General features: G+C 38.6%; 1 protein-coding gene and 1 long non-coding RNA gene across 2 annotated transcripts; one reads left to right on the forward strand and one right to left on the reverse strand.

The window, feature by feature from the left end:
- Positions 1-22999: 22999 nt before the first annotated feature.
- Positions 23000-65564, forward strand: LOC139827356 (uncharacterized). The gene is made up of 4 exons (XR_011737880.1): positions 23000-23194; positions 44472-44613; positions 46902-47033; positions 65476-65564. It is a non-coding gene; the product is annotated as an uncharacterized lncRNA (long non-coding RNA).
- Positions 65565-119437: 53873 nt separating this feature from the next.
- Positions 119438-130537, reverse strand: GDAP1 (ganglioside induced differentiation associated protein 1). Its single transcript, XM_065830386.2, has 6 exons — positions 130235-130537; positions 129830-130022; positions 128451-128624; positions 125891-125985; positions 125334-125448; positions 119438-123386 (listed from the first exon to the last, which is right to left on the reverse strand). Exons 1-6 carry the CDS (start codon positions 130283-130285, stop codon positions 123004-123006), a joined length of 1011 nt encoding a protein of 336 aa, XP_065686458.1. The 5' UTR covers positions 130286-130537; the 3' UTR covers positions 119438-123003.
- Positions 130538-144179: the final 13642 nt, after the last annotated feature.

Genomic DNA, 144179 nt, shown 5'->3' on the forward strand with positions numbered 1-144179 from the left:
AAGTCACAGAAGGGGTTTTGTTTGTTTGTTTGTTGTTTTATTTTGGGTTGTTGTGTTGGGTTTTTTTAAGTTAGTCTTGTGATGACACTACCTTTTCTTTTAGTGATGCCAAGACTCTGAACAATGCGTGTATTGATGCAAGCTGTGCTACTCACAACAGCGTTAAAGTTTTTTGTTGCTTCAAACAGTTGACATATTTTATGCTGAGGCAAAGTGAGTACAAAATGCTGTCAAACCAGAGTGATTCACACTTTTCTACAGATGTAGATGATTTAACTGATCCTTATCATCAAAAACTATAAGAATGGTTATTAATGTACAACACGTGTAAAAGCAAATAGATCTGAAATTACTAAGTTTTGTAACATGGACCAGTATGAAAGTACTCCAGGTAATTCAGAGCCATATATACAATATCTGCCTTTTTGAAGAAAACAAGGTCAAAATCTGTAGCTGGCTTGTAGTCCAGTATGTCTTTTGAGAAAGTACCAATTCATATCTGAAATCAGTAGATTCTGCGGGACTTCAGACAAGAAGAAAGAGAAGTTGACAAGAGAAGCAACTGCCAATGAGTGATTCAAGATCTAAGGTGTGCTCTCCACCCTTAAGGAAGAGACAATGGAACCAAGCAACACCATGCCATATACTCTCTTTATTTGTAATTTAGAAGTAGGCATGCTGTGCATAAATTATTATACATTTTGAATTACACATTCTTGAGAAATCCCTGTTGTAATAAAAAATATAAACTTACAAAAGGATGAAACTAGCTGTTTTTTGCCATTTAACTTTCCATCAGTTGCTCTTTTTCAACATGATATTAAGCCTTGTAACTCCTCTATTTTTCTTCACCTTTGGGACAGCTGTGACATGAGTGACATTCTCTGCTGACCAGCTAAGAGAGTCTTCCTTTTCACTGCTGTTTTGTCTGATCCATACTGGCAATGGAAGCAGATGTTGTAAGAACTAAATAGGGTATCTGGGAGATGGTGGTGTTATCTTGAGGTAGCCTCTCTCCCTTTAGAGTTGGTACTTGTATATGCTTGCCCAGGAAATTGGTTTTACAGGTCATGCATAACACGTATCGGAGCAGATATAAGTCCTCTGCATAAACGCTTTATAGAGGGTTGAAACTATGCCTACATAAATTGAAAGCATAGCTCTAAATTTTTATGTACATGCATACATTTTGTATATATTATATGTGTATGTGCATGCATTAAAAAAGCAAAACATTCCTGTGTACTCTGAGGTATTTAGGTAACCATTTTTGAAGCCTGCACAAGTGAAGAGGTTTTAACACACTGGAAAGCTATAAATGGAAAATGAAAGGTTGTTTCTGAGAAGTCTCAAGATGCATGAAGTTAGTGCTATGTAAAACTGGGAAGGTGTGCCTTAGTTTTTTTCCCTGTTGCAGAGATGATGTTAATTTTGGGACTATAGGTGTCATGATGGTCTCTTCTAGGTGGCGTATACTATCTCCAAATAATTGCTCACCGTGCTAAAGTAAATCAAGCAATTCTGCAAATACAGCAGATGTTTATTACACTGGTGTGCACATGTCTTCAATACCTGGCTTTCAGGTGTTTGATATCATTGAAGTTATCAACATGTAATGAGTTTTCAAATACAATTAAAACAGAAATTCATTATGAGAATCACACCTTTACAGTTACAAGAGTGGCTGAATCATTCTCTGAAAGGCAGAGGTCTGTGAATTACAATGTCTAGAACTGTTCTTGGTGTTTCATCTAATGCTTCCACTAATGTGAATTGCTTAAAATAATAATAGACCGTATTCAATTGCGCTGATATTTTTTAAAGGTACTCTTTGGTAAAAAATGGTTTTAATTAGGGTTAAAAATGTTTGTATCTTTAACATTTTCTCATATTCATATATAAAAAATACAAAAAATTTTTCACAGTTAAACTTATTTAACATTTGATTTCATACAACTTCTTGGACTGTACTTTCATTATTTCCAACCCAACCTACTGGCTTTCTTTGAAATCAGAAATAAGGTTTTGATTATACTGTTTGGATAGCAAATTGTAACATAAATCCAAGCCCAAAAGGCCATATGTATTTAGAAAACAGGTTTTATTTTCTCACCTTATGGTTTCTGCTTCAACACATCACCACTTTTATTGTTTCATATCTCATAGATCCAAAATAAATGAAATATATTATAGTGAGAGTGGATTGAAAATATATTTGACCGTTTGAATCAAAAAAACCCTCAACTATTTATACATTGCTCTTAATTTTTGTATAGTGATAGTTTTGGAATGGCTTTGGCTTATTTGAATTGCTTTTCCTTGTATCTTTTTAATCTGTACATAAAATATTTGCCAAAAGTTTGTTTCAAATATTGTATCACATCTTTACATGGTACATACCTAGTGACATCACTAGAAATTTAGAAATAGTAAGAAATTTTTAATTTTTAAAAAATCAGAATTGCATTGACTGTTTTCCCAGTGCACATACTAGTGATAGATATAGAATGCAACTGGATAGAACATTTTGGATTTATTACTTGTAGTTCTTTGGATCTATTTATACAAGTTCAAACATATAATGGGTTATAACTATATTGCAAATCACCCAAACTGACAATATGAACAAGATGCAAATTACAGTCAGCTTAATATTTATGAAAAATAACAGGAAGAAGGTAAGGTATTTGTAAAGGGGACACATCCTAATTACACTTAGTAAGCAGGATATGCTCAAACATTATTCTTGTTTTCTGAATGTTTCTGAATGTGTTTGAGTGTCTTTCTCTCGATGTCTCTCACCTTCTTCTTCCTCTGAAGATCTCTTAGCATATAGTACTTTGTCTCTTTGTCCTAGTGTTGTGTTGATATTGTCTTTCTTCATGATTTCATTTATTCTCCACCTCCTACATACTTTATTTTTATGCAACAGATCACCTGTATGTTTATGATTCAGGAATTTTAGTATTGAAACAGTTTGTGTATTAAAACCAATACACCAGTTTCATCCTGATAGAAGCTAGAGTCCAGAACATAGGTGCAAAGAGGATCTCCTTCCTAAATGGGTCATTCAGCACAATATATTTTTTTTCAGATATTATAGATTATATGCACCACCATGTGCATTGCAACATCCGGTCTGTAAGTGAGGCAGGTATAAAGCTCTAAAGGTAGGTCTGCATATAAAAGAGAACAGACAGCCAAAAGTGTTCACAAACATCCTCTTCTATCTGGAGCTCCAGAGGCCTTGGGGAAATTCACAGAACCATTGCCAACCTTCAGTGCAACCAGTGTATCTGACAGCCACATAACGTGCCTTTTATTCTCAGTTTCCTTTCAATCTTCAAGAAGAATTTTAATTAAATTGATGGTCGTCTGAAAAGTCATACAAAGTAAATTTGTCATGGTAAATATTCAACTATCCTTGTATTTTCTAGAACTTTATGAAAAATAAGTTTTCATAGTCATCTTCTCAGTGAAAGGTGAAGTGAAAGGCTGGAACACACTGGGCTAGATGGAAAGACAAGGTAAGTTTAAATGCAATGAAAGTGCCTGCCTAAATCTGATGCCCCAATCATGCTCACTTCACAGGTAAATATGATCATTTCAGAAGGAGTATAAGAAATAATTAAAAGTAATTTCCCTTAGACATTGAGGTTCCCTGGCAAGCACAGATGATCAAATTGTAAGCTACACTACCCTTCCCTTCTCCATTTCTTGTAGTAATTACTTATCCTGTGCCACTTTTCACTTAAAAGCAAGGACACACACATATACACACTCACTCGCACTTCACACTTACTTTTGGTGTTTTTCAAATACAAACACACAGCACTTAGTATTAATTATATCAGCTGATGATGTGGATCTCAAACCCTGTGGTACATGTATTTCATATACAATTAAATATTAAGAAGATATATACCAAGGTTCATCACTATTACTGTGACATTATTAATTTCAGCAAAGTTAGACTGTATGTGGGTGAAGTTCAAATGACCATCACTGAAATCTGAGATGATAACATCAGTTATTCAAAAGGTTTCAATTATGAAATCTAAGTGAAAACTAATTATGGATGTGATTCAGATAATAATTTAGGGAAGCTGCCAAGTCATAGGAGAGTTAAGATTCTTTCTAGTCAAAGACCATAGTTCTGTTTCATCTCTTTTCCTGATATCACCAATACAGCAAACTCATTATCCAAGCAGAAAGTATATTGGGCAAAGCTTTCCAAAGGAATATACATTTCAAGTTGATTTTTTATTAATCAAATATCTCCAAGTATTACCCTTTATTTCTTGCCTTCAGGCTCTTTATTGTTTCCCAACATGTATTTATTTAAAAAAAAAAAAAAAGCATTCAACATCAATATTTTCCAGTATGTATAGACAACATTTGACCACATCTACAGGACACTAAAATGTTGATGTCCTATGAAAGTTTGTACAGAGAATTCAAAAATCTTTAATCTGCTCAAAAGCACTCCAGCTATACTAGCTCCAAAGAAAATGTAACTCTATAACCTCATATGGATTCCAAAGCACAAGTGCAAGGTAGGGCAGTTATCGTAGTTCGGAAGTAGTGAACTGAGTGCAGCCAGAGTTTAAGAGGCATGCACACAAAAACTCTAGAAAAGAGCAGTTAGTAACTCATTTCACAGCTTGGATGGAAGCAGTGTGAAAAGATGATCTGAACAGAACTAAGACCAAAAAAGAGATGTCACTGTGACAGGAAAAACAACTAAGCAACTAAAACGAATGTCCTGAGACAGCTATGAATCTGTATCATATAAACATGCAGACTTTTTTTTTTTTTTTTTATCAAAAGGTAGACTCCTCTAGAAATGGACAATTCCTGAAAAAGGCAGAACTTACACAAAGGTGTGGAAACACAATGCGCTGAACATCAGACAAGATGTGAATTTGATTTCTTAGACAGAAAAAGGGTGTTAATTAAATATGTCATTCTACCTAAGCTCTTCTAACCTGATATTCAAATACAGTTAAAATTTTAGCCAGCCTCAATTCCCCTTAGAATTCAATTACCTACTTTGCTCTGTGTTCAAGAAGTGTTTTAGCCATATTTTCTTTGATTAAAACATTACCAGCATTAATGTAATTGCCCCAAAAGGAAAATAAATCAAAACAAACAAACAAACAAAAGGTGTTCTAAAAGTGTGCAGAAACGTTTGACACATCTGAATCAGTGGGAGTACAAAGTATGAAATGTATGCTTTAGAATTTTGTCCTGGGAGAATATCTGAGGGATCAAAGTATGGATTCTTATAAATTATGGGGAAAAAGGAAAACAGAAAGTTATAGAGTAGAAACACAATTTCTTAAAATAGTCAAGTAAACTCTTTTTTTAAAAATCACACTTCAAAGACCCTCTTCCACATGATTTCAAAATCAAAGACAAAAAACTAAAATATAGTCTCCAGAGAGATGTGCCAAAACTTGACCAAAAAAACCCAACCAACCAAATAAACAAACAAAACCACCACCATGAAAAACAAACAAACAAACAGAAAAACCAACTTGAAAATCCCTTGCACTGGCAAAATCTCTAGGTGTTCTGTGATTACCACATCTCAAGATTTCCTTTTGCATTTCTGATGCTTTCCAAAAAGAGATGTGGGCCAGTGCTTGCTGCCAGATACTTCCTTCATAAATATATGCTACTACTTCAGTGCGGATTCTTGAATTTTATTGGAAGTATGATCTTCAGACTTCTGAGGATCCCTAACTTGCAGGGAATGTCCGGGAGCACTCAGAACAAGAGGAGTGACCATATGGCTAGAATTTCATAAAGAGTGGAGTGATGCTCAAGTTGCTCAAAGCCAAATTAACTATTAGAAAATGTAAAGACAAAAAATATTATTATATATTTCTATAAGTAAAGCTTAAAGCACTTGGTAAATGACAAGAAGTACTGAAGAAATAACAACAATAAAGCAGTGAAAATCAATACTATATTGGGTAACTAAGGTTTTTCTTAGCCGCATCACAAACATCTAAGGCCTTTCGCAGCTGCTGCAGTGTATTTCACCCTCCATCATAGCTGCCATGCCCTGGAACCTTCTTAGAAATGCTTGTCTGCTCCTTCTATTAGCTCTTTCCTTTTCATCCCCTCCTCATCCCAAGAGAAATAATAAAAAAAAAAAAAAAGGTTTGTACTGCTGTATATGCACCTACTTAAGTCACTTCTGTGTTTATCTACCCCCTGCAGAATCACTCCCAATGACAGGTTGGTAGGATATCTCACAGCAGCATGGACAATATTTTCTTCCATTTTTCTTCTTAGGGTTTCTTCATTAGCATTCCATTTTTGGTTTAAGTAGCACATCTTCTTATCTGTGCATTACAACCTCCTAAATCCATAGCAGTAAAACTTCATAAATCTTGCATTTTTGAGCCTTGGTGGGCTCACAACATTGACTCCAGTTTGAGCTTCATACAAAAAAAAACCAAAAACCTAACACGGTACCACCCACTGTGATCATGGGCATGGGTGCTTGGTTGGATGAGTTACATCAAACCTCACACTGTTAGGCTTAAGAGAATCTATTCTGAAAAGTATGTGACAACAAATCCTTCCTTAGATCTTTTTGCCTCCATTCAAATTCATTTAAAAATTAGAAATGTGTTCTAATTCTAAAAGATTTATAATTTTGGTTCATCATTTTACTCAGCACTACTCATCGTGCCACAAAGGTGACCTAGCCATAAAGGCTGAGCCATCTGAAACTTCATGTCAATTTCAGACCAGTATAATTTTTCACTTCATTGCTGAAATTTTATGTAAAGTTTCAGTGTTATGAGCCTCTAATCTTAAGAGTTAGCCCTCCTTCAGTTAGCCAACTTCTGTTAGACTTTAGCAACTCAGTTCTCTAAAGATCTCAGTGTAGTCTGCATGCTCCAAACCTCGGAGTTTTCCTGATCTTTCCTTTTCTTAGAAAGGGAGACCCTCTGCTGATGGATAGAGGAACTGAAAATAGTGAGATTTGGTCATGAATTTAAATGTTCTCCCTATGGCCAGGTGGTTAACATAGGAGGAGGAATCAGGCTGATCATCATGCTGAGGTTGCGAGAAGCCAGTTGCCAACAGGCAGAGAAAAAGTGCAGTAATTAGAGAAAAAATAACATGTAAACTAATGATTCAGCTACTTTTTTATACACATTTTAGTGATATAGGCAAAGCCTTATTTCTTTTATTTCCTAGCATTTTTTTGCTTTTGCAACTGCAGTATTCTCAGCATCTTTTCTTTGTACGTTTTAAAAATACAGCACAAATTGTTCTGAACTTATATTTGTTAGCTAAAATTGGCTGGGTATTAGTGGACTCTGATTTTGCGGAAGCTCAGTGCCACAGTATTTACACATGGACATAGACTAACAAAAACATATGCTGCATGAGACAGGAAACGGCTGAAAATGAGAAGGGGAGAACACTTAACTAAGCTGTGAATATTTTGCATCTTTTGAACTACTTCCCAACACATACAAACCAAAAGAATCAGTGTACTGCATGGATCAGCAGTGGCTCATCTGCAGCTGTATGGATCTGGCATGTGTCTGGAGTTGCTGTTCCTGGCGCGAGTGCTGCTACTATAGTTGTTGCCATTGTTGTAACTATGAGTGTTTTGTGCATCTCTTTGGCAACTTGAGATGTTCCAGAAGTGCACGCTGTCACATCAAATGTATTAGAGACGGGTGTCAATGGAGGACGACAAAGAATGAGGTGAAACAAAAGCATGGAATTAATGGTTTGTAAATTTGACAACTTATATTGTAATATCTCAAATCTATCCTCCCAACATTGTCTGGTGAGTCTTGGGGTTGGTAGGATTTCAGTTCTGCTCCCAAAGTATACAGTAGGTCACACTGACATCATGGCACAGTGGTCCCTGTTAATCATTCTCTGACTCTGGTATCTGAAAAGGTCTGTAATGTTCTCCCTCTATTAATTTCAAACTCTGTCTCCACAATTTTTATAGATAGTTTATATTCATTCAAATAAGTGTACTCACTAGCACTTGGGTTACAATCTTCACACAAACCAGAGCTGTAGCAATCTCTCCCCTCTTTGTGGGGCTGACTGATGCCTCTATTCACATAATATACCAGGATCATTGCTGCGTAGTTCCTACTATCATATAGCAGCTGCAGCTCCAAAATTACAATTTTCTTTCATTCACCTGACTCATTCACATAGGGTTAACAGATAATGAGCTAAAAGCACATCACTTAGTCTTGCCACAGATTTCTTGTGCAACCTAATTAATCTAAGTATCAACATTTTCGTATTTTCAAACAGACTTGCTTAATTCCATCTGCCTACTGTTAATCAAAGAAGATTCATGTTTTAACTGCTCTTAGGGGTCTCTCAAGAGGAAACCTTGTGAAAATGCAGAATATGAGTTCACATGGTGAGGATGATTCAAATTTTTCCTGGCAGAAATAAAGTAAGGTGCATCTTATGCAGTTACTTAAAATAAGAACAGCATGAACAAGCAGTAGTCTTCCACAGAGAGAAAGCTTGGTCATTTTTTCATGTAGGTTCATGGCTTTCTGATTTTTGACAGATCAGATTCTGGTAATATATTTCAGCACTGTTAGTTGAAGTGTTGTAAAATGCTTACTGTGAAATATTGCATATGCATATACTCCATCCTTTATGGCAGAGGCTTATTTGCGATCCATATTGATACACAGGGCTCTTCACAGCTGAAAGACTGAAGTGACAGTAGCATCCAAGAATTAGAAAAAGTGAGATCTTTTCATAACCCCTGATGAGGATGACTACATGTGTCCTGATGAGTTCTGTAATGCAATCCTCTGTTCAGTAATGAAATGGAATTTCAAAAGGGCTAAGTTGCTTATCCTCGAATCATGCTATTCTTTCCCACTACTGAGAATCATAATTTTTCTTTGCATTGTTTCAACAAAATATTTTAAGAGTAACTAAAAAGGAATATGTTTATACAAACAGATCAGTAACTGTTATGAATGTTAAAGTATAAAACATTTATGTAAACCACAAAATAGTAATACAATCATGGATATCATTTCCTCTACACAAATCTTAGTCCAAACAGTTGAGCTATTCAGAGTATATTGAGTTTATATTATTACTGTTTCAGGCAGTAATGGAGATAGTTGAAACTTCAGAGGTATCTATAGCCAAATATAAGTCATTTAATGAAAAGAGAAAGGGAGTCAAACAGTTTTTAGGCTACCAGTGAATAACAGCAAGAAACTGCAAAGGGAAATCAGCAATGACAACCAATTCTGAATGAAATATTCATGTACGTCAGCAACTGAAAACTGGCTTTTCACTTCTGTAAAGTCGTCTGGCATTTTGAAAAATTAAGGAGCAAAAATGAACTAGAATTCAACATACACAAGAAAGGATGTATAGCACACTGCAGCAAATTAGCATTCAGTATTGGTGGGATCCAAGTCTAAGTACGCTCCCTCTGTAGCTAATTAAGAGAAAAACGTTCCTGTAAAGGGTGACTTAGAGTGAGAATAACATAGCTCCTTTCTCGTCATACACTACAGAGGAAGGGTAAAAAGTCTCACTTGACAAAAATAAACAATTGTGAATACCCTCCAAGACTACCATTTTACATGAGCAGATTTTACTGTCACCCTTAATGCTGTGCCTATACTTTTGTATAACACTGAAATCCATTTGTGGTAATTTCTATTAATCCTCTGAGTATCCTTATAATCCTTTAAGCAGGGTCTGTCTACCTTCTTGGGTAGTCTCTGCCTCAACAGCTCCCTGTGTTAGCTCTTATTAAAACCTCTAAGGAGTACTGAAGTATTAATAAGTAAAACAACAAAAGTATCATCAACGTGCTTTCAATTACAACTATTACTTTAATCTTTGACTGGTTCCTGACAGTCATATTCAGAATGAACAGGATCACACAACAGTTATTCCTCTTTATAACTAAACAAGCCATTCCTTGGCTTCAGCTGATATTTTTAGTGACTAGATAGGATAATGCCTCCCGAAGGATCTTAATCTTGATACCCTTCTTCAGAAAATTAATATCTCTCAAATTTCTCCAACATTGTGACTTACATATTTCTGTTTCCTTCGCAATACCCTGTTTCCCAAAAAATAAGACCTACCGCAGAAATAAGCACTAGCATGATATTTCAGTATTTTTGAGGATGCTTGAAATATAAGCCCTATTCCAAAAACAAGCCCTAGTTACAGCTCATTAAAAAAAAAAAAAATAGTGTCCAGGCAGCTATACATGTGAGAAAGTAGTAAGTTTTGGAGCAAAAATTAATATAAGACCCTTTCTTATTTTTGGGGAAACAGGGTAGCAATGTAGCCCCCATAAATGCATTCCAAAGAGTAGGACAGAGTAGAGGAGAAGACATTAGAGTAGACCCTGTATTATATAGTTTCTTAATGCAGGTTCTGACTCTGTTTTTATTATTACTTTTTTTTCATTCATTCTGTGAATGGTTGGAAAGATAATATTGCAATTTACAATGCAAACAAGTGTGTGACATGTTGGAATGACACAGTTTATTCAATTAGTTTATAGTTCCAGTATGGCCTCTGGTTAAACCACATCATGCTATGGATCAGTACTCACTCTAATCTACAGTGAATAACTGTTAGAAAAAGTTACCCCACCTATTTTCTGGACTGAAGGCAATGTCGCAGTTTTAGTAAATTGCAGATGTCAACATCAGGAAAAGATATACCACAGCTGGGTATCATTGAAGCTTCTGAATTCCATTGTGAAAATAAATCATGTTCATTGTCTACACAATATATAAATAGGACTGCCAAGGTACTATTGTGATGCACATCCTAGAATTATGATGCACATTTTGATATCACTGTATGCTATGGGCAGTCAGCCTGCTTGTTAAAAACCAGAAAGGGAGCCAGAATATTGTACCACACCCTAAAGTCAAGACAACACAACCACAAACATGCCCCAGAAGACCTTTAGTGAATTTGTTCCCTTTCCTCCCATTTCAAAATTAAACCCATCCTTCCTATCAGGCAGACCTCCAGAATTTGTATACAGAAATCATATCTATGTGTATTTCTTTGACTTTGAGGCTTAAATAATTGTCATTGATCAATTCAGTCCTGTGTCGCAATGCCCCAGCTGTAAAACAGACATACGATCACCTCTCTGAATCACACAGCAGTTATTAAGATGACTGGTTATAACACACATCAATTTTCAGTGACAGATGTAAAGGCAACAAAGAATATTGCAAACCAACTACATGTATCAGAATGACATAACAGATCCAAATCGCCCTATCTCAAATCCCTACTCTTCAGACACGCAGCATGTATAACACTTTTGTTTAATGAGAAAAATAAAATGTGAAATGAAATCACTAACATTTGAACTCAGTAGACATTATATCTCTCATCCTTTGGCTGTGCTGTTTAATATGTCCATATGCACTGGCCATTTTCCAAGGGTTTGGAAAACATCTGATATAATGCTCAACTAAATCCTGGTTTTTAAGCAAACCAAAAGCCAATTTCTTCCAAAAGTAAAGCAACTAATAAAAATATAAGTCAAACACTCAAAAATATGCTGAACAGCTGGACAACTGTGTTGATTAATGGCTTGCAGATATCAAGGTAGTATGTTAATTTACAGGTTATTCAAGTTTACCTTCTCCTGTATATATGGTATGCGAATAGGTCTCAGAAGCAGTGTGTACCAGCATATTTTCAGCTTTCCAAAACAAGCTTCTTCAGTGTAGTTTGTTTGAAATCCAGAGTCTGAGGCCCTTTTCCTCTCTTTTTCCACTGTACAAGACAACAGAAACTGGGTTCCAGACCAAAAAAATTTCAAGCAGCAGAAAAGATGGCAATGGCAGAACCCAGACAATACCCATGTCCAACAAATTATATTTCTAGTCCAACAGAAAAAAACTAACAGGAAGGTTCTTGGCCAGAAGTATGAAGTTTGACCTACATTGGATTTTCCCCCTTGTTTTTCCATCCTCATCTGAAGCATGGTGGGATATTCCATCATTTCCAAATCAAGACTGAGTTCTTAGATTGTTACCTAAGTTATTTAAGAGGTTTTGAGTAGACATTAGGGTTTTGCTCTTGTTTTGCAGAACCTCTAATAAAATGAGTTTCAATCACTGTTCATGTGTGCTACTAGGAACTCATATAGGTACAGAGAAATGAAACAAATAATAATACCACATGGGTAAATGATACTTGGAATTGGTGACCCATTAAAGATACAGACTCAAACCAAAGATCCTTTTAAGACAGTGAGAGCATTGCTATCAAATACAATGGCATGGGGATACTATCCATAATATCAACCAACAATAAAACAGTTACTGCAGTCACAGAAAGAAATCTAGACTATTCACGTAAGTCAAGTTCCAGAAGTATATTCCTTACTTACCAAAGATTACATGATACAGTGCTGTTTAGAGATACTATTTTCTTGAAAATGAACATTCATTGTACCTTAAGTAAATATAAAATAATACACATAAATCACTAGGATGAAATCACAACTCTGAAAATACAGATGTAACTTCCAGATTTAAAAGCTGAATAAAGATATGTCACAAGCAGATTAGCCAGGTCTGTCAAATCAATTTACAACTCAACAATACTCACAGATACAGATGTTTTATATTTTTGAAGTATTAATCTTGTAGCATATAAATTGCTCTTAAGAAAATATTTTCTTGTGCCCTTTAGCTTTTAACAGGCTTGTGTTATCTCCTGTGCAAAAACTGTGAAGTCCATTGGGAAGGCCAACTTCAATATTAAACAAAATCTAGAAATTGCTCTTCTCCAAAACTGTTGAAGTTGTACAGAGTCTGACTGTGTTTCCATCTGATCCACAATTAAAAAAAAAAAAAAAAGAAAAAGAAAAAAAAACAGAGCACACAAACTATTAGCATTTTGGATTGCTATCTTTTTCATTGTATTAACTATCCTGCGGGACCTTTACAATATCTTTCTATTACATGGTCTTACATTGCATGCCATCAATCACTGATTATGTTCCTGTTTTCTCTATCTTCTTCCAAATTCATTCAAATCTTTTGTTATCAAAAATACACCAACAGCAGCCAGGACTTCATTATCATTTCAGACAACAGAATCTTTTTTCCAGCTGTTAAATGCTACAGAGTCTGGAGTCAGAAACTTTTAAATACCAGATCTCATAAGCACATGTGCAAATGCTGTGCATAACTGACCCATGGGAAGAACAGTTGTGAGTTGTTCCCTCCAACAACATGAGATAAGCTCTGGGAATACCTTTGAGGAAAAGGTATCTGACATCTTTTGTGACAAAACATCTCATATCCTTTCCCAAAGTCCAGGCTTACTGCAGACCTCATGTCCTCACATTGCTGAGATGTAGGGCCAATGGTAAGTAATCTAGCTTAGAAATAAGCCTACAGTCTGTTATGTGTTAAGATGTCATAGGTGACACTGACTTACTGGAGGCTCTCTGTCTAGCCTGTGCTAGCTACAGATTCCCAAACAAATCTGGAAAAGCACAGTGAGTCTGCAACACACACCAGAGCTGTAACTCCTGCCTTCTAGAATGGAGGAAAGGAAGAGCGGAGAAACATGAATCAGTCCAGCACCAAACGTTTTATCACTGTGTCTGCCATCTGCTTCTTGTGTGATAAGGGATGGTCCCCACTGCCTGTGAAACTATGGAAAATAGCCTTCTGATTTTTTTCAGGACCTAGAATCAAACACGTAGATGCTCTCCATTTTGTCCTGTAACTAGATGCGAACAGAGAGTATAATATAGTAGTGACTGTGTTTACATGACCCATGGACTATCAGATGCTGCAAAGTAGAGTGAGGCAGTGGTGGTGGGATTCACATTCTCTTTTTCTCTTGGGCAGCAAAGCACAAAACTTGCCCCAGCTTTCTTACTTCCTTGCTGAGAAGCAAAGAGTTTAAAACAAGAATCCTCATAGTTTTAACTTGTGAGCAGTTGAAACACAGCCAGCACAGTTCTTCAAAAGTCATTATTTAAAAATAGTCTGTGGGAAAGCCCCAAACAAAATAAATATTTTTTATTTGTAATATCTGTTGTTTGGAACAGAGTGGATAGCAGCTGGTACAGACAGTGCCTCAGAGGATCTGACTTACAGATTACGTCCTAATAACACAGCCTTGCAAACTGTGTTCCTTTGGGTTGGAAAACAAATAGGTAAGGCAACAATATTTACTTAGGACCAGATTCCGTCTTTCTAACTCCCATTTATTAATACCTACACATTTCCACTGGAACAAAGCTTTACAGGCTGCATCAGTCACTTCAGTGCTCTTGCCACAAATGAGGCATGAGTTTCCCACTGCACCCTTGCTAGGCAGGTTGACTCATCCAGCTGGGATCACACTAATAGTCTTTTTCTTTGCAGGCTTTGAGAAGATTAGTGCTTCTGCCTCAGAACCAGTGCTGCCCAGTCTGCCTAGTGGCAGGGGCACAAAAAAGAGGGAAAGTTTTTGGCACTCTTATTCCCAGCCCTTCCCTGCAGCACATTTTTTTTTGGCCACTCATTCTCACAGTTCCATTAAAACTATATATTCCATGCTCATTCGGCACAGCTAAACACATATTTTACAAACAAAAGTTTTCTGTTGGTATTTAGCACCAGGAGGGTAGGACCATTATATTTTCATCTAGCCTTCCTCTCTGAAATAGACCATAAAAGCTTCCAAATTAATTTAGTGAGCTCTGGTGAGAAGCAGCAAAGCACTTACACAGTTCTTTCTGCATGGACATCAGCAATGCTAATAAGGCAAACATTCTATACTTTTAGGCAAACGGAAGCAAATATAACAGTTGTCTTACTCCTAAGGGCAATATTCAGAACAATAATGAACTCAGAACAAAACTGCAATGAAGAGAGTGAGCTGGCAGAAAGAATGAGACAAAAAACAAGGAAAGAGGTGTTAAGCTCTGATGACCTTCATCAGCCAAATAGTTCCCTGAAGAGCCAGGTTGCTCAAGTACTGAGACAGAGATATTTCACTCTAAAAGGCTGGAAGCCTCCTGAGAAAAAAAGGCAGATAATTAACTTTACCACTCTTCTTTGATGTACCTGGCATTGGTCTGCTGCACATGAGAAGCTGGACTTGGATATGCAGACTACTGTGGCTCAGTAGTGTTGTTTCTTTTTCCTGGAAAAGACACACAAAAACTGATCTTGAAACCAGCAATCTCTCTTCTAACAAACTGAACTCTAAAGCAGGACTTGCACATATGCAGTGGATTGTGAGATTATTAAAATGGAAAACAGCAGCCTGGCTTTGGAGAATCACTTATTTTTATGGTTCTATCTATGTATCCTGACTTTGGTGGATATCCTGTGTTTAAATGTTAATTTTATCTGCTAAGTTCATGCTAGAATTTCTTTCAAACACCTGAAATAATTTTAGCTTCAGTGGAGTTGTCAGAGGAAATTATTTGATAAACTGTGTCATGTTTCTTTGTTACGCATTGGATTATTTGTCTGATACTCAGTTTTACTTGTGGTACATGGGTTTAGTTTTTACTGAAAATTCATTCTTTTCCTGTTCAACTTATTTTTCATATATTACACGAAGCTTTTGCCATCAATAGAAAGATGTCATTCAGGGGAGAGGGGCAGGGTGGGGGAACAAAGTGGTTTTTTATTGTCCACAACTTCAAATGAAAGGTTCATCTGCATCATTCAAACTGTTTTTCTTTGGATCAAGTATGATAGTTTGGTAAGTTTATATTTGTCTGGCATCATAGTCCATGATTAGAAGCCCTTAGCATTATGCATTATTTTTCTTGGGATTGACAGTAGGAGGTATTTGCTTACAACAACCCAAGCTAGACACTTCATATGCCTATTTATGCCTTCAGACACTGACTCTACAAGAAAACTAATGTCGAAGCCCACTTAATCTGTTTGACTGTGAACCGGCACCTAGTTTTCAAATTAAGGGAATGGTTATTCTTATTGTTTCAACAGTGTCAGCACTCTGTGTATGTTAGTCTGGCACCAGATGTCACAGGACTGTGCTTTCACATCACCATGTAGAAATGTTGAGAAAAAAGTTAAAAGACGAGATTTGTATCTTTGATATAAGTGAAAAACCTTCTGTGATCTCATTTCTTGGAAGCAGCACTGACAGAGAAGGTAACTTGCCCAGAAAACACAGGAAACTATGGCCCTAATTTGTAGTACTTGAAACATCCAAACTTAAACTATTCGGGAATGTTTACAACAATTATATGAAGTTACCTTAGGAATCTTCTTTCTGCCCGATTCAGAGAATCTGGATTTGGGTCCCTGTATGATCACCTGGAGCACTGTGAGCAGTTCTGGGCACCTCAGTGTAAAAAGGGTATAAAGCTACTGGAGAGTGTCCAGAAGAGGGCCACAAATTTGGTGAAGGTTTTCGAGGGAAAGCTGTATGAGGAGTAGATGAAGTTACTGAGTTTGTTCAACCTGGAGGAGACTGAGAGGAGATCTTATCACAGTCTACAGCTTCCTCACAAGGGGGGGAGGAGGGGCAGGTGCCAAACTCTTCTCTGTAGTGACCAATGACAGAACCCAAGGGAACAGCAGGAAAATGTGCCAGGGGAGGTTTAGGTTGGACATTAGGAAAAGGTTCTTCACCCAGAGGGTGGTGGAGCACTGGAACAGGTTCCCCAGGGAGGTGTCACGGCCCCAAGCCTGACAGTGTTCAAGAAGAGACCCGACAACGCACTCAGACATGTGGTGTGAATTTGGGGGTTTCCTTGTGGAGGGACAGGAGTTGGACTCAATGATCCTTGTGGGTCCCTTCCAACTCAGGACATTCTATGATTGTATAATACAGAAGTACAGGGACAATGCAGAGCATCTTGGAAATCTACTTTTGATGGCATTTCCTTCTTCATCCCCCTATTTCCTCACAAACACACTCAGGCAGCTTTCAACAGAGCTGAGAAAATTACTCCACCATGAAGAAAGAATCTATGACAAAAAATGCACTACAGCAATTATCTATGCACATGTGTTTTATGTGACCACTGACTTCCTCAGCATTTTGTCTATTCTGTGAGACATTAAAAGCGTGTGAATTCAGAAACAGCCATATTGGATCACACCACTAGTTCATCTTCATAGAATAACAGAATGATAGAATGGCTTAGGTTGGAAGGGTGCTTAAAGATCATCTAGTTCCAAACAGACACCATCCACTAGATGACGTTGCTCAAAGCCCCATCCAACCTGGCCTTGAACACTTCCAGGGATGCTTTTTAAAATATGAGGATTAATAAAAACAATAAAATATTAAAAAAACCTTTGTGTGTGGTTCAGCTCAGTTAAACTCTGTCTTGATTCCCAGTTCTTTCGCAGTTCCCTAAATCAGATCCTTGTTTTGCGTAACTCCAAAATTAGGACAGTTTCTAGATCATTACCATGACAGTTTCTCCACAGAAAAACATGCTTATCTGGCTGATCTTTCCACCATTTTCCAATATTCATTGAAAATGGCTATAGAAACCAGGATGAAATCATTTCAGACAAAATTTAATTCAGAGGTAATGTTAATACCTCTGAAAAGCATGATCAGTCTACACATCATTGATAGAAAAGGTTCTGATCTTATTAGCAGAGGTTTTACCTGCAGTATAACAAGGTTGTTCTTGATGTCCCTCTTCGTCTTTGTTTCCAGAAATAGATATGATATAGGGTGCTTTTTAATAATGATTTTGAGAGTGATTTAAAATCCAGCTTAAGGCCTGGTTGTAGAAGCTCTTCATTTGCAGGTCATGATTCCCTATATAGTTAGATTTTTTTTTTTTTCAGAGAGCTTTTCTTCATTCATGTACAGGCATCAGGACCACACTGTGCTTTGATCAACAGCTCCTTTTCATGAATTTCTGCGGGAAGGCATTAATCTCTGGGGTTCATTACCTACTCTGCAACCACAAATAACTCATAGCACATGGTAAAAAAAGTTGTTCTCTTAATACTTTTGCATCCAGTGGTGGAATTAGAGGGCCTTGAAAAAAAGATGTTTGCTAAATTCTCGTGAGATCTCTCTGTTTTATATTAATGATACTGTTTTACAGAAAACTCAAACACAATCATAATAAGGGCATTTTCACAAGGTTATTCACCATATGTCTTGTGTTATGAAGGAACTTCTGCCATTGACATGTCATTATCAAGCTGTTCCTTCTGGTGGGTGCATATCTTCCTCCAAGCCACCAAATCTTGCACACTCTTGGAGACAAAACCCTAGACTTGCAGTGTGCTGTTCCAATTCTCATGACATGTTGGGGTTTTTTTAAAGAGTAGTTCTGATTTCAGAAAGATGTTGTATTCCTCTAGAGGGTGAAACACTTTCTTGTGTAATAATACCATTTACTATGGTACTATTAAAAATAAAAAAGCAATCACCAAACTTTATTCATCCTTACAGCTCCCTAGCATTTCCTGACATTTTGTAAATGGGTAAACCCAAGCATTCAGATACTGTTATCCTTATTGGAACTACAAAATAAAGCAGAAGGACATTCAGTTGGCAGGTGAGCCAAAGGTCACAATTCCTTTCCAGATGCAATTTGCAAACCTTCTGAATGCCACAAAGAGAGCAGGAAAAAACCCAGATCTTTTGCTGGAAGACTGGCTGGAGGCTTCCTGTTATTCAGAACTACTTTTCTCTGAAGCTGTTGTCCAGAGGACCACAAAAAAAAATCCCTTCAAGAGGCTTTGCTTCTCTTATCTTAACTGCATCATATATTTTGAACAATCATTAAAGAAATTCTGCAATTGCCAAGTATGTTAGACCTAAGATCATGGTAACATGCAGTAGCTGTTCACTGAGCCTAGACTGCTCAGACAAAAGCCATTCAGCGGTAGAATATATAAAGGGGAAAACAGATTCATAAGAAGAAATAGATGAGTCCCTTTTCACACATAATATTTTAAACATGATGTTCTAGAGCAAACACAGCATGAGCCTAATTTGGGTGTCCAGCCAATTTTATAGGTAGAACTTGTGTTTATGTGTCATTATCATACGTGAGCACATAGTCCTTGAACTTAGTAAAGCAAGAAAGCACGCAGTTATATCTTTCACCTTTGTTTTTACTTGAGAAACCACAGTGATTACAAAGTGCACAGTAGCTTACGACTGCTTTTCACTCACGCTTTTCACTCACACTTTTCAAAGATTTCTGTAAAGAATCCATCAGTGTGGTTTCAAGCAGTAATTCAGTGTTAAAATGTTGCTCCCAGCTCATTGCTTCATTTCATCCAACTCTATTCTCTAGAGAATGTCTGGTGTTTGAAGACATGAGTCTCATATGTGTTCTTCCGATATTTAAGACCAAGCATGTGCTCGTTTCTGCTTCTAAAAACAGTCCAAAATGAAGCTGAGTAGGCACACACGTACACTAATCTCTCATGTTCAACCATCTAAACAATTAGTAGAGGTTTGATTAGGTTACTAGTGAAAAATTTAGTGCTTTTTATTACCAACTTGGGTATTTCTGAAAATTCCTAGAGTTTTCAGGACAATAGTTTTGATATCATGGACCAGAAAAGAAGGATATACATCTGTGAAAGGTTTTTGTGTTTTCTTCTTCTCGGAACAAGCAAACAGCAGCTTATTAACAATGAGAGAATGCTGTAATCTGTGCCTTCCTTAGGTCACCAAATTGTTGGGTAGGTTATTCCTGAAAAATAGACTAATGGGGTTTTTCTTCAGTTGGAAACTACCAGCAAACCTTCCTTTCTACTCATTTAATGTGTTTTGGAGTGCACATTCTTCTGAATGTTCTTCAAAAGATGCTGTTCATACAACACAGAGTTTATTGAGAATAATAATAGTGCCTTGAATACACATAGAGAATCTGAAAGCCTAACTCCCTCACCATAAACCCTAGTTTTTGTGTTACACAGAAGATAGGATCTGTTACCTCTAAACCTGTTGCTGATACTTTTGCTTTGCTGTGATTGGGTAAAATTAAATACTATTATGCCCTTAAAACTTTGGGCCTTTTTATGCTACTATTTAACGTTCTAGACAAATATACAGAAAAAAAGAGATGACAAACACCTTTGACGGGAACTTCCCCTGACAGTAAGCAATGCTCCCATGAACTTCTCAATACAAGATGGATTCAAAAGACCTAAAGTCTTGATGCTTGTCAAGTCTCCTGGAAAGGAAAGGCACCAAATGTGGTGGAGAAAAGTCTATGTAGGGGTCCAAGGGGCCCCTGAGTGGTGGAGGATTGCTGTAAGAGATGCTTCCAGAGGGACAAGTTAGCAGCACACCAGAGGTCATGACAGAGGTCCTGATTGTACTTGGTCAATAAGCTTTGTCTCACACTGTGCCAGGAGTTCTTAGCAGTCAGAGTGGTTTGCAGGAGGAAAGGGAAACAGGGCCTCTCAAGCTTCTGCAGAATTTAGATTTGTTTAATATTTTAGATCACCTGTTTTTGCTTTAAAATTACAAAAGCAGAATCTGTCTTAGAGCTAAGAGACAACACTTACTCCTTTCCTGGCACTGATCTCTAGTATGAAAATTGTGAGTGTAATGCTGAAAGGGCACTGCTTGAAATAATAACGGTGGATGGATTTCTGGTAGGAACTCTAAATTTGATGCTTCAAGTGGTTTCATAATGTTGCTTAATGGAGGTATTAAATGCAGTTATAAAACTATCAGAGACTAACAGAGAGGTTAGGAATCTCTCTTTGAGAGATTGGAGCATTGAAGTGAACACAGCTATGCTGTGTCAGCCACGGATACTGTGTCAAAATTACAGTAAAACAACAACAAAAAGGGCAGACTACAGGAGTATTGCTGAGGTTCCTGTTGACTATCGGAAGACAGAAGGCCCCTGAAGAAAGTATGTGTTCGTTACTCACTTTGAAACAGTGATGTTTAGAATCCAATTCATTCAAATGTGTTGGTTCTGAAAATTTATTGACTTTGCATGTGGGGAAATGGGTATTCTATAAGGCATGGCCTGCCCTTGCCTCTTCATTAAGTGGATTGATGCCCTGACTGGTCTACATCTATTTCTGGAAAGTGCAAAAAACATTAGACAAAAGTAAAAGAAACGTGATGGGGCAGGGGAGAGAAACTGTGTGGAAGACCAGCTGAAAATCAGGAAGTATTACAAACTTAAAACTAGATCCTTTGGCTGGGCACCAAGGGTTCCTCTGGAGTGCTGTTTGAAGACTGAACACAGTACTGAGTTATTTTCCACTGATCTACTGCACTTGGTATTCTGTGAAATGTATATTTTTTTTTCACTTCAGCTTGCAATGGACATTTACAGATGAAAATAACTGGTCTCTACTTTAGTTAAGCCTAGAAACATTTCCACATGGTTTCAGTTGAAATCTTCTCCCTAGTTCCTATGCCTGTGCTTACAGTGAATTTTTCTTATTTACTGTAAACTTAATATCAGGTTATGTTAATTACATTAGGGTGCTGGGACTGTAAGTGATGACCTCTGAACCTCTGGCCCCCAAACTCTGATTTTATTAAGTGATCTAAATACTTTGCATAGCACACTATAACAGTGTTGGATTTACAGGAGTCTGGTACAACATAATGATGCATAGTAGTGTTCCATTTTTCACTCTTCTATTTCCTTCATGAGAAAAAGTACTACTCATTCTGAACATCAGAGTTACTTGAATGTACACAAAGTCCTCTACCAGTGAAAAGACACAGCTATTAGGTTTCCTCATACTGGCTTCCTCATATTTCAGCTTTTTTTTTTTTTTGCATCTCAACCTTTAAGTGCAAATAAAAGTACGTATCAGGTTCCCATTTTGTTGGTGCCTTACTGTAAGCATATTTGCAAGCATAATGTGTTTTGCAATTTGAGAATGCATATTTTTGCTGTAGGAACAAACCTGATCAAGTCATTCAACTTGGCTACTGAACACCTAGTTTATAATTACATTTTCACTGTAGAATAGCAATTACTGTCATCATCAGGTCAATATCAAATTTCCAGACATTGTAGTTGTCCTGATCTGAAAATCAATCAATCAAATAAAATTAACTATTTCCATTTCTTCCACAGATACAGACCAAAAAATCCATGGCCAGATATGTACATCATGATTTTACTGGCTGTATTACTGTATTTCAAATACATTTGGATTTTAGATTAACTGCTTGTGATTGCCTAGAGCAATGGTTATTTTATAGTAGGCCGATCTGTCATTTGAGTCCAACATGTTACTGAACGGTGCCTTAAATATTACAGCTGACATTTATGTTTCAACAAATCATCATAGTCACTGAAATAAGATTACAACAGCTACGGAAATGTATGGTTCAACTGTAAAATATTTTCTTTTTTTTCCCTCTGGATTCAAAAATGCATCTTCCAAGCATATCATTTTCCTTCTCCTGAACTGACCTGCCAGTAAGTAGTTTGGTAATCTATTGAGGCCAAAAAAGTCTGTGTGCATCTTGGTAGTTTCTGAGTATTGTACCAATTATAACACTTGTCCCTCTGATCAGCAAATGTCGACAGCTCATATTGAAATAGGTGTCAAATGTCTGTATGTTTCCATGCTGAATTTCCCTTGTTGTTTTGGTGTGTTTTTTGTTTTGGTTTTTGGTTGGTTGGTTGGTTTGGTTTTGTTTTTCTGGTAGTTGATTTTTTGTTAATTGTATAATTAATATTGTAAGAACCTTCAATTTGAGAAGGATTTTACAGGTTTGACTAACACTCAATTTTATCTTGTCTTGACACAGATTAGAACATCTTGTTAAAGTCTGGAATTTACTATTTACTGAGTGGATTTCTAGGCAGGCATGATGAGGTGAAACAAGTCAACTGATTTATTTAATTGCATTTTTCTTGGCTAAACAGTTACCACTAGTCTGACCAGTCAAATATTCAGAGGGTAAGCTTTCATCATCAAGATATTAAGTACATACAGTCACTGATCAGCAATGTGGGGTTTGACACTAAAGGAGTACAGAAGCATTTTAAGCTGAACAGTCACTATGTAAAAAATGTCTTTTATTTCCTTTTTTATTATTATTATTGGGTGAAATTACCCGCCTTCTCCTCTCCCATCCTCCTTTCTTTCAGAACTATTCCAGTGAGATTTTGACTGTATGTGACCTTGAATTAAAGGATGCATGGACGGTACTGCTTTAGGTAAGTGAACATTAAATCATATATAAATTGTGCAAGTGTCATGTTTACTTTTGGATAAACATTCTATTCTGTAAGGGAAATGAGAGCAGTTTAGTGAATTACAAAGGCTGTAATTAAGGAGCCAGCACTGAGGGATATAACCAACAACAATAAGTAATATTTACCCACAACAGCAGATAAATATTGTTCCAAAGGAAACCAATTTTCTTCTAAAACACTTGACTGATTTTATTCTATTCTTTGAGCAAGATCTCGTAAACGATGTTATGATGTCTCAAGCTTAGTGTTTTTAAGAATGAATAGCCTAAAACCTTTTGATTTTATTATTGGTGTATTCATTTGTTGTCTTGACCGAAATTGAGTTAATAAACCAACAGATTTTTAAATATATCTGCCTTACTTTGCTAAATATGCTGTGGGTTTTTTTTTTTTCCATATTTACAGTAGGTTACAACCTTAAAAGGAAATAACTTGGCACTATCTCGAAATTACAGTCTTTTTCCCTTTCAACAGTTAACTTTATAGGGAACTGAGGTTTTATTTTCATGGATAGATATGTATATACCAAAATGAGTATTTTCATGTATGCAATTACTAGAGTATGCTGTGGTCAAAGGCCATTTCATTTGATCTCTGCAGTAACTGTGAGTTTTATGTAATAATCCGCAAATATTGAAAAGGTTCTACTAAAAGCCAAAGTCTAAAGCAGTCCAGCCCCAGAGAATGTTGTGCATTTTTGTGGAATCAGGATAGCTTATACAAGATGGGAGTTATTAGAATCTTTTCTTTATTTCTCAGTTGTTTTGGTTTTTTGTTTTGTTTTGGTTTGTTTTGTTTGGGTTTGTTTGTTTGTTTGTTTGTTTGTTTCAGTAAAACTAGTAGTTAAAAAATATTCTGAAATACTTTTAGCTGCAGAAAAGATTGGGAAATGTATCTGCTGCTGGAATTAATTCACAGAATGCTCGTAACTTGCTCAGAATTGTTGGTTAATAAGTATGCTGAATTTGCTGGTGACACTATTCCTTTCTCATGTTTCTTCTTTCCCCCTGCATCTCATTCCATTTTCATTGATTTCTTTGATTTTGTTCGGAGTTTGCTTTGGTTCTGCTGCCTAACCAAGTGTTTTATTCAGCACTCTTCAGTACAACTTCTCACTGTGTAGAGCACTGACAGAAACAAGCTGAAAGGCCATCCGATTTCCACTCCACAGCCTCATGTCAGCTCCAGTATTCTGTCTTTAAATTCCTTCTCTCCATCTTCTCTCTACCCCTGTGTTGCTCCTGTGGAGCAGAATTACACATTTTTGTGTGCAATCTGGAAGCAGTGAGTTTTCCAGATGACTCTTGTGTCAGAAGTAGGTTCTCCAGGACAGAACTGGATGAAAAGTTGTCTTCTTTGCTTTTATCCTTCTCAGTGACAGCCCTTCAAAAGAGACAGCAATTCAGAGAGAGTACGATTCTCACCTCACTATCTGGGACTAGTTCACTAGCTGATCCTGAAGATTTTGAATTTAAGTTGCTGTGTGACCAACTGCAAAGCAACATTCATACCCTGATATAAAAAGATTTAATGAGGCAAGGATAAGTTCTCCTCTAAAAATGTAGTTTTCTTGGTGGTTTGAGATTTTGCTGTGATTTTTAGATGGTGAATCTGAAACACAGAACCAGCCACAGAACAAAGCAAGTGATTTTAGTCATGCTGTTTCTCTTATTTATTTACAAGAATGATGGACCCATGATGGCAAATGACTTAAGACTTCCGGATTTGTCTCCTTCCCCAGCGAACTTCTCAAGGTGTGAATTTCCATTCATGTCCTAACAAACCCAAGCATCTCCAGGTCCACAAAAAGGACAAGCAATGCCATACTATTTCAGCTAGAATAAAAGTTTCTCCAATGAAAAAGGCTTTAAAACATTACATCTCTCCAGTCCTTTTCTGACTGTGACCCAGCAGCTGAACCAATCTAGCTGTCACTCTCTTTACTCCAGACCAACTGCCCATTCTTTCCTCCTGCAGGAGGAGTGCATATGTGTGTACATTTTTGTGTGTGTGTGTCAACGCAGACATGTGCGTCTTAGCACAGACATGTTCATATATCTCAATTATATAATGCTTTTGATCGTTTAATGTTCTAGAACTTTGCTCTGATAAGCTGTGTGCTAACTTCCATGCTTATCAAAATGTTTCATGATAAACTACTGTTATGCATTTCTGCTCCCCTTAACTGTCACCAGTCACTGCTATTTCAACAAGTATCTGCTACAAAACATTTCCATCAAACATAGTTGGAGCCTGTTGGTCAAGTTATGTGGGAGGTATAATGAGCCAAAACAAATGAAGAAAATGTTCTAAATGTCAGCAATAGAATCACTAGTTTAGACTTCAGATTTCTAGTTTTGTATGAGTGATGGACAATGACATTTCAGGTTCCTCTTTTTTTGACCAAAATTGTCAGAAAAAAAAAAAAAAAGACTTAGCAATAGCAAAACTATTTCAATTTTCTTGTGCTGTAGTTCCAGTAGTATACTCAGAAATTTCCATAACAATAAGACAAAATCCCTGACTAAAGGAATTTTAAAATTGCATAACACAAGCTATAAATTGCACTGCTTACAAATATTTCCAGGGTGTGACAAAACAAAGCAGGTGAAACTACTTTCTCTGGCTCTAGATCCTGAGCTTTGATGTAGATGTTTATATAATCATTTAGGCTAGTGCATTAAGGGTGGTCGAATATGAATATTCCCCATGTCGCTCACCTGTCTGTCTTTGGCTGGAGAAGGCTTGGATTGCAGTAGCTCTGCACATCACCTCAGCTCAAGTAGCATTTTGTGATTTCAGAGGTATTATCTGGGCAAGTGTTATGTGTTTGCACAGGAATAAATATCCCCCATTATAGGGTGAATTTAAGGTATAGAGAAGATGTGGGTTACAGTGTCAGTGTGGGCTCCAATTTTTTTCCTTCTTATTAAAAGGTGTTTTCCATTGTGTTGCAAACTTCACCTCAGAGGAACAGGATTTATTTGTAGAATATGTTAGGCAGTGTGTTATTCTCAGTGCAATATATCTGCACCACAGCCTGGGCTGATTAATAACAGTGGACCAGGTCTAAGACTTAATTTGGAATATGTGTTCACAGAAGGTACTGCTGAGTACATGGGATGCTTCACCCTTCATGCAGAGGATCTCTTTCCATAACAGTACAGAAATCTACTAGCAAGTGTCCTCTTAAACTGCCCTTGCCCCAGTCCATACCAGTTTGCTTTCATTGAAAATCTTACCCAAAAAATGTCTTACTTTCTCCAGGATACTTTTCTGGACACATGTCCAAAAAGAAAATAGCTGTTAAGTCTGCTTCTTTAGAAATGTTTTCTTGTCTTCAGCACTTTTCAGACCTTATTCAAAGGTCCTTGAATTAAGCCTTCAACTACTAAGCTTTTAATTGTAATAATTTTGTCCCTGTTAATGTTCTACTAGTCCCTCTTGACCACTGAGTGTAAGGTGAACCCTTCTGAATATGCTGCTTTTTGTATGTTATCTCTTACTGAACACTCTTCCTGAAATTATTTAAGAAAAAAAAAAAAAAAAAAAACAAGAAAAACAAACAGACAACAACAAAAACATCACCAAAAAAACCCACAAAAGACTTTACTTTCACAAGGTGCTGATGGTACCCTTTAGAGTTTGTTCAGTTATGATAGGTCATGTCTTGTGCCCATTTCACAGGTCTGCAGCAGAAAATCACCTTCCCAGGTACCAATCAGAATGTCAAAAGAGCAAAATATATTGAGCTACAGAGAAAATTGATTTAAAATAAGCATAATGCTAAGAGAAATATTCCGTTTCCTTGGCTGATGTAACACATACTTCTGCCCCAGTGTTAAGGTTTGATAGAACAAAATTTCATCCTAAAAGGTGCAAAGCGAAATCATGAAAGCACCTATTATTATGTATCCTAATTTGAAACACAGGCGTACATATCGTCACCTCTATTTCCAGATACATGAGATAACTACACATTTGTCTCATCCTCCCAGTATCTGAGCTGATCCATCCAAGACAGAAAAGTCAAGGCTTAAGAAATCCACCAGCAGTGTAAGCATAAAGCCCATTTCTGATTAAACTATAACATGGCCTCTCAAAAGGCATTCAATCCCAAATTTAAGACTAAAAGCTGTTAAAAGTTGTAAAGTATTTCTTTCACTTTCAAGCAGCACTTGGTATATCTGATACCTTTGATGTCTCATCAGGGATATTGGTAAATTGTAGTCCAAATTTTTGGACCTCGGTTGGGGCTGTGGTTTATCTTCTCTCGTTTGTGTTATGTAGAAATGATGCCAGGTAGAAATGTAGAAGGTATATCCTGTTTGATGGTTTACTGTTTCATCTCCTTGATACATACATGACAGATATTTTATCTTATACTGAAACTGTAGCTATTCTTTAACAAAGTTTTAGTGTAACAGTTTCCATTACTTGGTGTTCAAGCACTGAATCTTACTCCCACGTGTAAATTGAGAAACTTCTCGAGTAGCCCTGGAAACTGGTGGTTACTGGCATTCCTGAACCTCTGAGTTGCTCAAAGTTTACAAAAGAGAGCTTCCTCCTGTGGAAGCTACAGGGAATATCTCAGGGAGGGGAAAGATCAGGAACAGATTGATTAGTTCTGCCTGGCAGTGAGATCATTGGACACCTTCCTTTTTCCCATGCAGCTCTGAAAGACAGGGAAGTGGAGATTGTGGTTAGTGAGAAATTATAAAACAGAAACAGTACTGTCTAATACACCATTGAAAAATACATGAAATCAATCCACTTCACAAGATTAATGATTTAAAGTTTATGAGAGTCTACATACTAAATCATATTCTTGCTTTTTCTCCTTGGTGTCGATTAGAGAACAGCTGACTTTGAATTTCTTCTCAGTAGAAAAGTGAAGGAAAAAAAAAACAGGTAGGAAGAAGGGTAAGAAGGCTTTCCCACTGATTTACCAGACGGGGTTCTGCTCTGCACCAGGGATGCTGCTATTTATCTCTCTTACATCTCCTTCCTTGATTATAGATCTCCCAATCTTGCTTCCTACTTCTCTTTCCCACTTATTCTCTGGTGTTCATATTTCAGAAAAAATTCATGTTTTCAAAAATGAAGAATGTAAAGATTACAGGTGCCTATGCTACTGTGTCAGCTTTCATATGCATCATTAGAAGACGCAAGCTTATGGTAAGATGTATGAAGGAATGCAAACAGAAAGGATCGATTTTATCAGATATTTCAGTTAGTCTAGTAGAAGGCCACAGGCCTCCTACATGTTACACCTGAATCAGGCAGTTGATTCTGCTCAGTTTTTTGAATACTTCTGTCTTCCCTCGTTCGCAACAATGTCAGGTCTTGTAAAAGCCCATAAAGATTTTTCCCCCACCTTTGGAGACTGTAAGAGATCTAACAACTAGCTCACCCACAGATATAGTGTTTAACTGATCACTGACCTAATCCTAATGCCACAGGCCCATCAGCAATTGATTCTTACATGCAGCAAGAGTCCTGCTCCTTGAGAAACTCATTCCATTTTTATCAGCTCCAACTGTGGATGCTCATGGCACAGCCAGATTCCAAAACCACCCTGGTGAGACTGGAGGTCTCTTTCCTCAACAGTCTTTCTGGTGGAATAAATGACTCCTTGCCATGCTCATAATTTCACAGGTATAACAATCTTAACTTTGATCAGGGCTACATGTTAAATATACATTCTTCCCTTCTTCAGCAGTCAGTATAGACTAACGAAGTATTTCTACCCAGATCAAAAAGCAGGATAACAGGGCTACATTTCACCCATCAGTAACTGCAGAGACAGCATGCTACATCATTTTATACAGCTTAGTACTGACCTATTTAAAGGGCTCACTACATTGTTACAGACCCAGTCTACTCCACGGTGCCCACAATGCTTGGGAAATCTGCAGCACCCACCTTTGGCTTGGGTTAATAAAGCATTTTCATAAGGGTAAAGTAAGACACGAAATCTCCCTTTCCCTGCATCATTCAAAAAGGTCAGAGCCCTCCTAGTCAGTTTGTGCTCCTTCCCTAGCCAAAGCCAGTGCCTGTTGTCCCAAGAAACCACTTCCTGACCATGATGTTGCCAGTATCCTGCACCTCATCACACAAGCTGATGGTCTGTATGAGACACTGTCATCCAGGACAGCCATATTCATCCACTGCTCCTCTTAATACCATTCCATCTTTCTTCACTCTTTGTTCAAAGTGAAATGGTCCATGCACCAACTTGTTTATCTGTAACTTGCTGATTGACCCAAGGTGCTCTCAAAATTGGGTACCTGAAATCCCACTTTCAAGATAATTGCTTTCTTTTTTCAGCCATATATTTTGAGCAGAATATCTGGGGAACTGAACATTATCCCAGTGGTTACCAACTATATTCCCCTCACTTTTTACAGAAACTAGCTCACCCAGTGCCATGTAGCTCAGTAATAAAAGAATAAGCCAACTATGTGCCCCAAACTAGCTAATTGATTAATGGAATATTTCACCAGTATGTATTTGATGACAGTACAAAAAATAATGGTAGAATATCTAGGCTTTAATCTTTGCTAACCAGTTTATCCCTTTAAAAGATGGATGGTTGTAGAGTAAGGGTAGTTTCTTATAGTCCTGAAGTGTTTTTTCCTGTTTTCCACAAATGTGGTAGGCCACAGAAGGCAAATGGTACAGCATCCCTGAGTCTGTAAATCTGAAATTTAAATATAACACCAAAAATTCTTGTTTAAGATGACAAATAGGCTATAGAGAAAAGGAAGACAGACTAAATATAACTATTATTTTTTTACTTTTTACTGACATTTTAATTAAGTCTTCCTTCATGATATGAATACATTTTAAAAAAAATATCTATACAGTTACTACCTTGAATACAGAAAAAAATATACCACACAGTATCCTAAGTCATCCATTCTGACATCGCATCAGGTCCTGGCATCCCATGTATGAAATGAGATATCATAGAATAGACCTTTGTTACAAACTGTTAGAAACCATATTTCCATGGAGCACCAAAGAAAAAAAGAGAGGGAGAGGAGAGGAGAGGAGAGGAGAGGAGAGGAGAGGAGAGGAGAGGAGAGGAGAGGAGAGGAGAGGAGAGGAGAGGAGAGGAGAGGAGAGGAGAGGAGAGGAGAGGAGAGGAGAGGAGAGGAGAGGAGAGGAGAGGAGAGGAGAGGAGAGGAGAGGAGAGGAGAGGAGAGGAGAGGAGAGGAGAGGAGAGGAGAGGAGAGGAGAGGAGAGGAGAGGAGAGGAGGGGAGAGGAGAGGAGAGGAGGGGAGAGGAGGGGAGGGGAGGGGAGGGGAGGGGAGGGGAGGGGAGGGGAGGGGAGGGGAGGGGAGGGGAGGGGAGGGGAGGGGAGGGGAGGGGAGGGGAGGAGAGGAGAGGAGGGGAGAGGAGAGGAGAGGAGAGGAGAGGAGAGGAGAGGAGAGGAGAGGAGGGGAGAGGAGGGGAGAGGAGGGGAGAGGAGGGGAGGGGAGGGGAGGGGAGGGGAGGGGAGGGGAGGGGAGGGGAGGGGAGGGGAGGGGAGGGGAGGGGAGGGGAGGGGAGGAGAGGAGAGGAGAGGAGAGGAGGGGAGAGGAGAGGAGAGGAGAGGAGGGGAGAGGAGGGGAGAGGAGGGGAGAGGAGGGGAGGGGAGGGGAGAGGAGGGGAGGGGAGGGGAGGGGAGGGGAGGGGAGGGGAGGGGAGGGGAGGGGAGGGGAGGGGAGGGGAGGGGAGGGGGAAAAGGAAAAGGAAAAGGAAAAGGAAAAGGAAAAGGAAAAGGAAAAGGAAAAGGAAAAGTTTTGGTTTTATAACTAGAGATTGGCCAGACAAAGAGATTGCAGCAAGGGAAAAGTGTATGAGTGACTTGGATTTCTTGAGGACAGTGCAGTAGTGTTATATTGTGGAAAATACCAGGATGATTTCAGACTCTTCTGAAACAGACCCAAAATTCCCAGTGTGTCATTTTTTCTCTTGTCAAACACATATGCAGCCCAATGCTTCCCCGTAAGAATTGATTACTTGCAACTTAGTCAGCAGGTGTGAACAGAACAGACCTGCACTCTGAGGGAAAAATGTCTAGCAAATTTTATCTTCTGAGGTCTAACAGCTATCTCCTGAAAATGTGTATATTGTGCCTCTACAATGGTAAATAGAAAAATGATGGGTGGATTTTCATTAGTAAATTTAAAAACACATTCTTGACACGAGTGCCATCATTCTTCCAAATCTCAAATCACTCCCCCAGAGCAAACCATGCTAGAGTTTTTCTAAGAGAAGATGATCAAAATAATTTTAAAAGCCGAAAACATATTTCCTTAACGTAATTCTTGGAAATTGCTGGTCATTTTGGCCAGAATTTTTCCAAAAAAGTTTCCAGCTGAAGCAGAAACCCAGTATGGAAAATTTCAGCCCAAATGGTCAAACTTTGGTAAAGTCATTATGAAACAGCCTCCAGCTACTTATGAAAAAGTGTCAGATAACCTTAATAATAGGTACTGCTATCAGGTGGACTATAACATACAGAACTGTGTGCACATATGCTGCAATAGCTAAGTATTCAAGACATTTATGTTTATAAAAGGAATTACCCATCCCACATAGATCTTAAGTAAATGCACGATGGTCTATAGTGTTAGGAAAGTTTTCATTGGCAAGTGTACTATATGACTGCATTACCTACATGTGGCAAAGCCATGACTGATTTTAAAACATTATGCCAAGACAGATTATAAACCAAAAAATACCACTTTGTGTTTTGTCTCTATCACATACTTCAGAAATTGTTCAGACAGTTCAATTTATTTTGGTTTTTTATAGGTACTCTATTTTGTCTTTTCTTCTCATAACTTTTTTAAAAGTATGAAAGGTAACTTTGATCCTTAGACATATGAATATCAAACAAAATGTTCTTTTTCAGTTGAATAAAAATATGCCAATTTTAAGGTCTGACTTCTGTGACTTACTAAAGTGCAGAGTAAACACTGTATGTGAATTCTTGATGGGATGCTGAAGTCTGTAGGTGATCCTACATCCTCCTATCTATTAATACGTAAAAACAAAGAGTTGTTTCTGTCTGACGCACTGGCAAAGGAAAGTGAAAAGTTATATGTTTGAAACAAGGAAAAAACAAAATTCCGTAGCTACACATTAGGTGATCATAAGGGCAAAATATCCTTGATATCCTCATCTAGATGGTAGAAGGAAACAAATGAGTACGTTGGTGAAGGAGCTGTGCAGGACACAGCAGCAACACAATCTTACTGCTCTTTACTCTTATTGCCTATGAGAAATTGCAGTCAAGACCTTTTAGACTTTTAACTCAGAAAAAAATTAATCTCTGAGCATAAGACGTCAGCTCACATCTCACTCAAACTGCCTAAGCAACACTGGAGAGTCCACTGGTACTGAACACAGGTGATCACACAGGTGTACTGGTCTCTTCTACAAGTAGATTAATGAATACAGCTAGAAGCAGAAATCTTTTTTGTTTTTAAAGTATCTTCATTAATTAAAAAGAGGGGGAGGGGTCAAGTGAAGATAAATAGATTATTGTTCTAATGTTGTCAGCTAGCTGCAGTGAGATTTTCCATCTTAGGTACTGTATTTAGGTTTTGAATGCAATGACCCTGCTAAATCTAAACATCTTAATTAGAGTAAAAGCGTTCGAATAATCACAACGTCCTGTCCATGAAATTACTTCTTGTCTCCCCTCTTGCATATTCTAATCTCCAAGGTAATTCTTAGTCCAACGTCCTGCTTAGCTTTTATATTTTCTTCTCCACACACCCATTGTAGGCTTTTAAGCACAGCTGTATACTGAAAAACTTGGTGTTCATTGTCTAGTTCAATTTAATTTAAGCTGTTCTTGGAAAAAATCTTTTTCTTCCAAGGTATTTTCTGTGTCCTGTGATGCTTCAATTTATTTTTTATCTTTTTTATTTATTCTTGTGATTTGCTTTCTTCAGCATTGCCTTGAGCACCTTGGAGGGGTTGGAAGTTGGTGGCTATGTAAATAAACTTATTATTGTTCAAGATGTTTGTTTCATTTGAGGGCCAGATTCTGCTCACAATTAGACTAGGGCAATCCTGCTGTCTTCAGTGTTATTGACACAGAAAAAAGGAAAGCAGGCACTGGGCCTAAGTCTCTTTTTTAGTAATCTTTTGTTTATCTCACAGTTTTACCACTTGTTATATAAGACAGCCCTTTAATTTGAAGACAATCTCCCAAATTGTTTTTTAGTGGAAGGAATTATCTATCTCCTCTCAAGATCCTATTCTACCTCTGCACAGATGTCTTGTTAATCCTTCCCATTATAGACATTTAGTAATATTCAAGTTCTTACATCAGACACCTAAACTCTACATAGTGTATCAACAGAGAGGAGAAAGACTATTTCAAATCTAAAGAGCAGGTAACAAATATATAGAAAGAATACCAGAGAGGATGAAGTAATGCTAAAAGGCTTACTATAACCCATTGTGGAAAATTCTTCACAAGTTAAATATTTACCACTTATTCACTTCTTTCACACAGTATCTGTCTTAAATTATTTCCATTCATTTGTTTATTCTGTGTCTTCATTTAAATTGTTTTAAATGCAGCTCTTTAAAATACATTCTCCCCCAAAAACAGAGACTTAAACTTTGAGTTCCCAGCTCAGGTGTTGGGCCAATGCCATCCATGCACTTCTCACAGACACTCACCAAGTAGACAAACGTACAACTCAGCACAATTTTTAAAAACTACAGATCCCATGGAATGAGTTATATCCATTTTGATCTCCCTAGTGCAACAAACTTGACTTTATACCTCTATAGTAACTGGAAAGATGTTATTTCTATCTAAACAATAGTACTGGATATTCCCATCCAAAAATACATGCTCTAAAGTGGAAAGTGCCTGTCATACAAGACTCCTGCCAAGAGGCAAATACTCAGAAAAGATGAGAAGCAAAATTCCTGCTTTCTTAAATACTGTATAAAATGATTTTGTATTAAATGAAAAACATCAATAATTGTCACCATTCATATTATAGTTTATGAAAAGGTAGTTTGCTGTCATCAACAGTTAAATAAAAAACTATAAAAATAATTCTATTATCAGCTTTAAAATAAGTTTATCAAACTATTTTAATCCTTTTCAGAAGGACTTCACTTTATCTACAAACAGCTTTTGCTCTGTTTTTGTCGAAGTGTTGTATTAAGTGGGAAAGGAGCAGTCCTCCCAACAGACTTATGGTAAAAACAGACTTTGGGTTTGCCACAGATTTTGTGGATGAAAAATGTTTCCTGGGCCCAGAAAGTGATAAAACAAAATGATTAATAAAATACCCACAACGATGGTTGAAAACAATGACACCATATTGTTTTGGTTTAACCCTCGCCAGCAACTAATCACCATGCAGCCACTCCCTTACTTCTCACTCCTATTTGGTATGGGGGAGAGACTCCGAAGGGCAAAAGTGAGAAAATTCATGGATTGAGATAAAGACAGTTTAATAGATAAAGTAAAAGCCACACACACAAACAAAGTAAAACAAGGGATTCCTTCACTGCTTCCCTTGGGCAGGCAGGTGTTCAGCCATTTCCAGGAAAGCCTGGCTCCATCACATGTAATGGATGATTGGAAAAACAAATGCCATCATTCCAAATATCACCCTTTTCCTTTCTCTTCCACCAGCTTTTATTGGTATGCATGATGCCATATGGTGGGGAATATCCCTTTAGTTAGTTGGGGTCAGCTGTCCTGGCTGTGTTACCTTCCAACTTCTGTGCACCTCCAGCTCACTCACTGGTGGGTGGTGTGAGAAGCAGAATAGGCCTTGGCTCTCTGTGAGCTGTACTCAGCAGTAACTAAAACATCCCTGTGCTATCAGCACTGTTTTCAGCACAAATCCAAAGCATAGCCCCATAGTAGCTACCATGAAGAACACTCTATCCCAGCCAAAAGTATAATAGCACACGCATCTATCTCAGTGCCTATGACCAAGATTCTCAGAAGCTTGGAGGTTATACTAAGTGAGTGTGTTTCTATAAGTTGATCTTATGGTCTTCTATCTGCAACTATCAGAGGTGAGACATGGGTCTGGGCAGAACTTTTGTTTTATTCAGTAGGTCATTCTGACAAGCACTACATCGGAGAAAAAAAAAAAAAAGCTAAAGTTCCAGTATGCAAAACTTCTTGATCAAGTACTTAGCTAGTACCTTATGCTCCTTCCCAATATCCACTTGCCCCAAACCTCAACTTCACTTTATCTCATAGTTTTATCTGTAATAATAAAAAAAATATTAAAGAGATTACCTTTCTTTTGAATGACTGATGTGTTTTGCCTACTTGGTTTATAAACCACACCTCTGAAACATTTAAAATGAAGTGTTTGAAACTCAGGCAACTGTATTTAAGACAACAACTGGAGCTGTCAGGGAATCAGCGACAGTGCATATTATATTAACATGTCAGTCCGTAAATGTTCTTTGCTAATGAAATGGATAAATAAACAAAAGGAAAATCCTAGGAACAAGTTTCCAAGCAGAAAACATTGGCACCTTGACTAAATCACTGCTTTGGGGTTACTTAATAACAAAAAAAAAATTTGCAAAAGAAAAAAACCCAATCTGTGCCCTGAGCAGAGCCCTGCCAAGTCACACCATGTAGCTAAGGGGAGCAGGGGCTGCCACAGTCATCATATGTGATTGAAACAACTATCTTTATCCATGTACCACTTACCTAAGATCACAGACACTCCTGTAATAGTTGCATCAAATATTGATATTCAGAAATTAGTTTTCGAGTAACATGAATGTAGGGGCCAGGTAATCTCCTAGGCATGACGGATGACAGCCACAGAGGGAAGAAGAAAATTCAAAGAAACACATGGTTAGGAAGGTGGCTCTGTGGTGCACTGTGCCTCACACAGAAAACCTGTAATAGTGCTCTTGGAAGGAGGGAGGATAATCAGCAACCTATACTTATGAAAATACTATTTTTGTAGTTATACCTAACAGAACTTCACTTTCCTGTCCTCTAGCCCAAAAAGTGAGACAAATAGCAAACAGAGATAGGGTAAAAGTGGGTTCACAAAAGGGACAATTAGGAGAAACCTATGCAAGAATGAAAGTTTATTTACTATGTCTCTTTCTTCAGGTCAGTTTGCTCATGACCATTAGCACCTTTAAAAACATTTTCTAAATAATCAAGAGAAAAAAGGTAAACAGGCCTTAGAAAGCTACTTAGAGGCTCCAGCATAACCTACCTCTTGCAAAGCTGTTACCCCTTAAACAGCCCATCATTCTGTAAAAACTTAAAAAAGGAAAAAGCATGTTTCCCATTTGAGGTTAATTACATAAAATTAAAGCCATTCCATAACCATCAGAACTAATGTTTGGTTTCCACTGGCTTTGTGTCCTGTGGCTGGCTGAATGCTTTACTGAACTATAACAAGGTTGTCTAGTAGAGACCAACTTTGAGTAACAAGTGGGTTTGTCTGGTGTCTGATAAAGTTCAAACTTCAGTTCACACTTTTCCCATGTGTAAGTCATTCAAAGATGTCTCTCCAACTCTTCCTGGCTCATCTTGCTATTAGTCTAAACATAACTATTGCTGTTAATGATTCTGCCTTTTTAATTCTGCACATTAGCTGGATTGCTAACAATTGCTAATTACCTCAAACAAAAAAATTAATGATTGCCAACCACATTCATTTCAGATCCAGCCATTTACTGAAAATTAATTTATCTGCCTGATTCATAACAATGGAAATGGCATCCACATCAAAGCAAGACATCTGAAGTGTTGTGGCTAGCAAACATAGCAAATACTAAAAGTCCTCTTCCTTTTTGTGTGTATATTGCATATTATAGGTAGAAAAGCAAAATGACACAAAATGACTTTGCATGGGAAAGAGACCTGGCCTAATACCAGTTACAAAATCTGCCAAAATATTGCTTTGTTTAAATTGGCCTAATGCTTTTCAGACTCTTACATCTTTGACTGATGTCCCTGCCAAGAAGATTATGAAGTGCTGAGTTGTTTAAGAACACTTTATCTTGGTTTGCTTTAGTAGGTTTACCTTTTGAAATGTGGTAAACCTGCCTAATATTAGAACAAACAAAATCAAGAATTCACAATTGTTCCTTGGGTCAATCATTAGAAAAGTTTTGACAGCCTTGGGACAGGTTCTAATGAGAAAGATAAGTCAGCCCAGGTTTATTCTTTTCCTCTCTTCTATATGTATTCGGTCAAAAGTAAACACAATAATTTCCACTTGTAAACATTGCAATGCAGTGTCCATAGCTTAATGCAAAAAGTTCTACTCCCATAAACTTGAAAATTGTTCAAGTCAGAAAGCCTTCCATTAATATTAATGTTCATTTTTAAATCATGTCTAATTACATTTTTAGTGGAGCTTAAAGACCAACCTGTAGTACTAATTTCTAGAGTTTAAACAAATGTCAGATTATTTTTTCAGTTAATTCATTCTAACTAAGGAGGAAATATTAATCTGTATTATATTTTTTTCAGTAATTTCTACTGCGATTATATTAGAACTAATTAATTTACCTCACTTATAAACTCACAATTTATGTGTGTTTACCAAAACTAAAAATTCTATCCTATTTTTAATGGGAAAATTTAATTTGTAAGTTGGTTTCATGCATCAGCCAGTCCAGGACTATCGAAATTACACATGACTTGTGTAACTGTTGAAAGACAGTGAATGGGAATTTTTGATTGAAATAGCATGTATATTCTGCTTCCAGTAATAAAGAGTTACTTTGCAAAGGGGTTTATGCAGAAAATGAGCACCAAGTCAGGTCACATTAATATGTTTTGAGTTATACTGTAATTTTTGTGTTTTCCCAATTGAAATCGGGATTTATTTTTCTCTGATCAATTACATGTAAAGATTTAATTAAGTTACGTCAAATACATTTTTAGTGTATCTAATATTCGTGTTATTTATCCAGAAAGGAACTTCTGTGATAAATCTTACTAAGATCTGTTATCCTTTGCAGTCAAATGAAATAGTATCTGTGACACCTAATAGGATTTGTGAAGGATCTATATTGAAAAGAGAGATGTGGTTAGCCTGCTAAACACATAAATTTGCCATACTTGTTTAGCTTTCCTCTTCTGATAGTAAAAGTAATCAATCACCACCTCCATGAGATCAATAATGAATTGTAAGTATTTTTAAGTGACAAATATTGAGCTGTTCTAATATCCACTGAAGAGAAGCCTGCAGGCAGAGTAAGGACTGAATAGAAGAAGCTGGCTGGGAACGCATTTCCTCAGAAACAATTCCACAATAGAAGTAATTATAATTCTATTAACTATACCATAGTTAATATAGTCAACCACATTAAATACATTTATGTATAATAATTATTCAGTAACATTTCAGATTTTGGAGTCCACCTCCATGGAAAAGTTGTCTAGCAACATTAAATCTCATTTATTACATTTTGCTGGTTAATATCAGGTTTTATAATGTTTAATAATTCTGTGGCATGAATTTATTAAGGAGTATCTCTGCTAAAGGGGTGAAAAGGCACTTGAATTCCAGTCTGAAGAATTGCATCTATAATGTGCAATGCTCAGTGAAAGAGTTACTATGAGGCTGCCAAGCAAGATGAGTGGTTGCAGAGTGAGCACAGTTCAACACAAAACAGTACAGATAACCCCAGTCTAGACAGCAGAGTACAACTCTGGGAACCATCAGAATCAGAGAAGATACACTAGAAAAGAAAGCCTGCTATAAAACATAACAGATAGACTCTTTTAATATGAGATCAATGCTAAGGTTTTCAAAGGTGTGTATTTCTCTAACACACACTGATAATGAATAGGATGTGTCATTCAGCTTTTGAATATGTCTTCAAAACTTTTGGAGCTTAATTCAGCTTGATTTTTCTGAAATCTTCCTAATTATGTGAGAAGCATTTTAGAATGAACATGAGATGTTCAAAAATATTTGTCTCTTCCAAATCATGTGCCTCCAACAGTGTGCTTGGACCATAAGAAACAGGTAGAATACCCACTAGTAAATGTGTGTATGTTTTATTTAATCTAAGAATATACCGAGAAGTGATATTTTCCAAGTTATCCTGAGAATTCAGGTTTTCACTACAATTACCACGAGGCCCTATCTAAAGAGTGAGAAAGGGATTATTATTTTGGCTTGTCTGATTCTAAATTAGTATGGTTAAAATACGACTTGAATAGAAATTCGACATTTTTCTTACTTCTGATATCATAAGCCTCTAATTCAGCAAATTCCATAAGCATGTGCTTACTTTGAAGTATATCAGCAGTCCAGCTACTCATGGGCTTAAAATTAAAGACATGTTCAAATTTTATTTTGTCTGAGACTCTAAATTAAAACTAATTCCAGTTAAGTGATTGAAGTTACACTGAGCTAATAAGAACAGAGACAGACTCTTGTTTAAGCTTCCTGAGCCCTGTTGAACTGAGACTCTGATGTGTCTTGGTATAATACTCAAAGCTGGCATAAAAAATCTAAATTAATTTTGTTCCTAGCTTCTAGTTCAAAGGCATCATTCTTTTGTCTCTTTTTTTTTTTAATACTTCAAAAACATACAGAATTCTTTTAATCAAATTAAAATATGGCAGTGCTATTTAAAAGGCACTTTCTGAGAATTACTTCTGTCATCAAACACTAACATTACGACACTAGTATTGCACTCAATGTTATACAGCAACATGTGAGTCCTGACAGGCCAAATTCTACTTGTAATCACATTTTACATGGGACTTGAAGGAAAGGTAAAGTTCTGGGAGCCCATGAAACAGCTGGGTAAAAGAACAATTGGGTCTTATTTTGTCAGTTTGATACTATGTACAACTGGAAATTTGGTTCCTGCTGCTGCATTCAGACTGTTCAGGTATTTCTCACATTGAAATTCGAAGTAACGTAAAGTTTATCTATAAAGAAATATAATATAGGAAGCCATAAATGTATACACTGGGGGTGGAAAAAGGTCTGCCAAGGGGAGCATGGCACTGCACCAGCATTGCTCCCTCCACATTTTCATCTAGGTCACCCAGCACGTGGGGACTGGAGCCCAAGGACCAGGCTGCCATCAGGGTTACAGTTACAGTTCTGGTTAGAGTTAGGGTTCCAAAAGCCACAAAGCCTAGAGTTCCGGGGACACTGGGGCTGCAAAAGGCATGCCGAGGAGAGTAAGGCCCTGCAACAACTTTAGTCCCTCCACACCTTTCTATTCACATGGGGACCTGAGCCCAAGGACCAGGCTGCCATTAGGATTATCATTAGGATTAGGATTAGGATTAGGGTTAGGGTTAGGGTTCCAAGAGCCACAAAGCCTACAGCTCCAGGGACACTGGGGATGAAAACAATGTGCCAAGAGGAGCACAGCCCTGCATCAACACTGCTCCCTCCAAACCTTTCTCATCTGGGCCAACCATGCAACTAGGTTTTGATGCATGTGAACAACTGTGGCAGCCTAAACTACACACACACATATCTACACACACAAATCCTCAGTTTCAATATGAAAAAATAGTAAACAGTACATGTAAATTAACAAAATGTTGTGCAGAGACCACCCATCCAAATTTCTCAAACTATGGCCTCAGAAGACAAATGAAGGAAAAGGCTTTCAATCTGTCTTTCCCAAGTTAAGGGTTCTGTTTCCCCAGCTGAGGACACAGCAGCCAAAAAAAGCATTTCACAGTGTCTTGTTTTAGCAGTTTGTCAGGGAATTCCATGTTTGCCTTACAACAGTTGATAATATTCACAATATTCAATTATCCTGTTTCAACTCTGGAAAAAAAGCAGTAATGAAAAATGACTTGGTCTGAAGGATTAATTCAAGATGTTGACTGGTTTAAACAATACCTCAGAGGTCCCACAAAACTGTTATATTTATCCTCAAGTATTTGCCAGTCTGCTCAAGTCCAACCATCCAAAGATCAGAACTCAAAATCTCAGATCAGGATGAAAGGCAAAATACCGAATTTCTAGCAATCAAAACTTTTCAAAAAATTAGATTTAGACATTTCTTTATTATTTTTCTTGGTATTTGAGGGATGTAAGAACTTCATAATTAAGATTTTGAGGTGACTTGCCATATTTATTTAGTTCAACACTGTACAAATGTCTGTTTTATGAGAAATCTCTTAAAAAGCAATCCAGGATCAAGATTCCATCATGTTAAGCATTGAATCAATAAGTGTAGGTAATAACACCTTCCCAACAGGACTTAGAGTCAGTATTAAACAGCTAGGTAAAATCACACAAAAGCAAACCTCAGGGGCTAGGGGGAGGCAAGAGGAAAAAAACAGAATGAGATTATTAAAATTTAGCAAAAGTTAACTTGTTTTGCCTTCTCACTTTAGAGTCCTCTCTTATATTACAACCTTTACAGTGCAAATCTTGTAGTTAATGAGCCTTCACTATCATAAAGTACTGTTTTAACAAGCAAAAGCAAACATCAACAAAACCCCAACATTTTTACATTGCAGCACCAACTTATTTTAAGTTACATCAGATTTTCAGGCTTGAAGGCCAGAAAAAGCTAAGTTGTCCCCCTCAAACACAATGCAAACCTAGCATACACTTCCTCTTTAAGAACAAATTTATGTAAGTAACCCTTAAGATAACATATAAATCACAGTTATCTCAAGAATAGTGTAAGAACAACAATGACAAAACGAAACATAAAAAATGTCATGAAAATGAGCCACACCACGTTCATTGATCTCTTTGGTCTGCTATTAACAGGATTTTTCTCCCCTCCACATCTGTCCCCACCTTTAAGTTGTTCATCTCATCCATACAAGCAGCATCTGGTCCATCAGCATGATTTAATATTTTCTGCTTCTCCATGTCTTTCCTCTGGCTGCTGAAGGTACTACTGCATTATTCCTTAAACACCAACAGTACAAGCTGTGTGATCAGATACAACCAGTGTAGATGTTCTAATAACAACAACAGGCTTCTGGTTTTTGTAATATATTTCTACATAGTATTTTATTTTTAATATTATTGTGTATTACAGATATTAGATTTAAAAAAAAAAAAAAAAAGAGAAGAGAAGAGAATCAAGTAGACTTTTTCCCTCTGTTTGCAGAAGGTTTTATTACCAAAAAAAAAAAAAAAAAAAAGATGAGAAGAACATGACTGAATAAGAACATATTCTTGATCACATCGACTCCAACTATAAGAACTCCACAAGTAGTTCGACAGTAACAGGCATTGTATTCATAAGGGGCACTGAACTCATCTGTATTTTTTGGGGCCATCAATGAATCATTTAAAACTTAAAGTGATATCTGCCAAGCTCATTCGGCTGACCTTCCAAGGCTTCTTTATACATAAGAATCATTTAAAGTGTGCTTCCAGATTTTTAAAGCCACCACGTCAATTGTTCAGTCTCAAAAATATAATTTTAATTGTTGGCTTTTTTCCAAACAAATATTAACATTAAAAGAACAAGTATCGAAAGATGTTCCCTGTCTTTTTTCCTCTCTTCTTTCCTCCTCTCCCTCTTTGCTTCCCTCTCTCTCTCTACCTTTTCTTCTTTGAACCATGCTGTTAAGAAAGAATAGAGGAAAGAATTCGTACCTTTCCCAAATAAGAGAAAAATTATATAACGATAAAGTAAAACTGGCTGTTGAAGGAATGAGTAATCAGTCCAAGTTAATTCTGGAATCTGACTAAAAGATAAAAGCTGAACAGTATAAGTCATAAAAAGCAATTATCAAAATGCATGCCAATGTTAGTAATCAAAAGTATCAAATAATATTTTAATGGAGCCCATGATATTCTACCACAGTTACAGACTACTGGACTTACCACAGAAAACAGGCTAAGAAGCTCCATATGTTGCACAAACAGTGCAACTATATAAAGAGATTACATCAGCACTTTCTCACCCAAAAAAAAAAAAGGAAAAAAAATTCCGCAAATAGACACATATATAACAATTGAATGTCCACGGTTATACACTGTGACTGCATTACATAACCTTTTCTCCTGCTTATCAGCTTGAGTTGGAAGATAGTCATAGCAAGGACTGTCTCACAGGCAGCTACAACACCACGTTTGATGCAGTGGAGCCCCAATCTTAGTTATTCAGATTAGATCTAGTGAAAGCATCCAAAATGAGAGAAACCTGGAAAGCTGTACATAGCAGTCCCAATATGGCAGTTAAGCTATGTCTATGACATCAGGTCTATGCCAAGAGAAATGGAGCACATGAGACATCAATCTGACAATATATCAGAATCATATATAATCATATGAGCCTATGGAACAGAAAACATTCTGAACAATCTGTGACTGCACCAAATAACCAAATCAAGGAAAGGCAATGTAGAGGTAGGATTGACAGGAAAAAAAAAAAAAAAAAAAACAAAAAAACAGTGAAATATTTCAGCAACAAAGCTTTAAATGCTGCCATGGGTCTGGAGACTTCTCTGATTAATGCCAGGATGTCTGAATGTGTTCCCATTCGGAGTCTGCTCAGAGCTGCAAATCTTTCAAGCACAACTCCCTGAGGAATAAGACGTGTAAGATAACTGTGAGAAAAAGAACAATATATTCTCAAGTACTGGGAATGGAATTGCCATTAACATTTGCCATCCTTTTATAATGTCAAGTTTATACTTTGTTCCCTAATCTTACTAAGAATTTCATGAACAAGCTCAAGACTTGAGTGAAGAATGGTTTTATTTGATCTGTTGACTGTTGTGTAAGACAAAGATAAACAACAAACTATTAAATTTGTCCTATTCCTCTTTTAACTTTGGCGTGTCTGCCCTATATGGTGCCTATATACTTTGCACTACAAAGCAATAAATTCAAGAAAGGTTACTGAAAAACAACAAACAATAGAGCTGAGATGATGCTTAGTTCCAATAATGGAATCTCAAGGCTTGTAGTGAAGCCACAGATTACCACAAGCTGAATGACTTTAGACATAGAGGAAATGTTTACAGCTGAAATCAATGAAGTGTCCTCTCCCGTACCATGTGGGGTGAAGGGCCTAGCTGTGAAACCCCCAGATCAGGACAGGCTGAAGGAGTCAACCTGGTTGTATGAACTCCACCTCCATCAGAAAGCCAATGGTCCTCCTCTCAATCATCTGGGGTTTGGGAGGGCAAAAAAAGGCAGAGGGAAGAAGGTTTTCATATTTGATTCTTCCTTGCATGTTCTTTTTCCCTCTCCTTGTCTCATGCACATTATTTCTTTTGTAACAGTGACGTAAAACCCACAAAAGGCAGCTGACAGCAAGTACCCCAATCAATGCTGGTGTGACTCTTTAAGATTTCTAGTTGGCTGATCAGAACACCTGCTGTGCTTGAGGTCCTCTGCTCATGAACATCTGAGTCAGCACCTCAGGTAGAAGTTGCATTTTTTGGCTTGTTTCTCTTTCCTGACGCTTCTTTGAACATTTGTCTTCTTTTGGCCTCCAGGAAACAAGACCAGAGTGACTAGTAACAGAAAATCTAGGAACTGCAAACCAGCTCAACTAGCTTCTCTTTTTATCCCAAAAGAACTATTACTGTTTCTAATGTAATCTAAAAACCAGCCAAAGAAGGGAATTTCCCTATAAAAACTCCCTGCAGGTAAAAAGGAGAAGGATAATGTTTAACTGCAAGTTTTACTCAATATTTCAAGCAATTTAACCATTTTCCCTTTTTCTGGGTCTGTAATCAAAGGATAGATTTGGAACACCGGATATTACAATGGGAGTTCGCCAGCAATAGCTTGAAATGAAACTGCAGACCATGATTCAGTGTTCGTCTTGTAACCCTGAACACGGGTTATATTAACATCTTATCTTTTGTTTGGCCCCAGACACCCTACCTTCAACACAGCACCTCATATTGCTAAGCAAAAGTGGAACTAGTTGATGCTTTCTGTAGTTTAATATCACCATATAAGAACACATTCACAACTGCTTATAGCTTTGCTAAGTTTTAACAATTTGGACATTTGAAGAATTCCCTACTGTGAATACCTCAAAGACTCTTGCTGGAGAGTGTCAGCTAAGGCGCTTCAGACACTTCCAAGAATGAGATTTCCAAGAATTTTGATTAAAAAGTGCTGAGATGAGGAGTGAGGCAAGATGTGATACCGAGACTGACAGCAAGAGCCCATGGCGCACAGATCCTGCACAAAGAAGAGTAAGCAATTACATAATTAATCATAATGCACACTCACAAGGAGACTAAAATAAGGTGGCGCAGGGAACTTGCAATTCTTGGACTTCATAATTTATAAATGCCTGACTTACAATGTTAATACTGATATTTTAATGCGGTGTTTTGATATATATTATTTTCTAACACATTGCTGTTAGAGAAAGAAACAAAACACATCTGTTAATTGTGAAAATTAACCTTTTAGGCGGTTGAGAATCTTAAAGCAAAGTTCATATTTTTCTGAGAAGGCCATGACCCCCATTCTAGTTTGCTGCCCTGTTAACAAATTATTGAACAGTGTAGCAGCACTTGAAAGCAACAACAGTAAGCAAATATTTTTGTCTGATCTACTTTTCCAGAATAAAGGGTCATTTACATTCAGATATTTAGATAAAAATAAGATGAGGTTCTAGTTTTTGCATGTCTAGCAAAAATCTTGTGAAAATTATTTATAAATTATGTTCTTAGTTAAGTAAACTATTATCAGATATAGGCAATTTAGCATGTCTTTTGTTTATAAAATAAGACCTTGAAAAGCTTCCTCTGTTTTCGTAGTCACATGAGGAAATAAAAAGATTTCTCTTTCCAGTGTTGCCTCTCTCATTTGTTTCATAATCTACTATATTATAGAGAACAAAGAAAAAAAAACCACAATATTTTTGCATCCAAAACAAAATGAGAAGCCAGTGCCCATGAGACTTTGAGCTTCTTCGATTTCCAGTCATAGCAGGGGGCTTAGCACCTCGAAAGAATCAAGAATAAGAAGAAGGTCATGGCATTTGAATGCAATGTCTTTATTCTTATTCTCCTAAGAGGTTTATTTTCACTTTGAACATAGTGCTTTGTTTCTTTCTGTACCAATATGCACTGATATTAAAGACAGATAGATGGAGGCTATTCTCTAATAAAGCAAAGCAAATCTCTAAGGAAATTATATTCAAAATGTAAATTGTCAGTGTAAGGCAGAGGGAAAAAACTAAGGAGGTGTTTTATGACAGCAACAGTAATGCAAATGCATTTTCCATTCAGCCACATATCAGATCCACTGACTTATGTGTGCAATAATTTTCACAGCTGTGAGGTTTTTTAAAAAAAAAATCATTCTCACTGAGTGGGCATGTTTTACACTCTCGCCCATAGGATCGCAACATTAAATAACTGTCCAATAACAGGATAGCTGAACTGTTAGGGTTTTGACAAAGACCAGAATTAAAAACAGCAAGCCCACCACTGATATATGCCTGGCTACTTTGACCAGTTGATTTTTACTGTACCACATATTTTGAGGGGGGTGAAGAGCAATGAATTTATTTCTGTATATATAACTTGGACTATTCATGTGAAAAAAAAATGACATTTGCAAAAATACAGGGCCACTGTAGCTATGCTAATTTTGTTCTCTGTTCAGGAATGAAATGATGAAGAATTTCTCATGCAGGTTTTATCTGTTTTCCTTAACTTTGTGTATGTGTTTATTGTCAGGATACAGAAGCCCCTGTCCTGTTGAGCAAAAAGCAACAGCAGCAAGTATTCCTTGAGACATGCCTCAGTGAGGTGAAAAAGAGCCTGAAGTACTGGGCATGCTGTGGCACAAACCCTATTTGTCTTGACTGTGTAAGCATGTATTACTCTTTGTGCTGTTCTTTCTTCTCCTCCCTTCTTTCAGCTAGGATTGAAGAAATCAGAGAATCACCCTTGTCAGTCACCGACAAAATTAGTCTATCAAACAAGCTACATGGATGGCTCTACCTCACAAGCCAAGAAAAAGCTTAAGATTCTCAAGAGGGTTGAGTTCAGGACCTCCTCCAGACTTCCCATAAAAGCTATGACTTGAAGCAGTAATAGCCAAATGAACATAGGGTGATCAAAGACCAGTGAGCCAAATGAAATAAACAGCTTCCGGTAACACAAGGAATTGTGAAATGAGTAGAAAGAAAATGAGAAAGAAGTAAAGGTTCTGTGGTTTCCAGGGGTCATAGTTCAGAGCGCTACTGATAGAAGGAAGTGCTTGTTGTTTTCTTACCTTCTTAAAGACTCTGAGGCCTCACAATTATAACATCTTTCCACAAAAGCTACCTAAGCTGATATAGTTTGCTGCTGAAGTGGCTAAATTAGAAATATTATAAACCTCACTCTTTTTCCAAAGCACCTTGTTTTTCACACCACTAGGATCCTTGCTAGACAGTGTAATGCCAGCTGCTCATGGAGATCATACTACTGCCACAAATAATACAATGTATTATTTCACAGTACACATGCATAGCACATCTAAATGTCACCATGCCTTTTGCTACACCGAGTGCTTTTTGCTATTCCATAATTACAATGGTACACCTCTAATGGAAGAACTCCTTTGACAATAGAGTCTAGGAAATGAGGATGGTGTTGCATACAGACCTCTTACAGCCTTTAGTGTCAAAGTCATCTCAAAAACAGATAGTCTTTTTTTCCTGCATCCATTTCAGGCTAAAAGAGAAATTATATAGGTCACTCTCAAGTATCTACAGTCATTTGAGATGCCCAGTTTATCCCACCTGGACTCCAGTTTCAACTAGAAAAGAGCATGTCTCTCCTATGGGTCCCATGCCACAACAGCCAGTGGCATTTGGATGTCTGAGATACTGCAGGGAATCTCAGACGTTACAACGGTAACTGAATCAATCCTGAGTTGACTCTTTAAAACACTAACATTGAAATATTCGTTATTTACAAGATTTTTTTCTTTCAGCCACTTTTTTTCCTTTGTTTTGGCCTCAGTCCTGTATTACATTGACCTTCTCATTAGTCCTGTCTCTTCTTCAGATGGCTTTTTCCTTATCCCTTGGTCCTCTTTCCCAGTAACTGGCTACTAGATTAAATTAATGTGAACTGCTAACCCAAATCATACAAAGTGTGTGGCTCTCTTCAGGTACCACTGAAATGTTGAACGAGGAAGTGAAGGCATGTAGGAGCGTTACATGTTTATACTTCCTCACAGGCCACAGTGCATGTAAAGACATGAACCCAAAGGCTGTCTGGTGGAGTATGTCTCAAGAGCAGAGTACACTGGGTATGGCTGACAGATACTGACCCAGGACCAGATTATCAGTCCTTTCTGCATTTTATAATGCTCTGGAAAGGGCCAAAACCCCAAATTTCCTACCTAACACTATTAGAATAATTTGTTCATAAGGTTGCTTTTGGTTTTGTGCTTTTTCTTTCAAATCCAAAAAAGTCTTCATTCTTTACTTATAAAAAATGTAAAGCATTCTTACTAAACCTATGAAGATCTTTTTAATGATATATATACTTTTAGGAATTGGTTGATTGACTTCCAGAAGTACAAGGCATTGATTTGGCTAGTTGCCTAACAGTATTTTATACTGTTAACACCAGTAAGTCATTCAGCAGAGTGACAGAAAGTGATAGTCTTAAATATGCAGCAAGAGTAAATGGGAACAGTATCTTCAGCTGACGAAGAAAAGTAAGTTCTTTCACTACATATTTTCAGTGCAACATCTTAGAGCTTTCTGAATTAGCATGTATTTGATTACTGAGGATTGTATTTAAGAGGTGGTTTTAAGGCACTTGGCTACAAAGCTATTCCACATGTTGTCAGTTACACAGATTATGTATTTGTTAAGCCTATTCTTATTCTCGATTTCAGTGTGTGCTAAACTGTTGTTTTGTTTTATTCTCCTGCTTTGATATCAAAAGGTCCTAATGGCAACAGAGACAAAGGAAATAAAAACAAATGATAAAGAAACCACACATTCAAAAGAGTCTTTAAATTTATTACTGCAATTTCATCCATTCAGACAACAAGTCAAACCTACTAGATCAGATCTTTAAAAATGCACATAGGTATAACACTCTTTTAGCTATATCAATTTACAATAGCGATTATCAACACTCTGTCCATGTTTGCGAAGAATGTTCACTTAGATAAATCTCCATCCTCGTAGTCCAAGATACCTGTAGATCTCTCAGTGAACTTGTTGGGTTCCACATGCAGGCAATGAATGAGCAGTTGTGGAGGCAGTGCAAATCACAGTAGCTCCTCTGAAGTCACAAATATTAGGCAGAAGATTGGATTCAACGTATCTGATTTAAATATGTCACACATCCTCTATTATTCCTGCAAAGTCGTGCTCAATGGTTATATTTTGAAATGTGCCCCAATAAAGGCTGAACTAACAAGGTTATATTAATTCTAATCACTGCTAGACACAGAGAGAAGGAAACATGATATATCCCTCCGGTACAAAAAAAAAAAGCTCAAAATTTCCATGACTCAGGGAATCATTAATTCTTTTTTAAAAGCTAACAGCATTCAGTCAATACTTTTCTCTTAAAAAAATTGCATAGTTATTAAAAAAATAATAATACTAAAATTTGCAATTGAAAGATTTCATAAATGTTCATGGCACAGACTGCAAAAAGCCAGGAAGCATTACATTAATACTGCATCCTCAAACACAGGGATTGTGTGAGACTGTAGTGGTAGCAAATTCGACGAATCCAGATGCCGGCATAAGCTCTTTGATCGAACGGGCGGGCCGGGCGAGAGTAAGGAGTCTAATTCAATGTGAATTTACCATCCGTACTCTTTAATGAACTCTTAAACAACACTGAATATCAATGTCCCCGAGACCACGTTTTTCCAAGCCTTATATACTCTATACCAAAAGGCCATGCGGCAAGTGCAGGCTACAATTGGTTACACTCACAGTCACTCATCCCCCCCCACTATGGTGATTGGCTGCAGGGCACTGTTCACAGACTCTTCATGCGCAGCGGCAACGCCCCTCCTGCAGCGTGGGTCGAGGGCAGAGCAGCTTCTGTTTACTTTCCTTTTGTCTCTGGTGTCTCAGGGAAATCCTTCCGTGTAGCACAGCCGCATCAAGCCCTGGCTTGTTCACAGCACACAGCCAGAGACTCTCCACATGAGACTATGACCTTTATTCTGAGACACAGGCCCTCCTGTGACTAAACTAAGTCTCCTTCTCCTTATGTGCAAATTTGAGGCAAGACATGCACCACATTGCATCATTTGCACATTTTTGTATCATTTCTTCTCTGGTGGATTAGGGTTCAAACAGTAAAATCCAGTTATAGACTTTTTGTTTATGGGAGAGTTGACTCTCTGGGTTTCATCCTTTCTGAAGAGGTGGGATAAAGTAACTGTAAATTAAATCTGGTTATAGTTTCAAAATGATTGAGTTTGAACAGTTTGAACCCAAAGTTTTGGCTCAAACCAATACTTCATTTTCATATATTCTGCCCAGTTTTAACCATGTACTTTACAAATGGAAACAAATTACATGGGTATTTTAGGCACTTGACTCCCATTGAAAATCTTTGTTGCTCTTCACCTCTAAATAACCATTTTTACAACTTACTTCTAAAGATCGAAAAGTAGGTCAATAGTCCATAACAAGTTTGGTGCAAGAATGCTGTTCTTGAACTTGTTCATTGTTTTAGAAAAATCAAGCGTTTCCAGAATCTAAAAATAGCATAGTCAATAAAATGTCCACTGATTGTAACATAATTTTATCTGTTCTGTCCAAGAGATTTTTGTAGTCTATTTACAGTTGACACATGAAGCAATAGGCCTCATATTCATTTTTTTCCCATATTCCCAGAGGAAATATCAGTTTTAGTGTTTTGTCATGAATAGTAGAAGATCACAAGCAGATCGAGAGAAAAGACCAGCAAAGACAAGCTACTGCCCACAAATATGGTCTTGCCTAAAGGGATTAATGAGCCATAGCAGCTTGGGAGAGTGAGAAATAAATGCAAATGCAGAGAAAACTAGGAGAATGTGATCACACAACAGCCACAAGTAAATGTACCGTGTAAAGAAGCCTAGAGCAAAATAACATTGAGTTGGAATAAACTGCAGGAGTAAGATACAGTTTCAAACCAAAGCAATTCTTTTTTAGAGGTCATTTAGAGGTTCCTCTATGTGGTTTCATTCTCCTCCTCATTATTCTGCACTACTCTGGGCATGAACCCGCTAATTTTTATGTCAGCTTATTTCTGGGAGTTAGTGGTGTCCAGTACTTGGTTTCCAACTGCTCTCCACCTGACAGAGCCACATCTGTAGTGGGCAAACATGTTTAGCACTTTTGATTCTGCCCTGTTTAACCCTCAGACTATGCTCTTGCATATTTGTGTCACTTTGCAGAACCTGAATTTGTGATGATTATTCAGTTCTCCTGCCAGAACTCCCAGCAGCTCTCAGTTTCCTGCAACAAAGAATCCTTGCAGCATTGCCAATACAAAGCATTCACTAATGTGTACCTAAATATTTTGCAAAGCCCACATAAATTCTCGATGAAGACCAGAACTCATTGCATCCCTGCTGCCTTTAATGCTTCCCACACATGTTTTTGTGACATTAGAATCAGAGAAAAATAGGTCTGAAAGAGAACTCAAGAAGTCATCCAGTCTATATTATCAATCTCCTTTCTTCCATGTGCAACTCAGGAATTTATAGTAAAATCATTCCCTCAGTACACACGAGACGAATCTGTTACATAAAGACCACGAGCCCTGCAATGGGTAGCCTTTGGAAAAGGGTAGTCAGAGGATGTGCCCATACACTTTAGGATTTGAGACAATCTCAGGGAAGAGTTAGATATTTGCATTTGGCCCTGGACAAGAGCCAACTGTCAAAGGTCCTAAATGCCTAAATGTCCTTCTCCCTTAGAGAAGTGAGATGAACACTCTGCCCAGATACTGGGAAGTCATATAGCTGAAGGGAAAGGTAGCCTTAACATCAGCAAATATGTAGTTCTTAAAAATATCCCATAGAGAAAATTATTTACAGGAATCTAGAAAAGGAGCCTCATGACATTTTCCTATTTCATCAATTGCCACCCTTGAGTTTTTCTCCAAGAGGGAGTAAATTGGCTTGATAACCTACAGCCAAAGGTTTTGACTGCCAACAAAATTGCTTACTGCTCTTAGCCATAAAAAGTCTTTAAAATCCCTCTTCAAATACATACTTCTCCCCCTCAAAACAGAATTCCTGTAAAATCTTGTAACTGTCTCATTACTACTTCCCAGTACTTCACAGTCAAACCCTTTAATCTTATTAGACATTCACGAAAAAAAACTTCTTAAAGCACACTTTTAATCATTATAAACCATGACGTTGCTAAACTTTTCCTTCACCACTCTTCCATCAGCCTTGCTGGACTGTTACTCTCAGTTCCCTCTGTGCTTGGCCTGCATTTGCACTGAAGCCAAATGCTCAGGGTTATCCCCACAGCTGTGACGCCTCACACAGGAATAACAATTGAGGCACAAAAACTAACTATTAACTACTCCTAATACAAACTTATAAAAGATAGATGCTGCATTCTGAACTTTTTTTTTTTTTTTTAAGAAAATAATGGCACTTTTCCCTTATAATTCCTCTGGGTACACGTTACTGTAGACACAGCATCAGGGCCCATCAAAGAAGCTTTTAATGTTAATTAATGGCACCTTTGCAAACTATGTTTTGCTTATTGGTAACACTTGTACCAAGTCTTACTTTTCAAAAACTGTGAAAATGGCAAGCAAGTCTGGATGACAATATACTCTCTTCCATTCTCCTAATGCATCTGGTTGTTTGAAAAGGGAATCCCATCTAAGGAATACTGAGCTGTGTTTATTACCAGTAAGAACTGGAAAAAAATCTCCATTGTTAACTAATTTAATGAGATAAATGGAACTTCATTACCTAAGTCAAGCTAACAACTTGGTTATAAATAGTGAGCATTACAGTGTAGCTGGCATACTTACACTCCATGACTTCACTACAAATTATTAGAAGGTCATACTAAGTTAAAGCCCAACTCTGGTGTCTCCTTTATAATTATACCATTGCAAAATTTAACCTTACTTTGAAGCCTATCAAAATCTTTCTGTTTACTCCTCATTCAGAAAGAAACATCCCCACTGTGACGATTTTAGTATACTGGATGTCATAACTGAGGAGAAGTATATTTGCTGCAAGCAAAGGGTAATTTTTACCCTGCAGAAGTCATAGCAGATCTGCTGAAGATCGGGTCACAATGTAAGCACCATTTCCTCAGTTCACATAGATAAAAACTTGCTTAAAAACTTGCTGACACTCCAAAAATCCTTGATCTGGGAGACAAGCCCATGTTTCTTCTGGAAGATGCACACTCAGCTGTCAGGTCAACTCCTGATGTGTGAGTCTTGGGGGTTTTCAAGCTATCATCTCTGTCAGTTCTGGAGGAAAAACTATTGGGTGTTTCAAAAAGATGGATCCAATTTGAAATCACTACATCTCTGCAACCATGAATTGTCCATGAATGAAACTCTTACCACTGGAAAAGGCAGGGCATAGGATTTCAAATGATTACAGCTAGATAACTCATTAAACCATTTGTAATTTTTAGTGTAATTCTAACTTGTTGCTGTCGTGAAATACATTGCTTTGAAACTGGGTCCGTCTTTTTGAAACACCCTATATACAGAGGCAAGTCTGTTTTCTCCAATTTAACAAACCAAAACAGTATGTCTGTTGTTAGGATGTATTTAGATTATTAGTATTTTTAAGGAGAGAAAAGGTAACAGCTTGTCACCAAAATATGAGGTTTAATTCAGAATGCACTGTATTCTACACCTTTTCTGGGACTTTTACCACCTCAAAACATGTTCCCTTAATTACCAAAATACTTTCTTGGCAAGAATACATTACAACATTTATATCCTTGCTTCTGAAGGGAGACAGGAAAAAAACCCTCCCTAAATATGAAAAAGAAAGCCCAAAGAACAATATAGTGTAAGAGGGAAATAAGCAGTCTTTGGGAATTTCAAATTTGCACCATATCCTCTCCCCTGATTCAATCCTGGACTTGTATCAGGATTATTTCAAATATATTCACCAAATACAGGCATAAATATAGACCATAACAGTGACTAAACTCAGGGCTCAGACAAAATTTCACTTGGTTGTTTCCCAAGTTAGTCAGACAAAGATATTTCAAAAGACATTAGTACATAGAGCATTGTGGCCATATACAGCAGCAAATAATTACAATACCACATGGATTTCCCTTTGATTGTTCCATTTTTGTGGGTGCATTTGCAACTAGTACTCAAATGCCCTTTCAAACACACTCAGTAGCCTGTGAAGAAAACAGAGCAAAGCTGCAGAAAAAATATACAAATTTTCACTTCCTGGATTTTGAGACAGAAAAGGTTCTGGAGTTTGCTTCCACATCAACAACATTTACAAGGTGGTTTGGTTTTATGGTGCCTGAGTGATGATTAGTGAAAAGCATATTTTGGAATTACAGCTATGATCAGTCCTTAATAACAGGAAGGTTTACATATATTAGAATAAGGAGGTTGTGAGGGGAGACAAAGTAGTACATCTCATCCCCAGCCAGACTGCTGACCCCAAATTACTCTAATAATCATTGCATTGAACCAGATTGTTTCAGAGGGTTTACATCCTTATAGTCTCTGATTCTTCATCTACAATAAATCACAAGGCTGTGTCATATTAGCTAAAAGAGAAATGCAGTTAATTGTTTCCAAACAGATGGAAAATTTATTGGCATTCATGGATCACAAAATCCAAGCATAGAAAGTAAAATAATTACCATTTTCAACAGTACTATCAGATCACTGATAAATATTGAGACTCCATACAGGTTCATTTGGAAGTATCAACAGAAACAGCTTCTTCAGTAAAAGCAGACTATATAAACATTCACTTTGATATATATTTGGAGAATCAACTCGGTTTTCCTTATTTCAAATTATGTGTTCGAAAACTATACTTCTGGAAGTTCAGAATTCAGGTAGTTTGTACTATGGACTGGAATAAGCCCCCATACAAACTGTGTTCTGCCAACATAAACTCAATCATAGGACTAGCACCAGCAAGAAAGCTCTGTGTGTACATCAGGATTCTTGGTGGCTCTTCGCTGTGCACTAATGCACAAGCTTCATCTACAAATTCTTAGTTTTGGCTGAACAACATCGGTACGCAACTATGTTAAACACATCTCAAATAGACAGGTGTCCTATTTTTTAAGTCCACTACACAGATTTTGCATTATTAATTCTACAACTCTAAAAATGAGTGTTTTCATGGACATTTTTCTTCTTTAACCACACATATGATATATGCCTTTGCATTTCATAATGTTGATTTCACTTTTCCCTAATTGAGTACAGTTCTATCCCTACCACTATGCCAGAAAGGCAACAACAGCAACAAAAACATACAAAAATCACTCTGTAAAAGAATGTGATTGCAAGCTGTTTCCCTTGGAAACAGATATAACTTTGGGATTTTTCCAGTTTTCTGCAGAATTTTAAAAGTTCATCTACCGGGGATCTTAAATAAAATCTCTATAAAATCAGTGTCTTCGATACCTGAGACAGAATAACTGTCATGATAAATACTGTACACAAAGTTGTCCATTATAAGAATATCACATTTCCAGGAGAGAAGTTTTGCTGAAAGTTTTCCACTATTTTAAATGTGAGCTCCAGGTGCTTTGCTAATTTTAAACTTATTCCTGGAATTTGTAGCCTTTTGTATACTTTTTATTGAGAGACAATTGATTCCAGTTCTCTTTTTCTGAAAGAAATGTATTTTCTTTCCTGTTCTTTTATCTTAAATTCATTCATGGAACTCTGGTATAAAATCCTGTTTCCACTAATCCCAGTGGTGTATCCCTAAAATTGTAAGATAAATGACCTCAAGGCATGAGTCTGAACACAAGTACACAATCATACATACTGCATAGCTGTGAGCATTAAGTCCAGCACATTAACACAGTTTTGGATCATGCCAAAAGGAACAGTAGTTTTCCAGCCAAGGGTCAAGCGTAGTTTGTGGAATAGTATGAGCTGAAGACTGGTTCCAGTGAGCGGCAGGGATGAGGCCATCGTGCTCTGTGGAGGAAGAGTGCATGGTTTTCTGATGACAACCTTGTCCTATCTCCTGTTCTCAGGGGCAGAGAATGGGTCCTTCCCCATCTTATTTACCAGGATAAAGGCAGTCAACGATCCAAGTTTCTAGATGTAAGGAAACGTAGTCATATCTGCTGCAGAAAAACCCTAAATGCCACCAGCAAGAAGGCAGATTAGTAGGCCTCAGGCAACACTAACCACGTCAAAGCCATAAAACACTTATATGCTGATATGAGCCATCTCCCGTGAAACATGATTTTTGTCTCTGCAGCTAGCTATTGTTTTGGTCCAACATAGTTGGTCCATATGCTGAATAGTACCAGATCCCAGCAGTGATGCACCACCAAGGTTACACCGCTCCAGACTGCCGTGCTTACCCAGTTCAGACCCTGCCAGGGACAGCTTGGCCCATAGGATGGAGGTCTTGCTTTGGAAAGGTTCTAGAGTTTCACATGACGCCAACTCCCATGTAAATACTCCTGCTTGTAACAAGATGCATGAAAAGGGTCAGCTCAGGAGCAAGCTAGAGCCTGTGTTCAAAACGTGTTTTTCACATAGCCTGTAAAGCTATGTGTGCTTTCCCTAATATTAGTCCTTAATCTTCTTCCAGGCCCTCTGAAGCAGAAAAAAAAAAAAAATGCTGTCTTCTAGAACAGAAACCATGAGCCTTTACACCAAGCTCCATGCATTACACAATAATTTCCAAAAGGCAGAGCAATGCCTCTAGGCTGTAGGAGAGTTGTGAGCACTCATCTGGGACAAAATTAAAGTCTTTGTTTTACAAAGGAGTGGGTAGAGAGCAGGATGAGAATGGAGCTCCCACCAAAAGTCAACGGGAGTTGAGACTTGAAGTAATTCTGAACCCTTTGAAATTGCCAGTTCAGTTCAGTACCCAAAAACACTTAATAAATCATAAGACCAGCAAGCAAAAGGGAAGAAAGGGAAAACCTATCCCACATTAAACTGTAATTTCTACTAATTTATGTGTAGGAAAATTTACCAGTACTCATTTCTCCTGTGAGAATAAAAATCCTTTTATTAAAATAAAAAGAAATCACACCTTTTTTGGCGTTTACATGTTAAAAACTTGGTGTTTCAGTCTCCACATTGTAGTTACAAACAGCATCTCTGCTCCTGAAAACAAAGGAAGGAATCAGATTCTCACCAAATTCATTAGGATTAAAAGTATTCACACTAGAACAAAGGCAACATGGGAGAGAACAGTTAATTCATCTGAGGATTAATATTTAACATTTGTTTCCCAGTAGGGAGATAAAAATAAAAGCTAAACCACTCTTGCAAGCTGACTTGACCCATTTTATACCGTTTTCAAATGCCAGGTCCTGAGAAGTTACAACCAGTCCTTACACTAGTTTTTGCAGCTAACATGTGGAGTCTACTCAAGAAAAAGAATATTTTCAATCTCAAAAGACTGATAACACAACCTCTACTGCAACATGCTTCATCTAGACTTACAGCTGAACTACTTGTATTGCTAGCCTTGAAAGAAACAAGATAGTCCCCCTAAAACTAGCTACTCACTGAAGAGCTGGCCCAGGCAACTAAAAAGACAGCTAGTAGTGGGTCAAGTTTTAATATTTCTTCTGTTTGTTGGACTGTACACAGGACAGAGTCATAATATGACAGGGTATTTGGGGGCAATCTTGATGATGAAGTAGATAGAAAACAGTGTCTTCCTTCTCTACTCTATGTTTACCAACCAGATGATTGCTGCTGATTTTTCTGTCCTACAGAGATGTTACAACACTGCACTCAGATTCTGATTATCTGATACAAAGCTCTTTCTCTGGCCTTTTACCGAGCCATGATCAAACTACTTCTCCTCCCCCCTCACCCTGTTTTTTTTCAGAGGCTTTCCTGTCTGACTCTAACAGCTGTTTGTCCTTTGCAGGCTCTGTCTTCCCACATCTCACAGCTGCACTAACAGACTTTTCCAGCGCTCTGCCCAGTCTCTGAGTCTTTCTTTTGGCTCTCCAGCAAATCCAGAATCTCCACCTGCATCTCCGGGTTATCCCCAAAACTCTGAGTGGGATCTTGCTTTAATTTTACTGGCATCATTTTTTAATAGCAACACTTAATTTTATTTTATTTTTTTTCCTTAACTTCACTGGAACAAAGGACAAAGAGGAAACAAGGATGTTTTACTATCAAGCACATGATGAATAGAAGTCATAGAATCACAGAAATTAAAACTGGACAAGACTCACCAAATATTTGGTCATCTTGTTTGTCCCTGCCAGGGCAGGACTGTTCCCCACGGTAATTCTAAGGGCAATACAGAATGTAGAATTAATAGTTATTTGACCTTTTACTATGGTTCACAATGATGTTACTGTATTGCTTTCCAGCCTATTTTTTTTCTGTGTTCAGCAGTGTGTTCATACACATCAAACTAGGTCCACCACTTCCCTTTTCACTGCCACCCAGAAATGCTGCCTCCCTCTGTAACAACACTGATTTGTAACACCTGAGCCAAGATCTTCTAGAGTGTGAAATTCTTTTCTCTGATTGGGACTTGATCTGTCTACTAAGAGAGAAACACAGACTTTAAATTCTATAATCTGAGCCATTTATAAAGAACAGGACCAAAGGTGCTAAATTAAAGGAGACCTCCTCTGTAGCCAAGTTCTTCCTCCCTTTAGAACCACTGAGTCAGAGAACAAACATGACTGGAAGAGATTTCTGGACATCAACTAATCCAAACTCCCACCGAAGGCAGGGCCAGGCCTAAACAGCATCAGGTTCTTCAGGGCTTTGTCTAGTTGAACTCCAAGAATGTAGAGTTAACAAACTGCTTTGGCAACCTGTTCCATCATCCCACCACCCTCACTGGGGAGAAATTTTTTTCCATCTACTTAGTTTCCTTTCTAGGAGCAGCAAGAGCAGGGCTGCTCCCCAAACAAAGGTAAATCAACAGGGTGGGCATAACTGGACTGGTCAGTTTACAGTTTCACACAAGGCAAGACAGTGAGTCTCTTCCAGGGTCCATCTGGGATCAACAGAAGACAAGACAGGGAACAAATCTTCCTACAGTGTAGGTCTGGAGTTCATCCTGGAGAGCCAGCCAATAAGCTGGGAGAGCAGAATACAGTACTGTACCTCCAACATAGCTCAGACCTGACCTTAAATGAAGTGGAGGCCTCAGTAAAGGTGGCCAGGGCCATTAAGGCATTAGCGCATTCACAGTGCTGTCATTTCCCTTGCTGCTACTTATATACACTGGTTCTCTTCCTTTCACTCTGTACCTCTGAGCAGAGTCTACCTTCATCTTCTCTATAAGCAATCACTCATTAGGTAAGCAAGTCTTCTTTTCCCAGGCAAAACACAGCTCCCACACCATTGCATACAGCATGTGTTCCAGAACTTAGTCATTCTGATGGCCTTCCACTGCACTTCCTTCTGTCCTTGTCTTTGACCACTCCCAAACTGGACACAGTACTCTAGATGTGGTCTCACAAGCGACAAATAGAAGAATCCCTCAGCCTGCTGGTTATCCTATTGCTAATACAGTCCAATATGTACCCGTCCTTCATTGCTGCAAGGGCACATTTTGACTCATATTTAAATTGTCCACCTAGACTCTCTCAATTTCTGCAAAGCTGCTTTCTATCCAGCCAGCACCCAGCCCCTTTTGCAAGAGTTCATTATGTTTCAGGTGCATGACCCTGTGCTTTTCTGTGTTGAATTTCATCAGGTTTCCATTAGTACATTTATTGAGCCTCTCAAGATCCTTCTAAATGTCAGCCACGCCCTGCAAGTGTATTGTTTACAACACATTGATGCTGTCAATTTCATTCCACCTCCCAGGCATGAATGAAGACATTGAACAGTAGTGACCCCAGTACTGAACCCTGAAGAATGGCACTCATAACCAGTCATCAGCTGAATTTCAGACTGCTGACCACTACGCTTGAACCCAGTGATCCTCCTGCCCTGTAGTTCAACCATGTGTGCGTATCTCTTAATTCTGGATACAGATGCTATGGAAGACCACATTGAAGGTTTCATTAAAGTCAAGAAGGAAAATATGTTCTACTTTTCTTTCATTCTCCAAGCCAGTCATCCATCTCCTTCTGTAAGGCAATCGTGTTGGTCAGGCATGATTTGTTCCTGGGAAATCCATCCTGGTAGTTCCCAAACACCTTCTTGTCCTTCAAGAGGTTGGAACTGGCATTCAGGGGGATACAGACCATAACCTTCCCAGGGACTGACAAGATCCTTCTTGCCTTTCTAAAAGTTGTCAGGAAACTCCCACAATACTATGACCTTTCAAAGATGATAGGCAGACTTCTTTATTACCACAACTCCCTCAGGAACCCTCAGATGGACACCATCTGGGACCAGATGCTTGTGTATGAGCATTGTGCCTAAGTGGTCCCTCAGTTTTCATCTACCATGAATGGTACTTCAGTACCAGAAGGGACTTGGTAGATCCTTCTGGACTTTCATCCAGACATCTTTTTTTCAATTCAGTTTCTAGCTTATTTTCTCACAAGATGTGTTCTGCCATACAGACTAGTTAACCATACAAGTAATAACCTTTTCCAGAGACGCATAATCCTTGTTCCTGTGAAGGACAGGGTATCATGGGCAAGACTAGGGCTTTTATATAAACTGTAAGGTTGGTTCTCCCAGGCAAACCGTATCTTTACCTATTTGATTACTTTAGCTTCAGCTCTTAATCTAACCTGTTGGTAGCTTCACAGCTAAATTATTGTCATAATGAGCCTTCATGTGAAAAGAATTCTTAGGGAGCAAAAAGAAAAGTGTTCCTTCCCTAGAGGCTATAATTAAGAGTACAATCCCCCTCAATATTTTTAGTTAAAGTTACTCAAACATTACTCATTATAATTTTCCTGCGGTTTCTTAACTAAGAACTGACAAAGCACTGTTTCACTCAGGTAAGCATAAGCACGAAAAATTGCCTGTTCAATATCGTATTTTGTGCTATGCTCTCCATAACTACTACAGAAACCTCACCCAGGAGGAGAGGCATGCAGGATTTTTTTATTCCTTGCATTCAGAAAGTCTTAGTCAGTGTAGCATTCCCTACCTGACTCAGTCCTGATGCAGGCACAGCCATACCTCATATGTCATGTCTCTATCAGCATCACGTATACTGAAACTTTTTATTTGCTCTTTCTTCCTCAGCTAATGACACTGCCATTGTTGTTGGCACATAGCAGAAGAACAGTGGGGATGCCAGGACACCAAAATATGTTGGGTTTGTGTTGGGATATCATAAATAAAGACCCAAAGCCAATTCTCCTTTCTGTAAAGAACAGAAAAACTCCATATTCCTGAGTGCTAAGTAACCTTACACTGTATTTTCCCAGATTAACTGAAATATTAATTACTTTGGATAATACAGTAACTGAATGGTATTTATTATTCTCATTTTGTCATTCATAAATTGTATAATTTTCAGTACAACAAACATAAAGGTAGAAAACAAAGAAATAAAACCAGTCATCATTTTTGTGTGTATACAGTAAACAAATGCATTTTTGATACAGAGAAAAAATATTACTGCAGACAATTGTTATGTCACATTGCGGTCATATTCATCTATTTCCTTGCAGGAATGTACAAGAGCAACCTCACCGTCACACTCAATGTCTTAATTTGTCTCCAGGAATCTCAGAGGACTACTTGGATACCAAAAAAATCACAATGCAAAAGAAAAAAAAAAAGAAAAACAAACACAGAATTAAAAGCGTAGAAATATATGAGAAATTAATTTAAACACAAATTTCAAAGTCTTAAAAGTACATACATAGAAGTACAGTTTTAAGCAAGTATATTGGAAGGGAGAAGAACATATATTGGAAGGGAAGTTTCAGTCTGGAGACTACTAGTATAGTGAAAGTATAAAGTCTGAAATATAGCTTTTATAAACTTTGAGGCTTTCGCCAAGAAACAGTGAGAATCTACACTAATATCAGTGCAAGAGCTGTCCCCTCAGTAAGCTACATGAACATCATAAAACTTAAGAAGCTTTGTATTGCATGGTAGATCTGGTAAATATCGAATTTATGAGATTATTTTGAAAAACTACTTCTGCCAGCAGAAATAGATGTATTTGCTAACAAACACACATACACACGCACACACACAATCTTTTAGAATTCTAGAGGATTTAATAGGGAAATACATCTTGAGACATTCAGCTGCTTGGCATTTTTACTTAGGACTTGCTGAGACGTCATATTTAGTGACAGCTTTGTCTGTGTACAAACTGAATAGAAATTCAACCTAGACCTCAAAATTAGGCCCCGCTTGTTTACTTCCTACTGATCCATGGGAAACATGACATTTTTCCACTGGTTTTGCCAGCAGTGGGATATCTGTTTCATGCTCAAGCAGTGGAAAACTCTTCCTATCCCTGTTAGGTATGGTGGGTCTCAAAACTTTAACACTTCAAACATTCTTATTTTAATAGGGAAGGAGCTCAAAATTTTTCATCCGTTTGCCCAGGAGCATTTTATTATAGCTACTTGCAATGTTCCTATAAAAGGTTCTTAATACATATTTTTGACATGTCAAGACAATTCTTTTTTACACGTGGTTCATTTAAAAAGAGCCATCTAGCAGAGATTTTTATGCTCTACATTTATCTAGTAAAAAAAAGGCTGAACAAATGGTTCATTAATAATGTTGAACACCTACTTTAAAAAAAAAATGCTGTTGATGCCAGACCAAAATTCATGTTTCCAAACCATCGACTCAAAGTTTTTAAATATGTCATTTTTTTTAGTATTTTTTTAATATGTGTGCTACCTTCCATGTCAAAAAAATGTCATCCCATACACATTCTTTCTGTCCTGCTTCTAGTTGCTAAAATGTACCCTGTAGTATAGCTTCTTCTCATAGCTACTGAGAGTTGAATAGATCCATTTTATAGAGTTTTGTAAAAATAGCAAGATATCCCAGACAGGGTCTTCAGATGGTTCTAATCATCATTACTCCGAAGAGTTCAAGAAACTGTACTAATACAGACCAGCTGAAGATCTGGCCCCCTTTATGTTAGAAGAGAATGAAACCAATTTTTCTTGGTCTTTCTTTGGCTCTTTCTTTGACTTATTATGTGAAAAAAAGAAAAGGATGATATTCACTCTGTGTGAAATTCATCCCCCATCAAAAGCAGCTCATGCCAGCCTGTGCAACAACGTACTATGTCTTGAGGAGTTTATATTCTTGTAGGCAAAGCCTGCTTTATTCTATATCCTAGTGAATCGCTTCACAAATGTAGAAAGCTGATCCTAAAAGGAAAAGCCAAAATTCCTGTGAGTTTTGATGGGGTTATCAAAACATTGGTGGTGCCCCTGACCTTTCTAAAATCATGCTCTTGCCCCATACTGGAAGTACAGTAGGCTGAAAGGTTTCTCCTGCCAACTGAATGTAAAGCTACAGCAGGGTATGTCAGAAGGTTGTGTTTTGGGCAGGCAGCTGCAACCTTTGTCCTTGCCTGGAGCAGGTTATCAACCATGTGATAGCAGTAGTGTGTCCATGGAACTAAGCCCCACTGTGACGTACAGTGTACTCAGCATTAATGGGAGTCACCTTTTGTGGATCAGAGCTAGTTCATGTTCCACCATCTCAGAGTGCAAGCAGAATAAAATTGCATTTGCCCACAACATACAAATACTCATACCCAGTTATCCATGATCCTACTGTGTTTTTTATGAAACGGGGTTGTAAGGTCCCAGCCCAAATAAAACATTCAAGACTAATTTTCAGAATATAAGCAGTCAGTGAGACTATATGCCTGCTTGCAGTGAAGTGCATAATTAAGTACTTTGCTGGACTGTGGTCTCAAATCACCATGCACTGGCCATATTCTAGACTAAGTCACAGCCACCATACCCCACTCATGTAAAATTCTGTTGCCATTCCCTATTTCCCTTCCTCTGAATCAATAACGGGTTAAGTGATTGGGGCAGAGTAGTTCTGCACAGCTGACTCCATTCTGGCAGTTGCAAAAGAGTCTCTATGCATCTCAGCTGGAAAGCTTTGCATGCATATGTGGCTATATTCAGCTGGTAATGTAACGTAGCAAGTGTATGTGCAAGGAATGGTGAAGGACAAGTAGGTCTCCCAGATGGTAGAATAATTTTGTTTCTTTTTAAGGAACTCAAATAGGAGCTGCCAAGTTCTAGCCACAGAGTTGAAGTAGCTTTGTTCATTGCTGGAAGAAAAATTTATATTGGACAGCTGAAAGTACAGTGGTTGCTTTCTCTGTCCTTTCCTGCCCACCCCTCCCTGTCCACAACTGGTTTCTGACTTCAAACAATAGAAGAGTCTCTCTATTGATGTAACTCTTCTGTTCTGGGTCCTCAATATCAAAAGAGAGAATCTCTACTTTTTCCCACAATCCTCATGAGATCATTTGTATTCCTTGTCTAGCAGACTATTTCATATAGTGTTGATGACCAGTGTGAATGAGAGGTACTTATTAATGAGTAATGCTTTAACACTGCACTATAAGAATTCTGTACGTGGGCAAGGCTGTTGTATATTGAACATGGACCCCTTATCCATTATTCTTTATCTCTGCCTTGTCATTGGGGTACCTTTTCTCCATTATTGTTTCTTCTTCAAACTCCCTATCCCTGCTGCTCCGTGATTAATTATGCCATGTACATGTCAACACTTCCAATGAAAATGAATGGGGTATTTGTAAGATTCCCTGTCTGCAGCAGTGCTTGCAGCCCACCACCAACTTTCTTCTGACTTACCAGTGGGAATTTCTCTGCAAGTTGGTCAAGCAGGCTTTGTTGATTAGGAAACTTCAGAGACTTCAGAGAAAGAAATTAGGATGAAGAGCAGAGAAGGTGAACAGGAGATGATCTTAAAAAGGAGACAAGGAAACATGAAGAGGTGACCAGGCTGAATGGAAACTGTGAAGAGCTATCTATTATTATAATAGATTCCTCATTCCCCATCCCTGGAGAAAGTCAAGACCATGCTGGACAGGGCTCTGAGCGTCCGGATCTAGTTGAAGATGTTCCTGCTTATCGCAGAGGGGTTGGACTAGTTGACCTTTAAGTGTCCCTTCCAACCCAAACAATCTTATAATTCCATGTTTACTGTTTTTCAGAATGATTCAGTCACGCTGATCATCAGCCCAAAAGAGTGATACAATGAAGGGAGAAATGTAGAGAGGCCAAATGGGTCTCCAGGATTGATGCAGTATATATGAAAAGCTGGGAAAAGCTTGACACAAGGTCTTTGAAGAGCCCTTTTTACAGAGAATCTTCATTTCAAAAAGGAGCTTTGACATCTCTGCTGACAGCAAGAGAAAGATGCTCACCTCCTTTTTCAGGTATTGAAATCTAGTAGTGGTCTACAAATGGGAAATATTGGGAAGGCTGACTTAAGTCTATTATTGCTGCAGCAGGGATAAATTTGGCCAACGCAGAACAGACCTGGCTGTGAGTCTCACAAGTCAGCCTTCCTGGTGGTAGCTGAGTACTAGTCCCAACTGAAATAAGGGCTAAAGAGGCATACGAACAGGAAAAGAAACAAACCAAAAGTTTAACTAAACAACTTAGTACATCGGGGAAAAAAAAAAAAAGACAGAGCCTGATCTTGGTTTAAGTTCAGGGTAAAAGTTCATGTGGTTCTTACTGTAACTGAGCCATTTCACACAAATCATCTGCAACTGTTCTAATGGTCCCCTTATACTTAGTCATTAAAATATCTTCAAGTGAGTGAAAATCCGATTTTTTTCTTCAGGTAAATTGCACTCTTTTGGACAAAAATCTCTTAGATCTTTTCCCACCCATTCATTTTAATTTTTATAGCAAATGAACTGAAGCCCTTGGATGGATATTCAAGAGCTAGATGGACAAAGTAACTTAAACACTACTTAAGCACTATTATACACGTCCCTGCTGGTGAGTAGGATCATCAACCACAAGCTGAAAGTCTAAGCTTCTTACATAATGAGTTACGTGCTTCCAGACAGAACTGAACAGGCAGCACATGAGGGAAAACATCTCATGCAGCCAGCAAGAAATGCTAGCATGGTATGTCAATCGGGGAGTAAAAGAAAGTAAACTTATGTCTTTCAGAGCCCAGAAGAGTGTGCCAGCCACTGAGTATTGCATTTCAAAAACAAAAAAGAAAGGAGGTGATACTCACTGAGTCACCACCGCTGCTTATTTGATGAAGAACCCAGTGGCACTTGGTATGTTGACACTGCAGCCAGCTTTTTTATTTTCTCAGCTTATACAGGCAGAGGGACGTCTAACCTGTGGATCTTCAAAATGCTTGACTGTGAGACAGGCACCCCACTACCGGTGATACTCAAAGCTAAAGCCTTGCTGAATACAGTTCATAAAAGAAACATATATGTGTAAGGAAGGAATGTGAACATCGAAGACAATGCTGCCTGCAGACTTCAGCTGCCTACAGGCTGGAAACTGCTCAAGAGGAATTTGAGAATCAGGACTTTGCACTTGGGCATCTACTGTGAGGGTCAGATAAATTAAACTCCAGATCTTTGGGGGATTTAGCTCTGAGAGCTCTTTCCAAAGGCATTCAGTCAAGTGGAAGAGGGTGAGTACTCTTTCACATCAACACTATCCATTTCTTTCACAATTTTTTTGTTAGCTGTCTGCTTTCTCCATGGTCTTTCTCAGAAGATACAACTATGCACGAAGTCATACCCTGAGGTAGAAATGCTGTCAGCTTCCACACACAGCTTCTGCTTGTTGGCACTGACTGCACCAGAAGCTGTGCATGGAAACACTAAGTTTTCCAAAGCTGGAAACAGCTATTGTATGCAGACTACTACTGCACAGTACTATTTCTATACAAGTATCCTTGGAAGAGGATTTCTTTCTTTGATGATTCATCTGCTTTGATTGCCTGGAATCAACTGGGAAGTCCCACATCTAATCCTTTTTAACCTGATAATTAGTAATTTAGTCACATAGCTTACTATAATCCAAATAATTTGTTTCTATATAGCCCAGCATTAGAAACAATCCAGTCCCTTGGGACCAAAGGCCTTCAGCTCTTCTTGAGGTAGGGTGTGAAGAATGAAGTCAACTCTCCCCTTTCATGGAAACACTCTTTGGTTGACCATTTTCTTCTGCAAAGGTTATACACAGATTCAATCACAAGCTTTAAAATAAATTTTTATAATGGTATATTAAAGGGAAGACAGTGACTTAAACATAAAATATTTACTGATAGGATAGCAAATGAAGTAAAGAATACCCAGTTATGGAAAAAAGATAGAAAACAGACACAAACTATGGAAGCACATACAGACTTAGTGTATTAGAGTTACCATGAGTATAAGATGATAGGCAGGATGGACCAAATCTGTGGGTAGCTCTGAAAAACAGGGCATCTGATTCTCCTTTTTAAAATCACAGTTAATACTAATAAAGTTAGTGAGCTACATGTGTCCAAATCTAGTGTGATGAAGAATCAGCCCCCAGGAGTGTAATTTAAATCTGATTTCAATGATGACGGAGAGGAAGCTAGTGAAGGTGATGCAGGACAGAGGTGATATAATTTCTGAGGAAAAAAAGAAGTCTAGCCACATCATTCTGGATATCCTGTACTTTAGAGAAAAGGCATTTAAATGGGAAAGAGGGAAAACAAGAAACTGAAATAGTCAAGTGCACAAGTGCTTAAACTTCAGTAAAAATTTCAGCTGAGGAATCTGGCACCTAGTCACAAGTTAGATGCTTATAATGAGCAAAATGTGGTGATTTTAATTTCCTGCACTAAATGTGACTTTCAGTGTCATGATACTTTTCTTTGCACAACTCCACACAAGAGATGAATGGTTGCCTTCTGCTAGTGGCAATGGCTGCATTTACATCACAGCTCATGTGTTCAGTGGGAGATTCACTCCTTTGTCTCCTCCTTTTCACTTCTCCTTCATGCTCCAAGGAACTTCTCACATCCCAAGGTCATATGTACAGCCTCTGTGGGAAGTCCTGTAACAGAGGTAACTTACTGGTTCACCCTGTGACCTGCTGCCCTGTGCCAGGAACAATGGAGAAAGGAAAGTCCATGGCACTCAGATGAACTTGAACTATACTACAAAAGACCTGAGGTGCTGCCAGAAGACACACTCAATTCAGTTCCAACATAATGCTGTGGCTCATTCGGTTTAGTCAGAGAAAGCTTATAAAATACTGAGTCTCAGTATGAATTTCCTATAGTTGCATCTCAAATAGTCTTCCAACTGAGTGCACAGAAACAACCTTCTCTGAACGTGGAAGAATTTTGATATTTCTTACATACCCCCACATGAGACAGCTTTAACTGCTGTCATACTGGTAGCTTGATTTCTCTACTATTCTATACTCTGCTTCAAGTTGTTTTTCTTGAAAGGCTGCGCTACACGTGTGATACTCCCAGCATGACAATGCAGAAGTTCCTGTTTTAGGTTATCATATGATATTGCAGGCAGCTTTTCACCATGAATACCCAGATGAGTGAATTAGACCTTTCCTCTTATCCTGCCATCATTGGTACCACTAGTTTTCCTGTCCAGTTAACTCATTCCTGTAATTGTCTCTCACCAGAAATGTTTGTTACTTTCTGAGAGCAAGGACCAAGGAACCTTCAGAGCTCTGTCAAAATGAGTATGTGTTTCATCAACAGCCTTCATTTTCATCTGTCACCAGCAGTAACATGCTGTTGTGATGTGGTTTGGGGGACTTTGTTGATGCTGGCAGTCATCTTTCAATGAAGAAAGATGTGAAGTTCCTACTGAAGTTCAGAACACTAAACTGTGGGAGCCACCACCTAAATGCATCCCACTTGCAAGATCCATGACACAATAAGCTAATGAATCACAGGATGTTTCAGTGGGTGTTATTTAACAAAGTACATGAAATACAGAAACAGATTGAAGCAATTGTGAGAGAGACCAACATAAAGGTCAAGCAAACAGCAAGAGAATTACTAAAAATTCGACCCTGGGAAAAAAAAATAGAGTGAGAACTTCCCGAGCAGGATGCTTTCAGGAAAAGGTGTTTGAAATTGCTTTGCAAGAACCTGACTTTTATGGTTTAACTTAAATGATATTCCAAGATCAAGGTGATCATGTACTTAGGCCCCTGAAGACACAAAATGACAATGAAACATGATGAAGTCTAATCCTCCTCAGCCCTAAGACTGTTGATTCTTGTGTGGATAAATGTATCAGAGAAATCACCTTTGTTTTTGCAAGCTGAAATTGAATATTCATTTTGTCAGAAGCCCTTCAAAATATCCCCATGGTCAAAGAGGGGTGAGTTGGGCAGTTTTCTGAGTAACCTGTTTTCTTTCAGTGAAAATCTATGGGCAGGAAAGAAAATCTACTGCAAATTTAATTTTTCTCCAGATATTTTGGCTTTTGTCATTCTTTTAAAACAACAACAACAACACACACACAGAATTATTTGTGCTTTTCAGCTATCAGAAATGAAGTTTTAGAAGAAAAATCTTATTTTCTTAAGAAATTGAAAACGATGAGACAAACCACACATAGTTATAGTTATATAACTATTGGATTTGAGAGACAGAAAAGAAAAAATTGAGGCTGATGTATCTATTCCTATAAGTAAAAATATAGTCGGGAATATGCTGGCTGTTTCCCACTAGCATGCTTTTCCATTCCTTGTACCTATCTCTGTATTTGACAGAAAATGTGTTTGAATGATAAACACTACAAACAAGCCAAGTTCTTTTCTCTCCTAAGACACAGTAAATCAGGAAGTAAGTCATTCAACTTATTACATATTCCAGATTTGAAACAGTGAAAATCTGAGCAGAATTTGGCTGCATGTCTCAGGTGTGGCTTTATTTATGACTACATTGGTAACATGGTAATGATGAGAAAAGCCAGATGAAGACTTTATAGATGTGAATTATGCTGGCCTGACAGAGACAAAATCATCTACTTTTCCTCATAGTTGGCAATGATAGCACTTTGTGGGAATGACAAAATGTGTTCCTGAGTGAAGCAGAAGGAGAGGCTGGGAAAGATTAGGAGAGTGCCAGTAAGGGAGAGGATAATGGTGGCACAGACGGGCTGGGAGACATCTGCAGGCAACTAGAGGTTGAGGTTCTCTCTAGTCTCCATTTGCTTCTTCAACCCTCCCTGCTGCTTCCAGCGACTCTGATCTCCCTTGGGTGGGAGAAGAGGCAAGAGGATCCGCTGCCATAAGAATCTACCGCCACGAGAAGCAGGAGGACAGGTAGGGCTCTGGACCAAATATCTCAGTTCAGTCAGCTTTAGCACTCATGCTTACTCAGCCCTCCTCAGTCCTCCCAGACTTTGCCTCTGTTCCCAGCAATATGGAAAGCATAAGTCTCCTCAGGAGACAGGAGACAAAATGAAGAGAGGACAGTGGGAGAAAAGCAAGAGAGGCTGAAGTTGGAAGGGAGCTCTGGAAGTCATCTGGTCCAACCTCCTGCTCAAGTAGGGCCACATAGAGCTAGTTCCCCAGCACTGTGTCCAAGCAGCTTTTGAATATCTCCAGGGATGGTGACTCCACAACCTCCCTGGGCAACTAGTATCAGTGTTCGGTCACCCTAACAATGAAAAAGCATTTCCTGATGTTCAAAGGGAATTCAGTGTGCACCCATTGCCTCTTGTCCTGGCACTGGGTACCAGTGAAAATAGCCTGTTTCTATCTTCTTTGTCTCTCCTTTCAGGTATTTATATACATCGATGAAATGCCATGTGAGTCTTCTCCAAGATGAACAGTCCGAACTCTCTCAGCCTTTCATCCTATGAGAGATACTTCAATCCCCTAATCATCTCTGCTGTCCTTCACTGGGCTTTCTCTAGTATGTCCATATCTCTATTGAACTGAAGAGCCCAGAACTGGAACCAGCACTCCAGGTGTGGCCTCATCAGTGCTGAGGAGATGGGAAAGACCACATGCCTCAACCTGCTGGCAACACTCCTCCAAATGCTACGTATAGCTGCTTTTGCTGCAAGGGCACATTGCTGGCTCATGTTCAACTTGGTGCCACCAGGATCCCCAGGGCCTTTTCTTCAAAGAGTTTTTCCAGCTGGGTGACCTGCCACACGTACTGGTGTATGGAGTTGTTCCTGCCCAGGTGCAAGACTTCACACTTACACTTGTTCCACTTCATGAGCTTCATTTCACCCCATTTCACCAGCCTGTCAAGGTCCCGTATGAATGGCAGCAGGACCTTCTGGCATATCAACAACTCCTCCTACATTTGTATTATCTGCAAACTCACTGAAGTGCACTTTGTTCCACCATGTAGATCATTACTGAAGATAGTAAACAGGCTTGGACCCAGTATTGACCCCTCAGATATACCACTAGTTACTGGCCGCTGGTAGGGTACACTACCCGTTACTTTCATCTGGAGACCATCCCAATCCCAGCAAAATGGAAGAGAAGAAAGTAACATAGAGAGACTGTGCACATGCACCTCCTTTCCCAACTACCCCATGTTCTCAGCATCAGCAGGAGGGAAGGGAGCTGAGGAGCAGGGGGAGGCCAGTGAGCACTGTACAAGCAGAAGAGCCAAAGCTGCTATAGAGCTGGCCTCAGAACTCTAGATTAAGCATGATGTACTATTACACAATTATTCCTATTGGTTTTTCTAATATTTTGCCACATTAGTGACATCAGTAAAGTGTATCTATCTATCTCACTAAGCCGTGATTGTACTCTGCAACATGCAACTTTATTACAGAATCTGTGAGTAACAACTATGTTCTCTGCAGCTGTTCTCACACTATTCAAAAATATAACCCCTTGACTGCTGCCGAATGTATTCATATTCTCATGTCAAGTCAAGATGACACATATTAAACACCACAATGACGCATGGAAAGGTCTAGTACAGTGCTTCCTGTCTTTATGGCTGTAACAGAGGATTACCAAACAGACAGAGAAAATTATGTCCATTCCGCTCCAAAACACTGACCTCCAGTGGTCAAACCAGATGTTATACAGTACACTCTGCTTTAGGACAAATGTGTAACCCATACCAGTGTTTCTCTTTCCAGTACTCCAAGTTGCATGGTGCAAATATTCCCGTAAAAGAGTTGAGCACAGGGCAGATTTCCTCACTGACATCTTCTTACCTCACACCCTGAGCCTGCCCCAAAGCACAGTCCTGGCTGGAGCACACCGTACAAGACGGCACGAGAGTGTCTTTTGTTTACAGAGCGAATGTTCATAACCAACAGCTGGACAAAACTGTTCACAAATCTTGCAGCATAGGCTACATCTAAAAAGAGTAGATTTTCAAAGATACTAATGGTCTAAATCCCCACTAACATTTTTTTCTGTCCTGAAGGCACTTGCCCATGTGTTTGAATTGCTTTCCCTCTGGAGTCCTTGATGGTTGCCAGACGAATACAACTGGGATAGACCGTATTTTCTGTGATTCGTCTTACTGTCCCAGAGAAAGACTAAGAGTCTCTTAGGACAGCAAGATCCCAGAAACAAATACAATGCTTTATACTGGGCACACGACAACATTTAACAAGCAATTGTTACAACTAGGACAATGAGGTAGGGCTTGAACAAAACCCCAGATGTGCTCATGCATCTTTAAGCAAACCCAGCTTTGGTTTACCATACACTTACATGATAATTCCACATCAATACTATGATGTGGTATTTCAGCTCAGACAGCACAGGGAAAATCTAATGAACTCCTCCCATCGCCTCATAAGCCAACAAAAGAGCTCACACTTGAGCTTTTCAAAAGATGTGTAATGACTAAAGTCTCTCTGTGTTCCTGCAAGTCTAGAGCTTCTAAGGGCTCAAGCTGGGACCTGGAGTGTCTTTCTCATGGGCATGCAGCAAACACAGGGCTAGAGCACTACTCTAGAAAGCAATCGTGTGATTTAAGTGTCTAAACCACCACTTTAGCCATCCGCATTTGTTTGAGAAGCAGTGATCTTTAAGTTTTTGTGTGACTGGAAACTTTCAGCAATGCAGTCTAGACACATTAAAGATTATCAAACTGTTAGTCTTTAGTGAAGTTTAATCACAAGTAGTGAACTGGAGGAGAACTGGTAAAAACCCTGGGAGGCTGTGTTACTGCTTATCTCATTTTAGACACTTTGCATTTGAATGTCATAGGTAGACAGGAAGTTATAATTCTCAGTCAACCAAAAAAAAAAAAAGTATTGTTTTGCTTCACCCTAAATCTAAAGATCTCAAAAGCCTTTGAGTTTGATTATGAGAGATGAATGGCAGAAATACACCTGGAGAAACTCAAAATGGCATTTTTTTTTTCCAAGTATCAAACTGTTCTAGATGGTAGCTCTTTATTTTAGAAATCATTTTCTGTGCCCACCTCTTTACTCCTTATTTCTTTATACCTAAAGTGGGACAATGCTTAGAAACAGTAGATTTTTATTACATGTAGTTGCAAGACAGTGTTTACAGAACTGATAACATCTGGACATTTAGAGTGGTAAGCTCTGAAGAACATCTCTGAGACAAAAACTCTTTATTTACTCTGTGTACACCACGCAGCAGTATACAGCGCAAAGGCACCTGATGACACAAGCCCTCTATAGAGGCAGTCACCTGTGTCAGAAGCAGTAGTGGCAACTGGTACTCAGCATCCCCAGAGGTACCAGACTAGTTTCCTGCTCGAAGCAGGCTCAGTGACTGTGCTGTCCTGAGATGTACCCCACGTTCAATGTCTCATTCCACTTCCCTCCCGGGCCATGCTGGCACCACACCAGGAGAGGACAGAATATGTGGCACGAGGGAAAAAAGTGTAGCTGAAACACTCTCAATCACACATCAGAGGGCAAGTATATCCTCAGTGAAAGTGTGTGTGTGTACATGTGTGAAAATATATGTAGTGATGCCACCTTGACCATTACCACTTCTTCAACTAAAGCCTACACATGGTGGTGGCAGGGATATTGTATTCATAGTAGTGAAGGGCAGGTATGGCTGCAGGATGGCTGCAGTACTGAAGCGGGCTGCCTTGATAGTCTTATTCTGGCCCAAGGAATAACTGTTTACTTCATACTACGCATGCCAAACCTGAGTAGCTTTCAAAATGGAACATGTGCAAAGGCACATGATCCTAGGCATCCTTGCTCTCTCCTTCTGTATAGATACACAGATGACATAGTAACTAAATTTAGTAGTTGCTATAGTAGAAAGTGTATTATTGTTTTAAAGCCAGGAAGTAACACATTCTCTCCATTCTTCAGTATTTATTGTTACAGATTCTAATGTACATTCAAAAACCAGGTTTCAGACACTGACACTGTCAATGATTACAGGGTTTTTTCCCTTTTTCCTAGAATTGTCTTTCATGTAATGCTTTCCAGACTAGCTCAGCTTTTCATAAACGGTGTAGTGAAACTGTAATAGCATTGCTGCAGGTTTGTTGAGAGTAAAGCCGTATTAACCAGCTGGCTGTTGGCTTAACAGAATTTGCCAGCTGTATGATGCAAGGTCACTCTTTTTCTTTTTTTCTTTTCTCTTTTTTCTTTTTTTCCCCAGCACCATCCAAATCTCTTTCTCTTTTCCAGGGTATTATATCATTTGTCTTTTTTTTTTTTTTCCAGTGTGTTTAGTGTAATGTATCCCTGAAGCAGAGAAACAGCTATATTTTGACATTTGGCAAAAACAAAGCACAGAGAATAATGAGTCAAAAACAAAGTAAGACAATCAGACTTGTCTTCTGAAAGGTGCACAAAGAATGAATATCTGTTACTGCAGGCCAGGCTTTTCAAATCTGGAAGCCTGAAATTAAGCACTGAATGAAGAGTGGTCCTTTTCTGCGTCATCATATCAGACATTCTGAGTGGCAGATCACATTCATGAGGAAGATCTAAATAAGAAGAATTCAGTTTTACTATTTAATCTTTTTTTTAATAATTCAGTCAAAAGCAAGTGATCTCAATAAAGGAGAGAATGGATTGCTTGCTGAAGTGTTATTCTTCAAATGTCATATATAATCCCCCAAGAAAATAAACTCCTTGGCATTCTTACAGTTTCTTAATGGATTCCAAGTGTCATCATAGCTAACAGAAAGGGAAGGTAGGAGGAATCTCAAATAGGTTGTGTAAAGAAAACCAGAAAGATGACACTAAGGCACAGACTTCCAATTTAATTAAAGGCTAGGAAGCCTTTTGTTGGAGATGAGTCCTTGAATTAATGTGTTCATAAACAGAACTGGCCAGGGAAATAAATTTCCATTCTGTGAGAATTTCCAGATTACCAGAATATTCTTCATTCTGCTTTGGGAGGAAAAGCCAAACACTTGAAAATTTTCACAGAACTTAAGGCCAGCCATATTTAGTTTCAGAAACTCTTAAACATAAGGTGTTTCCAAAATGAAATGTGTTTCCTAAGATCCCTGGCAGTCACCAACTGGATTGAACACAATTATTGTTAATAGTAACAGTAACAGCTGTGGACTACTGAATACTGGTCTGAAACAGGTTAGTGGTGGGCTTCTGCATAACCAGCATGATATTACTGTGCTAATTGCAGTCTGCAATGGCCAGGACATGGCACTTGGAAACTCATCACAGAGTTCCCATCCCCAGGCACAGAGATCCCTGCTCTCAGGATGAACAGTTTCTCCAGCTACCTGGAAACCCCAGGCCTCCTCAGTCCTTTGTCCACCCTTTACATGCCTGCCAAGGAGGCAGAAAAGGGACTGACTAGGAAAACTGGCAAGTTCCTAACCAAAGCCTGCCCAGCATTTAAAGTTCAGAACCTACCTGTCATCCATCAGTGGTTAGGAAAGGTCTGGCCAGCTGCTTCCCCACACTCTTTGCCACCCTCCCTACTAGAGCTGTAGGAAGCGCTGTACCATTTGCTCTGGCAGCTTGTTCCAGCTGCTTTGGACAGGATGCTTCTTTAGAGCACACATTTGTGCAACACTGCTCCACAGAAATAAAACCTTACGTGACCCAAACACTTCGAAGTCTACAACATGAAACCAGAAACAGTACACATCTCACTTTACAAAATAAGCAACAGCAAATTATATTCTTACTAAATAACCTATTCTGTTTGTTGAGGGTTTTTTAACTTACTCCACCAATGTGTCAGCTGACCTCTAAACAATTAGAATCTTCATCCTCTGCCAAGATGATAGCCTCACTGCCTGCTGTAACACCTCACAAAGCAAAAAACATCAATATCCATGGATCCTTTATCACCCCTTTGGTATCTGTGGGTGAATCAATTCCAGCCTGCTTACTTTTCTTGTTCTCATCCTGTGAAAAGGACAGACTCTGCTGAACCTAAAATCTGAGTGACTGGTCATTTCAAACAAGCTCAGCTTCTGTGAGAGACAAAGGAGATACTGTGTGTCAGCTCCATTACCATGTGTCCATCACTAAGATGGAAATTTCATTGGCAGACTCACACAGCATGCTTATAAGGGCAGACCATGGCTTTCCGTATTAGAAGCCTAAAGTCTGCCAAAACACAAGCCTGACCACCTTTTTCTGTTGCCTCTCTATTTCTCCAATAGAGGCACGTGGCCTCTCTACCAAAGTGCTGATTCGATGGATCCTTCAGTACATCTGCACCCTCTTTCAGGCAGAGATTCCACTCCCTCACTGTTTCTTGTACTGCTCAATGAGTTGTGTTTAACTTTCGGCGATGTTGTTTCTTACTGCCTGTTCCATCTAGATCACACTTTAATTTTCCTCCTGGAGATTCCTCCAACAGCACAAAGTTGCACAAAGATGGTAGAAATCTCCATCTCCTGCTACCTTTAACAATTATTTAGGTGTACAATCTTCGGCCATGGACCATCCTGGCAAGACTTTGTTGCCAAAAGAGCCACACAGTCAGTTAGGCATGACTTAGAAGCTTAGGACATGAGGCTGGAAGGACTATCAAATCCAGTTCCCTTTTACTTAAGGAAACAATTTACTATTATTCCATTCCTGGAATTACCGCATAATCCAATTTCTTCTCAGCCTTCATTTTGGTAGGCTAAGCAAATCAGGTTATCTTAGAGTGTGTCTGCATCTGAGTCCCACTGCTAAGCTAGGCAGCCACAAGCCAGGACTGACCCAGGAACCATGTTAAAGCCTTCACACAGCGCTGTGTTAGAGTTAACGTGCCCTGCAGAGCACTGAGCACATTGTCCAGGACACAACTCTGAGCTAATGCTGCTCTGTGGCTCTGATGAATATTGCTGGAACAGTTTGTAATGAGACCACCCCAGATGATGTCCTGTCAGGAGCTTCAGACCTGCTAAACATGTATCCAGTGACAGGCAGGGGGGGAGCCAGCACATCTCAGCCAGATGGGAGGTGACCATTGCTTCCACTGATAAAAAGTGCAAGCCTATGGCCAGCTGTCTTACACATCCCAGACTTCCCTTGGGAAAGGTAGTCAAGTAAGACCTGGCTGCAAGCCAGATTTTCCTGAAAGACAGTATGTGGCCCTCAAGCATAGAGTATCAGAATTCTGGGTCATCAGTAGGTGCTCTTAAAACATTGTTATCTTCCTCAGTCAATGAATTCTACTGAAAACACTAAGTAAGACTAGCCAAACATAGATCCTTTATGAAAGCTTTTAGTAACTTCCTGTTAGCCTCAGAGTTCCCTTTTAAGCAAACCCAAGGAAGTTTTCTTTTTAGCCAGTTCCTTACTCACCTTGCAATTTTTCTTCTAATTCCCATTTATTTCAGTTTAACTAATAATTTCCTATGTGGCAGCATATCAAATGCTTTACTGAAATCCAGATAAATCTACTGTGTTTCTCTAGTCTAAAAATCCATTTTTTATTAAAGAAAAATATTGGGCTAAACTTCAAGATCAGTCTCTGGTAACCTTATATTGCATTTCATCCTATTTTCCTTTTACCTCCATGTGCTTAATTGTTTTTCCTTTAAAATTAGTCCTCAGTCTTTTTTAAGATAGTTCAGGTTATGCTAATATGTTTGACGTTAAACAGAACTTTTTCCCCTCTTTTATCCTCTCCATTTGCACAATGCTATCACTTAGCTCAACTTGCTAAACATCCTCCTTTGATTTTGAAATGCTGGTACCATCACAGTTTAGGGTAGAACTTACCTCAAGGAGTTTTGCATCCATCTCAAGTGCCTCAGTTTCCACTTGAGCCCTTTCAGACTTATGAGCTGTTGTGCCTTCAGGCACAGGTTCTACATCACTGCCTTTATTAAAAGCAGAGACTCCCTTGTTTCACAAACTGTGGTGGAGTCTGGTCCAGTCCCTGCTGACCCCAGGACTGTGCAATTACAAAGTCACAACGTCTCCAGTTCAGACTGATTCTGTTCTGTGAGGTTACATATCTCACTGTGTGGGAATTCACTTGCTGTTTATACATGTGTTACTGGGATTGTTTATTCAGAACATTGTACATCTCTGGTGTGTAACACATGTCGGGTTGGTTGAGAGCATTATATTTCTCACTGTTTTAAAATCACAAATGACTTAGAGTTGTCAGCACTCATAGAAGTGTGGGTATATGGGAAAAGATTATGTCCACTGAAGTTGTGTGTAGATCTTGGAATAACACACAGCACTACAGCGTCACTTTTGATATTTTAAATATCAGACTGATAATGGAGCTCTTAAGAAAGCACAGTACCACAACTTTATGGCAGCCATATGACTAAATCACATGTAAATTTGTTGTTCTTGAAAAGGCCAAAGAGCCCTTAAATTCTGGATTTCTTTCAGATTAAGAAACAAAAACCAAAACAAATATTCTTGTTCTTTGTCCCTTATTGACTAGATAATAGAAGGTTACTTTGAAATGACTTTGAACAGTTATTATTATTGGAAGGCTGTTTTCTACAACACAGACTTCAGAGTCTGCAAAACAGCCTAGCAGTTCTCAATCTCTCATACTGGAAATACGTTTTCTTGAAAAAGAAACCAAAATGAATGCCAAGATCAAAGAAGCCTAAACATTCAGTAACCTTTTGGCCCATATCCTTCTAAAGCACCTGCAGTGATATGCAAAGACCAAAAAAAAAAGAATAACACCCCACTCCTTTGCAGTGTTCTCAACATCATCTGTTAGTGAGTTTGCCTCTGCGAGAAAGTGCACACAGGCACAAACACACACACACATCTAAGCAGGAGGGGCCAAAGGAGCAGGTTATCCTGACAATAAAGTGTTGTTAGCCAAATGTGACCTAATTTCTCCACAGAATGATCCAGGAAGAACAGCGTCCAGGGGACTTGCTTACACAGAGAAAAATCCTACTTTTGCTATCTTCTACACACTGATCTTTTGCAGGGAGGGGATTGTTTATTGTTTTGTTTCATTTTCTTTTGTTTTAAATTAGCACCTCCAAATGTTAACCCCTTCTTCAATAAGCTACAAAGTAGCTGCTTATCCACTTCTCCAAAGTACATTAGTTTGGCTATAAAAGTCCATACTTAACAAAAATGCCCGAAGGCCCTACTCACATTTAACGTTCTGTTGTTCTAGGAACCATGTAAACATATGTGAGGGAATGGACTTTCCCCTAAGTCACTTGCAATAAGTAAAAATTCCGGTCAAGATAAATCTGGATCAGAGCGTGCAAAGACATATTAAAGAAAGGGATGTAATCTTAGCCACATCTGTGTACATTAGAGTGATTTATTGGCCTATTTTTTCACTCTGAAATGTAGAAACAAAATAAATATGCAGGAAATAGACTCAGAATATGTATGGCAAGTTAACAGTCTCCTCAAGCTGTCATTTTAGTAGCTTGGCAAATGATGGGAAGTAAAATCCCAGGGAAAAGTCTAAACACATAAGAGGTCATCTGGATGATTCTAGAAGTTGTAGTTTCCCGTTTAGATAAAATATCCGCTACACATCAACTGTTTAGGGACTCTACGCTGCTACAAGTGCTGCCCTTTAGGTAAGATATTAAAAACACAGATCTTTTTTATCTCCATAAGATCATGTTAGAAATAGGGAGAGGTTAGCAAGGATCTGGGAAGGTGTTGTCCACTCCTCATATTGACCTTCTTTTACAGGCATGTAAATGTACAGTCAAACTGTACATTTAAAGAGTATTTGGTAAGCTTCACTTCCTGCACTTAGAAATATTGAATAAATCTATGGTATGTATAGTTATTACTGTATCCTGTAGGAATTTCGTCCAGTACAGGGCAATTACAGCAATGACCAAATTCAATCACCAATACTATGCAGAAATTATAGCAACCTATCTACAGAATGCAAACTATAATCATATGTCAAATGTAAACAAAAGATACAGATATTACAGGGGTAACGTGCATGCATTACTTGCTTCTGTAGGCTCTCCTACATCATTTCCCTGAAAACCAAAGTGTTGGTATAACAGAGCTGCAATTATTACATTGTTTTTATGGTTAAAATGTGAGAGTCTGTACTAGTGAATGTTACTAAGTCATTCTAGTGTATATCAATCGAAAAAAGCCAAAACAAAACAAAACAAAAACACCTGGTATAATTCTCTTGAGGCAAAATTCAAATATAGATATTCTTGAAAACTCTGGAAAAAAAACCTTTTTCTGGGGACTTTTTATGGATGTCCATGCACAATTTGACACCAACCTTGGCTGCTGTTAAATAGGTTAAATAAATTTCCAGAATCTCCTGGGAGTTATTTGTTTCTTGAGAAAACATTTAAGAACACTGTTTGTTGAGCATTGTCATGTATCCAAACCCATGAATCTACCATACTCACCGTTTGTTTCAGATGGGAGTAGAAGCAGGATGACCAGGTGCCACACACAGCTCCAGCACAATGCTGGGTTATGGACTCGTTACTTAGTAATAGAATACTAGGTTGGAAGGGACCACAAGAATCATCTGGTCCAACCTCTCTTGGCAAATGTAAAGGGTAGACAAGATAACCCAGCACCCTGTCCAGCTGAATCTTAAAAGTGCCCAACATTGGGGAACCCACCACTTCCCTGGGGAGATTATTCCAATGGTTGCTTGCTCTTACTGTGAAAAAATTCCCTTCTGTGTGCAATTAGAATCTCCCCAGCAGGAACTTGTAGCCATTACCTTTTGTCTTTTCCACGTGATTCATTGTAAAAAGGGAGTCTTCATCTTCTTTGTAGCCACCCTTTAAATACCAGAACATGGTGATAAGGTCTCCCCATTACTTAGGGGTATTTTCAACTGAAGACTTTGTGGAAGAAGCATATTTGTGGTTGGACATCGACAACGATACAACCTTCTGATGTCCACAGAGTGAGAGGATTTCCAAGTGCACCAGGATAGAAGATGCCACTAAAAGAAGACAAATTTTAGAGAAAGACAACATTTAGGAATGTACCATAAGATTGAGAGATGGGAGGAAATGAGCTATGAAATACAGGCACTCCTGCAGAATAGTGACAAACCAGTTTAACATGGAGGAGAATGCACAGAAGAGACCAAAAAGGGCATGAAAGAGGAACAGTTCAATTAGTTTGCCTAAGCAATTAACTACAACCTTTCAAGATCCCCTGGCAGCGTCTGGGACATCTTCACAAAACAGGAAAATAATACATAGCAGGCACAGGAGAACCAAACCAACAACTGGGTGCCAAAGAGCACTAGATGATTCTGCCTGGATAACCACACTCAGCTCAAAATTTTTAGTGCACCAGGAGTAGAATATGGTTTTAGACAGCTGCAAGAATCTTGAAAATTTAACTTTGCCTCATCGAGCCTTCTTACTGAAAGAAGTTAGAAGTTCATAAAACCAAAAAGGATATATAAAATATTCTGCTTGAAATTTTTTCTTTTCCCCAATCCTTTCTGGCACTGATACCTACCTATACTGTGTTCTCAAATATTGACCATGTACAACTTTTCTTCCCAAAGCCTGTTCACCAATGCTCATTGATGGAACTTCTCTGTGATACAGTAGTCAACACATTACTCCTCCTATTTTCCATCCCATCCTCCCTTTCTCTCAGCCCTGGTGTGAGAGTCTTAGCTTAGTCTACATTTCAGAACTTTGTCCCTTCCTTTCTTTCTAGAATTTAAAAAAAAAAAAAAAAGCTTATACATATTGTGACATCTTGTTGCCTAAATAATTGATTTCTTTTTTATTCTTTGGCAATTTACTTTGCCCCTTGCTGTCTATCTCACCTGCAATTACCAAAACATTTTCACACACATTCTACTATGCATTCCAGAGATGGGGTTTGGACAGCTTAAACCTGCTTTAGGCACTGTTTATTGTAAGGTTTTCCTTTTCTATGCTGCCTGTTTGCTATTTGACTTTTAAGATCATGGAGGAAGTTCAAGATCCTTGCCTAAACAGCCCTCCATCATTCATCAGCTGCTTGGGTCTCCAACTTTCACCTCAATTATCAGCTCCAGCTAAGTAATTCAGTTCAAAGTCCAAGACCTGTAAGTAAATATCACCTTCATAGCACTTCAACTCTGTCTGATTATGATCCCAAGTATGCAAGCCAAGGTTTAGGACTGATCCAAATTCTGTCTCTGCTGCTTCAAATTCCAGCCAAGTAATCAACAACCAAACAAGCGTAGCCATGGAGATATTTCCTTCCTTTTTCCATGCTACCTGACACCAGAAGATCTGTAAATTGAAGCTCAGTAGCACTCAGAGATTCTGTCTGTATTGAGAAAATTAACAGAGTACAACGGATTACAGTGAAGCCCATTGACATCTGTAACCACTGGTAATGGGCCAGATCCCCTACTGTGTTAAGGGCAAAAGAGTTCACACTGTAAATGTTAGACAGACAGGTCATTGATCCATTTGTTTTCCTGTGATTTTCCCAGGCTTGATGCCTTCTCCAGTCTTCCTGACTACACCCATTATCTGTTCCAGCAATTGGCCTACCGCACAGGAAGAATTTTATGTGATATAAGCCTTTGGTGAATCAGATATTTTCCCATAAACATTCAGTTTTTCAATCTTTCAGACTTTCTTAAGGGAAACTATTGCTATAAAGCAGAAGGATATTGAAACCATTATGGGCTCCACATTTCACAATGGCAAAGCGTTTGCTTGTAAATATTTTCCTTTTGCAGAATGAAATCAAAACTCTATTTTTGCCTATCCTTATTGGTTTGAAATGAGATTCCCTTTGTCACTGTGTCTCAAAAAAATGGACTTTAAATGTTTCATGCAGCTTGCTTCACTTTGGAATACTGGCATTCACCTCGGGTTTATGTTGGGAATTTTTGCCTTTTTTTGGCATGCATAAAACAGTATATTGCATCCAACTGCAGATGGACTAGCTCCAATACAGTTCAAGTGCTGTTGTTTTATTTTCAGGTATTTCTGAGATCTGTTAAAGTCTCTTTAGCTCCCTTCTAGCACAGGAAGCATTTTAATACTGAGGCAGGCACTTTTTTTTCATAAGAATTTTACACAATGAAAGACAAGGGGGAAAGAAACTGGCAAGCAACAAGCTTCCTAAAAATTAATCTGAGATTCAACGGGACTTTCCATATATTTCAGAGGGATGGTTTCAAACCTTCTGTTTTGTCCCTCTTTCCAAATCTAGGTTCCACAGGTTCCAAAATCCCTCATATCCCTTACGCAGCTGTATCTAATGTTTTGACCAGACACAGTTGAAATTCAACAGAATTCAGTAATTAACTGACTGTTCATTAGGGATTATTAGAAAGCTGGCAATTTTGGTCAAGACCAAGGGCAGCAATTTAGGAGCCCAAGGAGGTTTCATTTTTCACATAAAGCAGGTCTACAGTTATCTGGCCCGTAGATCAGGAATGGAGAGATGAGAAGGAAAGCTTAAATATTGATTGATGGCCTTCTCACGGCATTTGTCAAAGTGGAGAAAGTGTTTAGCCCTCCATTTGCTAATGCCATTCCACCATCTGCTATAAGCATTCCCCCAAGCAGGGCTATCGTGCGGGTACCTTGGCTGAACCGCCTTGTCGTGAATGCTGTAACAGATACAGTGGGCTGCAGGGATGTGCTCTGAGGGGATATCCTATCACACGTATTAGTAATTTTTCTTAAATTGAAAATTTAGTTTAGTCCTGTTGGTCATGGTCGATTTAGGTTGACAGGGCTGGTTTGTTTGAAGTTATTTAATATGCTAAGCAAGCAGGATCAGCTTAATGGATAAGATCGGGCAGTTTAATGGACTTGGGAAGAGTTCTCACCACCTTGCTGACCTTTTCCTCAGAAGCTATGGTTACATTTCAAATATCTCACTCCAAATTATTTCCAGTTTTCTGAATTTATTTATTCAAGCATTGCATTCCAGAAATTCTAATTCCTTGGCATTTAAGCCATGGGATAACTGGTTTAAAGTACCTTAATTTGCTTTGGAGAAAAAGTTCCTATAGATTGTATACACCTTTGTCCATAAAATCTCACATTAAAGTCAGAGCAAGTGGGAAATAGCAAAAATATTTTTGCAGATTTAAAACCCACAGACTTGACAAAGCTCTTTCATTTCCCAGTTCTATGCCAATTCCTCTGTCTTACTTGTGATCATGAAAGGATTTATATGGTAGTGTTTTCTGTGGTAACAAGTGACAGTTACTAGCTCACAAGAACCCTTGCTAGCCTGCATTACTGCAACCCCCTACTTCCGTACTTCTTAGCTCAGAAAGAGTGGGACAATTACAATGGTTGTGGAAAGCCTTGAGTTTTTTGCTCAGCTCTGCTAAGTCTACCGCTAAAAACGTTCCTTCTTACTTCCAGCTTTTGACTTGTTCCCTTCTGCACCATTGTGCATGAATAATACGTGCATCATGAGGGTGTGTTTCAAAGGAAATGCACTACTTGGCAATCAAGGAGGAAGCACATGCTGAGTTTAATGATTAGTTGGCATTTAACCACCCATAAATCTATTATGGGATTAAAAATCTATCACAGTGCCAGCCACAGGAAAAAAAATATACATGCGCATCTGCAGAGCCTAATTGGTGTGTGTACACAAAGTCCCGTCCACTCTTGCTTTGATTACAGATCCACGATCACTTTCCCGAGGCATTCTCTGAGAAAATGAGGTACAAATGTTTAATTCTGGATTATATTTGCTAACAGAGCTTAAGGAAATCCCAGAAGAAAAAGTTTAGAATAAGTAATAATAAACAGCTAGGTCAATAAGTAGACTTTAGCATTAAAACTATCTTTCCTTGCATCACAGATACAGAAGAGTGGCTGATGGTTTGTTATTCCGAGAGACTGAACCACCCCCCAGCTGACTGCTTCTTTTACCCCCAGTTAACTTCTTCCTCAGCCTTTATTTTGCTTATGAGTTTTCACTTTGGACAATTCATTTTTAAATCTGAGATCTGAGTCACTGTTGAAAGAGTAAGTTTATACATTATTTTTGGAGCTTGGGGTTTTTGGGGGATCTTTTATGACTTAAAAGATTTTCCCCTATTCCAAAATAATTTCCTGAAGTAAATCTGACCAGTTTGATATGCATCAGTGTGATTATTTCTTCATTCATATACATATAGTTGTATACATTTGCTATTGTTTGTATCTGTGCTTAAAGGTAAATGATACACATAAAAAGACATCTGTTACAGATGATCCGAATGAATCACAGAATTGTTGAGTCTGAAAGAGTTGTTGGCCTTCTCTGCTGCAGGGGCATATTGCTGGCAATAAGAGATTCAAGCATCCCTTGTGCCACTACTTCCCTTTGCTGCTTTAGAAAATATAACATTCAGCACCCTTTCTCCAGTTCTTCTTGCTGACTGAGCACTAGAGACACCAGCTTTAGCACCTGGTATGCCATCTTTATATCTCAAGGTGTTCAATATACAGAGTTATCATGGGAACTACCATTATTGCCATCACTACTTTGGGGAAAGCAAACAAATAAAACATAAAAAAAAAATGCAACCATGAGTTACTACTCTACTGTCATTACTATATGCAATGACGTTGTCTTGACGAAAACAAGACTACATACAGTACGTTTTACAAGAAGTTGTTTCCAACTCTCCCATTGCATTTGAGACTACACAATGGGTAAGCATCAAGATTCACAAAGTCAGAAAGAGAAGAAACAACAGAAAGCCTGGGAGAAAGGTAGATTCTCATGTTCTAGGTCCTGCTCAGTATAACTTTTATAAGCAATCTTAGGAACACTAATGTGAAGAAAAACCATTCTGAAGAACTAAAATTCTAATATCTTCTTTAAATTCAAAGTAATTGGACAGAAAATTTATGGTACACAACATGGAAAGCTGTCCTTCCATAAATGTTGCTACACAAACTGAATTCCACTATTTAAAAATGCAAACTGCCTAAGAGAAATAGTGATGACATATAACTGAAATGTTGATGTTGAACCTAAAATAAAATATTTTTCCACATAGAAGTCCCAGTCAAACATGAATTCAGTGGGCACTGGAATGTGTTTGGGCGCATGTTTGTATTGATAACTTGTACTGGACACAAAGATCTCTGTTATTTAATGTAACATTCAGCAAAGTGAATTGACTCTATGCAATCAGACGCAATGGTATGCTCATCTTAGCCTAAAATCAAGATCTAAAATAGGTCAGAGTAGTTAAATACTGAAATTGCCCACTTTTCTCCATTATGTGAAAAGGAAATGGAAACTTAAAGGTAACAGGAAGAACAAGCTTTAGTAGAACAAACTTGAAATGTTACAAGATGGGATAGCATTTTGTGTGACAGATGATACAATTAAATTCTTGAAATACAACCATTTTCTTGCCACCATGTCCGATTAAGTTATCGCAATTTCAATCATAACTCTAACTCTTTTCAGCAACATCTGCTAAAGATGGATGTCTTTCTTTTCAGAAGAATTTGAACCAGAAATATTTATATCCAAGAAAGAATGCAGTAGGCTCAAATGGGAGCATTATTCAATTTGTTTCTTACAGTTCTTCATAATGAACTTCACCATGTTTCACTTTTTCCTTTATGGATACACAAAAGCTGAAAGAGCATTGCAGGATGAACAACATGACAATTCTTGCTAGCCTATGGTCAACACAGAAGCCCAGATGTGAGAAAAAGGTTTCATGAACATTACTGAAAATAATTCAAAATGTCAGCTTTAAAAGTTGCTGCAAGTCTTGTATGCTTCCACTCACATAACTGTGAAGCAGAAATCTGTTAAGCAAGTCACCAACAAGAAATCCTGCATATAAAGAAAAAAACTGGACAGTGCAAGATTTCTGCCAGTCTTCCTTTCAAGACATGCTTGTAGCAACTGTTTCAGACTAGTTGTTATTTAACTTTTTTTTAAATACCTGTGCTATGCTGTGACTTCCCTGTTCAGCTAGCAAGATAGAAAAAACAGAATCACAGAATCATGGAATCATAGAATGTCCTGAGTTGGAAGGGACCCGCTAGGATCATGGAGTCCAACTCCTGTCCCTACATGTGACAACCCCACAGTTCACACCATGTGTATGAGGGCATTGTCCAGACTCTTCTTGAATGCTGTCGGGCTTGGGGCCGTAACACCTCCCTGGGGAGCCTGTTCCAGTGCTCCACCATCCTCTGGGTGAAGAACCTTTGCTAATGTCCAACCTAAACCTCCCCTGGCACATCTTCCTGCCATTCCCTCAAGTTCTGTCATTGGTCACTAAAGAGAAGAGTTTGGCACTTGCCCCTTCTTCTCCCCTTGTGAGGAAGCTGTAGATGGTGATGAGGTCTCCTCTTAGTCTCCTCTTCTCCAGGCTGAACAAACCGAGTGATTTTAGCTGCTCCTCATATGGTTTCCTCTCCAAACCCTTCAACAACTTTGTAGCCTTCTTCTGGACACTCCCCAGTAGCTTTATACATTTTTATCTTGCGATGCCCAGAACTGCACACAGTGCTCCAGGTGAGGCCGCACCAGTGCAGACCAGAGCGGACAATCATCCCCCTCACACGGCTGGCAATGCTGTGCTTGATGCATCCAGGACACGGTTGGCCCTCTTGGCTGCCAGGAACACTGCTGGCTCACGTTCAACTTGCTGTCGACCAGAAACTCCAGATCCCTCTCCATGGAGCTGCTTTCTAGCATCTCATTCCCCAGTCTGTATGTACAGCCAGGGTTGCCGTGTCCCAGGTGCCAAATCCGGCACTTGCCCTTGTTGAAGCTCATGCAGTCAGTGATCGCCCAGTTCTCCAGTTTGTCCAGATCCCTCTGCAGGGCCTCTTTGCCTTTAGGAGTGCCGACAGCTCCCCACAGTTTTGTGTCACCAGCAAACTTACTAAGCAATTCCTCAAGTCCTGTATCCAAGTCATTTATAAAGACACTGAAGAGTGATGGCCCTAGGGTGGATCCCTGTGGAAGCCCGCTAGTGAGTCTGCTTCCAACCAGCAACTGAAGTCTGCGAGGAAAGATACCTAATACAGCTCTGAAAAAAAGATTGTAGATAGTCTGCCAAGTGAGCCACAAGCCTCTCTGATGCAGAGGCAGACTTATGTCTCAGCAATGAAGATCAGACAAAATGATTGTGAAGTCAAAGAATTTTTTGTCCTTCTCACAGCCATTCCGATGGAATAGAATGAGCATGGGAGAGAGGGGACAGAAGTTACTCTGCCTTTTGTGATAGATTCATTACACTTGCTTGGCCCACAGTAATACACAAAGTGTTTCAAAAAGATGGACCCTATTTCAGAGCAGCGTATTTCATGACGGCAACATGTTGCAATGAGGCCGGGGCTGTTTGTGGGCTGGGAGAGGCACCTAGTGGTGACCATTTGAAACTCCGTGCCCCGCCCTTTCAAGTAGTAAGAGCTTCATTCATGGGCGGTTCGTGGTTGCAGAGATGTAGTGATTTCAAATTCGGTCCATCTTTTTGAAACATCCTGTATAGCAGCAAAGATTTCATATGGTTACTTCCATAGTTAAAATTCAGGGTTATCCAAAATGTTTTAATTCCTCAATAATGATGTGAGTTACAGCATATCTTCTAAATTCTCCTGTATACTTAATATTATAGCCTGAGATTGCATTACAAATGCAATGGAGTTACACTGCATTTAGCATAATACTCAAAATAACTCATGTTGCAGACAATTATCTCTCAAGAGACCATAGCTTATTTAACTGAAGTTTTGCAGGTGAGATCCAAACATGTGGTCAGGACTCTGAAATCTGTTGTTGAAATACAGACTTGACAGACTCAATGAGGTGTCCCATACTAGCACGCTGACAGGAATATCTGAAGGTTCAAGCTGGTAAGAGAACAATAAATTACAAAATGAAGTGCCAAGAGCATCATGGTCACTCTTTTTTTTCTTTTTTGTTTTCCTTCTGCATGCAGGTTTCACTGTTGTTGCCCAAGAATGCTAGAATGCTAGCAGAAAGAATTTGCTGGTTCAGATTCCTGGATAACAATTAATTTTGGTGAAAACTATTTACCTTGGCAAGAGGTTTTTAATTTTCCAGCTATCACAAACATGTGCAACCAAAGTCTGAACCAACAGATACTCTGAGTTTAATGTTCCCAAAGAAAATAAACAAATAAGTACAAATGAGTTTTGCTCCAAACATTGGTTCAAAATACATGGTCCCATTGATTTGAGTCAACAGATACTTGTATAGAGTGTTTACTCCCATCACACATAGCAAAATTCTCTTTTCATCCATCAAATGGCAGCATATTTGGCTGCAATGGTTGAAATTATTTCTTTATAACATCAAACTGGAGAAACTGGACAGTTCCCAAGCGACAAAAAGCAAACAAAAAGCAAGCTTCTGCAGTCTTCAGAGAAGTCTATCCTTGTCTGTCAATGAAGCCAAATGATTTACAGCACTGATTGAATTATAATTATGGTACAGAAAGAGAAATCAAAAGATATCATAATGGGTAATTGAAGACCAGCTGATCTCAGGTTAGTGCAATTTGAAATACCTTCGTTAGTCACCTCAAACTTTCTACATTGTGGCTTCTTACAGAGAATGGCTTTGCAAGTACTTGCCCCATAGCCACCAATATCAAATAAGCCTTTTAGGATTCAGCAGTTCTGTGGAATCAACAAAGAAGTCCAAAGAGTACAAAGAAATCATGAAAGTAGAGCAAAGCAATTCCAATAATTTATGTTAAATATTCCTTCTTTTAATCATAGAATCATTTAAGTTGAAAAAAACCCTTAAGATATTCGAGTCCAACTACTAACATAACACTGCTAAGTCCACCACTAAACCGTGTCTCTAAGTGCCACATCTACATGTCTTTAAAACACCGCCAGGGATGGTGACTCAACCACTTCCCTGGGCAGCCTGTTCCAATGCCTGACAACCCTTTCTGTGAAGAAATGTTTCCTAATATCCAATCTGAACCTCCCATGGTGCAACTTGAAGCTGTTTCCTCTTATCCTATCACTTCTTACCTTGGAAAAGAGACTGACACCCACCTCACTACAACCTGTACAGAGCAATAAGGTCTCTCCTGAGTCTCCTTTTCTCCAGAACAAATAACCCTTGACCCCTTTGCTGCTCCTCATAAGACTTGTGCTTTGGACTCTTCACCAGCTTCATTGCTCTTCTTTGGACACGCCTCAGCAACTCTATGTCTTTCTTGTAGCAAGGGCCCTAAAACAGAACACAACTGCAAAGATGAATACCTGTATTCAGTACTATAACTATCAGATAGGTCCAAGAGGCAACTGTTTTACTACAGCTTCAGTTCCCAATACTACAGTTTGAGACAAAAGTTTCCTTGTTTTACCTGAAAATAACAGATGGTTGTCAAGTAAATGAAGAAAGGCTCTTTTTTAAAATGTATTTAACATAGGAAGTCAGCACATAACTTCCAGGTAAAATAATTTAAATCTGAGGAGGTAAAAACTTTTTCTTGTGGTTAACTCTATTTACTAAGACTCACTCCAATAAAACCCCTTCTTCTGGACATCTCCTGTTACTTTGGACACTATTTGCACTAGACCAGTAAGGCACTAGAGGGAGCTCCAAGACAGTCTCAAATCATCTCTACCCAAAAAAGTGTAGGCTTAGATTGGGCATAACTGTGAGCACAAACCGGTGAATCTGCGAGGCCTGGATTTGCCTTCAGTATTGTCTCTCATGATTATCACCATTTTACTCTTGTGGAGCTGTTACTCTACTTTGCAATAGCCACCAGATTTTCTGGTGATAATATAACTGCCGTGAGCTGCCTCTCTGATACTTTGGCGGAAGAGCTGAGAGCTGCTGTGGAGTCATGATATGGCTTCCTGGTTGAGAGCTTACGCAACTGAATGATTAATGATCTTTTTAGGGATTTGCAAATTAAGGTTGAACAAACTGTCTTAATTCACATATAGATATATAGATAGATAGATAGATAGATAGATAGATATAGATATATAGATATAGATATAGATATATATTCTTTTTTACTTCAAAAGGCTTGATTCTGCAATGTTATTAGTTTAACTTTTGGGATGCCACGCTTTATTGTACACAAAAGAGTCTGTTAGACTTCGGTCATTTTAGAAACCGAGCAGGCATTTTGTAGATCCAAACAGATGCTAAAGGCCCAGAAGAGCTATCACAAAATGTTAGAAACAACTAGGCTGTTTCAGTAACATATAATCTGAAGAAAGTTTTGGTTTGATTGCTCTGGAAATTATGAGGTGCAATGCATGACTAGAATGCCTCATCTATGGAATTCAGTCTCTTTGGAGGTCCTCCTAGGAGCTTTTGAGATACAGAATCATAATTATTTCTTTCTTTGTTGTGCTTTATGAGGCTCTTTGTACAAAGAGTTCGTCTCCTGCTGCAAATAAAAACGTAACAGCACCTAGAGCCTACGGGGAGATGTTCTACAGCAAAGTGAAAGAAATAACTCATCTGCAGATACAATATCTGCACAAGCTCATCCTTAAAGAATACTAGATCAAATGTTATGACTTCGAAGGAAAGTGGCAGAGAGAAAATTTCTAAGGCAAAGAGAATTGTCATGAGTACCTTTGAAAGGCTTGGGGTGGGACTCTGACAAAGCTCACAGAAGGAACTTTACTCCAGCATATCTCTGTCAGGGGTCAGTAGTGTATACTGCAGTGTAAAGGCTCCTAAAGTGTATTCATGCCAAAAACTTCATCTAGAGAATTTTCTTCCCCAAGTTGGCAATTGTTTCTCTAAACTATGAGGATTTACAGCATTTACCCTACAGTGTTTTAGCTCAGCAGTGAGCACAGAAGCTGGCATTGATCGGTTTTGTATTCTTTTTGGATCTTTTATATCAACAGTATTTTATTAACAACGTCGGGAGGGGGTGGGAATTTTCTCATTATTTCCAATTTTCAACCAATCATCTTTCAATTAGTTTATAAACTTTTGGGGGGAAAGTGCTTAAAAGTAAAAAGAACAAAGAAGGAATTCACAGTTCACCACTCTGCCTTCTACTGGCTCCCCGCTGAAATTTAACTCCAAATTTATTCCTGTAGCTTGAGAGACAAAGATCTGAATAAGATTTCAATAGTGCCTGCCTCTCTCTTATTTTTCTCCAGGTTTATAGACCCTTCCTCAGAGAAGAAACTTGCCTTTCAAATTTTCCTCTGATCTTTTCGGTATGTGTTCAGCCTGAGAAGTTTCTCCTCATCTAAGCTTCAGTGTAAAAGTTTGTTGCTCTACAATAGCCACTCATTGGATGATGACGCTCTGACAGTTTAATGAAAAGCACTTTCAAGCAGGTTCTTACCACAAAATCAATTGCCTTCTCCAAATCTAAAGTTTCTATTTGAAATCATACCTTTAAAACAAAATAATATTCACAACTAGACAGAACTCCCTGCTAAATGAGCTCTTTTCCCCCTCTTATAATCTCTTCCAGGTGGTGTTACTGTTTTTCCTACTTTCTGCCCCTCTGCAGGCATACCACAAAATTCTCCTACACTGCTTCATTTATTTGCCATTCACTGTAGGAAGCGTAGCATGAGTTTTTGAGCCCAGCCTCCATCCAGGTCTCACTGGATGTGACTGCTGATCTACAGGACTGTATAGGAAAATTTCACGCTATGAAAACATAATGTACTTTCCAAAACCTTCTTCTTCATTAAAGCCACATTAAACTCATAAAAGCACAGATTTCAATAGATACTAGAGTACTAGCATAATAAAAAAATATTTTTAAATGTCTCTATTCTCAGATTGTCTATCTCAGAGTTTAAATTATGTTTAAAAGCATTGTGTCCCTTCAGACACAACAAGAACTCAGAAAATAAATGTATTACTCTCCTTTTAATTTGTGGATTTTATTCCAAGTGCCATGTTGGGCTTTGTACTCCCAAATTGCTGTTGCTTTTACCATATGATATCTCAATATTACTAGTCCTTACAGGGACTAAGAATAAAAAAGAAAATATTTTTCATAACAAAAGTGTTCTCAACTTTAAGACTCAGGATTTCAATACCATCAAAATTAAAAATAATTAAAAACAAAACAAAACACACATTTCAACACGAGTAAGAATTCTTTGGAACAGATTTTGATCTGTTGATTTCCCAGCCATAGAACAAAAATACAGCAATCAAGGAATAACGCACTCCAGACAGTGCGTGTTGGTATGATTACTGCACGCCTCAGGTGGTATTGTAAAACTTAAAGTCAGTGAACATGAACCACCGAAGAAGAAGAAGAATCACTCTATCAGCATTGCCTGGGAAGGCAGCACGCTATTGTGGAGAAATTAGAGCAGACCTGTGTATGCATTCAGTTCTAGGCAGCTTAGTAAACATTACTTTTTTTTGGATGCAATATTTTTGGTGAAGAAGAGTCATAAGAAGAAAGACAAGAAGAAAGACACAAAAGACGACGAGAGTCAGGAAGATCTTGAATGTCCAGGATGGAGCTGAATTGAGTCCAAGTCTGACTCAGTTCAGAAAAAGGTTTTAGAAAAGCATGTTCAGGTGTGCAACTGAACTCCTGCCTAGTCTTGAGCAGAAGTAAAGATCTTCATTATTTTCAAGAACCAATTTTAAAGATCTGTTTCACACCATACCTAAACTTTATTTTTCATCCAAATTGTACTGTTTTTACAAGAAAAAGTTTTCTTGTTTTCCAGCCAGCGCTATGCAGCACTATAGCATCCACAGAAACCAAAAATATCAAACTAAAAAGCTGTATATGTATTCAGTACATTATTCTTCAAGCAGACCATCAATTTTGTATGCAGATTCAGCTACAGACCACATGATTAAACTTCTGTCTCACTATGCTGATGACTACCTAAACTTCTGAATAAAAAAGATCTTGAGAAATCTTAAAAGTTTGCTAGAGAAGCTCTTTATTGCCTTGTGGTAAAGACCCCAAAATGCACTCAAGTATTTTTACTTTCATATTGGATGGCTGTGGCATCTATCTTTGAATAGCCATATAAAAGCTCAGGAAGCATTCTTAAAGGGTTAACACTTGAGCAACCTAGGTTTCCATTCTAAGTTGTTTTGCTCATGAATGTCCTTATTGTGAATAAAGATGCTGATGTTTATCACATCACACACACACAAAGGGTGTGATACAAATATGTGTCTATGATTAGAAGTTTCTTAGCTGAAGCAGGTACAGTAATGCAAGATGGCTACTGTCATCTTAACCATATCAGACCAAAGATATGTTTCATCTGTCATAATCACAAAAATAATGATAGAGAGTGGGATTCAGTTGGTCCTCAGTGCCCTGGAGTGCCCCACTTGCTCTAACATGTCCCTGTAGGACTACAGGCTCTAGAGAAGATCCATTCCTTTCTGAAGATAAAGGCGGACATGAGACAAATTCTCCAATAGAATCTCAAATGACAGTAAGCATTTGTGTTAGTGGCATTAGGCCATGCTTGCCTTCAGAGCCTTTACTCTCAGTTCTCTAATTTGACAGTGCTAGGTAAACGGTTGGATTTGATGTTCTTAAAGGTCTTTTCCAACCAAAACATATATATGATTCTGTGATTCTAAGACTACCAAGTCCATCACTAAAACCATGTCCCTAAACACCCCATCTACACATCTTTTAAATACCCCCAAGAATGGTAACACAATGACTTTCTTGGGCAGCTTGACAACCCTTTCAGTGAATAAATTTTTCCTAATATCCAGTCTAAATCTCCCCTTGCACAAATTGAGGCCATTTCCTCTCATCTTCTCACTTCTTGCTTGGGAAAAGAGACTGACACCCACCTCACTGCAATCTCCTTTCAGGTAGTTGTAGAAAGTGCTAAGATCTCCCTTGAGCCTCATTTTCTCCAGGCTAAACAGCCCCAGATCCCTCCGCTGCTCCTCATAAGACTTGTGCTCTAGACCACTCAACAGCTTTGTTGCTCTCCTTTGGATGTACTCCAGTACCTCAGTGCCTTTATTACAATGAAGGGCCCAAAACTGGACACAGTTTTGCATTTGAGGTGCAGCCTCACCAGCTCTGAATACAAGGGCATGATGACTTCCCTAGTTCTGCTGGTCACACTGTTTCTGATACAAGCCAGGATTCTGTTGCCCTTTCTGGCCACCTTGGCACACTGCTGGCTCATATCCAACTGGCTGTTCACCAGCACCTCCAGGTTGTTTTCAGACAAGCAGCCTGTGCTGACTGGACCAGATTGCCTGGTTGTCCTATTCATGCTATGTCATGGCACTCAGGATTATCTATTCCACAACCTTTGCTGGCACTAGAGGTCAGACTGACAGGCCTGTAGTTTCCTGCATCTTCCTTCTAGCCCTTTTTGTAGATTTGCCAACTTCCAGTCAGCTGGGACCTCCCCGGTTAGCCAGGACTGCTGACAAATTATTACTTTTTGTGAAATTTTGACCTTAAGCACATGGACAGCAGACAAATCAATTTACAGTAAATTGATTTCAAGGTGGCAGTAAAATTTGTGCTTTTTTTTTTTAAGCTATCTTAAACACCTTGTCTATGCAAACCAGTCCTGCTCACAATGAAATAGCTAAGTGCCAACTTTCAGGTTGCTTTCCTGCCATCAGTACCACGCTAATCTTGAACTGCAGGCTCAAAGCCACAGCCAAGGATGCAGGAATGCTTAGAGGATGTGTACAAGGGAAAAAAAAAAGTGTGGGGTTTAGAACAGAAATGTGGACCTGTCCTGGGATTCTTATGCCTTCATATAACATTGGGTGGAAAAAGAGGGGTTGGATTTGTATTTCCTTTCCTTCTTCCTCAAATGACAGATCCTGGCCTCTCCAGTTCCATGTAGTCACTTCACCCATTTTTCAGGGAACAAAACTGTTCATTATATTAGTTACATCCACGTTCAGACTCCCTTTGATGTAGTATCTCAGGATCCAAAATCACACGGGTGTATCAGAAAACAGGTGGCAACTTGAATCTAGATACCTAAATGCAGTCACATAGTAAGGGACACGGAATCACACTCTGACAGTTCCTTTGTCCTTAAGAATAAGGCATTCAGATGGCATCTGTCACATCAAACAGACATTGGATTTTACTCACCTGAGTGGCACACAGTACATCAAAGTAGCAGGCTGAGTATTTCAAGCATTTATTTCATTCAGTAGTGCAGTGCAAATTTAGGCCTAATAAAGTCAGCAAAGCAAAAACGAGTCTTTTGCCTAGTTAGTTCTTTTCTGAACTAACATTCAGGGCTCCCTCACGAGACTTCTAACAAAAGGATGATTTAATAAACAGCAATACTCAAAAGAATGAAATTCAAAGCTGTCACAAATAAGCCAATTACTATAAAATAATATCACACAAGTTAAAGTTACGTATAAATAAATAAGGAACCATCTTCAGTTGTCCACAAGCATGTTCATCAGAAAATTCGCAACAACCATCTTATGGTTGAGTTCAAACAAATGTTTACATCTGTCCTGTAAAACCATGTTCTTTAGAACCATCCAAATGCATGAAACACACAGAGACTGATGTTGTAATTGCAGTGATGATACATCCAAATTACATTTCCTCCCAGGAGACCTTTATCTGTTACTAATGATCTGTTCAGAAAATCTGTCATTGCCAGCATGATTGTTTTATCAGAGGGAAGGACACAAAGGGACATGCAGAATTTCATAGCCTTCTATTAAATTACAAGAAAATAACAGAAGTTTCAAGGGTTTTCTCAGAAGCATGAACAAATGGGAATTTTGATGCAAACACTATGTGAACTGACAAATGCACCAGACAGAAATGTCCTCAGCTCACCCCTCATCATATCGGCTACTCTGGTTTGGCAAGTAAGAAAGTCTGCTGGTGAAACCGCTACAGTGTTCTTACTCCATCTGACTCTCACTTAATCATAAGACTCAAACACCAGGTTCAATTATCACAGTTCAATGAAATACAGTGCCTCAGCTGAGCTGCAGGAACACGCCAGGAGCAACTTTCAAACTCTGTCTTGTATGAGCTAAAATGTGTTCACTCAAACACCTTTCATCACAGTTTGAGAGCAGTTTTTACTTTGCATTCGCAATGGGCTAGGAGCACTCTCCAAGATGGTTATGACTATTCAGTTGATGCATTACACAAGCAATGGTAACTCTAACCATCTTGAGTCCTGGAAGTTCTAGGACACAGACCATCACTCAACTGTTTCCAAAAACCCCAGCAAACTAGGATTAGGGAACTTGAAGGATATAGGGAAAGAAGATTACAAACAGCAGGCAAAACCAGAGAAAAGCTCAATGTCTGTCTAGAGCAAGAGTAGGACAAGCCAAAAAAAAAAAAAGTATTCAGATCACTCTTACACAGCAACATCCCAAGGAGATTCCCACTGCCACATCTCAGGTTCAGTATGCCAAACTGGTGGCAACCTCTTTGAGCTTTGAGTGTAGAAAGGTGCTTCCTCTTAACAGAAAACAGTTAGACAGAGGTTAGAGAGAGTGTGGAGAACCAAATCTTTTAGTGCTCACTCCCAGTCCCATCAGCGACCTGCTGTGCAATCTTTGCTCACACTTGGGGAAAATTGAGAAACAATACAAATTTCATGTCTGTAACTGGTATGAGTCAGCCTATTTGCAGCTGGATGAATCCCACTTCATCAGTTATATGGTGCTAATTGGAATTTGTGATGATTTAACTGGGGAAGGGTGCAAAACAGGGCCAGGATCTAGTCCCAGAGAAGCCATTAGGACAAGATTTCAGTCCGGAATCTTGTGAAAGATAAATAGATCCTACACTGAAAGAGTAAAGGGGAGAATATTCTTTAAAAAATCAACCCAACAACCAACCAACCAAAAATCAAACAAACGAACAAACAAAAAGCCACATCACAGAAAGGATATTCAGTGTTAAATTAATCTTTGTCTATTAGTTGACCTCTCAGATACATGTTATGGGTTGCATAACTTCTTTCCTTATGTATAAGGCACCTGTCTGCCATTTTGACTGAGTGCTTGCAATTCAGCGAAGTTTGCCTTATTTTTAAGACAGAAACACAGATAAATGCAAATGTTCAATTGCCTTTGAAAATAAGTACTGAAAAAGCAGTGTAGGAAGGCACAGCTTCTTGAAAATTCTTAAAATATTTATCAGAACTTATCTTCTCAAGGTAAATGATTTCAACTCTGCTCTCAATCATTCAACCATTTCCAGCAGCAAAAATTATCACACCTCATGTCAAGCTCAGTACTCTGTCTCCCTGGCTGCAGCAGAAGTGCCACTCTCTGAGCATACCAAAAGCCAGAAAAGCCTAAAGTGTCTCAAGTGAGTAACCGAACAAAGAAAAGTTGTTTTTTCAGTGTTTATTTGGTGTTTTTTTCCTCTCAGATTTGAGGAGGGATTCAGAAAATATCTGGGCATTGCAATGGAGCATTAGGGGAGTAGAAAGAACACAGTGATGCAGCAGTGATGCTGTTCCCACAGCTATGCTCCCTCCATCCCTAGAGTGTTTTCTCCCATCTTTTCTCCCCACCACCACCACCCTGCATCTCCTCCAGCCTCCTCAGACAGGGTGTGCCAGGTAAAAGCTCATGGGGTAGGAAGCTGTGTGGGTATGAACTAGCAGGAGGTGAATGGGCACAGAGAACCAGCAGGTTTAGCTGACTGAAGCACAGCAAAGTATGAAGAACCAGGAAGCAAGGGAGATCTGTGGACACAGGTGGGCAGGTGATGGCCTGTCTCTCTCCAAGGAAACTGGAAAAAGGAAGGAAATCATCCTGGATGAGACTAAGTGGCTACAAAGACAATGATGTTGGAGGAGGTGGAGGTATGAAAGCTTCAAAGTGATAATCACAGATTTATTTTTTGCCTTCCATTTTAACTGCTCTGTTCCTGCCTACATCTCTGTTGCTCATCCTCTTCCCTTCTGCTGAAGCGTAAAAAAGGGGACATATCTTTACTGAGAAGTAGTCTAGCTACTCAGCTTCCAAATCAAATCAACAGGCAGATGAAGCTCCCTTCAGCACAGTCGTATTTTAAGCTGTTCTGGTCGTGTTTATAAAAAAAGTGTAGAAGAGCATATTGAGCATAGAAGGATGCTGTGCTTAAAATTCACAACTCAGGTTATTTCACTGCATGGAAAAAAATATGTCTTAGGAAGGAAATGGATAGAGCTGTTTGCAAATAGTTGTAATTTAAATGCAGAATTAAGAATAGACATGCCAGCATTTGCAACTAACCAGAGTGGATAAGGTAATCTGGTCTGCAATACTTCTCATATCTCCCATCACATTAGCCTAAGCACTCTCTTGACTTTTAGCTCTGCCTCCCAATTCATGAAGGTCATGACTGTTTACATCCAGACAAGTTTGATGTCTCTGTTTTCGCTAAGATTTTTACTAAACTGTTAATTTTCCATGCAGGGTTTGTGACAATTAAGCGCGAAGTTTCAACAAGATCTATTTCAGACATTGGTGCCATACCAATTAAGATGTCTGCATGTCCTAAGATGTCTCGCTATTAAAACCGCTGGCTACAAAGATATTCCTACATCTTGACAGGGCTAACTACAACAATTCTGCATAATATTATTTGAAATATTCCTACCATAGTAGGTATTATAAATATGGCATTTATGCTGCCTGAAATTGTCTTCAAAAGTATATCACAATTAGTCCAGAGTTTCTGCATTACAAACACCAGACGACTGACATTTCTTAGCTGCCAAGAATGCAGACCAAGATGGACAACAGCTAAAAAGAGAATTAAAAGAAAAATACTTTGCCCAGGGTAAAGTTAGTCTTTCATGCATTAGATACATGTTCTAAATGAAGAAAAAAATTTTTTAAAAGTGCCCTTAGACAGGATTATAGTGGCCTGGGTATACAAAATGCTGACCTACACGATGGCAGATTTTAGGAAACACTGGAGAGATTTTAGGAAACTGGTATCTCCAGCAGACTGTCCTCCAGTCATTATGTATGTAGGTGAAAACTGTAAATGCTTCAATAATGAACCAAGAAATTAACTGAGAAAATCCCTCATCTGTTGTTTCTTTTTTTTTTCACTGATGTTTTCTTACATGTTGCAAGATTATAAAGTTGCAAGTCTTTAGCTGTAATGAATTTCATTAAAATGCTGGTTTGAAATCATTTAGCTGTACTATCATAATCTTCCAATTATTCTGTTTAATCCTTACTATGTTAACTAACCACAGCTGTTGCCCTTGGCTCATCAGTGATTCCTTCTGAACTTATGTTCCTCTTTGGAGGAGCTGAACCCTTCCTGGAAGGCAGTGAAGAATTTTCATTTATCATGTTTCTCTCCAAGAAAATGTAGCTGTTGATAAGTATCAGAGAACTTTACTGCTTTCAAACACCACATGTTCCTGCTCTCTGCTCTGAAATGACGTGTTTTTCTAAACCAAAACTTTGTTTCATCAAGGATAACTTCAACTCAAAAACATGATCTAAGCTAACAAAGACTGCACTCCAAAGATAAGGATCCTATACCTTCTCATAGCATCTTTCAGGTCAGTATCTCAGACTTTAGAACATTTACGTTTTATTAAACTTGCCCCTTCTGTGAGGGGAACAACATCTTAAAGCTGAAGAAGTGAAGATAGAAAACATTTACTGTCCATGGAATACCTGCAGCTTGAAAGGGAACTCAGTGAGACCGCGACAGTTCTTACAAAAATCTCTTTTTAAATGTGTATTCCTGAAGTTGCAGTATTTAGCGAGACTATTTAACTCCCAAGATGATCCTTTCTTCTGATCACACACACTGGTTTCAGCTCAGAAACAGTCAATGCTCAGCTAAAGAAAAGGAACTCTTAAAAATTCATGCATCATTTGCACTCTCACTTTTCTGCCTCATATTTGATTGATCAGAGATATGGAAGTGGTTCTTCAGATTAAAAAGGATGAAACAGAAGAAGACAGATTAAAGAGCTATTTGCAGTCACCCACATCACTAGCATACTAGCTTTTCCCCCTATCACCTTAGACTCTTGATATGCTAATATATTTACATACCACTAAAAAAAGGTACAGAAAATACAGGTGTAGTAATCTTTAAATCAACAGTATGAGCTGAGCATTAATAAGCCTTGCCTTCACCTGCAGTTAAGTCTATCATTAGCTGTCTCCAACGAAATAGAAGTACTCAGTTTACTGCCTGTTGTTGCTGTTAGCTATCAAGTCAACTGAAGGGAATCAGGTGCTGATGAACTCACCCAGGATGGCAAAAGAACAAGAACTATAACTTTCTTTCCCTTCAAATATGACACAAATGAATGAGAAAATGTAAACAAAATATCCATATCATCCATTTGAGAAAGAGAGAAGAGCACAAAGTATAAGCTAGTGTTATTCTCACATCATGGCAGAAATAATTACTGAAGTACTATGTTTTGTTTCTTCTAGTGCCAGAATAAAGTAGGAGCACAAGCCTCAGTGATTTACAATAGGGCATAAATTCTTAAATTTCTAGTGAAAATCCAACTATTATTCAGTTCATAAGCACTGGCAGAAAATGGGATAAAGGCAACACATGCTCATAAAACAGTGTCATGCCACACTAGTATGTTTTCCAAAGGAGGAAGAACATGACAATAAAGTATATCTTGGATTTTGTTAGGTATTTGTTAATGTTAACATTCAGGAATGGACAAATAAAATTCAGTGAAATTATTATAGGTTACACTGACTCATTCAAGCTCTTGTGGGAAAACAACATATACAGGTGTGTTTGTAAGGGCTAAAGTTATCATCCACTAAATAAAGAAGGAACCATTTCCTTATAGTCAGCACAGGACTTGATTGCTTCAGCTGGCAGCTGCAGGTGGCATTAGAGAGTTTAGCAACTGAGGTAAAGGTATGATTCTTCAATGGGGATTTTTATTAAAACTAGGGTAAAAAGATGTCAGATCATTATTGCAAACAGAAGTTGAAGCTGCTGCCTGAATACCTGACTGATCAGCCTGTTAAATAATTCTCCAGTTTGAAAAGAGCTTTTGGAAAATCCTGTCTCTGATGAAAGATCAAGATAAAGTGATTCCTTGATGCTAGAATAGAAGAAAATGTGCAAAATCAGCTAGCCATACCAATTCAGTTTTACTAGTGGCAATCTGGGCTAACTTCAACAAGTTTTGTAAAGTTACATTTGCATAGCCAAGAGTCACTGGCTGCCTACCTATGAGTTACAGGTGCCATCACAAGAAGGGAAGCAATCTATGTCACTGGCACCATAAACCATGGGCTTCAACTGATACCAAAGACTAGCTTAACATTACACTTTAGTAATAGAAACAAACAGTAAATAGTGAGAGTTCTCTCTCTTTTGCCAGTGTCAATGATGGATTTGGTTTTTTTATATGCAGGTGATGATATCATGAGGGGTATTCATTAAAGAACTCACTTTCAGGCTTCTCCAATCCAAATGCTTCTTAAAGATTGGTTCTCCAAATGGTTCTCAAAGCCTCTGTCTCTTGAGGATCTCTCAGGGGGTATCTATGTACTAGGTCTCAGGTCTTCACTGCTCCTGGAAAAGGAATTTGCAGTTTCGTGATGAGTAGCCCAAAATTATATTATTTTATATCTCAATTCAAGTTAATCAGTAGGTCTCACTTGATACAAAATCTGCAGCTCTGTCTTTTGATTGCATACCTGCACAGGCCCTCAGAAGGACAGAAATATTGGTTTGAAGCTGTTTTCAGTATTTGAAGTGCTGTTAGTAGATGTTGAAACATTTTTCACTGCTTTTTCCTGTGGAAGTGCAAAGAGCATTCAAATAAAGCAAACAAGTGGGAGCTTCAAAGCAAACAGAAAGACTTTTTACACATAATATGTAAGTTATTGAACTCCTTGACACACAATAGTGATTACTGAAAGTGTACATGATAGGTTTAAGAAGTCACTGACAAGTACACTGAAGAGAAATACACGGAAGGGGGTGTGTGGAGAGCTGTAGCATGTATTAAACACACAGAAACCATTTCTACCTCAGGAAGTCCCTGTGCCAAAACCATGGTCAACTGGGACTTTTCTGAGAGCAATTGTCATCCCCCTAAGCTTATCTTCTTGCTGAGACATTTGCTTTAGGCCACTGCTCAAGACAAGAGAGTGCCCTAATACAGCCTCTCTTCTGTGATGCTCAGCAGCTTGTTTCTGTGTGCGAAGTATAAAACAGGGTTTAAAACAACAAATACTGGAACAGATGCTTACGTCATGGTTTGGTTCTTCCCCCTCTCCAAGAGTTATCAGTTCTGTAGATCAAGAGATATACCCTCTAAGGCCAGACTCTTTTCAGTTTCTGTGCTTTCTTTCCTTAGAAGGAGCTAAGCGGGAGATCAAGCCCTGGTTCTGCCTTGGTTGTGTAACTGTCTTTAAACGCTTACCAAGATATGGCTTATCTCTGACTATTCTCTTCTTGTTTGCTTTTCTTACAGCCCAGTGTTTAACTAAACAAATAGCCCAACAGTCATCCCAACAGTCATCCCAACAGTCACGTCAACATAATGTATTCATTAACTCTTTCAGCAGCTCCTCATCCATCACTGTGGATACTAGAGTTTGACCTGGACATGGAAGCCACTGTCTTTAAGGACAAGCATCTGTTTGGTTTAATGTTCATTCAACTGAGTTAGCTTGAAGTGATGATAAGCACAGCTGGGCTTATTTAAATGTGGAACAATATAATCTAAAACACACTCCGAATGCATAGATCCAGGTCTTCATTTTTAACAAGAAGTGCAATTAGCTACTGAAACAGGCTAACAAAGGCAGTAAGGGACTGGAAGTTTCCTGGAAACTTTATGCTAAGGTAGACAGGTAAGGTTTAGTCAAACATGTTATTCAGTGAGATTCAGCTGCGACTTGGAGGAAAGCGATGAAGGCAGTAAGAAAATTGATGCTTTATACTATACTACAGCTGACGTTAGAATTATCCTTCCTGACCTATGAAAGATGTCCTGATTTCAAAGCCATGTTCTAGTGGAGCATTCATCCCTCTTGTGATTCCACATTAAACATGATGACTCAGATCTTGTTAAATCTCCCATTAGATTACATAAATTGGTAAAACCAAATGTGAAATAAGAGAGAAGATTGTCTTCCTCTCTATTTCCATTTTGCTTTTACTTATCTCCTTCACAGTTCTTTTTATCTCCTATTAACTAACCAACCTGATAATAATAATGTACAAAGTAGTGTCTGCTCTCTCTTTTATACATGATTCTAAAAATTTTTCTGTTTAGCTGCCATGATGTTTTAAAATATTTTCCAGTGATTTGACATTTACTTGCCCTGCAGTTTTTGATTCAAACGCTTCAGTGTTCATGCCTTTTCAAGCAGCAGCTGTAACCATACTTGATTTCAGAAACAATACATCTTATTAGAGATGTATTTTTTAAAACAAAATCCCTCTCCACAACCTGTCAAGTTTAATAAAATAACTGCAATGCTGGAGATAATTTCTCATGTAATGACAGGGGGTTTCCAACTGTTTATATTTTCCTTGCATTGTGGAGTTGTCTGTGATTGCTGCTGTCAAATGCAGTTTTCAAACACTTACGATGAAAAATCACATTTTCTTATTTTTACTGTAAGTGATTTTGCAACTGCAACACTTTTCAATACTTGCTCATAAATTTTTGTGTGAGGAGGATCATCCTTCCTCAGCAAAGGGAGTGTTCCAGGTATAGCAGATCTAGAACTAACACTGCACTGGATTGAGAGGGCCCAGGGACAGAGCTTCACATCCCAGGGCCTGGGGTCATCCAGGCACCCAGGACTCAGAGGATGAGGCAAGTAATGCACCAACTAGCAGGAAAAAAAATGAAGAGTAAGAGTTAAAAATCACAGGGGGTAAAACAATCTTTTATGTCTAGATTCTACAGGAAAATACTGTCTTTTCTTACCCTCTTGGCTTACCTTTTCCTTCCCATGTGTGTTTCAAATCCAGCCTGCATCCACGGGGTGCATGGAAGATCATACAACTTGGCAATTCTTTGGCTGGTGGATTAATTGATTTCCAAGGATTGCCTATATACCAGTTTGAAGAACTAATATTTCAGTTGCAGGAAAACAGGAGCACTGTGTTTTACCATTTAGAATGGCTTGTTCCTTAACAGAGAAGAAAATATTTTTCTACTTCTGCTGTAAACTGCTGAGGTCAAGCCAAAGACTCAAGTCCTTGCTACTGTCATGGCAGAATCTTTTATAAACTCTGAATTCACCTTCAAATACAGGTGACTACTTTTGGTTGGATTTTCTTAACTGGATTTTTTTATCCAAATGCTAAATGAGCAAGTACCTCCACACCCCTCCTGCCTTGTAGGAGAGCATTATGTATGGACTGCAAACATTCTCAGATAACTTTCATCTTTAAGTTACAATTTATATACCCCATCTCGAAGTTTATAATCCCATCAAGAAGTAATAGACCACATTAACTATTTTATATCCACGAGAATTTCAGAAGTCAAACCTTTGCTGGATATAGTACATATATAGACAAAAGGTGCTTTCCACATGCTCCACCTTTACAACAAACCAGATTTACCACATAGCTACTACAGGAGGTCTCTGAACCTACAGGACTGAGACAGAATCCATTTAGTATATTTCACTTTCAGACTTTTCCTACTGTTTAGCTTTCAGAAAGCAGAACTAGGACAATCCAGAGTGTTCCCAGTCAATGATAAAGAAGTTTCAATATGCTACTCATCCCCTTCAACAGCATTTCCATTCTCAAAGCACTGGAGATCTTCCAGGGGTAGTAACAGTAACTGTCTTCAGAAAAGTCGTTTCTCTATAACTACTCTCTAAGTCAATGGTGGAATTGCAGGAAAGCTTTGGCACACTACTTATCGCTCTTGCAACACAGTCTGCACCACCAATACGCTTTCAAACTTATTTTGGAAGGCTCAAAGCAAATCAGTTCTCTCAAGCAAGGGAAGATTTGGGTGTTGTCATGAAAGTTTTCACAGCTGGTGAAAATCACCAGCAACCCACTTCTGCAGGAAATGCAGAGAAAATGGCACCATATGCAGTACTAAATAGGACATAATGGAAATAAAGGCATAAATTGGGTTGTAATAGCAGGTTATGAGATTTAATTATACATCACTAAAATTGAACTTTAGAAGAGAAGGATTGCATTTATGGTTATAGCTCTAAAAACCAAAAAATAAATAGAATTAAGACACTTACCAAAGCACAGTATTCAAAGGACTCCTGACCCAAAGGTTATTTTCTTAATTTCTACTGTTAAATATATTATCTATTTTTCTAAAACAATGAAAACACAAATATTCCACAGTCTCCATTGCTCAAAATACTTAATTAGAATAGGCTTTGAAATGAAATCTAATTCAATGGCAGATATTCCAAACCACTCATATATTGAAAAGACATTATACCTACTCTGTGAAATTGTACAGCTAGTAAAGGTGATTTATTTCTTAGTTTATTAAACCTTAAGCATTTCATTTAATACATTATATAAAAAATTAAGAACATTGTGGTTATTTTCTTATTTATGATACCTATCTGCTACCGTATGTTTATTATAAAAAATATTTCTATTTTATTAAATTCATTGCTATCGCTATATGTAAATTCTTATTATTTATGAAACAAAAGTAATTATAAAATTGTGAAGGATAAACATACAATTGAATAAATTGCCACAACACATTTGGAAGGAAATAATGAGAAAAATGTTATCAAGTGCAGTGTATGGCATGGGTGGACAAAGGAATCCAGATCTGATGGAGGAGAATTGCATATCTGGGGCCAGATACCCAGCTAGGGTAAACTGGCAGAGCTACATTGAAGGAACGGACCCAGCACAGACTGCATTTCCCCACAGGTTGTGCAAGGTGGGCATCAAATTAAACTGGGCAGAGTTGGTGTCAGGCAAATAAAATAAATTACCACCAGATTCATGAAGGATGAGCAATAGAAAAGTAAAGAAGAAGAAGGAAATGGAAGTTGGAGAGGAGGATGAAGAGAGAAATCACCTAGGAAGAATAAATAAGGGCTGAGTAACAAATAACTCAAAAAAAAGTCATAGGAAGCATAAGGACAAACATACAGGAGAGCAACATAGTCACAGTCCTTGAGATGGGGAATGCCATCCAGCATCCACTGAACTCAGCTGAATTTGGAAAATTTGTTCAGCATCTAAAAGGACTATTTAGCATTTTCAAATGCAACATAAATGTCAAAGACACGGAAAGAGTAACTAGAGAGAAACCTGGAGAGACTAGGTCAAAGAGATTAAATAATAAAGCAGCAAATAAAGTATAGTGGGAAAGAACAGAGAAAGAGGAAACAGGTGGAAGAGAAACTAAATTATAGCTAACAAAATGATAACCAAAAAACACCAAGGGTGGCGAAGGGATGGGATAGACTGTGAGTGTGTGTATCTACATATAAATACATATAATTTTGTGCTGAAAGGTGAAAAAAGAAATTTGGAATGTAGGAAGAGGAGCTACACAAAATAGGAGAGAAAAACAGCGTGAAGCAAAATGCTGGTGAGGGAAAAAAGGAAACGTATAAAATGGGTGGAGGCCTGGAGGAAAGCCCAATTGCAACAGAAAAGGAGGAGAATGGAAATTATAAGAAGATTTAGCACAATAAAGAAGCAAAATTGGAGACAGAAGCATGGGATAGATCAGTGGAAACATGCTTTTACTTCGGAGATTTAGCTGTGCTGCATAGTTTTGTCACTCTGAAAATATTTTTTAGGGAAAAGCATTTTTCGTCTGTACAGCCAAGTGGGGAACAGCTTGGCACAGGAAAATATGTGGGGTGGCACTGTCTAATGGGCTCTTCATCCACACATTTAACAGGGAAAACCATTTTCTGACCATCAACTCCTTGCCAGCCATCTCTCTCCTTGCCAGTCTGACCCATATTTTTTAATCCACAGCAATAAATTCAGTCCCGAACAAAGCTCACAGGTATATGCATCGACATGTTGTAGCGTGGTTTGTTTGATCAAAAGGCATCATCTCTGACCCATCAGCCAAACCAGTGCTCTCCACCGAAGTAAGCAACTCAGTCTTTTGCACTGCAGCTAGTTCCCCAGTCAGCACACACAACACTGGGCCACCGGAGACTGGGACAAGGTGATTCTCAGCTGGTGTGTCACTGGAGCTCGAGTGCCACACACCAGGGTCATTGGGCACAGAGAGAAGCTCAGCTATGGCCACCTCCTGTAGAGCTCTGCTGTGCTGACGCAACCACAGTCCCTCAGCCCACCTAACCCTCTTCCTAAACACGTCGTCTGAGTGGCCCCTGGGCTCCTCCGACTGCCCAAAGTTCTGGTGGACACCAGGGTGCTCATGCCAATCTCAGAACCGTGGGAAAGAGGCTGTGGCTGGCACAAGGTGGTCCATGGCTTCTTCCTGCACCCACCACCCTCACAGCGTCCTCCTACCCACAACCTGCCGCTCATGGCCAGCAAAGCCCTGTCAAATGGTCAAATTGAAGAGTAAAAGAAAAATCACACTTTTCTCAAGGCAGGGATCAAGCAAAGGGACACAATCCAGGACAGACTCACAAGCCAGTGCTCCCAGTTCTCCCATGGTGTCCACCTCCTGCTGTGTTTGTGGAGGAACCCTCCACAGCCCCTGCTCCCAGTCTCCTGAGCAGCTCAGGCTAATTCCATGGTCCCAGCTGATGCCTCAGGAGGGGTTGCTACGAGGACTCGCTAATGTGTTTTGATAATCTGGAAACCGAGTAATTAATTACATATTATTAGTATTTATTCTTAAACTAGGATGGAAACTATTTTGTCATGATTGATGTACAATACTCTGAAGCTGTCACTGTTACATATGATGTCACCTTCTTGGCAAGAGGGAGATTTTGAAAGTAGGCTCCGATGTGACAATTTTTATTTTAATAATTCATCACAGTTTTCTTCACAGTTAGGAGTGCCTTTTCTGATTGATCACATTGTTAGGATAATTAAATAGTACAAAATAAGTTGGATAACTAAATGTGATTTTCTAACAAAAATCAGCATTGAAGAAGGCGTATTTTTTGTGACTGGGTTTCTGCATAAAGCAAGGCTGTTTATAGCAGTACAGATGGCTTGTGATTTGACCTTAAGTTTCTGGCTGGATTGTACTCTGTATCAATGGGAATTATAATTTTAATACCAGTCCTGTATTTAATTCCAAAACTGTTGGAGTTGTATTTGTTTACATATTTTGTTCCAAGATACAATCTCAACAACAGTAAATAAACAGTGTCATGAAATCACTCTTTATTTATCAGTACTAACAGAATTCATTTGGACTGAACTGATTTTCCAAAAAGGTTTTTAAGGGTTTTGTGGGTTGGTTTTATTTTGTTTCCTGTTGGGTTTTTTGTGCAAGCATTTTAACTTTATTACCGTGTTGCTGAAAATGCTGGCTGTGCACTGAATACTGCTCTCTCTTCTTGTGTCCTTCTATGTAATAGACTATTAGTTAGCAAATACACTTTTAAAGTAAGGGTTCCAAGTACTTATGTTTGCTTATAATCTTACCTTTTGGAGACATTTATGGGGTAGGCCATCCTGTGGAAATTTTCCTTTCTCCTGTAAAATACACCAGTTCAACAGTTGTACTCTACTATTTTGTTCTGCTATTTTTATAGGCTGATTATTGCACATATATACATTTGGGGGAAGAAACGAGACCTGCTTAAGCTGTAATGACATTACTGGTACAAGGACAATTGGGTATGAAAGCTGGAAATAAGCTTAGGTTTGAAATTTTAACCATCAGAGAACTGACGTTCTGCTCTAGCTTTGCAATATATGTGGGGGAGGAGAGGAGAAGTGAAAAGCCAGGTACAAACTGAGAGAAAAGTTTGACAAACACAAGAGGTGCCTTGCAGGAGGAGGAGGCATGATTTCATGTGATGGATGAAATGGGGTTTTTCCATGGTAGTAGTTTACAATTTAAAGCATGACATGTGAAAAGAGCAAAGACTCTTCTGAGTATGAGCTTGGAGGCTCTGTCTTCAAGCCCTTTGACCTCTGCACCCAAATGAGGACTTCGGGATGAGCTTGAAATGGACATTTTAAAGGCACTCAAAGACTTGTGAAAAGGAAGGGGAAACAGAGAAGCTTCAGGGCAGACATAAAATGAAAAACACCTGGAAAAGCAGCAAAAAGTACTTTATAAAATGGTGCCTTGTTAGTGATTAACCTACTGCTAATCAGTGTCCACTTTGCACTTTGTGTTAGGTCAGAAAGGGAGTTTCTATAGATCTCCAATCCAGAAGAGCAAAACGACTAGGCTTTTTGCAAATTAGCTGTGGCAAGAAGCTGAGAGGAAGCTTCTCAGATACCTCTCAAAGCTAGAAAAAAAATTTGAGAAGTTCTTAGGATGCATTTTTTTATTCCAGAAAATGAAGTAAGCAACTAATAGGATTCTCTTCTACTCTTGGTTATAACCATCCACTAAATGGTGAGCATGAATTAGCAATTTCAGTAAGACTAAACAGTAACAGGAAAGGAAAACACAAAGATGGGAATTTAAGGAAGCACATTTCAGTACCTTCATAGTGTATGTCATTTTTTCCCTGGAAATTTACATACGAAAAGGAGGAGTTCAAAGGACCTGACAATTTCTTAAAGGATCTTAGCTAAGGATGTCAAATATTGCAATGAGGAATAAGAATGAAAATGTACCAAGATCTCTCTAGGCAGATTAAAAGTTCTCTAGTATCCTCAAAATACAAGGAAGCACTGAATAAGGCCCAAATTACTATCAGTATTAAGTAATAGTTTAAGGATACAAACCCACTTCACAGAATAAAATGTTTCTCACTCTTGTTAATTATGCTGAAGATTATCAGAAGATACAACAAGTATTGGCTGGAATATGAAACAGAGACTACTCGTTCATGGATATTAGGAAAAAATTCTTCACGGAAAGGGTTGTCAGGCATTGGAATGGGCTGCCCAGGGAAGTGGTGAAGTCACCATCCCTGGAGGTGTTTAAAAGGCGTTTAGACGAGGTTTTTAGGGACATGGTTTAGCGCTAGAGTTAGGTCATGGTTGGACTCGATGATCCTGAGGTTCTCTTCCAACCAAAATGATTCTGTGATTCTATGATCATTCTCTCCTGTGCTGCTTCTACTATAGGTCTGAAGAAGAGTTTTTCAGAAATCACACCTCCTCATCCTTCTTACACACACTGTATCAGCTAGACTTCCAAGATTAAAGGAAAAATAATTTATCACATAAAAAACTCCCTGTTTTAAAAAAGCCCATTAAGATTCATATTCAAATGCAGGTACCACCACTTTGAAAACTATCTAGTGATTTCTTAAATCTACTTGAGCAGACAGGGTGGAGTCATTGCCACTTGAGAAAACTATGCAAATGTGTTACCCAAACACTGCTGACCATAAACCATGTACTTGTACTGAACTCCTTTTGATGAAGCACAGCAACTTCATCAGCAAAAATTCAAGTGTAGGCATGTAAACCCCATAAACATTTGGCACAGCTGGGCTAGAAAGGAAAAATCCACCATTTGCACTCATCTGAAATTCAGTTGTCTCCCATGTAGCACAAAGAAGAATAAGACAGTAGCTAAAATAGTGCATGTAGGTACTTACTGAACTTTTCTCCAGCTTGAGAAATGAGTCAATTCGTGTTCCCAACCAGCTAACTAGCTCGTGTTTTTTTTTTTCAATTTATTCTCTGTGCAGTATTTCTTTGCAAGTGCAGAAGTGAAAAGTCATAATTCACAAACTACAGAAATAAGCATTTGGACTTCATTGAGCCTGATGATGTTCTGGAACAGTGGTGCTCTGATTGAAAAACTAGCACTGACTATTTTAAACTACTTCTCCAGAAGTCTCATTGAACCTAATCAGACCACTTCCATAAGTAAGCTCAGCAAATAAGAGATTTTCAATTTGTACCAAGTAAATTAGCTGGCAAAGGTTTAATCTCATTTTTAGATTGTCTGAATAGGAGTCTCAAAAGATAAAACACAGAAAATGCTAGTGCAACTAACAGCACTGGAACAGGCTCCCCAGGGAGGTGTCACAGCTCCAAGCCTGACAGTGTTCAAGGGACTGGACATTGTCCCCAGACACATGGTGTGAATTGTGGGGTTGTCCTGTGCAGGGACAGGAGTTGAACTCAATGATCTTTGTGGGTCCCTTCCAACTCAGGACATTCTATAAAAGACAGAAAAGTTTCCACAAATGTTTGTAAAGTGAAAGTTTGCTTTTAGATAAATCACAAATCCACCAGACTGATCCCTGTCACACTGTGCTCTCTCAGATATGCCCACTATATGCAATCAGTTTAAGGAATTGTAGATGTGAAAAGTACCTTTTTCTCAACCGTACCTGTGTATGTTTCTCCCTCATGAACCACATTATATGCAATAATATGAACATCAACTGTGAGCCTGATTCAGAGGTCCTAACTGCCCACAGTCTTTCTGAGTTAGGTAGGAGCTGCCAGTTCTCAGTAGCTTTGAGAATTAGACACATATATTCCCACAGGCAGTCATGAAAACATCATTGTGTTACAGATTAAGTATTCATGATACTAAATGTATTTCCATCATTTAAGGACTGAAGAACTGGAGATCTTGCAGACTACTGCACAAAACTTGCTGTTATATTTCTAAGTGGCGGAACTGGAGCACGAGGTGTTGAAGATGGGTAAAATTAGAAACATGCATGTATTTTCCTCATAGAAAGCTAAGAAATACTGAAAGTATCTGTCATATCAGTTACAGTTAATGCCAAGCAGCTATTATTACCAAGAACCATGCTTCAGAGCATATAAAGCTTGATAAATTCCTTGCTTTCTTATATTCAGTAGGCAATTCCTTTAAATTAAACTATTTTGCCAGGCAGAGTCAGTACGTACAACTACAAACATCCTCATATAAAGCATTGTAAATACAATTTGTGGCAGCACTAATACAATAGGTAGCATTAAAGTAGATAATTATTTTGTGAAAAAATAGAAGTCTGCCTAAGATTTTGCCACTTATTCTTTTCTTAAGGAGACATCAAGCCCTTCCCTCTTTCCCTTTTCTCATAGCCAAAGCTGGGACTCTATGAGCTCTGGTGAAACTGTTAAAATAAGAAATCATTGTGAGTATGTTTTTCCCATTTGTGACACTAGTTATTAACAAAATGCTATCATAATATTACAGCATTACCGTGTTAGTGAATATATCTCATTTACTTTTGTTAAGCACCTTCAGACTGCCAAATATGCAGCACTATAGGAGTACAACATGTAATCATGACATAGTAACATTAGACAAAGTCAGCCTCCTGCTCCAAAATCCAGTTCTGTGGTTGAATGTCAACAAGATGCAACATTACACAAAGTGCCCACAGCCAGCAGGAGCCCGAGTAACTGCAGGTTACGGGGCAAACAGCCCAGATTAGAACCAGTCCTGTACAAACAAACATGACATGAAGGACTGTAGTGTAGCAGAACAAAATTACTTTTGAGGCAAGGTCCTGTGGTGAGATTAATTATAACATATGCAAAAACATAGAATTTGTTAATACCTAATAAATCACTAATGGAAGTAAGCAGGGAAATCACTGCTATTTTGAATTAGTGTTTTAAACTGTGGCTGAAATACAGAGTATCTCATTAAACAAAATCGTTATTGAATGAGTCAATGAATCATGTAACAAAAATGTTTGTTTCCTCGCATGTCGAATGCTCAGCAAAGAGGTGTTCAGATGAGCTCTCACACACAGCAAGCAACGTCTCCATCTGCCCATCAACAGATGACATCTTGTGACTGCATCTCTCTCATGACAGTATTGCACACACTGCAGTGTAGCGCTCTATCAGGTGTGGGTATGATTCTTTATTAAAAACAAAACCCAAAACCAAACATACCATAAACCTTAAGAGTTATCGGCCTGCCGATATAACTTACCAATTCAGGTCCGCTTTCTCAGTCTCCATTACCATCTTCTCCATGCCTTTTCTCTCCCATAACATCATGGTGCTGAAGCATGTCCATGTGAAGTGTTACACTAAAGTCCGCATTTCAAGAACTAGTTCTTGCAAAGGTAAGGGTTTTACCTCTCTTTTACAGCCCTTCCTCCAGGGAAAGCTCTCTTGGTGCTCTTTTATGCAACATAATCTTCTGTAAGAACCAAAAAAGCTTTTACAGTTTGGAAGATCAAGGAAAGGTTTCCAGTCTTTCTTCAAGACAGTCTGTGGAGAAGAGAGATCTCCAGTCTTTAAACCATAATAACCCCTTCTTTACTTAAAGATGCATGAAGGAAATTTCATGGTTGATCTGATCAGCATCTTGTCGCTATTGCCCTGCTCTGCAAAAGCTGTCTGTGGGCTACCTGTAGAATTTCTAAAATAAGCTTACAACACTGCCTCTACAATTGTGAACATCCTTTTTTCTACCTGTGTCTTTAAGAGCAAGATATGAATATGCTTTTCTTCATAAATACATCTTCACACCATTCTCTACAAATACAAGCACAAGATGTAAACTTCATCCTGCTTCCAGATCTTCACATATAGGTCTTCTCCAAAGCATTACCCTTGGACTGACAAATACAGCCATTGGCAAAATGGCCTGTGTAAACACCCAGGTATCCTCTCATCCCAAATTAGAAAGAGATGTCAGGGAGACATTAGGTATCCAGCTCTAAGCACAGCCACTTGCACTGGGTTCAAAGACGGGCTTGCTTCTCCTCCCACATGTCATGCAAAGCTGGTGGATTGCAATGAATTTCTTCCAGTTGCCACTGAGCTTCCACGTTTGTGTGCTGCTACAGATGTGGAACTGTAGTCTCAGCTGATGTTGCTGGTGACGCTGTTTGGACACCATTTTGGGGATATTTGCATGTTTCCCTTTGTATAAAAGGATCCTGAGAATATCTTATAAAAAGTAAGAATGGGCAGAACTCTTCTGTATGATATTCTTAAGAAAATTAACAAAGAACAGTTATTTTTACTTCTTTTTTTTTTTTCTTAATATATATAGATACATAAATTAAAGAGAAATCTATTATCTTTTTTATTTGCTGGAGCTTCCTTGTATTGCAGTCATAATTTGCTGTTAACAGCAGAAAAATGAAGTCAGCTATAGCTTTTTGGTTCTCTTTCAAATGCAAAGAACAAAAAATTTATGGTGCTGTTCTGGAATCAGTCCTAAATATACATTCTTGGACTTGTTTTAAAAGAATTCCTTGTTCCAAAAATAAATCCATATTCCAAACTTTTTTATTCAGTATGTGCTGCCCATATTAAAAGCTTAAACAGTTTTTAAAAGCTTAGGATCTGCATATATCCTTTGTTTCAGAGAGATATTGTGCAGCTTTCATTGTCTCTGTAACAAATAAGTTGATTTAAACAAAAATCGCCATGGCAAAGTCTTATAATGTGATTCATGGCATAATGATTTTAAAATCAAATTCAGATCCGATGTAAGTAGATGAACTACTAAATTTTTTTGTAACAATGACTCATACCAGATCTGAATCTGGCTCTGTTAGAAACTGAAATCTTGATACCTCCATTACTGCAACATCAGCCATTTTTTTTTTTTCCTCTGTAACTTTTAATGGCTTCTGCCTCTGTGGTTTAGAGCTGCCTAAATTCAGCACAATGGAAGGGTGCACAACTTCTTAAGGCACCAGATTTGGACAAAGAGTACCTGGTACAGACTTCCTGTGAGATCTTTGTCTCTGGAGTAATTTCTATTAAAAGATCTGAAAATCTAAGCAATAGATTTACTGGCTCTGGAGATCAATCCAGACCTCTAGTTTGGGGTCTAGGCTTGTAACAAGACGTATGAGGAGAGTTACACAGTCCAAAGCATGTGCTTTCACAGTACCTTTCTGAACAGCGGTCCAACTTAAATATCTGTATTATGAAGCTGGTTTCACCACGTATTCAACAAAGACATATTCCTTCATACTGTTCCCTACAATTATTTCAGTTAAATACTTGAAGTGAGATAGAACAAATACATGGTGTAAAATGGCCATCCAAAAGCTCCTCTCCAACCGCACAAGAACACACAGAGCTGGATCAGAAGAAATGGTGATGGAGTTTCTCTGAAAACTTTCTTCTCGGGTTCATTTGGGCTCCAGAGCCTGGAACTCCCTCTCCTTTACCAAATCTGTGTTAATGCACCTAAAAACATTCTTTCCAAGAGGTTGGCATTTGCTAACTGCTGACTTTTAAACACAGGTGGCAGGCGAGGCTGTGTGGCAAACCCTGCTCTATAAAGTTGCTGAGTGACTGGCAGTCTCAGCCCTTCATGTGTTCAAACCACTTTTTGTCAAAGGAAATCCCTCTGATATCTGCAAAGACAAATATGTTTTCTGCTGTTAAAGAGGCAGCCTGACTCTGCAACCTACTGCATAGGGCACGTTTCTATAAGAGGGGACTCTTTCTCTCCACTTCTGAGTTTTACGAACTTCAACACAAAGTGGGGGAGAAGGACTTCACCTTCTGTAAGGTGAATGCCGCAGCAAGCAGGTGATAGGCTAGTGGTCTCCTCACACCGGGTCTGGCCCCAGGAATGCTCTGTTTTCTGCTGTGTGGAGAAACACAGGCACCACCTGTTTCAACACTTGAAGTTAGTTAACATTTCTGAAACAAGCCCTAAATGAGCAATCTTCAGGACAGCAACTGCTTCTCAACAGCTAGAGTTCTTTCTCCAGTTTAACTGTAGTAGCATTCAGCTTCTGATCTGGATAATCAGCTAACAAGCATCATATACATTAATGTATATTCTCAAGGCCCTACATTCATGATGTTACCAATGTTATCAAATACTACTGTAATGCTATCCAAGTAAATAAAGACAGACAGCAGCTGATGCTGTCTCATGTAGAAACAGCAAAGGGGAACACACCCCCCCCCTAAAAATATGCCAGTGACACAAGCAGTCTGACTAGTTCCCTCTCCACACACTCCCCAGTTCTGGCTGAAAAGCAATTTCCTTTAGGGAAGCTGTTTCTCTTTGATTCTTTAGCCATAGCCAGGCACGTGAAGAACCACTCCTTTACTCCCTTCCAGGCTGCTGGTGGGGACTATTCTCACCTTCACAGCAGGACTTAATCAATGTCTTCAGTCCAGCAAAGGATCTCAAAAATTGCACAGAAGAAAGCACTGAGTGTGAACCATAAAGGACGATTCTCATCGTGTAATTTGAAATAAATCAAACAAATTTTTATGATTTTAGCTTTAGAGCTGGATTTTATAAATATAAATAATATAATAACATACATAAATTTCAATTAGCCATTTATAGCAGAATAAATATGGAAGGGAAAAATAGGAATATTACATAGAATATATAGAAAGGAGATTAATATACATTAATATATATAAAGTAGATTAATATTGATTTATGCTATTATGTATTAGTTTACACAATACACTTTCATACAATTCTTTATGAGCATTTTAAACTGTAGTAAAAACTAATGATGACGCAAATATACAGAAATAACAATCTGCAAATTCCAACATTCTTCGCACAACCCTGAGCTTATACACAACTTAACTATTTTATGGTGCAACATTTTTAACTTCACATTAGATAAAGCACCATCACTGTAACTTAGAAAGACAGAAATAAAAATGCTACTGAAGTACTGTACGAGTGATTTTACAGTATTGTAAGAACTCTCTGGCTTCTGGAATTTCCTGAGTTTTGAGTGCCTGACTTTGTAACTTGGTATGGCACCAAAACTAAACATTTCTTTTTAAAGAAAGGAGAAGGGGGGAAAAAGCATATTTTGTTTGGGATTTTTCTACATGCTTTTGACTTCTTTAGCATATCTTATAAATTGCCCAAGCACAACCTTATGCCTCTTTAACATCAACTAAGCAGAGAGATAAACTTATTAAGAAGGCCTCAATAAAGAATAATCTGTCATATGCCTTACTACAGAGCAGAGTGTGCTCCAGTTAGCTAGAGCCACTACTTTTCACCTATTTTCTGTCTACTGCTATCACTAATCCTCAACAATTAGGCCATGCCAATCTGCTCTCTAAACCTTAATAGCTCCTTGCTTTCATAAAACCAAGACTTAAGTAAAAAATGCCTTTAAAAATGTGATCAATGCTAACATCGAGGCCACCTCACAGTTGGTCCATAGACCACAGTTGTCATAGTCTCATAGAATCATAGAACAGTTTGGGTTGGGAGGAATATTAAAGATCATCTAGGTCCAGCCCGCCTGCCACAGGCAGGGATACCTTCCAGTAGACCATGTTGCTCAAAGCCTCAAGTACTATTGCCTGTTCCTCTGCTTAACAAGGTCCAATGCGGGCTGCTACCACACAAGATTTAAAAAAACAACAAAAAAGCGTATGGTCAGACTAGCACGTGTTCAGAGCACACTGTCAGGTCTCATTAAGTACAATGTCAGTGGGGACACAACTCACGTTTATCGTGCACCTTACAGAAAGGAGTCCCAGCTTCTGCAGTTCAACAATCTAAGCCAAGAATCAGAATCACACTCAGAAGGGAAGTGGGGATATTTTTGGTATGGACGAACTGTAAACACAAAACCTGCTTGCCCTTCTTCTTTAAATGTGCTTTTTACATTATTAAATGGTTTCTGTTAAGCCCCATGCATACACAGTTCAGACAGACAACAAAAGAAAACGATCACTCTAAGTGTTGTCTCCAGATACATGCAACACAATCCGCTGAACACTTTTTAAACTGAAGTATCAGAGGTGTCTCTTCTTGAATAGCATCCAACTCCTTACAGCAATGCTGTGTGATCCTCAAACATGCTTTGTTTTACTTACACAGAAGACATAAACCAGTCTAGAAAGTGGTCTTAGAATCAATGTTTATTGTGCAGGTCCCACATAAAAAGATATGATATGGAATGTATCTGATGTGTGATATGAGAACAAACAGTAACTGAGAACCAGAAGATTGCTTGTGTATGCAGTCTAGATAGTGTACAGAGGTACCCCGGTAAAGAAAATAAATGAGGCTGAAAAGAAACTTTACAGGCACCACACAAAAGCCATCCCACATAAGGAGCCATACATATCATATGTGCTTCTAAATCTCATCCTGTTTTGAGGAATTTAATCATGGATAAGCCTTTTGCTGCCACATGTACAGAAATACACAGAGAACTTCAGGGCAGTGAAACTAATAGGCTATCCAATAGTTGTACTAACAGACATTCGCTAAACTAGTGATCCAAACTTTTCCACAGTAAAAGTTTTATCCATGTTCATTCCTGTAGATAAATTTAAATGCTGTTCAGTAACATTCATTCTAGCATGAAACATTATTTCAGCTTTGCCTCCTTATTTATCCAGTGCAGAAATGACACACAAACACTAACAATATGGACCAGAGAACCACTCTGTAGTAGACCAAGCAGTTGTTTCAAGACCTCTTGAGAGACTGCGAGTCTGACGACAATGCTCACATCCATCTTATGCTGAGATCACTTTGTGAAAACCACGGTTTCCTGCACATCTCAACAGCATGCCAAGGCAGAGCTCTGGAGGGCCACTGACATCTGGTGGTCATTTCAGTCCTTCCCAACGCTACCTGCAGCTCTGGGCAGGCAAGGAGCAGTGCAGAGATCATTGTGGTTTAGCGGGGAAGGAAAACTGCTCCATCACTAATTTGCTTGGATCACAGCACACAGAGCTGTTGGTGTGAACTAGACTGGCATGCCTCTGGGAATATAAGTGTTCTTATCTAGAACTAACACATCACAAACAAACGAGGAGGGGAACAGTAAAATATAAATTAATTCTAAAGAAAGCTGAGTCATATATATTGAAATTTGCCATGACTTGGATGAGATTATATTTTACAGATGGCCAGTCAGAAATACGTGCCAGGGAAGTAGTGACAGGCCTTACTCTGTTTTTATTAACTTAGTGGAATTTGTTGGTTACAAGTAAATGCAGATGAAACACAATATACAAACAACAAACTCAGTTAAAGCTGCCAGCACATTCATAGTATCATTGGATTAAACTTACTCTAGAGATAATTAAGCTTTTCTAAACTGAGCACATTTAATTCAACAAATTCTTGAGAACAACTGGGTCATGAAATAGAATTATATAAAACTGTCTTTTTGACAAATAAAAAAGCATTGTTTCCCAGGTATTATTGAAAAGAAGCAATGAAATTTAGGTCTTCTTTTGCTAGACAACTAGCACAATATTAAATTATAAGCAGAAGTATTCAACAGTTTCATTTATTTTGACATCTGCTACACAGTGAGACTGGATTGCCAAGACAAAAACTGTCTCAGCTCTCTCCAATAAACTTGAGAGCAGATCTTGGTGCTCAAAGCACTTGTGCAGAGACCAGCACCGGACCTAAGATGTACTTAGGCCTAATCACACTAACTGGTGATAGGCAAACATTTAAAGATATGTTTGTTACAGGTATCTACAGGTTGTAAACAAAATTCTGAGGCTTTCAGACATTCATCAAAATACAAAAATCTTACTAAACTGTCATGAGAATTTTCAGCCCTTCCTGATTGCTTTCTCACTGCAAAATGATTCAAAGTCTACCTCCAGGTAAATGTGCATTTCTCCTTGAAACAGAAGGAACGTATTCGAACGTAATAAAAAGCTCAGCATCTGCTTAGTGGGAAATAATCAAAGTGTTTTTCTAAATCCTTCCTACAAGCTACATGAGTGCAGCTTTGCAAAAGATCTGCAGTACAAATGACCCAACTCCAAACTCACCGATATTTTTCCACTTACTGCCAATATGACACCTCTCCATAAGTAAACAGATTGCTAAATTACTGTTTCACCTTCAACCTAAGCTACCTAACCAGGTTGAAAGCTAGTGAAGTATTTTAAATTACTTTTACAAAATGCATTGTTGTGCACTCATTTTCTTGTTGGTTGTGGCACATTGTGGGCAAACATTTCATAGAGGCACAGGCAATTGCTAAATTAGCCAAGCAGTGTGCAAAAAAATAACCAGTGCTCAGAGTGGAAACAAGAAAGATTGCAGGGAACACTCGTATGGAGACAACTGGATCAAGCCACCCCAAGAGCAAAAGACAGAAGGAGCTGATAGAATGACAGCAGGAAATGTGCACCAAGATAGTTTGGTTTGACTCAGCCAGGGCTTGCAGCTGAGCTGGGTACCCGGCTGGGCCAAAGGCCACCCACAAGGCAAGTGGCAGGTTTTTCACTCCCAGTTATATTATTTCTAAAGTCTAGCATCTGTTGACTGCTAACACCTCTGGAGAATTTCACTCATGTGGCCCACAAATCACTGATGTTCATATCTGTTTCAGGACTCTTCCTGTACTACAACATGAACATACAGTTGTGGAGAGTTTTTGGAAGAAACAGGACATGGGCTGTGTGCTGTGAACAAGCCAGAGCTTGATGTGGCTGTGGTGCAGGCTAGGACCTACACGGAAGGTTTTTCTGGAGACACCAAAGACAGAAGGGAAGTAAACAGAAGCTGGTCTGCCCTCGATCCAGGCTGCAGGAGGGACGCTGTCATCACTGTGCATGAACAGTTCGTGGACAGTGCCCTGCAGCCAATCACCATGCGGGGGGAAGAAGGACTGCAGAGAGTAACCAATCGTAGTCTGCACTTGCCGTGTGGCCATTGGGTAAAGAATATATAAGGGTTGCAAAAACGTGCACTGGCAGACATTGGTATTCAGTGTTGTTAAACGTTCATTAAAGGGCATTGATGTTAAACTCATATTGAGCCCGATTCTTTACCCTCGCAGGTCTGCCCGTAGCATTCAAAGAGTCCTACCGTGCCAAGTTTTTCGTTCTCCAACATACGGTGACAAAAGTGGATCCACAAGATCAGTTTTCAACACATTTCTAAAGGTCCAACTGCAAATCAATAGACATTAATCAGTACAAAGACACTCTCTCCCGTACATACCAGGCGCAGAGCCTATGTTCCACTTAAATTCTGCTCTGAGCCTTTGAAGTAAGTGTTATTTTCAGTATATCAACAATGCTGGTTTCTGCACAGTAATGCATTTCACCCACAGTGAAGACTGTCACATTGCTGCATATCTATTAAAAAAAAAAAAAACAAAAAACCAAACAACCAAGCATACACTATAATTAGGTCAGCTACTGGGTAAAGGAGACAATAACCACTCTACTAAAGCACCACCACAGCCCTTGTAGGTGCTCATCTGAAAAGAAAGTCTCTTCTTTCCTTTGTTGTCCCCCTAACATACATTTTCCACAAATATCTCGGCATTGCCAATCCAGTTATGTAACAGCAGAAGAGGATTACTGTGTGACAATGTTCTAATTTACAGACATAACCTACTTCTATGTTTTACTGGGGATGTTTCCTGGAGGGGTAGGTAGAGATGCCCTCCACTCACCATGAGGGACAGGCAGGTCTAAAAATAATTTTGCCTGGTTCTAATCGATAACATCATGTTGGGAAACCTCTTCCGAAGACACATGAAAGCAAGGTAACCCAATCCCGCCAGCACGCTGACCAGTAGGGTCGTGCCAAGAACCCTGGGCGCCCTCTTCTTGGCCACGCGGAACGCCGTCGGCAGAACGGCCGAGATTAATATATTGTTGACGTGTCCTAAAACTTGGTAAAATGCTTTTCTCTTCAGGACACGCTCATAATAGGCTTCCAAGTTGGGTCGCTTTCCATTTCCCCAGTTTCTTCTTGCTAATCCCAGAAACTTCAGACGATGTAATGTGACAGCAAGTGATACATCTGCCAGACTGAAGAAATCACCACAGAGCCAAGGTTGATTTTCACCTTCTAAGCAGAGACAAAACAAAGAATTAGGAACTAACGGTACAGAAGCACATGAAAAAGTCTCCATGGGCTAACATTTAGTTTAATGCTATTTCAAAATGCTGTCTAATAAACACCACCAACACTTCAGCTATGACACGACTTTAATCAATGAACATTTTGTTAATCCCTGTCCATTCTTCACACCATATTTTAAAGTCTTAGGCTTAGCAGCCTGGCCTACATTTGTTAAGGTAAAAAGATGCCATGTTTCAATTCCATAAAGAAAATCCACAGTAAACACTTATTTTCCTCAACTGCATTTCTCAGATCTGGATTAAATTAAGCAGAAGTGGAAAGGAGGAAGCCAGTTTAGCTTTTACTGAAGAGCTACTGAATTTATCATCTTGCCTGTGTCACTCAGCTCTACAGCATTCACTCAAGAACTACTAATCTGCTGGAGACTTTCAAGTCAAAAAGAAACACATCAGATAACTGACCTGCACCAAACACACCAGCTCAGTGAGAAGACGGAGCTTGTCTACCTGTCCTTCTTTTGTGTCTGTTAGAACCCAAACCATGTTTTTTTATTTACAATGAGAAGTTTGGGAAGTAATGGATATTCACACTGCCCACTACTCAGGAGCACATTCAACTTGTTTGCCACCAGAGCGAAACAACTGTTTGGCACACTACTGGTGCCAGCCCATTTTAACTAGTTATTCAGATGTGGAAGAAAGGCCTCTGCAGAGAGTATCCTATGATGCTGGAAAGACATGTGGGGATTCACCCAGTGCATGAAGTAAGATAGATGATGGAAAGGAAGACCAAGGAAGCTAACCTGTGTGAAAGAAAGATGCATGCAGTGGCAGCAGCAGTAAGTGAATGAGAAATACGAGCAGTAGTAACAAAAGAAGCTCAGAGGTTGACCAGGACCTGGAGAAGCATTATATATAAACCTCAAATACGTGAATACCTCAGATAAAATTCCAAGAGACAGGTAATAGCCATTATGTTTTAGGAAATCCTGTGATCCTGGAGGTTTTCATAGGATCAGTTGGCTCCTTGGAAAGGCTATTGAGCAGAGAAAGCAAGGGGGCTGCTAGAAATGGTGACAGACTTGTTCACTGAACAAAATCCTACCATCCTTTATGAGTTTAAACATTTTCTGTGACTCTTTTGCTGTTCGGTCAGTAGAAAATTTAACCTAGATTTTCAATCACTGGTTCAAATCTCCTGTCTTGACAGTAATTGATAATTATTACAACAGCTATTTACGGAGCGAAATGCAAAGAGTTATCAATCTGAGCAGATGCAGCTGATATTGACACAGCTCCCAGTGAAGTCAGAGGAGGGATTCCTATTCCTAGCACCACTGGGAGTTGCACAAGACTCTGAATAAACAGAAGAGTAATTCCATTTAAACAAAAATTGACTTTCATTTGGGTGGACAGCAGGTAAACACCACTGCTTTCCAAGAGTGTGGAGGGGAAGGTGGGGAGGAGTGCTGCTTAATAATTAGAGCACTTATCCAGATGGCTAATTCTGCATATACCGCAAATATCAGCACAGTATTCAAACAAGGTTGTAATAAACCTGTGTTAAACATTAAGGTCATGACCATTACAGTAAGATGAGGCTTACAACCACAACAATCAAGGATAACACTCTGTAGTTAAAGTTTTTCTTATTTTGTTGATAAAATACTGCAAAATTGTGCAGCTAATTATACTCACTATGCTGAAAATGTGATCAACACTCTCGTAAGACAGTGGGAACTCACTGACAGCAGCAGTAAACTAAACTAGTATTTATAACAGTACTGATCCCTTCTGTGATGTTAGTTCAGTATATGTTGAAAAGTATCTTACTGGATACCTTAAAACCAGTCCTATAATGGTCCTGCCAACAAGTTTACTCAGCCTCCCCAAATATAAGAATCAACAGGATTTAGCAAGAAAAATTCCTTACCTGGCGTTTCCTCATTTCGCCGCTGCAATTCAGTCTCAACCTGATCCAAAACTTTTTCCAGTTCATCCAGTATTTTCTTTAGGTATTTTATATTATCATGATCCAGCAGTTTAGACTAAATATATACATGGGTTAGTGGTTTAATCATTGTATGGAATTCATACTTATATCAGAGAAACCTTTACTTAGATACTACAGTGCTTATTCATAAAACATGACGATTTTCTCCACATAATCAGCTTGATACCATTTGGATACTGGTGACAATTCAGGTAACAGAAGAAGACCTTAGAGATACTAGAGATTGAGGTTCGCCTCACCCTGCAGGGTGCTCAACATCCCAACACCAGCGCTGATGTGTACTTACTAATACTTCAGCACACACTGGAAGTGTGTAACTGATGTAGGGGAGAGAACTGCTTCATGCCCTGTGGGGTTACACCACTGCATGACATTACTGGCAATGACAGGTGAAATAAATGTTTACATTGTGACAGAAAAAAAATCTGACTCTAACAAGCTCATCATAAAGGGGGGAATACAAGGAGTTTTCTTACTTTAAGGCGCTTCTGTTTTGCTATATAGGCATCTTGAAGGTCTGGATTCTCTTCCGCAAGCTTCTTCAACTCTGATTCTGTGTTACTTATTTGGCCTGGTTAAAAAAAAAAAAAAAAAAAAAAAAAAAAAGACATTAGATATCCAAATGTACCCAAAATGCAATCCACAGGAACTGATCAATAGCTTGTGTACAAGTATCACACTGAAAAAAGTGATACTTCAATGAAACATCACCACCAAGTTGGGATTCTAAAGCATCATGTTTTGGAAAACTTAACTGCTGCACAAATTGACCCCACCACACCTTTCACTCATCAGTTTGCAATTAATTCCATAAAGTGGTGATCTGCCAGGCAAGAATGAAAAATTCTTGTTAATATTTTTCTCTTATTCAGATAAAACCATTTTGCTGCCAAAAAAAGCTACTAAATCCATTAAATTCTACTACAAATACCTTAGGTCTCAGGTGTTTTTTCACTCAGTTCCAGGGTTCCTAACACAGTTTCCATGCTGAGAAAGTGCAGATAGGCCCATACTGAGATTTTTCTGTAGGTCACATGAATAATTCCACAGCAAAAGCCTGAATACCACTTTGGTCAGCTAAAAGGTTCATTATGGAGTATATGGATGTTCTAGAAAAACATTAATTATCTGACTTAAAGAAGGAATTATGTATAAAATTTAAGATAATTTTACTAATTTTTACAATGTGTATAGCCTTTTTTCTCCTTAAAATAAGGCTTTGCTTGAAAATGCCATATTTACAGACCCAGAACACCAAACGATAGTGAATATGTTATCTTCTAAAAATAAATATTTCTAGTAATAAACTGAGAACAAAAGAATAATTATAGGGACTGAATCACCTCTCACTTGTACCTGATAATTAAGATTAGTTCCAATTAAGTCTTATAAATTAAACTGATGAAAAATGTTTACTAGAGAATAATGAACTCGCTGGTTTATATATTCTTTGTTTCAACAGGACATGACTGTGAAAGCCATCTTTCAACATAGTATATGAAGAAATTGAAGGATGTAATCACACAACTAAAATCTTATATATGCAACAAATTAATTAGATTTGGTATGCATAAACATAATACATAACTGGTTGGTGGCTTATCATATCTAGCACTTCAAAAAAGATCAGCTTTTCAAAGCTGAAAACTAAACCATCCTGAAGAAGTTTGAACAAGTAAAGGAATTATGTAGGAACACACACAAGTTATTTAAAAAAAAAAAGAAAAAAGCCTCAAATCAAGACAGCAGGCTATGCTTTACATATAGAAAGAAAATAGCCCAATTTAGACAATCAGTAATTTTAGCTCTATCAATATGAACATGTGTGTATAAACTGACAACAATTAATACCATCTAGAAGCTAGAGGGGAAGAGTACCTATGGTCAGTAGAACACAAGACAATGTTGTAAAGTGAACTGTAATGAAAGCACTTACAATTACCACGTGAAAACACAAAAACTATCGATAATGCCTATGAGTAAAGTACAATTGTTCAATAAACAGTTAGCATCCACATTTGGGGAAAAAAAAAAAAATAAAGAGAGCTATGAGAAAGGAAAGATTAGAAAGATTATTTGCCTATGATTTTTCTCAATATCACTGAATGTTTTTTAAACTAAGTACTCCTGCAAACTGGATTTGAAACAGGAGTTAATTTCAGGAGGTTCTGTGTTACAAAGGGGACTGGGCAATATAATCTACAGTAATAACTGTAGTAATAACCTCTGTCCTTAACATACTTGCTCATAGGAAACTGGTATGTATATAAAAGTCCATCATGTACAATACCAAACCTGAGGAAGTCAAAAGACGTTTTACCATTGATTCTACCAGAACACTGTTTCATCCTTTATTGTAATTCTATATTGTTGCTATTTGCACCCAGGACTTTGGTTTAAATTGTGTTTTAACAATTTCCATTGGTCAGATGAGCCCAAGCTACTTACTTCTTCACACCTTTTTTTCTCCCTACCCCTAGCACCAAGTTGACACTAGCACATTCCTCAGAGAAAAAGAGCCTGATCATTCTCTTATAATAGACAAACAGACTCTGTTTCCTTGAGGCTAATCTGCATTTGCACTACTTTGAGAGGAAAGTAATTGCTTTAATTTAATAGGTAAACTTTTTACAAGTTTACAATCACAAAAAATGGGTTTCCTTCAGTGCCATGGTTTGATGTGAGCAGTAGTAGAGCTATTCCCTAGATATTGTTTTAGAAGCATAAACAAGAAGGTCAGAAAATAGAATACACTCAGCTGTCACAGCTGCCATTTTCTGTTGCACACATGAAGCACATTTCCAATCATTGGGAAAAATAATTCCACAGACACCAAAAATGACACTTCTTTCCTATTTTCAAATCATAACAGACTACAAAATCAATAAAAAGTATATGCACTAATTATCAAGGACTGCAACTAAAGCTAGAAATGTATGCTCAATATTTTCTGCTTGAGGTGACCTGAAGACACCAGATGAATGTAATGCAAGATCCAATTGACAGGTAGGCATTCCGAGCTATACCAGTACATACTACGAATTCTGCTGGTAGCGTAGGCTGGAATCATGGAGTCCACTGTTAACTCGGGGTGCAGGATGCAGCCGTGCGTGTAGGCATCCATAGGCAAGGAGTCTAAAAGCTCTCTATAGTGTTGCACCCTTGGATAATACATGCTCCCTTCTTCTGGCATTAATCTTGGTACCTCCTCTGCAATATAAAGTTAAAAATAAAGTTTAAAAAAGAAGAACCATCTAATTGACTCAAAGCAGTATTTCCAAAGTTACTTCAGTTACATCCAACTGGCACAGATGACACAGCCACAGCTAAGAAAGCTTCACTGGTTTCCACCGTAATTCAACAGTTATCACAGCTCATAGAAACATGCGTACATGTACTTAATTTCAAAATGTTGGAATAATTCCAATTCCTACACAGTAACCCACATAAAGACATATTTAAGGGGCCTTTGAGTCACAGAACAGGACTCAGCATCTATTTTGTACTTCTAGGAACAGGTGACCATGGCACACAACCCTTTAGCCCTCTTACAGTAGGGCACAACTGAGATTCCATTAAGGTGTTACTGGTGAAACATTACTACAGCTGCAGTGCTGTAAACATTACAGTACAGGAATCTGACTAAAAGCACGGTTAGAAGCATTCCTGCACACCTCTAAATTTTACCCTGCCCTAGGTCTACCTAGGCGCCAACTCCCCATTTGATGAAAACACCAGCATTAAATACATATTATGTTCAGCCAACAATGAAGTTTTCTTCATGCCTTAGAAATCACAGTGCTAAACTCCTGAAACACAAAATGTATCTTCACACCTAAAAAAAAACAACCCTGCATTTCTTCAAAAATTGAGGCGAAATTCAAAAGCCTGCATGTGATCCCTTCCAAGGTTTTTCTTCCTACTTTTTTACTTCTTCACTCCATTTTAGCTACAAAAGTAATTTGCTCATTCTACTTCCTTCTTCCGCCCAAGATTATTCTGGAATTAAGAATCTTTTTTGTTCGTTTCTTGTCTCACAGAGAAGCAGGACCTGCCCGATAACTGCAGCTGTGCAGTGTTCTGTTCCACACATTCTGTTTCATCTTGGTATAGGGTCAGCACAGTGCCATGCTGCCATCACTGACTTGCCACCTACCTGAAGGGGTAAGGAGGGCAGTGGTGGGTTTGTACTTAGGGGGGCTTGCAAAGGTGCTGGAAGGCCTTCTGTTCATTTTAAAGGAACATGTTTTAATCCCATACCATCAACTATTAGGAAAGCCCATTTACTTGTGAGACTGTAAATGCTTTTTGGTCATGAATGAACCAACACGTAGAGATGCTGAGCTGACCCCAACACTGCTGCAAGCTACTGGCACGTAGGGAAGGATTTCATAGCGAAACACCTATGGGATTACCATCCACAAACGTTGCTTCAAGGTAATCAATGATCTGCGTCGCCTCACAAATGATGTTTTCCCCATGGATCAGGACAGGTACTTCTCCGGAGGAATTTAAGCGCATGAACCACGGTTCGTTGTGCTCACTCAGCGGCAGGTTTACATCGTGCTCTTCGCACTTCAGGGCTTTCTCGGCTATTGCCAACCGCACCTGCAATGATGTGATCGGGGTTACCCCGGTGAGCAGCACTCCTTGGACAGATGTCCCCGCCCTGCGGAGCCAACCCGGCCCCGGCCCGGGTACCGGCCCCGGCGCTCCGCTCCCGCCTGCCCAGCACCCACCGCCGGCACCGCCCTGCCCTGCACCGCCGGCAGCCCGGGGGAGACCATGGGGCTGCAGGCCGTCCCCCGCGCCCCCCTCACCTTCTGCGAGGAGAAGGACTGAGTCCAGTGGTACAGCACCAGCGGCGCCATGCCCCGCCGCACCGGGGGCCGGCCGGCGGCACGGAACGAACGGCGACGAACGGCGCTGCGGCGGGCGGGGCGGGAGGCCTGCGTGGGCACGCAGTGGCGGCCGTGCCCACCCCACCCTTGGAAATTGAAAGAAGGGGATGCCCGGGGGTGCGGAGGGCACCTCCTTTTCCCCGTGGTGCTCAGAGGACAGTTCTTCCTAAGGGGAAACCGCCTGCAAAACCGCCTGCAGCATCCCTTTGGGAAGCACAGGAAGATGGATGCGTAGGTAAAAAGGTCACATGGCAGGACTTCCCTTTTTTTTTTTTCTGTTCTTTCCTTGGACAAGTATCTCCACTATGAACGTCGATTACACTGGCATCGTGCTTTTAGGGTTAAAAAAAAAAAAAAAAAATTAAAAAAAAAAAAAAAGTTATCAGTCAAAAGATATCCTTAATTTGACCCAGTGAGTATAAATACTCCATTGCCAAATGCACTTATATAAAAAACAAATAAAGATAAAGCTCTAAAATAATCTACATTTCTTTCACCTCCGGATGTGTTCTTTCAATCACAAGAGACAAGGCTTCTCAATTACTATTTTTTTTCTAGACAAAATTAGAAAAAAATGAACAGTTTTGCAGGAGGGGTTTTTTTTTCCCCCTATGTGAAGTAGGGCCCTGAAAAGCACCTGATAACAAACACTAGGCTTCTATCATCAGAAAATACTTCTTTTGTTCTCACACTGGAGATAGTTTAAAAGATGCAATTGCTGATAGTACATGCCTTATTTATTAGACGCTATCTGCTGTATCAGGGAGATGAGCAAACTAAAAACCATGGTGAGATTAGAGTGTCCAGAATATTGTTTTCTTCATCCCAACTGCTTGATCTGCAATAAAGGTGACTGCTCTAGATGAAACCGAATAACCCACTCCCACATGCAATTTCTGTATGCCAGATGAATCCCAGCATTAGTATCCTGAAGACCTGGACCCAGTATGTCCAAAGCTACATAACAGTGCATTTGATTTTAAGGGAAATTTTGACTAATATTAAGCAAGGTACGGGATTTAAGTCCCTGAAAGAGACAAGGTGATGGACAAATCTTACAAATCAAAAGGGAATAAGCAAAGAGACAGCTTCCAGCCCTGCACTTTCCATGTGAATGGGCACAAGGGCAGCCCTGTGCCTTCCGCAGAAACTACTTCCAGCTACAGTCACAAACAGAAATAATCTCTTCAGAAGGGCAGACGCAATGAGAGGTTTCTCACAAATCCCAGTTGATAGTAGACAGTGTGTTACAGATAGTAAATCCTACATTTTGGGGAATTTAATTCTTAAAAAAGTTACAGAATGTGCTTAGAATTGATAGTAAGAATACAATCAATGGAATGAGACAAATACATTGTGACTGGACTTATTTCTCTCCAAGATGCACATCTAAGGTAAGAGTGCTGGAATACCCTGTCGTGCACTAGGGCTTTAACTCACTGATACACAGTTATTCTCACAGGTCTCTACCTGGGTTGCTGTACAGTTCCTCACAGCTAGATCTAAAAATGTCTCAAGGCAAAGAACTGAGAATTAGATACCTCAGGAATTATTCTTTTTAAATTTGCACGCACTAGAAACTCGGGTTTTGAAAGTTTTTTTCTTAATTTTACCTTTGAAGCAAAATATTGGCATTTGGGCAGTTACCAAACACACCACTGCTCCATTTTAACTCCTTTGTTCAACTAATTAATGTCAAACATGGACTTCTGAGTTCAAGTTATGTTTTGTTACCTGTTTCAAATACCTAGAAAAGCAACGAAAGGTATCTCTCTTCTAACACATCAAAGGATCAGTGAGAACAGTATTTCCTAGTTCAGATCTGTTCAATAACAGAGCAGCTGCCATCATACTCGGGTATTTCTCCTCCCTTTAATCTCATTAACAGCACTGCTATGAGGTACCAGCAGTAAGTCCATGTTTACCGCCCAGCAGCGGCCCAGCTGTGGGAGGGAGCGCTTGTGGCTGCGTTCCTTCAGCCCGGCTGTTCTCCCGGCTGACCACACGAGGCCTCCCTTATCCAAAAATACGGTGCAAAGCACCTTTTCCCTCCAGAGATGCTGGAGAATAAACGATGCTTATTACCTTTTTCTTCAGGACAAGCACCTACCCATCTGCCTGTGTTTGCTCCCAAGCCTCTCTACCTTCTCATACATGGAGAAAAGCAAGTAGAAGGGCCAGGTCATTAAAAAGCTCACAGCACCCTGGTAAATCTTGTTCCACATTTACACAAAGCTTTACACAAATGAAAGTCTCCATAAAAGTACTTCTTAATGTGTAAATGATGTCATGAATACAAAAGCAGCACAAGGCACAAAGTCAAACCACTGCAAATCTGACAGGCACCTTGGCACGATGTCATTGCAAGCAGACTGCTGGCACTATGTGATAAATCACTTTTCTTATCATACTGATACTCTTGCCCTGCTTCTCTGCATGGCCCCTCTTGGGCCTTTTTTAGCATTGTGTACATGTTTACAAAAATACACCTACATCTCTCTACAAATTTTTTTAATGCACATATTTTTACATCATGGAAAGAAAATAACATTTACAGGTAATACTAACTGATTACCAGGAACAAAATCATCTTAATAAGCAGATGTATGAATTAGGTCAAAGATCTGGAAATCAGTGTTCTGGTAACCAGTTTTCTTCCTTACTTCACGACTCCATGATATTCTCGGGAAACATCTAGGCCACATATTTCATTGAAGTGATTGATGCAAGTAAAAATTACAATTTCTTATCATATCAATTCTTTGTGCATATTGAAAACCTAGTTTGATTAGATTACAGTAGGAAAAAAAAAATCTTTTGCTTTTTTCTATGCAGCCAGAGCCATTATAGCTGAAAATCAGCTGGATTCTCTTTCTGCCTAATTAGCAGATGCATTGGTTCAGTTCCAAGTGCAGAACTGCCCTGACAGTGGCGCAAGAGTTAATACTGGCTGGGAAAGTAAGATAGGTTCTATTCTGGACCTTCTGTCATCAATAGTTATTGGCTAAATTCCAGATGCAGACGCTGCACTACTGGGAATGACATGAGTCAAAAAAAACCCCACAGCATTGAATTCAGATACACAGGTGAGATTTAATATTGACACAATAACTGTCTTTAATATGACTGATGAATTAGATATGCAGCCCTTCAGAAACAGTGACAGCAAAGTTACATCTTGACACTCACAGTTGTGCCCTAATATAACTGTGTATAAAACCATGGAAGGATGCCAGCCTAAGTAATTCTAAATAGCTGATGCATATTCTCTAGAAATATAGTTATTGAGTTACCATTTTACATGCAACAAAATCCACCTATTAACAGATCTTATTTAGCCACTTTCAAAGTTACTTAACATATCAGTACTAGGTTTTCTTCAGGGATTTCATGACAAAATTCTCCCAAAGTTTTCATAGTCCAACCTGTACCACACAGGAGTTTCATATGTCAATATTTCAGAAATAGTGATTAATAATTTTTTTTATATATAAAATCATTATTAGTAGTTTTATACTATGCCTGTTTGAAAAAGAGTTAGTATTGATTGCATACACTTCTAGTTCTTGAGATATAACAAAAATATGCATTGTTCTAATGCTATAAAAACTTCAACTGTTTGAATGATTGGAATAAACTTTCCTGAAATATCAGGCTTTTTAATCAAGCACAGAAATACATTTAAGATATTTACATAATATATTTACATAATATATTTACATAAGGTGCAGAAAGTGCAAATTCCTAGCTATAAACCTTAGAATATAAGCAATATCATTACAACTTTATCCAGTCTATCCCTCCTCAAACTTTTACACAAACAGCATCTTCAAATTATAAAATCTAACATATCAGCCAAATTAAAAAAATCTAAGACATGTTTTTATGTACTTGCTCGTGTTTGTCTGTGTGTATGTGTAATATGCTGGGTAAGGAACTTCATCATTACTGAGCTATTAGGAACAATTCTGTATCATCACTTCACATGCTCATCCTCCCTCACATTAACTTAGATGCACAACTCACAGGAGTTAAAATCCTATTAAAAAGTTCTCCTGTGTTCTGTACCTCTGTGCTCAATATCCAGGTGTTGATTTTTATATTGGTTTTAATCTAACAGTAATGACATTTTGTTGAGCAAAGACTGCCATCATGTTACATGTTTGCAGGGCACTGTCTAGCACATTGGGTTTTGCCTGCCCATTAAAATTCACATATTACCACAGCACAAACAATAAATGTAAAACCCAGTATCTTTCAGCTATTGCCTGTGGTCAAAAACAGAGCATGCGGTTTTGAGCTAGTAAACCAGATTATTTATATGCTGAAACAAAGTCCAACAAAGTTAGTGCGGTGATGTGTACTGATTTGTATATCAGGTCTTAGTCCTGTTCAAATTCTACCACAATCACACCACAAAAATAAATATTCAGGAACTGGGATGACAAGCAAGAACAGAAGCCCTTGAGGAAAACCAAGGGGTTAAATACAATTTTGTAAAATGTCCTTTGAAGACTCATGCACTATTTTCTTTGACTGAAAAATAATTTTAAAAGATCATTCCTGAAAAATTAGAGAAATCAGATTCTTTTCATCCCCAAAACAAGCCCAAAGTTTAATCCTTTTCAAATATTTCTAAAAATCTTAGTTACACTTTCTATTGAAAATGTTGTGAAAACTTGCATAAGTTAATTTGTAAATGAGTTTAAACTAAGCATTTGATCTTTTTTTCAGCCAACTGCTCACAAAAATAGTTTTAAAATACTTTAAAGGATTATCATGTATTTCCAAACATTTTCATTGACAAGTAAAAAAAAAAAAATAGCTGCCACTAAGGAAGCACCATTACTTTTAACAACAGTAATCATTAAGAGAACACAGAAACGTAGTTCTCATTTAAATAAGAAAATTTTTATTTCTTCAGCCTTGATGTTTGCTATTTGCCGTTTGTGCAAGCTGGAGTAAAAACCAGTAACAGGCAAAATATTTCGATTAGCCTCCTTGAAATCCCCTTTCATGAGATAGTCAGATACCCATGTTAGATGGAAATATGAAGAAGTGCTTTCAAAAGCTTGGGTCACCCTCTGTTCCAGAGTAGTCTGTGCCAGCACCACAAGAGGGATGAGACCGTTCTGCTCTGTGCCATCCGTGAGCTCCACAGCACCACAGAAAATCAGCAGGGCCGGCTGGGTAACCCAGCTTGTGATTGCTCATGGAAGGGCAGGCACCATAAGCACAGGTAGAATATTTTCTCTTACCAACATTTTTTTTTATTTCCAGTCTAAATCACAAATCATGCACCAGTACTGCAGTGTCTTTTCATATTATCGTGCAGCAGAAACAAAAAGGAAGCTGGTGGTCAATTATGATATGACATTTTACTGTATTTACTGAATTTTGAAAGCCAGAGAAATTTTCATTAAGTTTCACGTCTCACTACATCTGTATTAGCAAAGTGGAATTTTTATTCCTGATATTTCCCAGTGGAGGGCCCTCCATGTGCATGACTTCCAGTACCAGCTCCCATTTCTGTGCTTGATGAAGGACATCTCAGAGCTGTCATTACACAACGTTCATCCTCTGCAGCCAGACATTAGGATACTATTTTGTTAGGTCTTCAGACAGGTCTAAATTTTTTCACCTGTTTTTCTTCAAACTAACAAAACTGCTACCCCATATTTGATTGATAATTGTTCTTCAAGTTTTTGAGTCCCTTGGCAAGTGTTGATAAAAAAGCACAAAAGAACTGGAATGTTTGTTGAGTCCAATTAGTAAACCCCAAACTTGAGTCCTAATCCAAACTGACTACACTTTAATTAAAATTATTCTTTTAGTCTGTGGATTAATCTTATTTCTTAAACATCTCAGATTTTAGCAATTGGAATTTGTGTTTTAGGTGTACTGAATGGTCAACTCTCTTGCTTTGTAGACAAAGGCATTTTGTGGCACACAGGTATTTCCAGTGAAGTTAACTCAAACTCGTGTAGCAATAATTTAAGAAACTGGGATTCTCTGATAGTTAAAAATTATCTATATCATGTAAAACCTTAAATTTTCAATGCTTGAAATCAAAGAACAGCAGAAGGTAAAAGAGCTGGACAAGTTAATTATCAAATAGCACATGAACACAACATTCACCTTGCTTCTCTTGTAAGCAAGACCCTCATTTGTGAAAATATAAATAGGACAAGATATGGTTTTGGGCAGCAATGGATCTGGGCACAGAATCATTGCCTGTGTTCTTTTGGCACTAACTGGAACTGGCATGATTTTTTCTCAACTGCATAACGTCACTCTTAAATCAGGAACAAATACCAGAGCTACTGCTCTGAAAACACACTTCCCTCATCACATTTAGCTGAATGAGATTTTCTTAAGAAAAATAGATGTAGCATATTAGTAGTGCCCACTGAAGGCAGTAATAATCAACATTTAGCATTTACTGAGTTATCTGACCAAAAAAAAGGGGGGGGGGGGGGGGAACCACACCCCAAACCAAATAAGCTACACAGAGTAAGGGATGAATTTAAATCCTGCATGTGTAACTGATACAAATGAAAGCATGAAGTTGTCTCCGTTCCCTGTGCAAGTTCAGGGGAGAAGCGAGGGCAGCAGGCGATGGTATGTGTCTGAAATAACAAACCCTTTCCACTAACACCCCAGCTAATGCACCCACTGGGGAGGCAAATCCAGAAGAGAGAAGCTGCAGAAGCTGAAGCAAGTTTTTCAAATTTCACACAGACGCATAAACTGGCAGGTGGGTGTGGAGGAAGACGCAATGTTTTCGCTTAATTCCTATAGCATCCTACCAAGTCCAATGGCCAGAAGACAAAGGCAGGATTTGACTGTGTGTCACAGCCCTCAGAGCAAAATACAAACATTAAAAAATATATAGAAGCTGTATTAATAGAAGAGTCAATATGAATAGAGCTTAGGGACAAGGATGCGAGAATATCCTTTTGGCCCAGAGGGGATAATCTATCTTATCAAGATGAGGATATTAGCAGGGTTTTTTCCTGATCTTGAATAATTAAAATTTTCTTTCTAACATACTAGATAGGCCACTGCCACAGACTTTCAGGGCTATCTCACTTTATTTCAATATATTACACGAAGTGAGAAATTACTGGAAAGAACTTTTTAATCTTAGTCTCTTTCTGACTTCACTTTATAATACATTTTAATTCCAGATTTGACAACGTGTATGACCTAAGACTGTTGAACAAAGAGCTATTTTCCAGTCCAACTTTCCTTCTTTATAAAAGCTTCATGCTTTAATGGTTCCAAGTCACTGGAAAACATAATCAAGTTAACATGAAAACAGGGCCTAACAAGGACATGGCTCATATCTTGGAGCAGTGTTTTAATACTGTGATTAAATTTGTATTCCCTCTAAATTGCGTCCTCTCTGAACTCCCTGGCTTGTGATCCCATTTCCTCCCATTTTCTTGATCTTAGCTTCTTCACTGCTGGCAGAAGATCCCTCTGAACTGCAGCTGCATTTGTAAATGTTTTATCAATGTCTGGTAACCAGCAGACCTAGTGGGTGCTACAAAAGTAATCTGGGTCTATCTCAGGGAAGAACTGCATGACCATATTTACTGCCGATGCTATTCTGGGGGCTGTATGACGTGCTTCTCCCCTCTGGCTGAGCAACACTTGCCTGTTCGTCTTTCAACACTCACTTCAAGCATGACAGGATCGAATAAAACAGAATTTACTAATAGCGAGCTTACTTGTGTATTGAAGACTTCCATTTTAATAACTTCATCATACACAGACACATATGCTTATTTCAATAATTGTATTAAACATTTTGTAGGCTAGGCAGATTAGAGACTTTGGTTATATTAAAAAAAAAATCAAACCATAAGAAGATAAAGTACTACTATATAAAATAGTTCAAATTAGTATGAATGCACAAGCCTGTTTGTTCCCATTAATTAAATCTTAGGTTGGCAACAACACAGTAGCTCCAGCTCTGCACACCTCCAAACGTGGACAGCAGTTGTTTCTCCCCAAAAAATGGAAAATAGGGGTGAAAAATACTGCATTTCTTGAAGCAATCACGCACACAGGATCACCTCTTCCAAAATCAGGCAAGTAGCTTAGGTACACAAACTGAAACTCACACAATAGCCACCAGAATGAGCCAGGCATTTCCAGTGACCAGTTAAACTCAACCTAGCTGGTTTTGGTTGGGATACAGTTAATTTTCTTCATAGTAGCTACTATGGGGCTATGTTTTGGATTTGTGCTGAAAACAGTATCAATACCACAGGGATGTTTTAGTTACTGCTGAGCAGCGCTCACACAGAGCCAAGGCCTTTTCTGTTTCTCACACCACCCACCAGTGAGTGGGCTAGGGGGGGCATGAGAAGCTGGGAGGGGACACAGCTGGGGCAGCTGGCCCTCAGTGACCAAAGGGATATCCTATACCATGTGACATCATGCTCAACAATAAAAGCTGGGGGAAAAAGAATGAAGGGGGCAATGTTTGGGGTGATGGCATTTTTCTTCCCAAGTCACTGTTATGTGTGATAGAGTTCTGCTTTCCTGGAGATGGCTGAACACCTGCCTGCCTACAGGAAGCAGTAAATGAATTCCTTGGTTTGCTTTCGTTGTGTGCGCAGATTTTGCTTTATCTATTATCTTTATCTCAACCCAGGAATTTTCTCACTTCTACTTTTCTGAGTCTCTCTGCCGTCCCACTGCAGGGAAATGAGTGAGCAGCTGTGTGGTGCTTAGTTGCTGGCTGGGGTTAAATCTTGACACTTGCACAAGATCTGTACTACACTTTGTAATAAACATGAAAATAACACACAATTTTCACACTTCAAATACACTTAAAAAAACCCCAGAAACATGCCACTGACATCACATGGCACAAAAAAGATCACTTTTCTTTTTCTTTTTCTTCTCTTAAGCCTATACAAATAAATTTCCAGCACTAAAACTGGAGATTCACACAGTTGCGTAGTGCCCAGTTCATTCACTTTCTGGATACTGAAATTTTGTGTAGGAAAATCCTGATATAATGAATTTTCAAAAATGGCTGACATTTTAAAAACATTTCACTGGGTGCTATTTTCCACATATGCTGAGCAATCAGCTGTTAAAAATCAAATCTCATTAAAAGTTTCGCTAATTAGACAAAAACTGCAGTCTCCAGCTTACACAAAACCAAAACCCTACCCCTTCATACATGAAAACAAAACTGCAATGCTCTACTTCTAACTTTAGCATGCCGTATTACAGAACTGCAGACCTTCAGCTCCATTATGTTTTTTGTTTTCACGGCAGAACTTCATATAAGCAAAAATACCACATACTTAACCATGGGTGAATTAACAAAAATTTTGCTATGTTGTCATAGGAAACAAGTGAACTTCAAAATGAATTTTTAGTTCTCAAATCAACTGAAATAAACTTTGTACCTATCACATCCAAGTATCATGCAGATTAATGATATTTCACAGTTTTAAAATTAATGAACTAAGGTGATGTCTCACATGAACTTCATAGCACAGCTCATTATAGGCATCCCTGCAAGATTTAATGATAAATACATGCCTGGCTAAACACAGTTGATTATTCTACAAGTCAATTACATTTATTATGCATTCAGACAAAATAGAACATTATATAATTGTTTTTCAAACACTGTATTATTAGGAAGATAAACATTCTGTGATTAGAGCAGAGGTCGTCAGAGAGGGGGTATTTTTGTATTCTGTACAAAACTTAGATTAAATTTCACAGTTACATGCTGAATACACAGTATAGCTGGGTTATAAGAACTGCAACAATGGCTACTTTTTAACAGAAGACCTATTACAACAAGATCATAAACTTCTACATAGAAGGATTTTCTTTACTATGAGAGCTGCAGTTACTAAAGGATGATGTTTTGATAAAGAACGTCAGGAAATCTGTTTTAGACTCCACACCTAGCATCATGTGTTTTCTACTAAAAAGAAAAAACTGTTACTTTTAAACAAAACTAAGGCTCAAAACCTTCCCGATCGTAGTATTTATCTTTAGGGAAAAAACAACAAACAAGCAAACAAAACAAAACCAAAACAAAAAACCTTATGCAAATACTAATTTGCCCAATGTCCATCTCATACTTGCCAGAAGCACAGACATATATAACATGTTCACATGCAGAGCTACAACAACAAATTCATGGGACTTCACCAAAAGAAGAGCACAAAAACTGTACTGCACCTCCAGAATACACAGAGAACCATCCAAAATTCTGCTTGGGTGGTTATTTCTTCCAAAGACCAGAATCTAATCTTTAAGCTGAAATTTCAGTAGACAAATAGAAACCTATTTTGCAACAATGCAATGTTACATTAAGCATATTTGCTAAGAAAGCCAGTTTTCAAGATGCAAAAGGAGATAATGGTGTAATCCACATGGTGAACAGGTTTCTTCATCATACAAAAATATCAGGACACTATGTTACCAGCATTTAAAAAAGCCAACAGGACAAAAGCAAACCAAGTGTAAATGAGGTCTCATAGCAGCTGGGAGTTCTAATTAATTGGTTAGGCTGATTATGATGCACTAACCCTTGCTATATTTTTTCACGTAAAATTAAACATCAAAACATGTTTGGGTGTTCAACTTGCATGTTTGCTGCAGTGAGAACAATTTTTTCCCATGGGAAAAATATTCTTGGATAAGCACAAGATTTATCAATAGGTTGAATTTATCATCTCAGGCATAACAAGTATCTGTTTGTCTTATACTATTTTATCAAAAATCAGTTGGAGTAAGCCATGTTATCCTCAACGAAATGTAAGCAGATTGAGGGAGTGGCTTTCTATTAAAGGTCTTTGCAGTGTAGCCTGCATAGCTTCATGGTTGTGTCCTCTAAAGCTCAGTTCCTTTACTGAGGACTTTGTTAACAGAAACGAATCTCAAAAGAGACTACAATGTATCTAAAAATATCCATATTAGATTCATCTTCAAAGAGCAAAAATCTCAGCTTTTACATCTCTAGCAGCATTTGCCTTCCTTTCTCCATCATCATCTGAACACAAAAAAAAAAAAAAAAACAACCACCAAAAAAAAAAAAAAACCAAACAACACAAACAAAACCCACCAGTGTTGTACCTATAACTCATATTTTAAATGACAATTATTTTCAATCCTTTTCCACAAATGGATTCACTCAGATAAACAGATTTTTACACGAAGCTAATTAACTATCTAAGGTATAAGAAGAACCAATGCCAGTTCATTGGTGAAATGCAACAACTGTTATGTTCTGCTCCAGGACAGCATAACCAGAGTGCTAAGAGCCATCTTTTAAAATTTGAAATATTGTATCTAATTGCTATTTTAACATTAAGTTATCACCTTTAAAGCAAAAGAGGCATTTCAATTTTTATCAGAAAAAAACAAACTCACAAGACAGACCTCATGTTAAGAGAGAATTAGGCATGAATGCAGACAGCCATGCAGTCTCATCCCTATGTCTGATAGAATCAAGGCAGATCATAAGGAACTGCAATGCCCAGGGAGTAGCTGGAGAGGTGCAACCCCTATGGTATTGGACATGGGTGCCTTCTCGTGACCTGCACAGCTCTGGTGCTGCAGGAGATGAAAACCACAGAGCTGGGACTGTCTGTTTGATGAAGAAATTATCTTTAACAAAACCTTCATGAAAGTTTGTAATCACTGGTGATGAAATAGCTAACGAATGAAGGAGGATTTCCAATTAACAGGTGGCCTAACGCATGGCAAAAGGCATAGATCTCTGAGAAGATGTAAGTGGCTCTCAATAGAGCTATTGGGGAAAACAGCAGGATTGTGAGCAGTGAGTGAGGCTGCTGAACTTTTTTTTCCTATGATATTAAAGCAACATGTATGAAAATTAACTCGTTAACTAATTTGCATGAAAGTTACCAGAGGAATTAAGATATCAAAGGTATGAAATTCTTCCAATTTAAAACAAAGCAAATCCACAAAATACACATCCAGGCAGGAGAGATGCTTTACACATCACCAAGAAAACATGAAACAATCTCAGTTCTTATCTGACATGAGAGCTAATGCAAACTCTCCAAACAACAGGAAATGCCTCAGTCAGGCCACAAACCTCAAGCACCTGGAAAATCTGTAGGACATGATGGTGCAGGACTCAAGAGCTTTGGGTACCGCTGCATGTTCTTCAAAGTGCAGAACAGGGTGAAGACAGGGGACTTCAACATCTGAGGGACCTGCTGGGCAGGTGCTACAGGACAATTACTGTACCATGTTACAGGGAAAACTTTTTTACCCAGCATATGAGTGACTACAACAAATCTGGAATACTTTTTCCTTTTAATCAATGGGAGTAAATTGACAGAGAATGCAAGACTGCAGGCAACTTGGGTGAGAGATTATAGGAAGATATTATTGGTAATTCCTAGGAAAAAGAGAATGGAATTAAAAATGAAAGAGGTGAACTGTAAAGCTGCCAGCTTTTCTGGATGCTTTCAATTGCATTAGGGCAATCGTTTGTATAGATGCTCTACAAACAGAGCAAACAATTCAGCTTTAAGAGCAAAATAAAAATAAATCTTTCTGCTGGATTATTTTTAAGCTGGATTGGTTCCCTGATCCAAATCACAGCTCAATGAAGAAACAGTTGTGCTGGCAGCACAGAGTGCTGGGGGCATGGGAGTATCTCAAGCCAGTGTCAGCCAAGACTGCCTTGTAAAAACCACAAACTGAGATTTGCTCTCTACTAGGTTTTGTTTTATTACAAACTGCAAAAAGAGCAATCCGTTTACTTAAAGAAATAATGTGAAGGGAATAAACACAAACTACCTTGATGCAAAGGCAAGATAAGATGAGTATCACAAGACAAACTCGACTAAATCGAGAGCTGTTCAATGAAACACTAGAAGGAAGAATACGCAAGTAGAAAGTAGGTCAAATTACTAAAGGAAGAATATTAGGGAAGAGTGTAAGTATGTAGGGGCAAAATCAGAAAGGCCAAATCACATAATGAGACCTGGTTAGGAAGGAACAAAAAAGGAAATGCAACAGCCCCATGGGAGGAAGACCGCAAAGGGAAGGGCTGTGCCAGTGCTCGGCAGGGAGGGAAAGCTTTCAGGTGCAACAAGATAAAGTAAAATGTTAAATGCTTTCCTTCCTTCAGCCTTCACTAAAAGAGATACTATGTATTTTGACTTTAGCAAAGCTGCTTAGGTTCGTTAAAAGCAATCCAGGCAAACGTATGGTAAGAGGGTACACGTTGTTTACAGTTACTAAGTAGTGGTACTAATGATTAGGTTCCAAGCCTGAAGGATGTATCAAATACTAAGTCTGTATCAAATCCTTTAACATTCAATAAATGCATTAAATACTTTGATCTTGGAAGAGCTCAGTTATTGCATATGCAAATGTGTAAACTGTTAGAGACCAGGGAGGAACTGCAATATGGGATTAAAATTCAAAATTAACTTCAGGAAGTAATATTAAAGGGGAAAAAAAAAAAGTGTGCGAGTGAATACCTGCTGAGTGAAAACTTCGGTAATGTGAAGTGGGAAGCAACTAGTTAAACACTATTCTGTGGGAAAGGATTAGGACAGCAGCAAATCACACACTGAAGACAGTTGTTACACATCATCTTGCTGTTACCAGGGTGGGAGGGCAGGAATCATCACACCAATGATGCCTGGCACCGGTGTAAAAGAACAGTGTCATTTGGGAGTCACATGGAGTCACACTACTTTAATATGGTACAATATTAGCTAAATAATGTGTTTTGGTTTTGAAATCAAATTTTAACAAATAGGTAACATAAATGGAGAAAGTCCAGACAACAGCAACAGGGACAGTCGTGAGGTCTAGGAGGAAA

This window comes from Patagioenas fasciata, chromosome 2, assembly GCF_037038585.1.
Source record: "Patagioenas fasciata isolate bPatFas1 chromosome 2, bPatFas1.hap1, whole genome shotgun sequence".
Classification (NCBI taxonomy): domain Eukaryota; kingdom Metazoa; phylum Chordata; class Aves; order Columbiformes; family Columbidae; genus Patagioenas; species Patagioenas fasciata.

Coding starts and splice junctions, on each gene's coding strand:
- GDAP1 (XM_065830386.2), bottom strand. CDS start 130,285: ATGGCGCCGCTGGTGCTGTACCACTGGACTCAGTCCTTCTCCTCGCAG. Junction 125,986..128,450: donor CGCTACCAGCAGAATTCGTA/GTATGTACTGGT, acceptor TTTTTTAACCAG/GCCAAATAAGTAACACAGAA. Junction 123,387..125,333: donor GCGAAATGAGGAAACGCCAG/GTAAGGAATTTT, acceptor GTCTCTGCTTAG/AAGGTGAAAATCAACCTTGG.